The sequence below is a fragment of the Octopus sinensis genome, linkage group LG4 (assembly GCF_006345805.1).
Source record: "Octopus sinensis linkage group LG4, ASM634580v1, whole genome shotgun sequence".
In the NCBI taxonomy this organism is placed as follows: domain Eukaryota; kingdom Metazoa; phylum Mollusca; class Cephalopoda; order Octopoda; family Octopodidae; genus Octopus; species Octopus sinensis.
Window position 1 is genome coordinate 59,093,172 of NC_043000.1, and position 144,179 is coordinate 59,237,350.

The window sequence follows — 144,179 nt, forward strand, 5'->3', positions numbered from 1 at the left end:
GCATTGACATTTGCTTTAATCACTTCATCCTTTAGATCCCTTCAAAGTCATCTAAGTACGTCAACAGTACAAGTCCCAATATGGGGCATAAATGTCAAATTTGAGTGAAAGGAAAGGGAACTAAGCAATCAGCCTCGAAACTAATTCACTGCTGGATTTTAAACTTGTATGGTTCAGTTATTGGACTAAAAGAGAATGCTGAGAGAACACTGACAAACCAAATTTAGTCAGCATATGTCATTAACAACAAATGGAGGCAATAGGTGGACTACACCAAAACTAACGTTAGTTATCTGGAAGGAAAGCATTCTACAGTTACTTTACAAATAGTTCAGTCAGATTTATCCCCCATCCACCCAATATCACAAGGCCTGGCAATGTCATCAGGCTAAAATAATCACATTGTCTCCTAATCTTGGAAGATATCTAGCAAGTGGAATTTGCATGAAGAAAACTCAAAACAGGAACCAGACATCAAAGATCAGATATTTTTCTTTAAACAGATGGTAATATTAGACAAAACTGGCCAATTTAAATACAGCCTGCTACACTGAATAGAAACAAAAGCACCTAAGTCCAGAAATATAGTATTCTAGTATTTTATGCTCCTTACACACAGCTGCTATTATTCCAGCAATTAAGCTAGTGACCCTGCTGCTATACTGCCACATTCAACATGTAGCCCAGATCTCACAAGTATTTTATGGTGATTTGAATTTTTGTCGCCTTAAGTATTTATCAGGACATTTATTAAAATACCAAGCCGAACTGAAACAATACAGTGAAAGTCTGTTTTACAAACACTTTATTAACATAGCATATGCTCACAGAATGCTATAAGAAGTTATTTCTTGGACTTGAAATATTCATTCAAAACATCAAGTGCTTGTGATTCTTTTCCATAGTCCTGAAATAAAACAAATAGCAAAAATTTAACTCTGAAGAACAAAATGTTAGGTACTTAAAACACTAGTTGCATCAAAGACCAACATAGTCATACCTGCTGAGCAATAAGATGATATAGCACACAAAATTTACACCAAGCTGCAAATTATACTTTGTCCTAAATTTTTTTCAACACATACAAATAATTTCATTTATCCAAGTCAATTGTGATATAACTTTACTTCTTTCAGTCCTATATTTAAGAGATGGGAAATGTACATTATTTGCATTTGATGGATATTTGCTCTCATCTTTGTTGTTAACATGTTTCGGCTTATATACCCTCCAGCCTTCATCAGGTATCTTGGAGGAAATTTCGAATCTGGGTTCTCATTCCTAAGGTATTTTTCAATGTTATTATTCAGATCACTGCTGGGAATCAAACTTGGAATCTTGGGGTTAGTAGCCCGAGTTTACCACAATGCTCATAGGCAATTATGGAGTGAATTTTAAGGCTTATAAATCTAATATTTTCCTATCCTTCCTTAATACTGGTTCCCATATGCTACTCATATCTGCACTTAGGAGGTTGTTGTGTCCTAGCATATGGGCTGCTTCTGTTTAGTTTTCGTATTTTCCAGTGGTCTCCATTATTCCATACATGATCAGCTATATCTGATTTATCAATATCTCATGTCACAGCTTTGCCATGTTCATCCACCCTTATTTTGATGGGGTGGCATGTGTCACCTTTGCGTAACCTACCACAGCTGCATGGGATGGAGTACGCAGTTTTTGGTCATATTCTCTTCTATTGGTGGTTTTACTCGAAGGAGATATTTGCGAAGTGTTGTATTACTCTTGAATACTTGTATCGTTTGAGAGAGGCCTTTCACATAGGGTAGACAGTGGAGAGTTTATTGGTTCCATGCCCTTTTTTTTTCATAATTGGAGTGGATAGTATGTATATGGGGTAGTTGTTGCTTAATAGATTGTTATTAAGCTTGATAATTTCTTTGTGACAGTAAAGTCATATTTAACGTGAGAACAAGGCAGTTTAATATGTTGGGAGTTGTGAATAACTTCTTGTAACTTCAGTTTTTTTTTAATGTTGCAGTAAGATCTCTTTTGCAAAAGAGAATCTCTCCATTTTTTCCACTAAGCAAAACAATATTTTTCACCTTGTGACATATTTTAATGCCTCACTTCATGGTTGAAAACTTGGGGGTAACAAAATACGGTTGGGTCAGTTATTGCAATCCTCAATAGATATTTCAGAAGAGGGAGCATTTAGTTTCATCATATCCAACCATATTACATAGTATAAAACAATGCAACAGAAAATAAGCCATAGTATTTTCAAGAATAAAGTAGTTAACCAAGAGTCACTGGTCTGTTGTTCAAATCACAATACAAGAACCTATAAGTCAGAGGGAATTAAAATACTCAACAATTGGATGAGTAATGTTAAGACAGAATTGCAAACGTAACCTGCAAAGAAAAGTCGTATCCCTGTATATTTCAAGTACTTCACTTCTATTAACATTACATAACCAACAAAGTGGCGAGCTGGCAGAATTGTTAGCATGCTGGGCAAAATGATTTCATCCATCTCCACTGAGTTGAAATTTCACTAAGATCAACTTTGCTCCTCATCTCTTCAGAGTTGGTAAAATAAATACCAGTTGAGTACTGAGGGTCAATGTAATTCACTCACCACCTCCCCCGAAATTGATGGCTTTGTGCCAAATTTAGAAATCAACATTACATATTCCTATCAAGACTATATACAAAACAATAAAAGCAACTTAATATCTAATAACTGAGGAATTCCAGAAAATTCATTTACTTTCTAAAATCATCTTTCAATCATTTTTGGGCAAACTATTTCAATCATGACATCAAAGGCATTCTTCACTAAAATTCAATTCTCTAGAGAGAAACAAATTTTCCCTCTCTCTGAATTAAAATGAAAATCATGGCTTTGAAGTCAAGGAGTTCACTTCACAACCACAGGACTCTGGGGTTGCAAACAGATCAGTGTTTCAAATAAAAATACTTTGTTATTTATCCAACACATCCTTGAAACTTCATAACCTATGAAGCCACTGCTTATAAAACAGTATTTAAAAGAAATTTCTAAAAATAGACTATATCATAGAATAGATTGCATTACCTTTACAACAACACAGCCACATCCATTCACTTTTCTGGCTTTGCCTTCAACATCAATACGACGAAGACCAGCCCATTCGCCTAACTTCTTGCTGTCTTCAACCTGAAAAGAAAGACAAAACTTCACTGTGATAATATCTATAAAATTAGCAAAGTTAAAAAAAATGAATAAACAACTATTTTCACAGAAGTCAATTTAGATTCAATCCTTTAGCATTTAAACCTGTTATTTCCAGCCCAAATATTCTGCTTTATGTTCAAACTGACAAGATCGTGCTTCTCTCACCTACCCTACAATGTCATTTAAAAAAAACAATCACAATATCATATTCTCAAAATCATGAATAAGCATTACATTTCACTGAAGCTGAATAACGGGTTAAATAACAGTATTACTGTTTCTACAGGCAATGCCAATTTTGTACACTTCTTAGCCTCAATTGGACTAGTTACTATAACCCTCAAAAAGTATTTCAGGAAAGGGAGGAGCATCTATCCCAACCAAACAACTCCATTGTTTAAAATAACATTACAACCAGAACATTACCAAACAAGTGTATTTACTCCTTAGAAATAAGGAGTAAAATATAAGGACGGCATGCTTTAGCTAGGTTAGACCTAATGATCACTAATATCACAAAATTGGATCATTCAGGTACTTCAGACACAACACATGTATGAAAATAAAGCATAACTTACTAAAAACATCAGCTGAATCTCACCCATCTATCTATATATATATATATAAATAAATAAATAAAACAAGCAGTCCTACATGCACTTGAAATTTAGCCTGCCCCAATATTCAGATACCTAGTGTAACTACCATTGTCTTTATGAAAAATTCACTAAATGGAATAAACTATGTTCAAGAAGAAAGCAATATTTGAGACAAAAAACTATGTTGCAGTGAGATTATCTCTTTTGCAAAAGAGAATCTCCCCACTTTTTCCACTAAGGAAAATAATATTTTTCACCTTGTAATATATTTTAATGCTTCACTTCATGGTTGAAAACTTGGGGGTAACAAAATACGGTTGGGTCAGTTATTGCAATCCTCAATAGATATTTCAGAAGAGGGAGCATTTAGTTTCATCATATCCAACCATATTACATAGTATAAAACAATGTAACAGAAAATAAGCCATAGTATTTTCAAGAATAAAGTATTTAACCAAGAGTCACTGGTTCAGTACTTCAGACACAACACGTGTACGAAAATAAAGCATAACTTACTAAAAACATCAGCTGAATTTCACTCACCCATCTATCTATATATATATATATATATATATATATATATATATAAATAAATAAATAAAACAAGCAGTCCTACATGCACTTGAAATTTAGGCATCATGACTGAAGTGTCCCATCACAGGACTACTTAAATCAATGTATATTTGAGAGGTTGTTTAGATCGAGGTCATATTTTGTAAATTCTTAATAGGTGAATCATTGCAATCTTCATTATGTATTAGGAGAGAGAGCATTGTCCAATGCAACAGCAAAATTTTTCAGATGTATCACAAGATGTTTTAAGTTATGGATGTAATGGAAAGAGGGCATAAGAGAGAGAAAAAAAACCAACCTATGAAATCAGCTATAAACCTTGACTGATTGCCATTGCAATCTGTTCAAAGAGGTTTGACTTAGCATGTGAATTAAGTAAAAAGTTTCCAGTGATGAAAATGACAAAAGGTTAGTGGCTACTAGTCTGTCCCAATATTCAGATACTTAGTGTAACCACCATTGTCTTTATGAAAAATTCACTAAATGGAATAAACTATGTTGCAGTGAAATTATCTCTTTTGCAAAAGAGAATCTCCCCACCTTTTTCACTAAGCAAAATAATATTTTTCCCCTTGTGATATATTTTAATGCTTCACTTCATGGTTGAAAACTTGGGGGTAACAAAATACGGTTGGGTCAGTTATTGCAATCCTCAATAGACATTTCAGAAGAGGGAGCATTTAGCTTCATCATATCCAACCATATTACATAGTATAAAACAATATTGTTACATATCAGAAAAATAAAAGGTGAAAACAGCTATGCATGTTGGGACAAATATTTTTTGTAACAGATTCAAAGAAAATTTAGATAAACTTTACATAAATGCAATGAAATGGATACCTCAAGATAAGTGATTTTGTCATTCTACATTTAGCTCAACTGGGCCTTAAACTTCACCAAATTGGAAGATTCTAGTACCTCAGACAACTATCTATACAATACCATGAAACTCAACGGTTGAGGTTCAGTAGTTGCTTGACCTGCTAAGGATAGCAAAACTTTCTTTAAATCCCATCCTACCACTATAATAAAGAATACATTAGTCACATATATAATAAAGAGACATAAACGAAAGTAACAGGGGATTTCTGATCATGGATTTACTTAATGAAGAATGACCATAGGTTAAACGGCCCCAGCCACACGGTAAAAATACTTTCTATGCTGGATCAGATGTCGCAATCCATATTATACATCATTAAAGAGAGCACTCGGTCATATCCAACACATAACTTAGACAAGTGTATAAAAGGTTTTTTAAAATAAGCAAAACAACCAAGGTACAAAACCTCCAAAAATGGAAATGCTGAATGTATCAAAGTTGCTGCCAATTAGTTACTCAAAAACTGCTTGAGACAGTGTCATCTTTAACCCTTTTGCATTTAAACCGGCCATAACTGGCCAAAATATTCTACCTGCTTTTGGCCAGGCCTGGCACCTCATGCCAACCCTACAATATTATTCTAAAAATTAATAGTTAATTCATCAAAATCTCAAACTACAAAATATTGCACAAGTAATCCACAATAGCGTAAATAAATAAACATTACTTTTGACAGAATAGTGTGAATTGGTTATTTTTGCCAAAAATGCTAAGTTACAGGGATGCAAGCAAACACAGGATGGGAAGCTAGTGACAAACCCAACACACATGACATGTCACCTTTCAAAGTATCATCCCCAAAATCATCAAGTCTGGGGGCCATTGTAGAAAGTACTTGATAGTGAGAGAGAGACCATGCAAATACCTTTGACTATAAAATTCAATTCTTAATTCTAATAATGTTCCAGAGTTACAGTTTAAACATCTTGGGTACCACAGTCTACTTGGCCATTTATACTTTAGCATACAGACTAACCCTAACCCATTTCACTGATACTACTGCAGATCACACGCTATAGTAGTACCCATCTTTGATTATAAGTCAATCATGCCTGGCCTGAAGCTAAGCAAACTTCCAAGCATTTTGTATTTTGTACCATTCTCAACAACAATTGGGTCAGACACTGCAATCCTCATTCTATAATCAGTAGAGGGAGCATTCATCATCATCACACCCAACACTACAGTAATAGTTAAGGAAAGAAAAAAATCCAAGTTATCACTAATAATGGGAATATTCAAAGCAAAAGAAACCAGTATCAATCACTTGAATAAAGCCATAATTTGAGTAAACCAAACATTACATAAAATTCAATGACTAGTAAAAATAAAAACTGTTCATATATAAAAGACACCCCCACCCCCAATCAGTAGCCTATCGTTATTAAACGTCCATCTTACGATGCCTGCATGGGTTAGATTGAATATTTGAAGTATTTTCTAAAACTGAATGCTCTTCCTATTTGCAACTCCACACTGGCTTCCAGGTAAGGTTACATTCCCCATAGCCAGATGGAAAAACCTTGTCTTGTGTAATATTGCTCATTTATAACCATGACTTCTACTAGACAAGAGCACCTACAGACACAACGGGCTTCCAGGCGTATACATCTAGACAGATTATTGCAGAAATATGAACATGTGCAAGCTGAAAGCGAAACAATATCAGAAGCTATATCCAACTAGCTTGGTCTAATAATCAGTAACAACAGTACTTTTTCATCTTCACGAGGCTAATATAGTAGAAAATGTTTGCTCAGTGCAAAGCCATGACAATTTACTTGAGGTTGAGAAAGAGGGAGCATTTATTATCATACTCAATTCTTTCACCTTGGAAGGAACATTACCTATACAGAGGTATGACCTTTCACAAGATGTGCTGCATTGTAGAATACTATTCATATTTGCTGAATAAGCATCTATAAAAATTATAAAATCGCATACCAGTTATTAATTGAAGACAGTCGGTTTAAGTAAGGGAGTTAACTTGACTACTACATGAGACAAATAGTAAGAAACATATAAGTTATTTGGAATAAATTTACATCCATTTGTTGCAGCTAATGTAGTTACTCCTTGATTAACATGCATGACAATATCAATTTTTGATCAAGTATTTCTTCACCGTCGGATTAGAGTAAGATTTATCAATGACAGACGTGTGCTAATTACGAGGGTGATATACTATAACATGCCAACATGATAAGCGGAAGTATAATGATGACGATAGTAGACATCTCTTTAAAATACAAAAAACGTGAGTTTTTATACAGGCAATTTAACAATTAGAAGTTATGACTGGACAAGTAATTGCAGTACTAATATCAGCTAATGTAGGGGTATTAAATGCTACAAGCCAATTGTGTAACACATGGAATCACAAGTTAAAAGCAAATATCAGCTATATATAACTATACAAAGGGCCTATAATCCTTTAAGGGATGTTTGCATCGTAGCTTTCCGGTTTTTACAAGTGTTCCGTGAAAAGCTAAATGCGTTAATTTTGCAATGATGGATATGGGTGTTTAAATGATTTATGATTGAGAAAAGGAAAATGGAAAAATTGATATATAGACATCAGGTTATTCAAAGATAGTTAAATCAATATAATATGAAATTCTTATCCCTACAGCCGTTTCCATAGTCAATTAGAGAAATAGGTAAATTAAATTTTCATATTTAAACTGGTTAACTGGGAGAATTTTCCAAAAAGGAGTTAAATTGCAACGTGTTGGTTGACCATGAGACTCGGACATATATATATATATAATATATCCATGCATACACACCAAAGTAAAATATAACCTGATACAAATCCATATGGTTTTACTTTCAAAAGCTGACACGAGTAATTAGAAAAAAAATTCAGCAGAAGCATTTTAAAAATCAATTTTAAAACCCAAGTAAATAAATAATTGCTCTTACTTTGAGGAGGTTGATACCGTGTTCAGTGCAGAGAGCTTCAACTAGTTTAGTATAGCTGGGTTCATCTACACTGTTTGCCAAGATACACAAATGGGCTTTTCGTCTAGATGGGAGGAAACAAAAATAGTTTAGAGACATAGAAACTATAGCGTAACACTTAAATAGCATACGCGAAGCACTCACACACATCGACCTATCAATAGAAAGTGAAGAAAATAATCTTAGCATTCTTTCGATATAACTCGACAAAATCAAAACATTTCAATTCGGGCATTTCCGTGGAAGCAAATGACAGTTCGATTGTTTTCTGCTTGAAAATTGCGGAATTTACATACACATGAAACGGGTAAGAACAAATATGCAAGGCTTTTTTTTTCTTCAAATTTAAAATGAGACATTACTGGCATAATTTCGTTATATCTGTTCTACACAACCCACGGAAATAACCCAAGTGAAATGTTTTGATTTTGTCGAGTTATATTGAAGGAATGCCACATATATCATTATTTTCGCAATTAAATACCATGGAATCATAATTTAGTCGTCACAAATATTTAAACTAGGAAGAAAACCAACACATACTTGTCTAGTGCTTTACAACACTGGCTGAGTCCTCTTTCTAAGCCATCGTGAATGAGAGAGGTCTTTAAAATTTCCTGCAAAGCAGAGTATAAATCGAGCGAGCCAGCAGGAGCTGGGGCATCTTCCCTGTAAAGAGTAATAATTCATAATTATAGGTTATGACAAACATCAATATGTAATAATTATTTTTATTACATATTTTAATATGTAATAAAATTACATATTTTATTTTAATCTTTTAGCTATCAATAGTCTTTTAGTCAGCCTTTAAGTGAGTAAATGTAGTATTAAAAGTATTTTCAAACCAAATAAAAGCATACAAAATTCAAATAAACGAAATATTAACATTTATAGCATGAGGAAGATGGAGGTAAAACAGGAATAAACGTGTACCTACCTTTCAGTATCAGACATTTTCTCGGGTTACTAGCTGAAATTTATTAGAAAAGAAATTACAAAATAAGTATTAGATTATGTCCTTTAGATATAAATTATTAAATATTACGACGATGCTCAATAAACAATGAAATACATTAATAGATTGAAAGAATGTAACATACCGTTCAATCCCGATCACAGATTCAAGAGAAAGAACAACTTCCGTTTTTGTGAAATGAACTATGGGTAAAACGGAAGTTACACATAGAAGCACGTGGATTTACCATGTATTTTATGTTGCATCACTGACCATAAAAGCATAATTTTGTAAATACATAGGTTTTTTTTTTCGTTTTCCGTCTAATATATTATTTTCCTGCTACAAATAAAAGATGTATTAAATGTTACAAACAAACTAGCTCGTACCAGTGTGTTAACATCAGTATTTCTGCGGTAGCCTAGTTTTGCATTCAGCTCTCTAACGCTAACAGTACGAGAACACATGAAAGCTACAACTAAAAAAGTTATAAGATTTAGTTTCACATAACGTAAGAAAGGCTATAAGTTCAAACTACTTAGCTAACAACAGATCGCTCCATTTAAAACAAAGGTAAATAAATTTGACTTATCATAGTTTGTTCGGAGGCAAACTGCGGCTCGCGGGACTTTCTCAATGGCACACCTTACGAAAAATAACCTTGAATTGTTTTAGTAATGCGGCCTGCTTGGTCGTGAATCAAGCTTCGTTGCTTTTTGAAAACTATTGCTCATACCTTTCGAAGACTAGCAGTTACATTTTACTTTCTTCACTAATTATATCTAAATGCGGCGTAACTTCGGTATAGGTACCGAAAGTACCGGATACATTTCAAGAAAGTGTTTTTTTATATATATATATATATATATTAGAAGAAATGAGGTAATCAGAAGATCGGATGGTTCATATTTACAGATATTTATCTATATATTACATTTTTTACATATGTATCATATCATTCAGATCATATATATATATATATGGGGGGGGGGAGAAAAGGGTTTTTGGGATCTTTTCCTTTTGAACGGCACTTTGTAACATAATTTCTAGGTAACTAAAAAGTTTTAAACTTCGTATATTGGTAGAATTAGTTTATAAAACATCATTTTCTCTTGGCTTTATTGAGAAAATTCTCTAGGTTGTAAGATATTTCGGCAATTTTAACCAATCACTGGAGTCCATTTAGGTAAATAACATTCTGTGCATAATGAATATGTCCCTCCTTTAAGAAACAGATTGGGTTTATTTACATTTGTGAAGAAAAAAGATACCCTACCCCTAAATCTAAAATAAATTGAAATGCAATAGATCGATACTAGGGTTATAATTATGGGTGACAATTTCATACGACACCGCTACGGAAAATGAGATTTTTTTCTAGCGGTGTCAAATGAAAATGGCAGAATCATTGGTGATGGTGGATGGCCTTGCAACCTTGGTTTTGTTGTTGATGGCCATAACCTATACATGGTGCTGGGAGGTAGGAGGCCTCGATGTTACATGTGTGGAAGCGAAGAGCACGTCAAAACTAAGTACCCAACAGCAATGGAACAACAAAAACAGCAAGAAAAAGATCATCAACCACAACAAGGATAAAGGAACCCTTGCTACCCACACTATCACCAACACAGAAGACAAGCAAAGGGAGTACGACAAAAGAAATATACAAACCAAATATGCCAACGCCAACAAATGAACATACACCAGCACCTGGAAAAACACCAACAACAACTAAAGAAATAAAAAATAACAAAAGAAAACACAAAAACTTATACCCCTTCCCCTATATCACATACAGCACAAACAAACAGCCAACAACCAACATCAATGAAAACAGCAACACAACCACTTACACAAACAATCATAGAAGCCTACAAAATGCCCCTACCACCATCCGATTCCTCAGAAATTTCGTCGGAAGATGAAACCAGTGAGGAATGGCAAATAGCCAGAAAAGGAGCAAAAAAACAACCAAACCAAATGCAAATGCAAACAAAGCAGGGGGATATACATTTCCTCAAGACATTTTGAAATCTACCACAAACAACAGCAACACCAACACCACAACAATATATACAGCAAACATGTTCACAGCTATAGACACTAAAAACATAGATTTGATGGAATACATCAAATCAAAAACAAACCTAACAAAAGATAACAAAAACAAACAACCACCCATACACAACACCACCGGAGCACATCCAAATACTACACATCTCAAGAAGTCTACACCACACACTAAAAGGCATTTTCCCCAGTGCGGTTGGTAAATGCCAAAAATACCTCATGAAGAAACTGTATTGGGATCTCCTTGACGACAAACCATGGGAAGAGAAAGCAAAAACTTTTGAGCAGTAACCCTCTATTCTTTCGTATGTGTTTTAATTCACTAGGATTATGATCAAGATTTGTTGTGTGGCTTGGAAACAAGGGTACCTCTTAAATGACATACAGACACACTAGTTAAAAATCATAGCTATAAGTGAGACCAGACTCCATAATCCACGGGCCCTAAAGTCCATGGTACTTTTTCGCAAGAGTCTGGATCTTGAAGTAAAGACAATATTCGTAGACCCGGAGGGTAGACTGGTCGTTCTAGATGTCGATGGCAGCAATGGGTGCACTTTTCAAATTGTATCAGTCTATGCACTGCCTTTAACAGGTCAGCCGGATTTCTTTCGATGTCTAGAAGTATTCCTAGGAACATCTCATCCTTTACTTTTAGTGGGGGATTAGAATGCTACCTTGGCCACACATGTAGACTATGTGGGCAGAGATAGGAATAGATGGGGATGCAAATGCCTCGGAGACCTGCCCAGACACTTTCCACTGTCTGACAGGTACCAACTCGATCACCCGAATGCGCCAACGTGGACATGGAGCAACCACATCGGGTCGTCGAGATCATATCTAGATAGGATACTGCGCAGGACAGTAGATAGAGATAGCATAGGGTATCCACAATTCCACATAGTCAGCTACACAGATCACAAACTTGTAACGTGTACACTAGACTTAGGTAAGACACATAGGCAGGGTCCCGGGTACTGGAAACTAAACGCATCTTTCCCATCGAGGTTGGCTCTAGACCAACACTTCAATGCTAAACATGAAGGGTGTGTTGTCAGAGCTAGGATGTGTTCCCTAAGGAACGAAAGCGTTGGACGCACATGAGAGGCCTGGGTGGCGGAGGCGCAACAGGGCAACAAAGCCACCATTCGGTCTCTGGTAGATGAACAGGGGCGTGAATTACTCGAGCCAAGTAAAATGTGTGAGGCCTTTCAACAGCATTTTGCTCGAATGTTCGGGACAAGTGGCAGGTAAGAACGCAAGGTGGATTTCATTGCCTACCTACACAGCCTGCCACAACTCTCGACAAAAGAGGCAAGGTGCTGCGAAGGTGCCATCATGGCGGCAGAATGCTCAAGGGACAAATCACTGAGTTTGGATGGTCTACCCTACGAGCTTTACAGTTGTATGCCAGGCTTGTTTGGAGACGTCTTGGCAGCAAAACAGGAGCATCCCTGGTTTTGTGAGCCGAAGAGCTGTAACACTGCGGAAGAAAGATCTAGATGAGTGGGACGTGATAGATAACTTTAGGCTCATCACTCTGCTCAGTGCAAATTTGAAAATTTTGGCCAAGGTGTTAGCCAAGAGGATGGCGCTTGTCATTGAGAGAAACTGGTTGACAAGGCGCAAACGTGTGCCATGCCAGGCCGGAGCATCCATGACAACCTCTCATCTGATGCGCTACATCATAGACAGGGTAGTTAAGGAACCTGGCATGGGTGGGGCCCTGATCAATTTGGGTCAATCCAAAGCTTTCGATAGGGTAGACCATTGATACTTGGAGGCTGTCCTCATAGCGGCTGGTTTCGGTCCCATCTTCTGCAGCTAGATAGCTGCTTTGTACAGAGGCATCCATTCAGTATTTCACATAAATGGACATCTATCGAGACCTTTCGACATTGCATGTTCAGTCCATCAGGGATGCCCCCTCTCATCGCTTTTATACATGACTCTCAAGCCACTACTGTGAAAGCTGGCGACTGAGGAGCATCCCGTAAGAATTGGGATGCAGGATGAGCATGTCTACATACGCAGACAACATCACCGTCATAGTGTCTAGCCAGAAGCACATCGAGCTGGTTGGTGAAAGACTACGAAGTGGTAACGAGCAAAAATCAACCAGGAAAAGTCAGTGGGCTTGTAGCTTGGCACCTGGAGAAGCAAGCCCATGCCATCCACCAGCACTTCCATCATGGGACGCTGGACTGACGGTCCTGTCAAATTGTTCGGGGTCTGGTTTGGTCCAGACCTCCAAATGGAGAAGAACTGGGATGAGATAATGAGTAGGGTGGTCACTCTTGCCCGGCAATGGGCTGAGAGGAAGCTGTCCCTAAAAGGTCGGGCAGAGGTGGCGAGCACGTACATTGCATCCGTCATCTACTACCACCTGACCATCGTGCCATGTCCTGACCATACCATGACCAAACTAGAATGCATTCTCTTCTGCTTCTTGTGGAAGGGTTGCATTCTGATGGTCAGGTGATCTATTTGCTGCTAACACCCATTAAAAGGAGGGCTGGGCATGTCGTGGTTGATGATGCGCAGACACACGCTGATACTGCAACGTCTCTGGCTCTACGTAGGCGACAGTGAATGGGTGTGGTCACTGTTTGTGAGGTGCACTTTCCTGCAGCTCGTCTCCATGACTGAACTGCAGTTGTGGATCAAAAAAAGGCGGAGGAAGGGCAAATTGCACCGTGAGTGTTGTGTTGCTCTCAAGCAACTCTGCCATTCTGGGTTGACCTTGAGTGACTTCAACACAACCAAAGCATTCTATAGGGGATTAGTGGAGGGGAAATACGACAACGATCTCAGGTGAAGCTGGTCATTGACGAGGAATACCTGACCCGCTTGTTCAAGATGACTTTCGGGCCAGGACCTATGGTCAACTTCCAGAGGCCCTCTGGCCTGGTAGTACTATCGAGAAGTGCTACCTGTTCGGGATAAGCTCTACAGGCATGGCTTGAGAAGCATGGGGCCAACCTATCTGAGATGCAGTCAGAGTGACGAAACAATCCTGCACGCACTCGTACAGTGTCCAACCATTTCCGACCTGTGGGCCTATGTCAAACGATTGCTATCACGTGTGGGATGAGTCGGTTTATCAACCGAGTCTATTGTGAATATTGTCACGTGTCCTTCCTTGAAACGAGAAGGAAGAGCTGTTTTCATCGTATATACATATATATGTGTATATACATATATATATATATATATGTATATACACACATTAATAGTAGGCAAAAGTTACAGTGACAATGGCCAAATTCGTGCTCGATAAGTGCCAATACACAAAACTCTCAGCTTTTAACTTACTCTCTAACTTCTGCCGATGATATATATACATACACATATGTGTAAAAAAATCTCATCATGCAATCGAACCAATGAAAGAGCCTCCACTTGATCGCTCATCACGCTAAAAATAACAGCCAAAGTATCCCCCTACCTAGATCACACATCCATTGTACATAATATCCTAGATTATCCCTAAAAAGACGGTTTGCTGAAGACTGGAATGTCTTTGATGATAGGTTTGCAGTATCAAGGTTGATTTGAAGCTAAATAGTAACAAAATTATTACTGAGACAGACCAATGACGGAGACTGTATGTTGGGTTAGGGTTAGGACTAGAAAAAGTAGCCAAACTTTTTTTATATACAGAATAGAAAAACATCCAACAGTATCCGAAGTTTCAAACTGGTTAGTTAAAAACAATTAATTAAAAAATCTGTATGTCAAATTGAATAGATCCAGTCCCCTTCCAAGGTACAAGTCTGGACAAATTTGTTTATTTATGACCAGAAGTCTCCCATACATACCAGCTTCCTCTCTTTGTGCCACTGAGGTAATCCAAGAGAAAGGCAAAGGTTGATACAGCATGGCACCAGTAACATTGCAACTCTTTTCTACAACTGAGTAAACTGAAGCAATGGGAAATAAAGTGTATTGCTCAAGAACACAACACATAACCCAGTCCAGGAATCAAACTCACTATCTCATGATTGTGAGACTGACACTCTAACCACTGAGCCATGTGCCTTCACAAGAAGCATGTAAAAGTGTATGCTGTATTTCCCAAAACTAAAGCTGATTCTGCAAAACTGATGATCCATTTAGAATTAATACCTTAAATTGGTTCAAATATACTATTTGATTAAGAAGTTCATTTTGCAATCATCTGATTTCAGGTACATTCCCACTATGCAGCACCTTGGGCAAGTAAGTGTCTTCTACTAGAACCCTGGGGTAACCAATACTTTTGAGTGAATTTGGTAGATAGAAACTGAGTGAAAGGTTGTTGTGTAAAGAGAGAGAGAAATCTGTCTCCCCACTTGACAACAGATATCAATTTGTTTATGTTCCTATAATTTAGCAGTTCAGCAAAAGAAACCGATAGAATAAGTAGCAAAGTACTGGAGTCAATTTGTTCAGGTAAAAATTTTCAAGGCAGTGCCCTAACTGACTGAAATAAGCAAAAGAATAGATGAATTATACCCATGAATAAGTATTACTTTTAAGGTAACAGAATTTATTTTTCTTTTGCAAATATAATGATTGTTTTCTTCAAGGGTGTAATTTTAATTAATTCAAAATTCTTAGCTGACAACACAATTATGCAAGGATCCACTTCCATTTACATATTTTTTAGAGCCAACTAGAGGACTGGTGATGTTATTACCATTATTATATTTTATATTCTAATGAATTTTTGCTCTTTGCTCTTCATTTAACAGTGATTCTCAACCAAGGTCCTCATGGCTTCTCAGCGTCCATATAAGATTTTCAGGGGTCCACATAATAAATTGGGGATCCACAATAATACTTTAAGGGCCCCTGAAAAAATTTTGCTTTAGATGTATATATTGGTTTGTATTGGAAGAAACAGCTAGATTTCTCTCTCCAACATTTTATATAGTTCAATCTACATAAGTTAACGTGTGAAAAACTAAGCAGGAATTTTGAAAAAAGTTTCTGTAAATCTAGTTTTTAAACATCAAATGGCTATGGGGGCCCACCAGAATAAAATATTAATCAAAGGAATCCTTGGATAAAAAATGGTTGAGAATACCTGATTTAAATCATCAAGCTCTTTAAAAGCAACTAAGTGATTGTACATATAATAGACCTTAATATTCATATCTCAAAAATGGTTATTAAAATTGGAGAGAGTGTTCTCTGCTAATTCAAAGTAGCTGTTTGCTTTAATGGTTGCCAAAAGAGATTTTGACAACTATGCACAGGGTACAATGTTACCCATTGAAGACATGAAATCTATATATATAAAACTGTAGTTGTGTGTGTCTGTCCCCTTCAATTTAGATTCCTAACTACTCCCATATTTTGCAGTGCAGTTTAACCAAATTCGGGTATCTTATAGTCGTGATTCATATTGAGCCTGTCTGGGTATTAGCGCGCATCTACGATGAGTCTACGATTTAAAAAATAATTTAACATCATTTTTTATTCCATTTTAATGCATATTTTTTCGTGTGTCGATGGCAGCGGAGTTGGCGTCCACGCTCACATCTGCACCTGTGTTGCTTCCCCCCTTCTTCCCTCCCTCGTGAAGCTGTGGGGAAGGGAGTGTAAGGAAATCAACGTCGTAATGCGTTGTCAAGGAGACCAGCGTTCTTTTAGAACAACGACTTCATGGCTTGAAGTCGCCAAAACAGAAATCGCTAAAAAAGCTGAAACAGATCCACAAAAACGGTAATTACCGCCACACAGGGCAGGTTTCCTGTGCAAACAATTTGCACAACCGAATGTTTTAGTTGTTGCACAAATCTTTATATATAAAAGTAAGGTTGTGTGTCTGTCTCCTACGATTTAGATTCCTAACTACTCCCACATTTTGCGGTGCAGTGTAACCAAAACCGGGTATCTTATAGTCGTGATTCATATCGAGCCCTTCTGGATATTAGCGCACATCTACGATGAGTCCACGATTTAAAAAAAATTACCATCATTTTTTATTTCATTTTAATGCATTTTTCGCTATTATATAAGGGAAGTAACTTTCTAAAAATGTCTACGATGAGTCAACGATTAAAAGAAAAAATTACCATCATTTTTTATTCCATTTTAATGCATTTTTCGCTATTATATAAGGGAAGTAACTCTCTAAAAATGTCTACGGTGAGTCAACGATTCAAAAAAAAAATTACCATCATTTTTTATTCCATTTTTAATGCATTTTTTGCTATAACTCACTAAAAATGCTTATATAGTTATTTCCCTTACAAACCCGAGCAATGCCGGGCGATACTGCTAGTCTTATATAAACTCTCTTAATTAACTGCTTTAAGTTTTTCTATCCTCAGCCCAGGGAACATATTGCAAAAGTACACAAGATAGACCTTTGTTCAATGCCTTTACTCTAAGCTTTTGTAGTGAAATAAACTGATTTAATAATATGTGGTTGTCTTAATAGCATATGATATATTAATATTGTTATATTATATCAAAATAGATCATTAATTAGAGCTGGAAGTTCAAAACTAATGCCACCTTTTGAATCAGTTATCCCCATTTATCAGGGATGAAGTATAAGTTCCAAAGTCTACACTTCTGCATCTCCAACTGAAAAAAAAGGCTTTGTCACCAAACTTCTGAGTAGACATAAATTTCCTAATATTATTATTGGTCAGATTATGCCTTAACCTATTCATTACCTTAAACTTACTTGTAAGATGAAAAGGTAAAATTATGAGGTGAAAAAGAGAAAACAGCTAGACAAGGTGTGACGACATATTTTTTTTATGGGGCATAAACACTTTATTGTTATTTTGGAGAATAAAATAAAATAATATACTTGCATGATGTGTATTATTTTATAATTTCATTTGATTACACGATTTCCATTCTATGAATAAATTTTGTTTTCCACAAACTTCACTAGAATATATTACATGCCAGAAATTCATTTATAGATTTAATACAGTTTAAAATCTATATTAAATAATAGTTTCTGTTCCATTATATAAAAGTAACTTGCGAAGTAGTTAGAAAGGTTCAATATAAATTTTCACTGTTTGGCCATTATTTTTGTTTTATTTATTAACATTTTTGTTAAAATTATCATCATCATAATTATCATCATTGGAGAATAGTTTCTCAAATCTTAACAACTCTTTCTTACTTATATTATTGTTAAAATATTCGAGGTAGGAAGGATTTTCATTGCCAAAGGTAAAAGTCTCTAATCCGGTAGAATATCTACGTTGGCCAACGTCCAGTTCCTTTTCATCAATTATTTGTAGATTTATAGCCAATGAGGGTTTTATCTCAAAACTGTTCAACAAAAGGCTATATAATGAACTGACTGTTATATATGGTTCACCTTCACCAAGGGATTCCATCCACTTATAAAAGTTATTTGCTACTAATCGTATCTCACTATCATTATAAAACTGAGCAGTCAATTTGTTTGAAGGTTTATTGAAGATTGCTTTCTTAATGTCTTTCATTTCTAAGTCTCTTTTCAAATCTGGAAGAAGGTAAGTATTTTCTCTTTTTTGTGTCTTTACTTTATCTATAACGAATTTTGGCAAAACACTTTTACAGTGACAAATTCTGAAATCTGCTCTAAGTTTCTTTTTCAAATTAAGTTCATTTTTTTCAATTCTCTCCAGTATAGATGGTTTATTTAAGTATTTTGTTTTAGCATCTCTAGAAAAGTTTAAAGCTTGGGGCAGAGATTTAAATTCGAGTTTATTAAGATTCTTCTGTTCTACTTTCTCTTCTGTTAGCTTGGTATGTTTACAGTTGCAGTTATTACCCGGATATAGAACAGGAGTCACTCCACCAACATGATAATTTTTGGAAGTACAAGGTCTCAGTTCTCTAGGGTTAAAATCACCAGTCGTTAATGCCAAGTAATATTTTGAGTCTTTTAAGTTAGTACCATTTATATATGTCCGTTGCGACTTGAGTAACATTTCTAAATCTTTTTTTCTCTGTAAACAGAAAATAATGCTATTAATGTATATTATGTTTATATTTATGTGTATTAAACATGTACACATACATACATAAACTAACATCAAAGGGAAGAAAAGAAGGAGCGAATACCCTGGTACTCAAGGACCTAAAAAATGTTCAAATTTATGTTAGGTTACAAGACCAGTCTTGATCTCTACCACAGAACCTGAACAAGGTACCTCATAAAATGAGCTAGTTCTGACATATTATGCAAAAATCTGATGAGGAACTTTGAAAAAAACAAAAACAAAAAAACTTCTCAACACATCTTTAATCTCTCTATATATAAACGGCAGTTTGTCTGTCTGTGTGTCTGTCAGGTTGTACCCTCACCCTGACCACGGCTTTCAACCGATTCTGATGAAACTTGACACACACATAGCCCAATGTCATAATTCAAAACTAACGCAGCGAAAATTTTGAAAGGTTCCCCCAGTTCTGAAAAAAATTGATAAATTCGACATGGGGTCGAGAATCTAAGCTTTTTATATGCAACATCAAAATGTATAAAAATGTACAAAAACGGCAAAAAAGCGGGCAGCAATTTGAGTGACAACAACAAAAAAGTCAAAAGTGACCAAACTGAACAAACGAATGGAAAAGGTTTTTTGGTGCACACGACAAAAGTGGTTTATAATAAACCAAGAGTTTGCAAGTAGCGTCCGAGGACCCTTAGGACACGTCAAAAATTTAAGGTAAAACGTTTGGGGTGGTAGTTATAAAGAAAGTTTAAACAAAAAAAGGATTCGAATAACTTGCGGCTGCAGCAGCTATTAGCATAAGTGGCAGTGTTGGGGGTAAAGTCTCGAATGTAATTTCTTCCTGGTAGGAATTGGTTGGGTTGAATTATCGATAGCTGCTTGATAGTTATTTGGGAATGAAGAGAAGACATTGCAACCTACACATGCGCCTTCGTTCCCTAGAGGGAAAGGACTAGATTGGGATTAGTCGTTGCCTACTAGGGGCTCTTACATACCCGGGCAACGCCGGGCTATGCTGCTAGTTTTATATAAAAAGAAAATGATGCCTGTCAAAAGAAGCGGATATCACTACCAATAGTACTAACCATGTGATTTAATTCCACAAAACTGTTTGATAATACTTGTAAAGAAAAATGAACACCATAGGCAATATTACCAACCACAAAATTATCCAAAACAGCCACCTACTGATGCCTATGGAAAAGAGCTGAACTACATGACCATTTAAAAGGAATCCAACAACTGTTTTTGCACAACAAACCAGTTTCGTACAAGACAATCTTTCACAGAACAATCACATGCATAACAAAACACAATAAAGTACATTATATATATAAAACATGTAAAAGGGACCTGTGCTGGTGACATGGAAAAGGCACCCGTGATGATGACACATAAAAGGCAGCTACTACACTCATGGAGTAGTTAGCATTAGGAAGGGCATCTGGCTGTAGAAATTGAATCAAAATCAGATGAGCCTAGTACAGCTCTCCGGCTTATCAGTTTCAGTCAAACCATGACAGCATGGAAAATAGACACTAAATGATGATGATAATGATATATATTACACATATAATAAATATGTAATGCAAAATATCTTATAGATTGTGATAGTTAAAATAAAATTTGAAAACTTATTCTTTCTGTGCAGTCTGGTATCGGTCTGCAACTTATGGGTTGAGGGGATTCTTGCTTTAAACAGCTGTTCTATTTTATTTTGTCACACTCACAAATGAGTACTTTGGGCTAACATAAACTATCACATGCTTCTGTGTTAAGTGTTCAATACAAACAAATGACAGTAATAGTTTAATCACTGATTAGGTTATTGTTCTAGTAAGCAATGTAACTTTGTTTTAATGTTGCAAATGACCTGAAATACTTTTAACTTTTATGGCCTGCCCAGCGACTTATGGCTAGTCAATTATAAGATCTACATTTGTTAATTTTTTAACTGATTTTGCTAAATAAAATTCAAAATTATGTACCAAAATGTTAGTTTCAGTATCTTATTAATTGTATCAATATAAAAATTTTCAATTAAAATTGATCACAAAATAAGAAAACTTTATTCAATTTTATACAAAACTAGATTGTTGCCTATTGCTACGCTGCCGGTAAAAATATTTGTTAATCATATACATACCTTCATAAATTGTTCAAAGTGGAAGTCTGTTTTAAAGTTTGTGTTGCATTGTCTATATGTTTAAAAAACACAGAAATACACACACAAACAACCAAAACAAATATATATATTCTTTTACTTGTTTCAGTCATTTGACTGTGGCCATGCTGGAGCACCACCTTTAGTCAAACAAATTGACCCCAGGACTTATTCAATCAGTCTCTTTTGCCGAACTGCTAAGTTATGGGGACGTAAACACACCAACATCGATTGTCAAGCGATGGTGGGGGGGAGGCAAACACAGATACACAAGCATACACACACACACATATACATACATACATATATATATATATATATATATATATATATATATATTTATACGATGGGCTTCTTTCTGGTTCTGTCAACCAAATCCACTCACAAGGCTTTGGTCAGCCTGAGGCTATAGTAGAAGACACTTGCCCAAGGTACCATGTAGTGGGACTGATCTCTGAACCATGTGGTTGGTAAGCAACCTACTTACCACACACCCAATCAAAATGAGTTTGTGTGTGTGAAAGAGCAATACTAGCTCCAAAAAACAGCACTAAGTAAAATTAATGAACAGTTGCTGCAGTACCTTCTTGGAAGTCCTCACATCTATAAGTCAGTTGATACAATCCCAGATCCAGAAGAGGTGGGAAATTATCTAACAGAATTTCTCAATTCATTGGAGCCTCCAGGACTACCTCCCCACAGACTGGAACTTAAAGTGGGCACTCCAGTGATGTTATTGAGAAATATGAATCCACCAACACTCTGCAAAGGGCTACGCCTGGTGATAAAGAAGATGATGCTACATGTTATTGAGGCCACCATTCTCTCTGGATGTTGAAAAGGAGAGGATGTTTTCACACCTAGGATTCCTCTCATTCCATTGGGAGCTGAAATTATTTCTATTTAGAAGAGTGCAATTTCCTATTCGTATCAGCTTCACAATGTCTATCAATAAATCACAGGGTCAAGCACTGTCTGTGGTAGGACTTCACTTGGAAGAGTTATGCTTCTCACACAGGCATTTAAATGTTAGCTGCTCTAGAGTAGAAAGCAAAAAGAAAATTCTATTTGCATTTGTTTCACAAGGGAAAACAAAAAAAAATATTGTTTACCAAGAGGTTTTGTAGGAATTACTACATCCTATGATACACTCCAGTATCCATTGCTCTTTGTGAATGGTGAAGATGGATACCATTTCGGCATAATACCAACAAACCCAAAGACTGCATCAACAAAGCACTTTCCTGCATGGACTTCAGTAACAAAGTATATTCTCCAATTACTCTCACCAACCACACAGTAAGCTATTACACCTTATTTTTTTCAAGTAATTCATTACTACATATTCTCATGTGACTGCATAGGCTCATTTATGTTTCTTATTCTACAGTCACACCAGAAATCCAATGTCAACCTTTCACCTTCTGCAGCATTTCAACAGTTCACTTCTCCATTGCTGTCTCCCATTGCAGCCCCTTTCCAGAATGTACCCATTTACACACAATATCTCCATTATACCTACATTCATTTGACGGTCAACCATACTATGGATCATGTTAGATGCAGTGCTGACTGGCACAAAGGAGAGTATATCCACTGACAGCTTTTTGGTGTGTTCAAAAAATCACACACACCCCACCCCCAATTTTCATGGCAGGTTAGGGCCTGGAATCCTTCAAACACCTGCATGACATGTTACTTAGTCGAATTATATATACAAACTATGCCATTTTAATCCTGAGCAATGGTGTATGTATGTATGTATGTTTTTATGTACATACGCATGTACACAAAATGGGACAAGAACAAAAAACATTCAGATAGACAATACAAAGAAAACAAGGATGGGTCATTCGGGGTTTTCTTTCCTCAGTTGAGTTCCAGATTATCTTTGCAATTTCGGCTGGTTATACTTGAGATTGCTCCAATTTGGCCAGCCCTAAGGAAAAACTAAGCTAAGAGCATTAGATTCCTTGGAAGAAAGCAGCGAATGTATAAGACAACAAGGATGGCAAAAAATGAAGAAAGTTACACAAATACAAATAACAGGACATAACAACAGGTGTCTTTCAACTAGGGACAAATTAAATTAAGCTGGCATGTGTGGAAGTAAAGCCTTACAGCAGAGATACAAAATTTCACAAGCACAGGGAAGAATATAGATGTTGCACAAACAACAGCCAAACCAAGAAAGAAAGGTCAGGCTTGGCTGAACACTGGTCACGTGGGGAGAGAAGAGAGAGAGGTAGAGGCTGAGGGACAGAAGAAATAAGAAGGGTCGAGAAAAAATGACGGACACAGTAAAGTGAAAAGAGGAGGGAAAGTGAGCATGAAGAGAAGGCAATGAAATGTGAGAGAAGGGGAACGAAAGAACATATATATGTATATATATATGTACTGTGTTGAAAATTTGGTACCACACTATGTTTTAAATAAAATAAAAGTGTACACGTAAGTGACATTTTTTTAAATGTATGTAATAGATTGTGAATATTCTGCACATTGCCAATAGCATCTGCTGAAATATCAATTAAAGTTTGTCAAGCACATCTTGAGGATTGCAATGAAAGAGGGAAGACTGTATTATCTAGCTATCCTTGAGAGTGAAATTAAGGGAGAATTTATGTGTGCATACATGTATTATATAATTATGAGAATACTCAATTTTGTATTACTGAACTCACTCATTAAAATAATTCTTGACAGTGTGTTTAAATTATCCAACCAACTGGACCAGTGTATACACTTTTCTTTCTACAAATTGATATAGCTGATTGTTGAAGATGTTTGTCTATGGAAATTTTTATAAGGGATACACACACACATACACACTTCAGTGGGGGATGCATGTATGTTAGTGTGACTATTAAATCATATAGTGATATTTGGTTAGTTTTGACTGTTGGTTTACTGGTATATCAAGTAACAGATCAAGCAGTCATCAATATTTTTTAACTTGCTTTCATACCATGCAATTTTAGCTTGAACTCAGCCAATGTATTATGAATGTCGACCAATGTGAAAAATTTCATATATCCTGTACACATACATACATATTTATTCCTGTTATTGCATGCTTGATGCTGAGCCTAACAAAGGAGATGACAAAGGACCGAGATATTTGGTGCCTTGCTGTATTCAAGAAAACCCACCCATCACAGTAGAATTGATATCCTAAAACCACCTAGGTAATGCTTGTCTGTGAGGAGCTCTTCCCCACCTTCATCCTCTCTGCCCCATTAACATTTCCACCATATTTGATCCTCTAACACCCATCACTTCTCTATCACCTGATGGCAGAACAAGCACATACTACATCCCCTAGCTGTCTCATTTACCCCTCTTCCCGACCCAAAACCACTTCCATTATCCCATTATCTTCCCCTGCCTACTGTCTCCACCAATCATCTTTCTGCACCTTCTCCCCTTTGAGCTGTTCTCCATCATTAATACCTCAATGCCCACACATACTTACAGCAACTCTTGCCTCTGCACCTCTCCTATAGTTCTCTCCATCATTTGCTGCAATCACCTCTTCTGTCCATTCACTCAGTCCAAAGCTCTGTATCATTTCACCTATTCTTATCACACTCAAAGTCCCTCGCAGGCATGTTCCGACTCATTTTCACCCTCATCTCTTAATATTGCTCTCCTTATCTTACTAATTCACTCTCCTTTCTTTTCCAACTGGGATATCCATATATCTACAGCAAGACACCCATCTCTATTCCTCTAAACTGTTAATCTCTCAACTGGCGCAAAGCCACCACTCCTCAGTTCTACTATCTCCCACTTGAGGATTTTTTGTTCCTTTCTATCTTGCAAAGCACTTGGTGACCCTCTCCATGATGGTACCATGTAAAACGCACCTAGTACACTCTGTAAAGTAGTTGGCATTACAAAGGGAATCCAGCTGTAGAAATCATGACAAAACAGACACTGGAGCTTTGTACAGCTCCTGTCAAAGTGTCCAACCCACACCAGCATTGAAAATGGATGTTAAAGGATGATGATGATGATGATGATGACACATAGCAATATTATATTTTCATTTTTATGTTAAACCAGATTTTAAACTTTTTAACACTTCTTGAAAAGACAATTTCTTGTCTGAAGCATCAGTCAATAAAAAATTCCTTCCTTTTAAATATTATTAACAACTAGAATTCATTGAGACTTGTGAATAGAATTTTCTGTTCCATTCAGATGTCATCATTATTTGCAATTTCTTTTTCTATACTTGCATGAATTCAACAGTTCAAACATGTACTGACAAGCCAGAGGGCTGCACCAAACTCCAGTGTCTATTTTGGCATGAATTCTACTGCCTGATGCCCTTCTTGATGTCAACCATTCCATTTGAATGTACTGGATCCTTTTTTTTTTTCATTGCACCAGTACTGGTAAGTTCACCAAACAATCACAAGACAAGACCCTTCATATGAGTGGAGTATAGTATGTAATTATTTTTATTCATTTTTCTTCTCATACTTCAAACTACTATTTGTATCTGAAGCATTATTAGATTTAAATGATCTTGTTGTTAACAGAAGTTGTGCTTTTAATAACAGCTTTTGTGTCATTTGGCATATATATGATATGTTTTGTTTATAATGTGGCATTACACACTAAAAGTAAACAGTGTAGGGTTTATTTAATAGCTGACTTTCTTCTGTTCTGAGACACTGCATACTTCAACATTTTACTTTGCATATATGTTGAAAGTGTATATACTAGTATATAATTATTAACAGTATGTATATTTTTATTTGAGTAAAACATATTTCAGTTACCACAAGCCTGCAGTTCATAATTTGCAATTTTATACATAGCAATATTATATTTTCATTTTAAAGTTAATGCAGGTCTTAAAAAACTTTTAGCACTATTTGTAATTGTTCAATTTCTTGTCTGAAGCCATCTTTAATCAGAACTGCTTTCTATGACATATTATTAACTCCTGGAGTCCATTGAGACTCATTTGACTAGCTCATAAAATTTTCTGTTCCAACCAGATGTAAATATTACCATGAATAAATCACATAATCCAACTATATGTTTTAGAATTAATACTTGCATTTCTATAATGAAACCAGTAATGGTGGAGTCAGATTACAACAAGTAATAATTGCCTTTCATAACCATCACCATTTATCACCAAAATTCTTCAAGAAGACTGAGAAGCATTGATGATAGATTTAGAAAGCTTACAGTTCCAAATAAATAGCAAGATCACAAAGAAATGGGAAAATAACTTTATAAAAAATAAGTTAAAACTATAACAGTCATGTTTTCAATCCAAAAGTCTAAATGGATTGTTGTTTGCCATATTTACAAATATAAATACTGCACAATAAAACAGCATAAAAGGAAAATGGTATGATAGAATTCCAGAAAAAATTGATTAAGATGACAGAAACAGTAACCCAGAACATACAAAAATATAGAAGAAATTTTACAGTTAAAGATAGAAAGTGGAGTTAGTCTACTCAGAAAGCAATTTATAAAAACAAATGCTTATCTTCAGTTGTTAAAACTATTACAGCTTCCATTTGACATTATACATGTGTACAAAAACTGAGCAACTACACTCAGCAGAGACTTAGAGATATTCTTGAAAAAGTACGTTTTGTGACCCAAGTCTAAACATTCCAACTTGACTCATGATGTGATAAAGTAAATGTTATGGGTGATAGCATTAATCAACGTCCAGTTCCAGATAGGTATTTTGTCGGGTAACTTAAACTAATTATGATTGTCACTCTGGTTTACTGGTCTACATGTCCTTAAATTTACTATGGCTCTTAGGAAACAGGAATCATGTTCCTGCCAACAATAGTTTAGTTGTCCCACTGTTGTAGAGTTGGCAGAATAAACACAATGTCTTCATATTTTAGCATCATCTGGCATTGTGTGCAAAATCTTTGTTTAGAACATGTTTCAAGATTTTGCTTATTACTACCATCATCTTATTTCATCAACCAATGTAATAGTGTACCCTTGCTTCTTTGCAAAATGCACAAAAACTCAATACTGTACCTTGCAGTTCTCCATAATGTGTTTTCTAAGAAAATGACGAAACCAATCTTTGCCTGCACTTTTGTTCTCCACTTAAAACTGGATGTTCTTCAGGAAAAATTGACCCATATATTCAAATGTCAATCTTTTGGCCTCATTTTGTGCTATTATATTACACCATACATTTACATGAATTTTCATTGTCTTACATGTATAGAAAAATGAAAAGAAAAAAAAGGCAGATTATTAATATTGAAGGATAAGAAACTGGAACTAAAAGTATAGTTAAAAGAAGTGCTAATGATAGTTTTGAAAGAGCTAAACTGAGTAAAAGTGCCAATGTCACTCTGTCATTGATTACATTGAACTTGAAAAGAATAGCAGCCAATACATAAGTTTTTTGTTCTTATATATTGTCCATCCATCAGTTATAATGTCTGATGTTAACAAGCATAACCAATTCAGGAAAGACAAAAAAAAAAAAAAAAAAAAAAAAACATGTAACTGTAACATTGCAGTCAGAAATTACAATAATATTGTTTGAAAAAATGCGAATATAAACTAATTCATCCACAATTTATGACATTTAAGGCAAGTTAATGCAAGGGAAGGTGTTGATTTGTAGCAAACAATAAAGTGTAATTTAAATAATTTAGAGCAAAGCAATATGAAGATAAATTGATTTCAAAAATAATGTTGTGAAAAATGCCAAGCAGGTATACGATGACTCGCTGATGTACTTGGTAATTCCTGGGAAAGCGGGACTTATCCCTTGGTTCTATTCTCATAATTGTTTCGCTAATCCCAAAACAACAATACAAAGTATGTAGCCCTTGAAACAGTTATTATGCATTTACAGAGAATATGGAACTGTCTTACACACGATCTTGTTTTTAGGAATTCCCAAATTATGAAGTCAATTATGTAATAACATGAAATTAGTTACCTGATGGTAAGAATTCAAATAAAGTAGTCCCGAAAAGGGCTTTAATGTGTTCCCAGAGTATATAGAACTTAGAAGGAAATACTAATAAGGTATGTATACCAAAGTTGTAAAACATGTTACATAATAACAGGCTAATCAGATATGAGATAATAATAATTCAAAGTAAATAACTCTGAAAAGGGCTTTGTGCATTTCCAGAAAATATTACCTTTAGCAGCGCTAGTGTTGATATATTTGTGAATAAGTCACTAACTGAAGTAAGTAGATCTATTATTTACGAAAATACTGGATAAATTGTGAAAATAACTCAAATAGTTCAAATACTAAGAAATAAACATATTCAATTTGATTTATACCAAATGATTTAGGAAAATGAATGGGTTATTTCCCTTGGCTATTAAAATGAAATATATTAGATATATATATATATATAAGGATCCCTTCCAGGGGCCCTACTATCAACTTTTTCAACAATTTGAGTATGTCATGTGGTTTCTAGACATGAGTTGTATTCACATGTCAAGTTGCATCAAAATCAATTAAACGATGTAGGAGGAGTTAGCTAACAACTCCACAAACAGAATTCCCACATATGTAGAAGATACTGATATTGTGAAGATTGGTGTATTTATAGTTGAGGTTGAGGTTAGAACTTTTAAAATACAACACAACATTCGTAAACTTAATTTGTCCAGCAAAAAGAAGTTAGCAGATATTGTGGTACTTGATGAAAAGTATAGTTACATATTTGAGGACTTGGTTAGCAAAAAAAAACAAACCTTTTTATATATTATCAAATATGTAGTGGTATACCATTATATATTTGATAATCTGGTACTACTCAGGCCCCAAGGGTGACGTTTTATCACAGCTAGACAGTATCTAAATATTAATATGCTAAGACTGTCATGTGGTTAGCTGAAAGGAGAGGCCAAGAGCAAAAGAAAAAGACAGAGAAAGAGAAGGAGGTAGAGAAATTTTTATCGATGTGCATTAAGGCAGAAAGTAATAGTTATCATGCTAAGATGTGAAGTGGTTTGTTTAAAGGAGAGACTGAGAGAGAGAGAGAGTTGGTGCTGAGAGGCAAGAGAAAAGGTATTGCTATTATGCTGTGGTTAGTTAGTTGAAGAAAGAAGTAGAAAGTAGAGACATAAACATGTTAAGTGTAGGGACATGTGGTGTAGTTGAAGTGAGAGACAGAGAAAGAGAGTAAGTGAGTGTTGACGGGAAAGAACTACGGAATAGAGAGCAGCTATATGATTTTAAACGTAGTATAATAGAATACTGTGACAGACTATTAAAATAGAAGTTTAGTTACTGTTAAAGGTTTTCAGATCTTCAGTCTGTCGATAGAAAGATGGATGACGATATATATCAACATATAAGTTAAATCAAAGTAAAATAATCTTAGCAAATAGCCGTGGTTATTACTTTTACCTTTTTATGTGTAGCAGTCCAAAGACTGAGGCCATGCTGGAGCACCGTAATAATTTTTTTTCAGTTATTTGGTTTAAATGTATGTTCATATTGTTAGAGTAGACAGATACGTACATCAACAGAAATGTAAGTAGAATATAAGAGACATGCTGATAGATAGATAGGTAAGGTAGGTGGGTATGTATGTGTGTATATATGCATGCATGCATATATGTAAGTAGATAGGAAGGTATATAAGTAGATAGATAGATAGTCCCTTCAATACTACCAATGTGGATTTTTATATCTTCTCAAGAATCAAATGTTTCACAAAAATGGCAAAGGTAAAGAATACGTACACCCAATGTTTAGTGTTAGGGTCATGCCAAAAACGGGTTGTGTGCGTATTTTTTTTTTACCTCTGCCACAATTTTCAAAGTGACCGTAAAATTTCTACGAGTACTTGCTAGTTATCTTTATATATAAAAGTCAAGTTGTGTGGCTGTCTCCTACGATTTAGATTCCTAACTACTCCCACATTTTGCGGTGCAGTTTAACCAAAACCGGGTATCTTATAGTCGTGATTCATATCGAGCCCTTCTGGGTATTAACGCGCGTCTACGATGAGTCTACGATTTAAAAAAAAATTTACCATCAATTTTTCCCATTTTTAATGCATTTTTCACTATTATATAAGGGAAGTAACTCTCTAAAAATGTCAACGATTAAAAAATAAATTTACCATAATTTTTTTTATTTTTAATGCATTTTTTTGCTATATTTTGGCTATAACTCTCTAAAAATGCTTATATAGTTATTTCCCTTACAAACCCGAGGAACGCCGGGCGATACTGCTAGTATATTATAAGTTTAGCTGCACTTGGCTACATCTTGCGGTACGCCAAAGTACTTGACGTAGATTGTAGAGGTTCTATCACTATCACACTTAATAGGTCACCCAATTTAAGATTGTTACCATCCGACCCTCGGATGCTTAAGCGGTGAAAATTTTTTTTAAATCACCGTCCTTCTCTTTGATGTACAACTGGCAAGATGCTGGTGATTAAGATGTACTTCATATCTCACCAAAACTTTTAATCTCTGTAGCATTTTCGCTTTCAGTTTGTAAGGCGTTCATATAAAATGCTTAGAGAAATCAGCTCTCTCTCTACACACACACGCACATATATATTGGCATGCTAACGTTTCTGCCAGCTTGCCCACCTTGGGATTTGACGATACATCATTAAGCTAAACCCTTTAACCCTTTTGGTCCCAACCCACCTGGCTCTGTCGTACAAATGTCTTGTTTTCATAAGTTCTGAATTGAAATCTTCCACTAAGCCTTAGTCACAACTTATGTTCCTAACATTAGCTTAATGATAACTAAGTTATTTTACTAAATTCTTTGTTATATTTAAAATTAATTGAGAGAAACAGAGCATCTCAACAGAAACATAGTAACAAGAGGGTTAATGAAAGGAAACCCAAGGTAATCCCATAAACCGGCCTTCCCCATTTTTAATATCTATATATGTTTAGACCAAAATGACATTTAAATCTGAAACTGTAAGATCGTAGCTATTCATCTTTTTCTTTTACGAAAAGCACGTTTTATAGTAAGCTACCTTCTTCAGTATTTCAAATTTATCGCATAATAATTCCGAATGTAAGTTTGTATAGCCTGGTAAACTCAATCTTTGATCTATGGGGTAAACCGTCTTCTGTTGGAAACAGCCTCGATGCGCTGCACCTATTAAAAACAGAATTCAAACTAAAACAAAAAAACAACTCACAAACGTCCGTCTAAAACAGTGGTTCCCAACCTGTGGTCCGCAAAGGTAATACTGAGGGTCTGTGAACTAAATTTATAAAATTTCATTTATATGTATATACATACGGATAAGCATATTAAAATGGGTCCATGGGAAAACTCATTGGTTGTGAAAAAGTTGGGAATCACTGTTCTAAAAGAAAAAAAGGATAATGTTTAAATATATAAAAGAACAGAATGGTTACAGTCAGAATGTATTTGACCGTATGTTTGTCTAATCTGTGCTGACTTGGAGCTAACCAACAACGAAAATCTCGATCTCACCAAGTTTTGTCAAGAGTTGGGTCGCGTGAGGTTTATAATGAACTTCTAGGTTGTAGCTGTTTGATCTCCAGGTCAGCCCCGATTAAAGGCGCTCTAACCATGAATATCTTGTCCTTTGAATACCAAAGATTATATTGTTAAATGAATTTTTCTTTTTCTTGGTAGTGTGTGAGTTGACGGATATTTGACTGCCATTTCTAATGATCGTCTATAGGATCTTTTGTCAGTTCAGATGTAGCTTTGATCTGATAGTACTTTAAAATTGCAAATTAAAAATATTCTTATAAGATTTCTTGTTGCCAATAATGGTATTTGTAAATGTTCCTATCAATATTTCACGCTATTCAGAGCCATCATACTGCTCTTCATATTCCGTTCATAATTTTTTTGTATATTTTCATTAATGAAAATTAAAGCAGAAATTTTTTTTTTCTAAATCACTGAATCATTCCTGCCGCCCGGTTTTCAGTATGAAATGTATTATATATTTTGGAAACAAATTGTATATTTCGTCTAGTATGGAGCAGGAATTTTTAAGAAAATCGATCCGAGACGAGAAATTTAAGGACTTAAAAGTTTTTCGTATAGCTTTTATTCTAAATTAAATATTCACGTTGAAAATTTATCGATAAAGACATTGGGAAATAATAAAAAATAAACACAGGAGTTTAAATATCAATAAATTCCGCATTGCTAACTTAATGTTATTTGTGAGAGCAATTTATTTTTAAACTTGTATCCTCCCGCCAATTATTTGTAAGGGAAATGTGAAATTTTTTAAACATCCAGTTGCTTACCTGTAGAATAAATATTATTACCAATAATATTAGAAAAAATGACATTAATGTTTTATTTCGTCATAAGTAAGACGTTTTTCAAACGTAATTATGAATTACGTCACGCACAAACACGTGCAAGTAGAACCCCCACCACCACCACAAAACCCCCCCACATGACATAGATTTCCTTCCTCAGTCTTTTTGGTCAGCTCTGACCCAACGGAATTATAATCGAAGACATTCCGTCTGGGGGTTATCCCGTTTTTATTTCAGGCAGAGTATATCTAGGGCTACATTATCTATTGTGTCTCCTTTTCGTTTTTCAAGACGGATGGCTGTAATTTCAGGGAAGATTGGTTATTATTTCCAATAGGTTGCGTGACCACGCAGAACAGAAATTCCCACGCCCTTCATTCATTATTATATCAAAGCACACAAAGAACGTTATTATTCAGTAGATCTAGATTTAACCCTGAGGAGATAAAAACCACAAAACTGTCATTCCATTTGCAATGACACTTCTATAAATCTAGATTCAGTTCTCTTTTGTCACCCAAGACAAAATCCAAGAATCACTTGAATCTGCAGGCAGACCCGTGTCTCTCAATCAGGAAGGAAATTTCACCTTTTGATATAGTTTTGAATGAGAGGCAAGAACAAAAAAAAAAAAAAAACATTGAATTTTAAGCACCTCTACTTCTTTGTTAGTACATATAAATTCTTTCTAACTATAGGCACAAGGCCTGGAATTTTGTGGGCAGTGGTTAGTCAACTTCAAATTTATTGACCCTAGTACTCAACTGGTACTTATTTTATCAATCCCGAAAGGATGAAAAGCATTATCAACCCCAGTTGAATTTGAACTCAGACGTAAAACTGGAAGAAATGCCACTAAGCATTTTGCATGGCACAATAACAATTCTACTAGCTTGTTGGTTATGCTAGAACTACTACTAACAAGAGTAAAAAAAGAGTTGCCAGGAATAATACTTATATAAAGCTCACTGAATTGTTTAGAAGTAAATAGAAAGCAGGTGTATCTTATTTGTAAAGATTTGGTTAATAAAAAAGAACTGGTGTGGTAAAAAGCTTGCTTCATAACCACATGGTTCCAGGTTCAGCCCCACTGCATGGCACCTTGGGCATTTGTCTTCTACTATAGCCTTGTGAGTGGATTTGGTAGATGGAAACTGAAAGAAGGCTGTCGTATATGTGTATATATATGTGTCCCCCACTATTGCTTGACAACCGATGTTGGTGTGTTTACGTCCTTGTAACTTAGCAGTTCAGCAAAAGAAACTGATAGAATAAGTCCTGGGGTTGATTTGTTTGACTAAAAGCAGTGCTCTAGCATGGCCAGTCAAATGAGTGAAACAAGTGAAGATTAGTATTTTGAGATAAAAATCGGCAATAAATGATTTCGATTTGCCTCTCAAAAGCTTAGTAAAATGGCTGTGAATAGCGTAACAGCTACAATAAGCCTTCAAAAAAAGAGTTTGTTGCTTTGAAAGAGTGATTCATCGGCTAGATACAAATACAATGACGTCTGAGATCCAAGAAAACAGGTATTTCCAAAAATTTCATGGAATGAATTGATATTGATGATCTCTCTCTCAGATTCTAAGAACTCATTATTTCTTATTTACCAACAAAACATGGTATTAGTATACTTTACCTACACCCACTTTTTAAACTTTTGCTTCAGCTTTACATCTGAATACAATAGCTTGCCTCTACAGCATAAATCAGCCTGCTAGAAATCACAACTAAATCTCCAAAATAGTTAGAATTTTGATAATTTTTTGTTTCAAATTCGTAAGTGTTTAAAAGTTATTTCCATTCATTTAGTTTAACCTTTCATTTGTTTGTTTTATGTCCACTTTTCTATGCTGGCAGAGGTTGGATGGATATTATCCAAGGTAGTATTTTTATGGTCAAGATGCTGTTTCTGTCTCCAATTCTTACCTGTTTAAATGTAGGGGAGATTTTAATTCCACTTTTCTAGAGCACAGAACTACAGGAGGAAATGTAAATACAACACTTTTTGCTCAGTCTTGTGCAGAAGGTGAAAATAGCAACTTTTACACATGCACACAAATGTATTATATATGCATACATACATGAATGAATGATAGGCTTCCATGCAGTTTCTGCCTACCTATTTTGCTCACATGGTATTAGTTGGCTTAAAGGCAATAGTTGAGGACACCTGTTTTTAAGTGTGATGCTGAGGGACTGAATCAAAATTCCTATGGATGGTCTTTCTTGTAAAACAAAGTAGCGATTAAATGGTAGAGGTAATCTCTACTATTCATCTTAAAATATTTTAAGAAATTTTGTATCCTCTTTTCATGTAGATAAAAAGCTGAAATTAGCAAGACTGTAGGATGCAAATATGCACATTCTCTAAGAATGAAATATGTGATTAAAATTGTAACAAACTGTATTAACTTCCTAACATATAAAGGCACATTGAATAACAGATTTTATAGAAATGTTGAAGGACCTTAAAGTGGAATATCAGGATATCCTATCATTATGAAAATTCTGCTTACAGAAATACACACTCACATCTACAGTATGTCCACTAATTTCAGGAAGCAGCCTATAATCCCATCCTTACAGCAACTCAAATAAATTTTAACAATTTTAAAAACTAAATGCCCCTTCCCCTCTCAAAAGAGTATTTTTTTTTAGTCTTGAAAGTACAGGCATACAGAATAAAAGAAAAGAATACCTTGGCTTAAGTTGTTCTCAATAATACATCGGTTTCAAAAATAATATATTGAAAAATAAAAATCAAGTTAAGTTATTTTACTCGACTTTACATCTGTCCGCCACAAATATTGGAATTGTAAAATCACTAGTGCATAAAATCATGTTACTGTACAATAAATAAGAATAAAAGCATGTAAAATCATATTAAAATACGTATAGTAAATGTTAAGATACACACCATAAAGAAGTGTAGCTTAGTGAAGGAAATCATGAAATTGTATGTATATATTGGTAAATTTAAATTAATTTAGGTTTTTTTACTATTGCAAAATAATAATAATTACTGAATTTGTTTTTTAAGCTTAAAAAAGGTTTTTATTTTACAAACTACATTCATAAATAAAGCATCTGCAATATATGGTAAACACAGCCAAATTCTATTTGTAAATTTAGATTACTTTTTTTTTTACTGTATTAAAAAATAAAAATTATTTGTTTGTATGCTTAAAATAGTTTTTTATTAACCATGTATTATTGAAAATGCATTCATAAATGAACTACAGAACTGGGAATGGCTATTATCAGTTTAGCCTAGCAACAAGTTAATTCATGTCTCCTGGAACGAGTTGACATCGTAGGGTGAGGTATGCCTGTACTTGGTGATCCTGTCAGTGCAGGTGCCACTTAAAAAGCACCCAGTTTACACTGTAAAGTGGCTGGCATTTGGAAAGGTATGCAGCTGTAAAAACCTTGCCTAAACAGACCTCAACTGTGCTTGTGCCATGTAAAAAGCACTCAGTCCACTCTGCTGAGTGGTTGGTGTTAGGAAGGGCACCCAGCTGTAAAAATCATGCCAAAACAGTTACAGAAATCTGGTGCAGGTTTCTGCCTGGTTGGTTCTTGTTAAACCCATGACAGCATGGAAGACAGACGTTAAACAATGATCATGATAAAAATCCCAATATATGAAAAAAAAAATTACATTTTTTAAAGAAATTGCATGTGTTTAAGGCGGATGTATCTATTGCTGCCACCACTGTTGGATTTAACTTTTATAAATGTAGTGTTTGTTCATTACTTTTAATCACAGGTCTGTTCAAATATCAGCCTTGAAAGATGAAAGACAAAGTTGACTGTAAGGATTTGGACTTATAGTTTCATTGATCTACTGCTTCTGCAATTCCCCTGTCTATTTTTTTGATATTAATACCAGCAAATTATGACTGAAAACAGTAAAATTTAAATGCTTTCAAATTTTAAAATTCGTCAGAACACTTCTCCAACATGCAAAATTACTCAATAACTTGTTTCTTCAGTGAATACAGCATGTTCCAATTTTGCATTCCATTTGTTTTTCTCATAGCTGCCAAGTGAATTAAAATAGAGTCAATATCTCAACAACATAAACCTTACTAAAACTCTACAACCACCATCTTCAGGAGGACCTTTATACAAAATCAGTACTTTTGCTAATTGTTTAAGACGCCAGTGTAGTTGTGAGTAGACATAGACATCTTCTCAGCCTCAACCCAGTAGAATATCTATATTGTGACAGCTGGAGGAAAAGTAGGGTAAGGACTCAATGCACTAGCATACCTGAAAAATGAAGTTTCAGCACAGCACCCGAAAACACACTAATTCTCCAATTAACTACTAATCTACGATGTTCATTTCAACATTTTTATGTTCACAAAGACATTAATTATCCTAGTGACAACCAAGCTGCATTACAAAATCACTAACAAAAATTCTCTTCTGTTAAATTCTGATGAAGGCAAAGTTATCATTTTCCACCTGAGCAATGGCTTTCACAAGGTCTAACAGCAGATCAATCTACTGGCAAAGCAATCTGCATATTGACTGCATTCAAAACTGAAGCATTGTTTATAATCCTTTCTAGTGCATCATGCATTGACAAAGCTTTCTTTCAAACTCATCTAACCATATGACACAGTCACTTCCATTGCATTTTCCTTTTTTATTTCAATGTTTCTGAATTACTAGGTTAAAGAAAGCACACCATATTTTGCCCTAAACTCTCATTAGAGAGAGAGAGAAAGACAAAACATACACACAATCTCCCATTAAATTTGCAAATCAGACGTTCCTAACTGTTGCCTGTTATATGATCTCAAGAGACATCTCTAGTAATCACACCACAACTCTATTTTTCTTACTAATGAATATTAGACTAAAAATAGCACTTTTCTTCGTGAAAGAACAAATAATCTGTAATTATTCTACCTGGGAACCTTATATAGTCAAGAAAGGAAAGTTTTCCCCCCCAAATAATTCAGATCATTTAAACACTCTACAAGGTTCAGATATATGTAGTCTGAACAATAAATATCCAGACTGTTGCCATAGAAACGAAGCTAAAGCAAGCAAAGTGAAGCCGCTTGGCACAGATTGACCTTGTACTTGGCTGTGCATGTGCACTAAGTTTTAACTTTTTAGCTCACTTCCACTGTTTACAGCAGTGCTTGGAAGGAAAGTGTGTAGCATGTGATTGTTGCATTGACCATGACAGTGAAAGTTGAGCAGAAAATCTGCATCAAATTTTGCCAAAAGCATGGTGATACATGCTCAGAGGCCTATGCAAAATTTTCAAAATGTTTCCATTGTTCTCAGCACAATCAAGATCTTACGCAACTGAAATGCGAGTGTCTTTTTGGTCAGCTGAAAGCAGTTTTGGCACAAACTTAGCAGACATGTGTCTCATACCCAAATCTTCAGTGATAATAGACTGAACTGAACTGTAACTAATCTGCACATCCTCTGATAACTCATGGATGGTGATTTGATGATTTCTTCTCTCAGCTGCTTGCACATTTGCAATGATTTTCTCAGTTCTCCTGGTTGGGGGTCTCCTAGAACGTTTGTCACTATGGACATTTTTTTTGCTTCTTGGAAATGTCTGAACCACTTGTACACTTGTGTGCAGCTCATATACTCCTCTCCTTACACTTTCTGCAACTTTGTGTAGGCCTTTGAGCAGGTATTGCCATGAGAACTTTCTCTGTCATGGTCAATGCGACGATCACATGCTACACACCTTCCTTCCAAGCACTGCTGTAAACGGTGGAAGTGAGCTAGAATGTTAAAACTTGGTGCACATGCACAGGAGAATTCAAGGTCAATCTCTGTTGAGCAGCTTCACTCTCCATGCTTTAGCTTTGTTACTATAGCAACAGTCCGGATACTTATTTGTCAGACCACATATGCCTATGTGGTACACTGCTCATATATCCAAGAGAATGCATTCATTACACTTACACATGTACTAGACTCCTAATTCTCAGTCAAGCTAAAACCTACTTCTCCCATAATCTCTGCTCTTTTGAACTTTCTAATTCATTAATCTTCTTCTCAGCTCATCTGATGCATTTACCTCACATCATTTTATTATCTATATTGTATCTCATTGTAAACCCTGTATCCAACCTTTTCTCTCCAATTCGGTGCAACAACCATCTTGACATTGTAATTTAAGATTAGTTAAAAATGTAGTTGCCATTTAAGAAGTAAAAAAAAAATTTTTGAAGAGGAAATATTTAATGGATTTCTAAAGATAGAGAGAAAAATTGTCTTTCAAGAATGTGTTTTTTTATGCAGTTTAAGGTTACAACTTTGTGAAAATTTCTTCCCACATATTTCACAGAGAAAAGGCCTTTCTTTAGTATGTGTTCTTATATGCTGTATAAAACGGAAATTATTTGTAAATTTTCTCTCACAAAATTCACAATGAAAAGTCTTTGAACATGAATGTTTCTGGAGATGAAATTTCAAGCCAGATTTTAAAGTAAATCCTTTATCACAGATTTGACAAGAAAAAGGCTTTTCCCCAGTATGTGTTCTCCTGTGCTGTGTAAGATGAGAATTCTGTGAAAAATATTTCCCACAGACCTCACATTTAAAGGGTTTTTCCCCGGTATGAATCCTTATATGTGCACTTAAATGAGAACTACATGAAAATGAATCACCACAAATTTGACAATGGAAAGGCCTTTCTCCAGTATGCGATCTTTTATGAATTTTTAAGTGTGATCTAGAAGAAAGGTTTTTCCCACATATCTCACAGGGGAAAGGATTTTCCCCAGTGTGTATTCGTATGTGTTGTATAAGATGAGGGCTTTGGGAGAAATTTTTCCCACAAACCTCACAATGAAATGGTTTTTCTCCCGTATGCGTTCTCAAATGTATACTTAAATCAGATCCATTAAAAAATTTCCCCCCACATATTTCACAAGAAACTCTTTTCTCTTTAACATGGAATCTTTTATGAGTTTTAAGCTTTGAAACTGTTGGAAAATCTTTCCCACATACGTCACAACATAAAATGTTTGCTTCTTGACAAGCTTTCATATACTCTGTATTAATAAGAGGTGTTAGAGAACTTTTTGTGAGTATCTTCTGTTTGGTCCACTTTTCCCTTTCATGCATTTCTATATGTTCATCTAAAACCTCCTTTTCTGAAAACCCTTTACCACACATCTCACATGTAAAAGGAAATTCGAACAAATGGGACTTAATATGGTTTCTAAGGTGAGAACTTTGAACAAACGTTTTTTCACATGCACCACACTGATATGGCCTCTCCCCTGTATGAATCCTTATATGTTGTGTTAGATGACATTTTTGCGAAAAACTTTTACCACAAGTTTCGCAACTGAAAGGCTTTTCTCCTGTATGTGTCCTTTGATGAATGTTAAAATGTGTTCTGTTTAAAAACCTTTTGCCACATGTTGAACAAGGAAATAATCTTTTCTCAGCTTGTGTATCTGGTTCTGAAGATTCAGAGTCTTGTGAAAGAAACATTTCCTATAAATTACTATAAATAATTCCCATTTGGTCTAATTCTCTCGATGAACTTCAATGAAAATTATTATGAAATCATTGAGATTATTGCAATTAAATTGATCTCGAACAGTTCCTGGTAATTTCATTTTCCAAAAAATATAACCTGCAAAGCAAAATTAAAATGAATGATAGAAGCTGTATATGCACATCAAAGATATATAAAGTGTAATTACATTGTAGCTCAATGCTTTTCCTAATGTTCCACTTAGATTATGATAAAACAAGATTTTTGTGCTCTTCTATAGTAAACATTAAAATATATTTCAACTATCTACAATTTATCTCACAAAAAGTTTCCAAAAAATTTTACTGGAATAGAAATCATGTTTTGAGAGGAAAAACAAAAGAAACTAGGAATTGTTTTGTAGCTCTAGTCCCACAATGTCTATCTATTTATTGAAATCTGACAGAATAAATGACTGTCATTACCTTGGGTCATAAGAACAGCAATAATGATTGGAGCAAATCAAACTTGGAACCCATTCCTTTCCTCGCAGAACTCCGGATTTTAATCGATTGAAACGCTCGTAACTTTTCCCCAAAGTTACTTATACTCTACAATACTTATTTATAGCTAGAGATGTACTTTGGGGATTTGAGAGTTAGGTGCAGGGCCGTCTGACAAGCATTATAGGTCACAGGGCAAATCAATGCACTGGACCCTTTAATGATCGAAAGCCACAAAAATACATGGATCAAAATTGTGTCCCGGGCAACTTTTCTAGTGTGCCATGCTTTAAGACGGCGGTACTGGTTATGTGTTTTTTCTAGTGTCAAGATGCGATGAATTACTCAACTTCTTGTCTGGTTGCCCGGTACTTTAAAAATTCGACAATCCGCGCGTCCGCGTTATTTTCTTGGGTACATTCTAGAAGTGCAACCTTGTAACCCAGTGAAAACCGCACTAATCTTACTTAGATAATTGGTTCATAGAGATCTGAAATCACTCAGTTATATTTTTGTCCAGAAAATTTTACTTTACTTGGTTTAACTAGCTATGAAAAGTTACGAGTCCTACCAAGAGGGAGATTATCTCAATGTTTTATAAACCGAACTTAGGCACTTGTCTTCGGGGTTTGTAAAATTGTTACTTATATATAGAGGAAATAAACACGATGATATTCTAAAAATTTGATAATTGGAGACATTACGTGTTTATAAGATAAAGTTAACATCATGTTCTAAAGAATATAAAGAGGTGTATCGAAAAACAAAAATGATTGGTAAAGAATAAAATGACAATAAACACAAAAGCAAAATATCATTAGGTAACTGAATATACGGGTCAAAATACTGCTAACAATAAAATATAAGATAAAATACGCTAACATTCTATAGTTTTGTGGAAATGAAATGTTGGGAAATCGACTGACCAGCGATCGTATAATGGACGATGGTGTTTGATCATGAGTAAACAAATGTTTCGATTCAGTGAAGGTGCACACACGAAAGGCTTTTCTTAACTTTTAACAGTGTTGTTTCTACTTTTCCTATGAAGTGGAAAACGTGTTGGATAAACAAGTTTTGCAGAAGTCACAACATTAAGTTGATATTCTTACATCAGTTAGTTGCTTTTGCTTAATGAAGCGATAGGGTGCATAACAGCATAGATCGCTCTTTTTGACAAGAAGCTGATCATCGTAGTAAAAAAAAGATAAAATCTTCAGGAACATTACTTACCTGAAGAGACAGAAAACCTTACGAGGTGCTTATCAAGTGGTAAAATAACTGTCACGTGTTAACGATAAGTTTATGAGAACTATGGAAGATCGAAGTTGACACAAGAGCTATTTTATTTTTTACTAGTTCTACACTATCAGAAATCTAAAGATATGTCTATATTTACCATTGTTATAAAATAAATCTTCTACATGGGATTTTTTTAAAAAGAAATTATATGTTTATTCTAAATTATGTTTAACATAGTAAATTTAATACGAAAACAGGTTCATAAAATGTCCATTGGTTTACGTTTTATCAGAAAGTCCAAAAGAAAATTTCAGAGATGGTTAAGCTTATGATTTTAAATTTCATTAAGACTTATAAAACAAGTATCGTTAACATTCTGGATTATGCTTATTGATTATACCAACTTGAACATATAAGAAATATTTTTTCCCTTATCATTATTTTTACTAAGCTGATCTTACTTTATTTCCATATGATAAATATTCATGGTTGAAGGAATAGGTCTAAATATATCAAAGTAGTTATTCAAGGCATTATGCTAATTTTTAGTAGGAGATACCATAGTCAACAGCTTTAAGCTAAACTGTATTTTTTTCTCCTTACGTGTAACTTATGGATGCTCCTGAATGTTTGTAATTGAAAACATCATTAAGAACAGGAAGGAGAGTAATCAGAAAAAAGGAAGTTTGTTTAAGCTTTTTGAAGCTGTGCAAAACAAGGATATGTTACTTCTTATGTTATGGGTATACTGTTACTGTTAGAAACAAGTGACATCTGACTGAACAATCTTATGATCAAAGATCCTTGAGCTCTGATCATTTCTTTTCTTTTTTTGTTGTTGTTAATATAAGAATACTCTGGCCAATGTGTCCTTTGTTCAAGATAGTAGGGAGTCATTTGAGTGAATTTGACAGCTATTTCTACCCAGCTAGGCAATACCATAGAAACTTCCTTGTTGGCTTATTCGTGGGTATATGAAAATATGTGAACAGCATCTCTGGAAGTGGCCAGTGGAGGTGTCAGATGTATTAAATAGGTGGTCAACAGGCTTACAGATATCCTGAGTATTGTAGTGGATATTAATGAAATTGCTGTAGTTAGTTAACCTCAGTCAGCCTGACCGTTCTATATTTTCTATATCTATGACATTGAGCTCTTATTGTCGTTTCTAAGGGAGATTTGAGAGCTATTTCTTGGTATTTGAATAGTTCGTTTCTTGCCAAGGCAGCCACGTAGCCAGCTGATTGCCCCTACTTTTGTGTTTAACTAAAAAAGCATAACTATGAAGAAATTGAAAAAAAAAAAAAATTGCTTGAACTGAAATCTCTTACGAGTTTAGTTTAAAAATACATAAGTTTTAAGAAATTGTTACTCTTACTACGATATTCTACCTTAGAATTAATTATTGCTAATATCAGTGCCCAAAAATAATTTATCACTACCGAAAAAGAGAACTGAAGCAATCATTGCTGAATTTCCAATCTGAAGTGGACAAAAGCCTTATGCTTATATTTTTCGTTTATTGTTTTGGTTTCCCCCCCCCCCACACACACATTTCTTGACGCCTAGCCTGGTCAAAACTTCTGATATATTTCATTATTTTCATTTTACTTGTTGCAATCTTTAAACTGAGGCCATACTGGGGCATCACCTCGAAGAATTTTTAGTCGAATGTACCGACTCCAATATTTTTTTTAATGCTTTTCAACAAGCACATAGTTAAGCCTAAAAGGTATTTCTACATGCTAGAGATAATAGCCAAATCTTTAAACATTATTTTTATATAATTTCAAATAAACATCGACCACGAGGCTGACGGTTTCTTCTCAACAATTCAATGATTTCCTTTTGCATTGTTGCTGAGGTGTAGATCGCAGTTTTTGGAATCGTGCTATAACATTCCATTAGCTTTGAGTCTTTCTCTAATGTGTAAAAAAGACCACAAGGCTGCGTGTCATCTTCCGAATAAAGATTCTTCATTTTTGTTTCCTCGAAAAGGCAATTCGTTTGCACAAAGGAAATGAACAATATCAACAATGGAACTGATATAATAACGGTTTTTGCTCAACTGATCATTTTGCAAGATTGAAGACAGAGATGTTGTGGATAAATGCTGTTGGCGTTCCTTCCATGTTAGCATAGCTTGGATAGGGGATGCAGAGTTTGCGTGTTTATTTAAACCTTTGCTTTTTTCTTTTGCGTGATGCCAATTAGAATATCCATCTATATATATAAAACTGTAGTTGTGTGAGTGTCTGTCCCCTTCGATTTAGATTCCTAACTACTCCCACATTTTGCTGTGCAGTTTAACCAAATTCGGGTATCTTATAGTCGTGATTCATATCGAGCCCGTCTGAGTATTAGCGCGCGTCTACGATGAGTCTACGATTTAAAAAATAATTTAACATAATTTTTTATTCCATTTTAATGCATAATTTTTCGTGTGTCGATGGCTGCGGAGTTGGCGTCCATGGTCACACCTGCACCTGTTTGCTTCTCCACCTTCTTCCCTCCCTCGTGAAGCTGTGGGGAAGGGAGTGTAAGGAAATCAACGTCGTAAAGCGTTGTCAAGGAGACCAGCGTTCTTTTAGAACAACGACTTCATGGCTTGAAGACACCAAAACAGAAATGGCTAAGAAAGCACGAATTGGCATCTATAAGGGAAGTAACTCTCTAAAAATGCTTATATAGTTATTTCCCTTACAAACCCGAGCAACGCCGGGCGATACTGCTAGTTTTTAATAAAACAATTATCAGCTTGAGCGGAAGTATTAAAGTGCCGACAAGCAAAACAAACAAGGCTTTCTTTGAAAGAGAATACTCTAACCATAAACGACCAGTATATCAGCTTGACGAAAAGTCACGTCTTTGTTTTCCATAAATTTTTGGATCAAACTTTGCTAGAACTGGTTGCACTGGTTGGCAGTCGACCTGTCCTATGAGGGTGTCAAAGACGTGGCAAGACCGCCCTTGAGCTGCGAAACTTTTGTTTATATGAATCAGCAATAATTGCTTCAGTTCTCTTTTTCTGTAGGGATTCATTATTTTTGGGAACTGAAATTAGCAATAAGGTAGAATATCGTAAGTGTAACAATTTCTTAAAATTTATGTATTTTAAAACTAAACTCGTAAGAGATTTCAGTTCAAGCAATTTTTTCATAGTTATGCTTTTTTTAGTTAAACACAAAATAATTTCAGTATAAACTTTGTTTAAAGAGTAAGAAAAGTTATTCAGTGAAAGTTCTCACCTGAAAATCCTTTCTGAACGTATATTTTGGGAAATTTCAAAAATTTTATTTCCTTCTTCGCAAATAATAATCCTCTCTGACTAGTAGAAATAAAATGACCTTTTAATGTCTGCCTCTGTTCATATATATACTTGTGTAGTGATGCGTTTACTACCATAAATCTCTAACTACAGCAACAATTCTTCACATACTTTTCAACAGCAACAAGGACAATCACCACCACCACAACAACAATTGACCTAGCGTCAGCCACTCCTTAATTCAACACAACAGTTGATGACCGGGTCAGCAGCCAATTCTGCGACAAAAATTACAGCTACAACAAACACTTTGACCAGCTCTAATTTACCCACGTTTTCATATTATTAACTACTAAATCAAAAGAAATTCAATTTATAACAGCTTTAACGACTTCAGATATTGCTTATGAGAAAAAAGAAGGTGGCGACAATATATTATTTCAAAAGTGGATAAAACAGAAACTTATAATGGGGAGGGGGGGCCTGAGATTCTAACTGGGGGTGCTGAGCACCCCATAGACCCCCCCTCCCAGTGGCCACGTGCCTGTGCCAAGGTGATGTTTACAGACACAATCCTATTTTTTTCCTGTCTTCCCTTCCTTGGATCTTTCCTTTTCCTATGTTTCTGACGAAGAGCTCCGCTCAAAACGTTAAATCCTCCTTCTTTCTTTTCTTTCCTGAGCGTCCAATAACACTATACTTGTTCCACGTCCTCGCGTTGTTGTGTTTTCATGTTTGAATTAACTTATGTATATATATATATCAGGTCATCCCATAAGTTCTGTCTGATTTTACCTTTTTTAAAATTGAATGAAATTTAATAGTATTTTAGAATGTCTAACGGAATTAAAAATTATTTTTATGCATTTGTGTACATTTAAACTAATTAAATATTATTTTACAGAATAATAGAATTAAAATTTCTTTGATTTAAACCCTTTCTAACTTGGAAGTATCCAAAGAGCATTTAAGGCACATAACGCTTTATGAGTACAAAAAAGGAAACTGCAGCCAAAGTGGCTCGAAACATACACCCAGTTTATGGGAAAGAATGCTTGTATGAAAGGACTTGCAGAAGATGTTTTACAAAATTCAGAAGAGATTTCAGCCTTGAAGATGAAGATCAACCAGGATGTCCGGTTGAGTTTGATGATAAGCTTCTTGAGGCATTACTTGAAGAAAATCCTGCATTATCAGTTGAAGAATTGGCAATAAAGCTTAGTTCAAACCATACAACTATTCATTGTCATCTTCAACAACTTGGAAAATGGGTGCCTCATGAATTGTCCGAAAGCAACGGCAAAGCCCAAGTTGACATCTGCTCTTCTCTCCATTATCGCGAACTCATTTCACCTTTTTTGGATAGACTTGTGACTGGTGATGAAAAATGGATCTTCTATTGAAATGTTCAATGTCATAAACAGTGGTTTGGTAAAAGGGAAAAAGCTCAACCCCAACCCCAACCGAGAAGGGAACTTCATGGAAAAAAGGTTCTTCTCTCTATCTGGTGGGATTGCAAAAGAGTAATTCACTTTGAATTGTTACCACCTAATGCAACAATCAATGCTCAAGTCTACTGTCAACAATTAGAGCATTTGAACCAAGCTTTGAAGAAAAAAAGACCTGCTTTAGTGAATTGAAAAGGAGTGATGTTTCAAGACAATGTGTGACCCCACACTGCAAAGATCACATCACAGAAGATCGAAGAGCTTGGTTGGGAATAAATTCCTCATCCACTTAATTCTCCTGACCTTGCTCCTTCAGACTACAATTTGTTTTGTAGTTTACAGAATCATTTGGGGCACATAACTTTTGCAAGCTCAGAGGAGGTCGAAACTGACATTTCAAAGATCTTTGCTTCAAAACCAAAATAGTTTTACATTGATGGGATTAAAAAGCTTGTAAATAGATGGAAGGAAGTCATAGATAATCAGGGAAAGTACATTGATGATTAAATTTCAATTAAATATAACATTTGATCACTAGTTTTCTTTATTCAAAATTCAGACAGAACTTATGTGATGACCTATGTATGAATGTATGTATGTATATATGTACATACGTATGTAGTGCGTTTGTAATTATGTATGTATGTATTTTTTCTTCAGGAAGTTAAATGTTATGGCTGGTCATAAAGTGACCATTAGTTTCACATCTATAAAGTGCTTAACAGTATACATGACTTCTCTACTGCTAAGTGCTTTATAGTTGCAAAAGCAATAGTCACTTTATGACCGGCCATAACTTTAACTTCCTAAAAAATGTATTACAGCTCTAATGTGTGCTTCTTTTTTGGATATATGAACTACTGACAATATATATAATATTTATATATATAATATAATCTATATATACAGGGCTAGATGTAAGTCCGTTAATCGTTAATTAATGAAGTTAAAATTTTTGTTAACAATTTAACTTTTAAGTTAACTTCGAAAATCATTATCAGACTAATTAACTTCTATTACATTTAGCTTCTTTTAACTCAAGTCTGTTAATCCAAAAATTGTATAAAACCCAGTAAACGTTTAAAATTTTCTGTTGTTTTCAGATTGTCTTAGCATATTTAATATTGTATGCATCATTCTTTCAACCCCGATATAATGCCAATTATTATCATAAATAACTTGTAGGACCTCATTTGGCCCTGCCTGGATTTGAAACCAAAGCCACATGCTTGTTACTTGCAAAGACAGCGGGAAATTTCTTTGTCCTGTCAAGAGGGAACAGTGGTGATTGATGTGTTTCCACTTGATCCGTGACCTTGCTGAGCTGGATGTCAGAGAAAATATTGACTTCCATAAAGTGGAAAAAATAAATGGAAGGAAAAAAGTTGGTAAATATTTCAGTGTGAATGCAAATAGTTGATTCATGGGAGCAGGACATGCTAGAAATGTAGCCAAATTTTTCCTTTTCTGGAAAAAGGATTTGTTTACATGTGATTTCGATGTCACACTTGTTGAAACCATGCAGAATAAAAAAGACCCATGAAACAAAACCCCCTTGGTGGGAAACGTCAAAGTTCCCAGCACCCCTTCCACCTTTCTTTTCCAGAAAAAAGTGGCTTGCAGCAGGTTTGGAGTTCAGATAAGTTGAATGCACCTGAAAAAACTGTGGAAAAAAAAATTATTCCACACCGAGGTATGAAATATTTACTGAATGAATAAAATCTACCGAGATTATACCTGTATTTTAATTAATTCAAATTAATGTACCTCATCTTGAAAAGTGGCAAAATGTTTGTTAGTTGGGATAATTTTAGTAACAAATCAAACAGATAAGAGATAATTAAGAATTTCAGTTTTAGTATTTATCTATCATGTTATTGCTTTTACATATGTAAAAATTACCTGCCCATAAAAGTAAAATTTACTCAGCAAATTCAGCTAAAACTACATAACTATAAACCAGTGGTATATAAAGCACCCACTGACAAAATTTCAAATTTGTATGTAAAAAATTTACAAAGTTACATGCAAATATTGTGGACACCGTTCTTGAACCTGAACAATTCAAAATAACGTGAACAAATAAGCATTTGACAGATTAATATAAACACTAAAGATGTTTTTTAGGTGTTTTTTCTTACACACACATAACACGGCCTCACCTGGTTGGGACTACATGTGTTACTTTGACAGCATCATTCCATAAAATTTGTTTATGAGGAGAAAAATATTGAAAAATATCAATAGATGTGTGAGTGAGAAAGAAACAAGGAGGGAAGTTTTGGGATGTGCTAGAAACAACAGCCAGATCTCCCTTAAATCACACATTTTCCTCTGAAATTATTAGCAATTTTCTTTTAAACAGAAAATGTTTCTCTTACGGGTTTTAAGGGCATAGTGAAAAAAAAAAATGGCCCGAATAGTTTTGGACTGGGGTGCTGGGAGTAAAAAAAAAAAAAAAATTTCCAAATTCTTTTTTCATGTGAAAAGATACCTCCCATCATTCTGAAGACTTTGGTGAAAAACATTGGAAAAAATTCCTGTCAAGACAGAGAAATTCCAACTTATGTGGGCTGTCTGATCAGAAACTCTGTTTTCCAGAAATTTCCCCCCTCCCCTTCTAAAGATTTTGCCTACAAATTTCTATGTAATCGTAATTCACACCGTTTGAATTGTATTTGTATAAAATTTCATCAAAAAATACCTATTTTCCAGAAAGTTATGAGGGCGGAAAGGTCGGGTCCTGTGAATTTTCCAGAACTCCTCACCCCAACCCATCGGAAAATTTTTTCCAACAAATCTTTACATACACTCAATCTACAGGATATAAGCGATTATTTGGTGAAAGTTTCCTCTACACAATCAGGCAGTCCTCAAAGAATTTCTCTGAGTGCCAGAAAAACCATTGACTACTCTCAACCATTGCCCAAGAGGTGGAACACTGCTGTATACAGTTTATAGAGCTACATGCAAGAGCTGGGTGCCAGAAGAAAGCCGGTGGCAGATGAGCTGTCTTGAAAAGGATTTGACAGTATGAAGGCAGTGGATTGCAAGAATCACTAGAGCTTTGGTAAAAATATTTTTCAAGTCTTTTTCCTTCTCTTTTGCCTTTCAACTCTCTAGCGTTCATAAAACAAAGTAATAGTTAAGTACTGTGGTCGACATAATTGACTCGCCCCTACTTCGATCAAAATTGCTGGTCTTGTACCTAAATTAGAAACCATTGTTATTGACGTTATTATTACAGTATGAAGTGAGACATTATTATTACAGCATGAAACAATAGTAAACAAGACTAAAATATCTTACATGATGTGTTGTAATTGCTGTATATTTGAGTTCAACTCACATATCTTCAAGGTTAATAGAATATATGTCATCCATGTATTCATGTGCATTAAATTAAATGAAATTTTTCTTACATATTTGTGATATTGTTCATATGTAAGAAGCCATTATCACTTTGATATGATACTGATCAGGAAACAATATTAATGCTTCTATCATTATTCTGGTCCACAGTAGGATTGAATGTAGCATTGCAAAGCTAAGAAAAAATTAACTATACAGTTCTAATGCTGCTTATTATGGTAGGATATAGCCACCCATGGTACCATTTTATAGCTAGGTGACTTACATATTCAAATGTTTAGGCCATGTTTGCCAGCCAAGTTGATGCTGCAGTTTTTGCTTTTCTACTGTATGCAGTGAAAGCATATGGCATGATGGTTAGGGTGTTTGTCACATAATCATAAGGACATGGGTTCAGTTCCTGGATTGAGCGGTGCATTGTGTCCTTGAGCAAGACACTTCTTTTTCACATTGTTTCAGTCTGCTCAACTGAAATGAGTTCAAGCTGAGTGCTGGCGCATCCCTCTATTTCTCTGCTGTCACATCCTGGATGTTCTGTTGGGTCAAAGATGAAGAGCAGAGGAGGCATATAAAACAATTTGCAAAACTGTGGTACATGTTAACCAGTCATCATTTGTGAATGAGTTGGTAGCATGTACTATGCTTTCATTCATGAGTGATGGCTGCCTACACTGTTGTATGCATTAACACTGAATATTTTAGTTAACTTGAGAAAAAATAGTTGGTATCCATAGTTTTATGGACTCTTCTAAACTGGGGCATTTGTAAATGTAGATAATAGACTTCAGAGGATTGTGTGACACAGGTTCTTGACAGAGTTTAGTGATTTCACTTCACTTTCACCTTGTGATTTTAATATCCAACCTTGATAAACATGTTAGAGAAGTATGGGTTCTATTAGGCTGACTTTCCCAAACACATTAGCTGAATACAATCTTGAGTGATGTTTCAATAACTTTTAACAGCGCAGACTAACATCTCCTTCAGTTTTACTGTGAAATTTTGCATACCATAATATAATATGTGTTGTGTGTTCATTTGAGGAAATAATACAAGAAATGAACTTTTCCCTATGCTCATTGATGATTTGTTACACCAATTTATAGAAAAAGGGTAAGCTCCAGAGCACATTCAGATTAGTTGTTTGAGAATGTATTATGCACAACGTGATTGGATCTGTAATCCAAATTCCGTGCAATACTCAACCAATTTTCAACACTCACATGATAGTTAACATGACCAACCATTACAGATTACTATGCTGAGCCTATAAAAGTTGATCGTCTTCAATATGCCATAATAAAAATTGGCCTTGCTACAAACTCATTAAAACTTGAAAGACATAATCATTCCCTGTGGTATATCTAGATGAGATTAGAATAGATAATATTCACTTTGAATTGTTAAAGTTTTATATTTGGAAAAACATAAATAAAAGAGTTCTAGAAGGGTAAGGCTTTAGAGAAGGAAGTTTGTGAAAAGAGTTTTGAATCTGGAATTAATGTGGGGATGAAAGACAGGTGCATCAAGTGAAGGTGACACATAATTATGATGAGTTTAGAGGAACATAGACTTAATACAAAGATTGCAAAGGTTTTAGCTGTGTCGTATCAGTGAGTAGGTGTGATGTAATATTGTGACTTTTTTCCCCTCAGAGTTGATGAGGAAAAAACAACGAAAAATAAAAAGAAGTACTAGCTCAGAGTTTATTTTAAAAGAAAAATACAAACAGTTCTTTTCCATATACTGAAGATTTGGAAGATAATTTTAGCATATGAAGACGTAAATATTCTACTTTAAGGTTGAGATACATTTTTACTTATAAAAAACTTTCATAACTATCTTTATTTTTAAATGCTGAGCTTGCATGATAATTGTTACATGAAAATGGTAACACTTACTTAATACATACAAGTTTTAATAAGGCGTGAAAATAATTAATTTCTAAAGACATCTCCATTACTTGATACAATAGATATGCTAAAGATCTGAATCGACTCAACCTTTAATTGTATTCGCCTTGATTTTGGTGATGGCAAATCCTGGAAAAAACAAAAAAAACAAAAGTTTATGACGGACGATATTTTAGACAAGTTAAGGTAAAAATATACTCAAAAACACATAAAACCTTTAGCCTAAAGTCTGACCTCTGATCAATTCTACTATTATGATTCCTAACAGATTCATTTATTGTTTTACATCTCGATTTCGTTGTTGATTACAAATATAGCATCTTGTTTTTTAAATTTAAATGCCAATTTAAGAAACCATATCGGAACAATAATTAAGATAATCCCGGTTGATAAGTTAGATTTATCTCCCTTGGACCAAAAAATATATTTTGGTTTCCTTGATAACAGGTGGTGTTTATGGGTATCTATTTCTTAAAGACATGAGCCAATAACTCCATTACTGAATACAATAGATATAATGAAGATATGAATCGACTCATCCAGGTGGTGGTGATGGAAACACCAGTTTCCACCTGGCGTGACTTTTTAACTCTGCTATCTTTATCTTTTGCTTGTTTCAGTCATCAGAGTGCGGTCATGCTGGGGCACCACCTTGAAATTTTAGTCGAAGGAATGGACCCCAGTACTTATTCTTTAAAGCCTGGTATTTACTCTATCGTCCTCTTTGCCGAACCGCTAAGTTACTGGGACGTAAACACACCAATACCGGCTGTGAAGCGGTAGTGGGGGATAAAGATAGACACATATGACGGGCTTCTTTCAGTTTCCATTTACCAAGTTCACTCACGAGGCTTTGGTCGGCAAGAGGCTATAGTAGAAGACCACTTGCACAAGGCACCACGTAGTTAGACTGAACCCGGAACCATGTGGTTAGGAAGCAAGCTTTTTACAATACAACCACGTCTGCACTATATGCTGATAATGTATTTACTGACTTTATTATTTCTCTCTTCATTTTTTTTTACTGTAAATCATGTCTTTTTTCAATGAATTACTGCAAACATTCATATCAAGAAATTCAGGGTCGTGGACCTCCAGCTGTTCGACAGTAAGGATTCAGTTGTTCGATCTGAATTGATGCCTAAGTGGACGAGCATTCCACAGATACGTACACCCATGACGTAATCCTTCAGGCAGAATCAAGTTGTACAACTCAGAAAGTGTCTGTTAACCTGAAAAATGGCAATTGCCTAAAGTACCAAGCCAAGGGTTCAAACCAGAGACCTTATGGTTGCAAAGGGATTCTATACACATACACACAGTCACATAGCTATTCCCACTCCACAAGAAAATATTATCTTAATGAACATCTCAAAACATTCCTTTCTACTACAGGCACAAGGTCTGGAATTTTTGTGGGAGGAGGTAAGTCGATTACATCGACCCCAGTGCTCAACTGATGCTTATTTTATCGACCCACAGAGGGTTAAAGGCTAAGTCGGCTGAACTCAGAATGTAAAATCGCTAAGCATTTTGCCCGATGTGTGTGCTAACGATTCTGTCAGCTCGCCGATTTGTATGTTTTAGACAAAACGAATATCGGAGTCACAAGAAGAAAAAGGGGTAAAAAAAAAAAGGAAAAAAGAAAGAAAGAAACCCTCATAGATGGGGTTAATTTTTTGCCTTCCTCTTCCTGTAAATTTTCCGTTTTGATATTTTCAAAATTTTTTGTCGGAATTATGTTATGCACAATTTTGAAAAATCGTAATCTCAAATGTTTATACGTAAATCTGAAGAAGGAAGAGGAGACAAAGGAGGAGAGTAAGAAGAACAAAGTAATTTAAATTTGAAAAATTACAGGGTGGAGAGGCAGACAACCTTTCTCATTCTTTTTCTTTTCTTTTTTGATTCATAATATACGAAGCTAAAAACATACAGATTCCGAAAAACTTGGGAAACCCTTCCAAAGGTTTTGGCGCATTAGGTAGTTTCTTACTATACTATTGTATGGGAGTTCCTCTTATTTTAATAAATACCGTATTTGATGACATAAAAGACACACTTCAATCTGAGCAGAGCTTATTAAAAAAAGTTTTTAGCGCATTAAAGTTAGATCCAACTTAAGGCTGCGAGCAGGCAGAATCGTTAACGAGCCGGATAGAATGCCAAGTAGCATTTCGTCTGTCTTTACGTTCTGAGTACAAATTCCGTGAGGTTGACTTTGCCTTTCATCCTTTCGGGGTTGAATAAATAAGTAACTGTTGAGTACTGGGATCGATGTAATCAACTTACCCACTCACTCGAAATCGCTGCCCTTGTGCCAAAATTTGAAACCAGTGTAGGTCCAACTTCGCATTTATGGACCTGGGTGACTTTTATGAGACTTTTTTTTTTTTAAATGCATCTATGTGCCATCAAATACGGTAATTATCAAATTTGGATAGATTTTGACCGGTATTGATATTTTAAAACTCTCAATGTTATACAAATATCCAATTTAAAAATACTTTTCTGATTATTAAAAGTAGTAACGCTTGCAGAGAGCAAGTATTCCTGAAGTAATATTGTTGATTATTGTTAACAATAGCCTGTTGTCAACAAACATCAGTTATTCCTCCAGCTTCGACAAACGTGAAAGTTTTTGCAAAGGAGGAAGCCTTGTTACTAAGTTAGATAACGATGTTTTGTTTTTCCTTACCTAGTTTGAAAGACAATAAGATAAACCAACAAGTTTATTTAAACGAACATAATAATATTTATTTCTACACGCAGTTTTGTTTTATTTAATTGTTTTAAATATATTATTTACCTTTTGTGGTGAATATATATAATGCCCACGACGTCGGCATATGAAATATCTTAAGTGCCGTATATAAGGCAAGAACTGGGACACATCTGGTCATATAGACGCGGATAAATATTTAATATCTTTTAAGGGAAGATAGCGAAAAACGTGTTTCCCTATCTATCAATTGTTACATATTCAAAAGCAAAAACTACAATTGAATTAGATTTCTCTGCGATCATTCATCATAATTAGGAGAATTAACCACTGATGTTAGTCTGGGAGAGAATAGAATAGCTTTGCGACGGTATTAACAGCTTTCACTTTTGTCGTTCAAGTGTCTTATATTAGCGAAGAATATATAGATAAAAAACCCCAGCTCAAATCAGTACTAGAATACAATTATAATCATTATGTAAATAATTTAGAATTGTCTTACCAAAGAGTAAACCATTCCGGTATTATGAGTATAAATAGCATTGATCAATATTTCTTGTACGGAAAACCAGTAGTGAAATATTCGTTTCCGACTTTTAGTCTTTATTTCTAGATCAAACCATTTTAGTCAATACGATGAATTTTGTATTTAACTCATCTTGCTTTTCTTGGCAAGAATTATCATTAACAGTAGTGATTTTTGGGCGGACATAATGAAGTCAAAACCCCATCGACAAAAGTGAATGCTCTCCCACCATAATAATTACGAGTCCTGTTGTTTCTGAGTTTTAGACTTTTCTGACTATTTTATCGCTACACTATTTGTTACTCCAATTGCATCACCCATATTGTAAAGTTGTTAACCATACAATACGCACCATAACTTGAGTTTCAAGATGCATTTCTAATAATGCTGTTTAAGCTGGTAACATTTTCTAATCTTTTGCCAAAATTAAAGCTTAAATTAGAAAACATCGCGTGATTTTGTCAAATTTTACGTTATACTGGTCAAAATGGAAATTAATTTCGTTCGTTAATGAGAATTAAGCTCTGTACTCAAGAAGTTACTCCGTGGACTGTTTAGAGCAGTAGTTTTCAACTGGGGGTCCATGTAAGATTTTCTGGTTAAATCTTATGTGCAATACATTGCTCATACTTCTACAATACACGAAATATTTTAATTTTTTATACATTTCCTAATAATATTTCATTATAAAAATACAGTAGGACTTTTTTTTTATATGCAGAATGGCTAGAAATGTAGAGTAGGAATGAAAGGGATCCATAGACAAAAAATAGTTGAGAACCACTGGTTTCTAACAGTAGTTTCTAACCATAGATCTAACCAGCATGGTGCTAAAAATGGGACGACTCTTGGGTGTAAGGACAGAAAGATACTGATACGTTCGTAGATATTGTAGGGTTTAAAGAAACCTTAGAGGAAAATGTGACTGAGTATTCTTTTCTGCTCTAGGCACAAGGCCCGAAATTTTTGGGGAGGGGGCCAGTCGATTAGATCGACCCCAGTACGCAACTAGTACTTAATTTATCGACCCCGAAAGGATGAGAGGCAAAGTTGACCTCGGCAGAATTTGAACTCAGAATATAAAGACAGACGAAATACCAATTTCTTTATTGCCCACCGGGGGCCAAACATAGAAATGGACAGAACAACTGATGGGATCAGTAAAGCGATATGATTTTACATATAATGTGACTTTAAAAATTTGAATACAATATAAAAAATCGAATGGAATTAACAATGCAAGGACAATACAAATGAAGCGATGATCAGGCCACGCTCCGACCTCACAAGCCTCCATCTGTTATATAATCATCACAACAAACATGAACAATCAACGTCGCCCATTGTCTCCCTTGATAAAAGGACTTTCAGTTTGTTTCCCGCCAAAACAATTAACTTGTACAACAACGGCAGTCGAATAAAGTATCTTGTATCGTTAACACGTTGTTTCAGTCTCTCTCATATTCTTAATCTTTCATACTAAGTACTCACTACTTCCTTTAATACTCAATACATTATATATATATAACAACAACATGGTGTCAGAATACTAAAAGAACCCAAAATACAGAAACCAAAGGAAAAAAGAAGTTGAAATCATACTTCAAAGACGAAATGGAAAATTTACCGCATCCAAAAGACCTAGACTTTAATCAGGAAAATCTAGCCGCAGCATGGAAAAAGTGGAAAAAAGAATTCAATCTCTTTTTGATAGCAACAGAAAGTGACATGAAGCCAGACAAAGTAAAAACTTCAATGTTTTTAACTTGCATCGGTTCTAAAGGCCGAGATATCCATTCCACACTGGATTTCGATTCACCCGACGAAGAAATGAACCTTCAGACAGTAATCGAAAAATTCGATGCATATTGTGAACCCAGGAAAAACATAACTTTCCTAAGACACAAATTCTTCACATGTGGACAAGCGGAACATCAAAAATTCGATGAGTACGTAGTAGAGTTGCGCCAAAAGGCACAACAGTGCGAATTCGGCAACCTCACAGACAGTCTCACCAAAGATATTCTGATATGTGGAATCAGAGACATGAGATTAAGAGAAAGATTATTGAGAGAACCAAATTTAGACCTACAAAAAACAATTCAAGCAGGTCAGAGTGCAGAGCAAACACGACTCCAATCAAGGATGCTAAATGCCACATCCGAAACAAGAGATAACGAAATCTCGAGGGTATATAGTCAACACGACAGAAAAGCGCCAAAACTCAAATAACCCGCCATATGCAATCCAGACATCAAAACGAACAAGGCGGAAGTGACAGAAAGCCCGCGAAGTTTCAAGCGCCAAGTCAACACTACGTCACTAACTGTCACTATTGTGGTTATAATCACAAAAGAAATAAATGCCCAGCATTTCACAAGACATGTGAAAAATGCAAGAAACAAGGACACTATGCAAAAATGTGCAAATCAAGAAAATTTGTACATAAAGTAGAGATACATACCGACGATGAATCAGATGACGATACACATGTACTCGAAATGATCACTGCAAATAATTCCCGCGTGCACAAAATCGAAAAGTTCAAGACTCCAAAAGACATTTGGACGGTCGAACTAAAAGTGAACAACTCGAATGTAACATTCAAAATAGATACAGGAGCAGACGTAACCGTACTGCCATTCAGAGAATATAGAAATATAATTCCAAAACCACAACTGCAAAAAACTTCAACTCGATTATCAGCTTATAATAACACAGCTATAAAAGTGCTAGGAAAATGCACAGCAGTCATTAAATACAAAGAATTATCAAAGCAAATAAAATTCATTGTTGCAAAAACAAACTCGCACGCAGTTATAGATGCAAAGACAGCTAAAGATCTGAACCTAATTCAGAGAAATTCAAAAATAAATTCGTCGAACACAAACGACATATTAGAAAAATATGAAGACTGTTTCGGAGAAATCGGCACTTTGTCAATAACACATCATATCACAGTGGATCCACAAATAACTCCTGTAATTCATCCACCAAGATCGGTTCCTTTTTCTATAAAAGAAAAACTCAACAAAGAATTAAAAAGAATGACAGAATTAGATATCATAAAACCTGTTAGTGAACCTACAGACTGGGTAAATTCCCTAGTCATCGTTGAAAAAGCCAACGGAAAACTCCGACTCTGTTTAGACCCCAAGAATCTAAACAAAGCCATAAAAAGGCAACATTTCAAACTCCCTACAGCGGAGGACATTTTTGCACAAATGCATAACCCTAAATATTTTTCAAAACTCGATGCATCTAATGGATACTGGCAAATTCCAGTTGACGAAGAAAGCTCCCATCTTTTAACGTTCAACACACCTTTTGGAAGGTATCGCTTCACACGACGACCCCTTGGAATTCACAGCGCCAGTGAAGTTTTCCAAAAAGAAATTTCAAAAATAATAGAGGGCATAGAAGGAGCAAGAAATTCACAGGATGACATCATAATCTGGTCCAACACTTTAGAAGAACACACAAATAGACTACAACAAGTTTTCGATCGAATCCGAAAGCACGGATTAAAGTTAAATAAATCAAAGTGTATCTTCTATGAATCACAAATCAAGTACCTTGGGCATATATTAACCAGCGAAGGGATAAAACAAGATCCAACCAAAGTACAAGCAATCATTCACATGCCACTGCCAACAAGTAAAAAAGAATTACAAAGATTCCTAGGTATGACAAATTACCTATGTAAATTTTTATCTAATTACTCCGAAGTCACAGCACCATTGCGCCAGCTTCTACAGAGTGACACGTTATGGTCATTCGACAAACCACAAATCGAAGCAATAAAAAAGCTAAAAGAAATGATTACCAGAAAACCAGTGCTACAATTTTATGATCCAGATCTACCAATAAAAATAACTACAGATGCTAGTAAGCATGGGCTCGGAGCGATACTTGAGCAGAAACACAACGAAAGATGGCTACCTGTTTCGTTTGCATCTCGTGCAACAACTCAAGCGGAACAAAACTACTGTCCGATAGAGAGCGAAGCTCTCAGTATAGTTTTCGCATGCAAGAAATTTCATCAGTTTATATACGGAACTCATTTCAGAATCGAAAATGACCATAAACCGTTGAAGCAAATATTCAAAAAATCGATCACTAAATGCCCCCCCAGAATCCAAAGATTTCTACTAACATTACAAAGATATGATTTTGACCTAAACCACATACCTGGTAAAGAATCAATTGTTGCAGATACCCTATCACGTGCATACCTTGAGCAAAATACTCCAGAAGTATCAGACGAAGATATGAAATCGCACATTCATGCAGTAATAAAAATTACCCCATAACCGACACTAAATTAAAAGAGTATAAAGAAGCCACTGCAGACGACCCGTCTCTACAGACACTCGTCACATTTACAAGAACAGAATGGCCCCCAAAAGACAAAATACCAATAAACATCAAACCATTCGTATCTGTTCGTGATGAAATATCAATCGTCAATGGTCTCGTTCTAAAAGGTTCAAGAATAATTGTACCTAAGTCATTACGTAGAGAAGCTCTACAGGAAATACATACCGGACACATGGGTATCGAAAAATGCATAGAGAGAGCGAAGGAATGTATATACTGGCCCGGCATTAACGCTCAAATCAAAGACATGATTAACACATGCTCATACTGCATTGACTACAAAAATCAACAAGCAGCCGAACCACTAATAAATCATGAAATACCTACTACACCATGGACCAAAGTGGGTACAGACGTATTTCACCTGTCTGGAAATTCGTATGTCACAATTATTGACTATACAACAAGATTTTTTGATCTACACGAAATAAATGATTGCCAGTCAAAAACCGTAATCAAAAAATTAAAAGAAACTTTTGCTAAATTCGGAATTCCGCAAACAGTTGTAAGTGACAACGGTCCAGAATTCAATTCGGCTGAATTCAAAAAATTTGCATTTTCATCACACGAAGACAAGCCCGCATTATCATCAAGCGAATGGCATGGTTGAGAGAAATATACAGACAATAAAAAAGACGCAAAAAAAGGCATTCAAAAGTGACGAAGAACCTCAGTTAGCGCTCTTAGCATTACGCACGACTAAATTACAAAATGGTGCACCATCCCCTGCAAATCAAATAATGAATAGAACATTGCGAACAAATCTCCCAAACATACTACACGGCAAAATTGGTATCAGGCCTCACGAAAAGAAGAAATCAAACATTACAACAGAACTCCCAGAGTTAAAACCACACGACACGGTTAGAATTAAGTTTAACAACAATTGGTTTAGAAGGGGCAAAATAATTAAAAAACTAGAGCAACCTCGTTCATACTTAGTAATAACAGAGGAAGGTAATACAGTCAAACGAAATAGACAACATATTCTTAAAACAAACGAACACGTTCGCATAACAGAAGAATTAGATTATGAAAATATATTTCCTAAGTCAACAAACACGCATGAAAAAACAAAAACAGCACAACTACAGAATTCAACACTACAAAATAATAAAACCACAAAAAGTGGACGACGAATAATTATTCCCTGTAGATACAGATGATAATAAAAAAAAAAATAAATATAAAAAAAAAGGAAGATGTTATATAATCATCACAACAAACATGAACAATCAACGTCGCCCATTATCTCCCTTGATAAAAGGACTTTCAGTTTGTTTCCCGCCAAAACAATTAACTTGTACAACAACGGCAGTCAAATAAAGTATCTTGTATCGTTAACACGTTGTTTCAGTCTCTCTCATATTCTTAATCTTTCATACTAAGTACTCACTACTTCCTTTAATACTCAATACATTATATATATATAACAACAACACATCTACCGCTGGTACCTTTTTTCTTCTTTTTTTTCTGTCTATTCACACGGTTCCTTGCAAGCACAACACTTGTGCAACATGCTTCCATCTCCTTTGGAACGTACACTCCGACAGACATCTCTTCTCCAGCCACAGCTTCCTTTTCAAATGAAAAGAAAAAAATGATCGTAAATTGTGGCCAGAGATAAAGTTGCCTGTCTTAATTCCTTTTATCCTAGTCTTCCATACTGCCTCTTTTGATATTGCTACAACCGTGAGAAAACAATTCTTACCTTCATTCGTTAAAACTCCCGGTGTCAATTTTTATAATTGACTCAGTCTACAGCTGTACTCTTCCTTCGCCGGACAACAGGTGTTCAGCATAAGCCCACATTTCAGTTATCTTGGGACACTGAACAATAGCGTGAGGGACGGTTTCCCTGTCCCCACTCCGTATCTTGGACAGGTCGGCGACTGGCGCTTACCGTGTCTTGCGAGCTTATCCCAAATGGGCAAGGCACATCTGTAGCATTGCCAGGTTGAGGACTTTTGGAAATTGTCCAACGTTCTCAACCCGAATGTACGGTGAAACAGGCTATCCAGTTGAATAAACCCGAGTCCTAGAGTCGCCCCCAGGCCATCGTCGCATTCAGACTACCAACCCACTATCAAGTCACTGATACTGGATGTATGTTTTAATGGTTCATTCTTCATAGAGGAAAGCCTAAATATTTCCGACATTTTGTTTATCTCGTTTCCTGGTAAGTAAGAAGTCTATTTTGCTAGAATGTTAACCTGAATGGTAGGCGTTGAGGAGGCTGGCCGGTTTCATGAAGTTAGTGTTGCGTTCGGTAATTTGCATTACAGGACATTAAGAGCCTTGATCCTTCTTCATTACATGTACCATAACTATGACTTCCATATACATCAGAATAGGCAGGATGGTGTTGTTCAACATGTCTATTAAAGACACCAACCATGTTAACGAAGTTATTGTCATCTGTTTTTGAGGTAGTCTGCAAGAAGGTTCCATAGAAGCGATCCTTTTGCTAATCTCTTGATTTCAGTGCATATGCAGAGATCATCACTGCTGATGTTTGTCTACGACTAATCTAAGCTTAGTTATTCAGTCACATACGACTACCACAATTACTTTAGTAATTTCTCAGCCCAAAATATGCCTATTTCACCAACTCTAGTGCTGTTATCCACTCAGAAGAATTTGTACCAGTGTTCCTTGTCTATGGAGAATCTGATTGAGGTTCCCTCCATCTTGTTTCTTGTGCACAACATGCACCTAGTCACTTCTGCTCAAGAATCTCTACAACCTCTCTAGACTTATTTTTCATTGTGTTAATAAAGATAGTCGTCTTGAAGCTTTTCACTGAAGAATAAGAGGAAGTTTGTCTTGCGGTATTTGGGTTCGTAACAGAGTGACCAGCTATTGAAATTGACAGCTATATAGCTGTTAAGTATATGAAGGCAGAGAGAGAGCAACCGAACCGTCAGGGATAGTCGATGAGATGCTGAAAGTTATAGAGCAAAATAGGACATCACTCAATATAGCTACTACAATTAGGTACTACAAGGTTTTTTTTTCATCAAGGCGAGCTATGAAGATCCTGCTGTTTTCATAGGAAAATTAATATATAACCAATGACGACCCAAGCTCAATTATCAAATGATGGTGAACAACAACCAGCAGAATTTGTAATGTTTGTTGCTTTGATTCCGTATACCACTTTACGAAGGAATAAAGCTGGTTTCTTTTGTTACTTCTACGAATGAACATGCAAAATATATTATACAATGATATACATGTTTTTTTAGTAAAACCAAGGGTGACTTTAACCAATGTAAAACTCTGTTCTTCATAGTCGACGGTTTTTTAAAACTTGGGGTCGAGTAGCAGCCAAGAAACCAGTCTTCTTTCGGACTTGTTAGACTGTGTCACCTATGGGCACCTCTATATTTCTTTATTACCCACAAGGGGCGGAATACAGAGTGGGACAATACAGCCTGATTGGGGTCAGACACAATGATTATATAACTTTTAAAAATTTACATGATATAATGAAATCGAATGAAATACAACAAGGACAAAATACAAACATGAAATGAAGCAGAGAGATGGGTTACGCTCCGACCTCACGAGCCCCAATCTCCTACTGGAATCTTTGTATACAGGCTTATGACATGTTCACGAGGAATCTTTCATTCCTAGCACCCTCGTAACATGCAACCATCTTTCTTTGAATATTTTCTCTGGCAGGCATCTTCTCTCCAGCCTCACCTTCCTTTTAAGGTGGAAGATAAAAAATCTCACCAACCCGAGACCGGAAATGAAGTCGCCTGTCGCCAAACCTTTCATTCGCGTCTTCTATACCACCTCTTTCGCAATTGCTACTACTGTGACAAAACAATGCTTACCTTCTTTCGCGAGGAAATCCGGCGGTTCACTTTTTACAATTGACTCAGACGACAGCTGTACTCTTCTCGAACCTGACAGCAGATGTTCTGCATAAGCCCACACTGCAGACATTCCCGGAAACTGAACAATAGCGTGCAGGACAGTTTCCCTATCCTGCCCGCGTCTTGGACAGTCCGTAAGTCTAGATTGACCGTGTCGTGCGAGCTTATCCCGAACGTGTAAAGCTCCTCGGTAACATTTCCAGGCCAGGGATTTTTGGAAATTATCCAAACACCCCGGCCCGAACGTCCCTCAGAACAGACTGTCTAACTGGTTATCTCCGAGACCTAGTGTATTCCCAGCCTCTACCAACCTGCTATAGAAAGATGTGATGGTACCAAAACCGCTGGCATTACCCGAGCGACGGAACAGTAGGAGTGTTTTACGGCACTCCGTAAACCATGTACGGACACCAGGTACCGATGGTCAACCCTATCTAATGCTTTTGACTGGTCTAAATGGACCAAAGCCCCACCTTTGCCAGGATCACTACCAAACTCTTCTAAGGTATAGCATATATGATGGAGATTGTCCTGAATGCTTCTGCCGGGGACGGCACAGGTTTGTACCTTGCCGATCTGGACATTCGCAATCCGCGCCAATCTTTTTGCTCGTACCTTGGCCAAAATCTTCAACTCTGCGTTTAACAGAGTGAAGGCCTAAAGTTGTCTATCTTATCCCCCTCGTCTGGGCCCTTCCTGACCAGAGTTATCACTCCCCGGCGTACAGATTTGGGGATCAACCCATTCTGCTGCCAGTTCGCGTAAACACCGGCCACAATTTGCCCAAACAAGTCTGGCATACTTTTGTACAGTTCGTATGGAAAACCATCAAGTCCCGGAACCCTACCAACTTTGCAATCAGCTATAGCCTCTCTCACCTTCTCAGGTGTGATCGACCCTTCACAGCACTCAGCATCCTGCCCCGAGAGACGCAGCAGCCCGGTAAGGAAGTCCGAAAGGTCCAACCTACTATCCGGTCCATCGCCCTCCCGAAAAGCTGTGCAAAGTGCTCCTGAAAAGCATGACATCTCATCGGGCTCGTTCACAATCTCGCCTTGTAGGTTCTCCACAGATCGAATTGTGGAATCATTTCCACGTTGGGTTTCCACCATCTGGGCCCATCCATCGGCATTGATCCCCTCACTCCCCAATGCATGAAGTCTGGCCCTGATAATGCATCCCATGTGTTTGACCTCGAGGTGCTGGTTTAATTCCAGTCTCTTAGCCTTCACCCGAGCAGCACTACCAATCAACACGGCTTCCTCTAATTCCTTAACTAGTTTTAGTTCCCTCTTACGCTCTCTAGTCACTAAACCTATGCTATATCTAACAGACTCAAATTTAATGGCTCTTTTGAGGGCGTACCACCATTTATTATTAATGATGGTACCTGTTAAAGCTCTCTGTATCAATAACTTAATCCGGCTCCTGTACTTTTCAATCGCCAAAAGGGACTTATTGAGTCTCCAGTAACCGGATCCTCTATTCTGTAACTTATCTAGGTTCAGCTTACAAGTGACCAATTTATGATCATTGTAGCTGACCAAGTGGAACTGTAGACACTTAGCTATGGATTTATTTCTCTAATTAGAATCCTATCTATATAGGACTTAAAAGACTCGTCACCTCTTAACCATGTCCACACTGGGGTGTTCGGGAATTCAAGTCTGTATGGATCTACTAGCTGAAAGTGACATGGTAGATCCCGGAAGCCGGCATTCGGTACCCTATTTGAGTTCGAGCCAACATTATCTACGCGCTCATCGTGATTAGTGTTAAAGCCCCATAACAAAACTAATGAGTACGACGTAACAAGAAACTTCTCTAGGTTTCGGAAATACTCAGATTGACCATTATTGGAGGCGTAAATTGCCACCAGTCTGATTTTCTTACCGCAACTGAAAGTCAGGTCTAAGACGACCAGCCTACCTTCTGGGTCAGAAAAAATTGACTTCTCTGAAACCCGGTTTCTTTTTAGTAGGACCAATACCCACCCCACTCTCCGGCGGACCTGGAGAAATAAATTTCTCGTATTCGCTCAGGAGTGGGAGCAGACCGCTTGATCCCTTTAACTGGGTTTCAGTAGCAACAATGACATCCAAATTATGTGACCTGACGTCGTTTAAGAAGCGACCTTGCTTCCATCCCGCGGTCAGGCCACGCACATTTAAACATCCAACGTGAACTGCTATAAGCCTTACCTTAATTTACTGTGTCTTCGTTAAAAGGCGAAGGGTGGGGTGTTAAGTAAGCCATCGTACAGTTGGTCTGAAATATCCCACCTCATCGGGCCAACATCGTCCCGATAGTCATTTTTTAGAACGTTGTAAGACGTTCTGTCCACGTAATATATTTCGAACCCGTCTTTTACGTTTTTGTATTCAGTTCTTTTAATTTTTTTTGTTACATTTTATTCGGCTCATTAACCTCGAGTTTGAGGTTCGAATACAGTACTTCTTTTTCTCTTGTTTTTGATCTTTTTGCTTTTTCATGCTTTCTTTGATTTCATATTTCTTTTAATCTTCCTTTTGCTACCAGCTATCTCTCACTCCGTCTCTTCTTTATTTTCGCTCTGATTTTCTTCTTGTGTGTTTTCTTCCTCTATTTTTCCGTTTTCTGTAGTTTCGTCTTCCGAATCATCTTCGATGTTATTTTCTTTGTTCTCTTTTTCTTTTTCTTCTCCACTCTTGCATTCGGACCTAACATGGCTCTTCTTTCCACATTTAAAACATCTGGGTTTTCTACCCTCCACCATGACGACTAGCATTGTATCCATTATGACTATGACCTCTGGAATTTTTTCTAGGGTCATAGGTTCCGCTTGGATTAACATTTTTATTGTCTGGCCAAGCCAGACTTTGTCTTCTGTAACTTCCGCGGAAAGAAGTTTGATTTCTTCCTCCAAGTTGTACAGTACTGCCGCTACTAGCCACTCGGCGTTTATTTCTGGTGGTACACAGCTTATCTTTATTCTGGAGGTTCTCCTCCCCATATAAATAGCCAACAGTACCACCTCAACTGTTCGCAGCGGCTCCACAGAATATTTTTGTGCCTGTTCCACTGTCGACATTCTCACTTCAGCGGTTGCATATCTTTTTCCTTTGGCCAAATATTTGATGTCTTTCCATATAGGCCTTAAACATTTTTCTACGTTTTTGTCATTTACATAGTCAATTTTTTTTTTCAACGTTATACGTTTTGAAAACTATAGTCCTTTCGAGTGCATCTTTAATGATGCTATGAGGAGGGACCACCTTTATTTCGTTCCTTTCTTTCGTTAATAGCTCCAGGTGTGCCTTCAAATTGGTTGTATCAGTTTTCCTTGAGTTTCCTCCGGCGGCAGCCGCAAAGCTCCTTATTGGTTCCTCCCCAGTTGCAAGGCTGGGTTCATTAATATTCCTTCTGCTCACTACGAATCCTTACTCGTACTTGGCTCTGGAGATACACTCTTTACGCGTGTCAATACTTTCCATTGTGTAAAAAACACAAATAAACACAATAAAAAATTCCCTCGCACAGGGGAATTAAAACAGATTTTGCTTCACAACAAGCAATAAACAGTTCCCTTTTTTTTTCAAAATATAACAAATTTAACAATATCAATAGCAGCCACAAAATTTTACCTTCGCACGACCAAAAAAAACACACTTGTAACCACGAGGGAAAGTGTCACCTATGGGCAACTCTTTATTTTTTATTACCCATAAAGGGCTTACATAGAGGGGGACATCACAAACATTGGGGACACAAAACACACACACAAAAAAAAATACAGGAACGTATGATGAAAAATGAAAAATTGTAAAAATGAGAAATAAAAGCGATGTTAACGGCCCCATCCGATAACATCACTTACTTGTCCTTCTTCCCTATATCGGGATAAAAAAAAAACATGTAGTCCTCTAGTTTCGTCCCATGTTTTTCTTCCAGTTCATATCTCCTATTCGGTTCAATCGTTTTCCAAATTAAATCACAACTTTTTAAAAGTTTTTCTTTGAGTTCTTTTTCTTGGTCATCTGATATTACTATATCCATCAACCCCAACTCATTCCAGCTGTCTTGCAATTCCACCTTTCTCCAATCCCTCAATATTTCAAGTATTTCTTCCTTGTTTCTTACACCTAAAACATGGGGACGGGAATTTTTAAAGTTATCTTGTGTGGTTGTGTTTCTTTTTTGTTTTCTTGTTGGTGGGGAGCGGGTGGGCTCAGTGTCTGCAGGGAAAGGGTGGGCCACACAAGGTGCGGGTGGTGATGGGGTGGGTTGGGGTTCAGTACAGTTTATCTTTTTCTCCTTCTCGTCCTCCTTCTTCCCATGGATTCCCATTCTGTTGGTACCTCCTCCTCGACCACTTGCTTCTCTTCCGCTGTATTCTCTGTCTGCTCCTCTAACTCTCTTGCTGGTTCCTTTCTTGGTTCTTTTGTTGGGGGAGGACAGTTAGTTCTTATGTGGCCCTTCAAGCCGCATTTGTAACAACGATGAGCTCTGCCCTCCATCCATACTCTCATCATGATATTTCCCATTGTTATCGTCTCGGTCAGTTGTTCTAGTACTTCTAATTCTGCCCGGACACCCATCTCCAGCACTCCTCCTCTCCATCCTCCTTCGTCCGTCACCGTGGCATGAAGAATGTCTACTTTATCTTCATTGCCGCTGATAATGGTTGCCACAATCTACTCTCCGTCTATGTCTGGCGGTATTCCCTCCACCCTGATCCGGGTCGTCATTATTCCCAGATACGAGGGCAGAAGGAATACTTTCTCCGTCTTTATAGCCATTATTCTTGCAACTTTTTCGTACTTGAACTGCACAACCACGGTGCCGAACCCAATGCCTCTTGCGAGAAACGTTACCTCCTCTTCCATCGTTCTCAGTGCTTCCTCTTTCATTTCCATACCGACCAACTCTATTCTTATTTTTTCGTTAGCGAAGACTTTGTATGTAATAGTCTTTTCTCATACCAGTCTCTTCTTTTCCTTGGCGGCGACAATTCAACGTCACCGCCTACCTTTGTTAAAAATTCTCGATAGCCTGGCAACTTAGCCAGATCTACCTCCTTTTCCGTTGACTTCATCGCTCGCGCGTATGTTGCTTTTTCTCCCAGTTCTCTATCCAATTTCCTCACTGCCTTTGCCAGTTCCTCATCAGAGGTCGACAGTTCCGACTCACTGAGGCTCGAAAATACGTTATTCCTCGCCATTCCCCCCCTTAGGGAGGGGTAAACCGTTTTTTTTCTTGTCTGTCACCGACAGGCAAAATTCAACAATAACGATTAACAAAAATTAACAAACAAGAGGCAAAGCAATTACTCACAGGTTCGAAAAAACGACTACACAGTTCACCTATGGGCACCTCTCTTGTGTTTGACCACTCTTTCGCATTTATAACCTCTATTTTGGTAGAAACATCTGATACTTTCGATAATATGGGATGATATTGCTGCAAGATGATTGGCTCATATTCACGGAAGCTGCCTAATCTTTAGCTGCTAAACCTACACGGTTTCAAATCTAGGTCTCGCTAAAAATCCTTATTTTTCATCAACAACTTCAACAGATCAGTCAATAATTTATTCTAATATATTCTCTTTCATTGTTCATGACTTCTTGCCAATGTTACACAAGCTTGCAATGCCTTGACAGTAAAAATCATCAGGTTTTCACACGAAGAATTAATTGAACCACGTAGTCATTGAACAAACGTGTCGCAGATTGTTGGAGAGCAACTAAAATAGGTAATAATCTGAAGGCTTTACATCAAGAGAATAACGTCAAGAATACATCAAGAGAATACGGCAGAGCTCTTGAATAGCATTTTTGGTCAAATTATCGACATGAAGAAGTAGGCGCATTCCCCCCCCCTCCCACCTTGACAGCGGGTAAACAAGCTGGCTATACAAAGATAGAAGGAGTTACAAAACATTAAGGTGCACACACGTGACATTATCTCTTCCTCTTTCTGTACTGGAACCTCGAACTGTAAAGATGTGATCTAGCCTCTCTCAACACCCACCAGCTACCAGATAGGAGCATAGCATAGAAGACCATACCCTTTACACACCAACGACCTGCACCATCTAAAATGATGACACCCGACGTGAACACAAACTTCTAACATGGCAACTTAATGTGGGAGATGAACATATTCATCTGAAATGGTGACTACCGGGCGAATACAGAACAGTGAATACGTATTCCCTTTTCTCTTTCGCGACCTCCACTCCTCGCATAGGAACATGCTACCACTGATGCCTCTCGTCGTCATATTGTCTTCTTCACCAGGAAAAATTTTGGCGCCATTTTCAAGCGGGAAACTGCAAATCGTTTTTCTCGGGTGGTAACCGAAAATACAACTCGGTCATTTGAAGACACAGCGTCCCAGACAATTTTCTTCTTGCTTATAAAAAAAAAAAAGGGAAAAAATAATCCAGAATTTTCTCCAGAATTCACATGGACACAAAAAATTTTCCTACTTGTCAGGTATGAGTTTCTTTCTCTCAACCATTCGGATTATCTACGCGTTGGCCATAATTCGTTCCTTATCAACTAGCTAGGATTTCTTCTATTTTCATCCTCTGCTATTAAAAAAAAAATTTTTTTTCCTAGTTCGCTTCTCGTCGTGTCTTTTTTCAACTATGGTATTTTGACTGCCATTTCTAATGGCGTTTCTTCAACCAGTTGTTCTTCGTGCCGTTCCGTTTTCCTACTGTCGTCCAAGATGAGTCATTTTCCTCTGCCTCAATATCAAGGAGATGCTAAGATGTGGTTTTCACAATTGGAATCGTTTTTCATTTCTTTTAACATTCAGTCAGCCTAGAGAAAACTTCACATCGCTCTTACTGGCATTCTTTCTCCGCTCGCACTTTCAGTGTGAGATATGATAACAGGAACCCCACCAGATATGACTTACGAAACCTTCAAAGTCGAGGTTCTGCGGCGTAACTCACCCTCGGCTGAGAGTAAATTTCGCACACTCTTGCAGGATGAGCATCTCGGGGACCGAATCCCCACCCAGTTTTTACGACGAATCGAAGAGTTGTCCAATAGCTCATATGAAGGACAGGCATTTGTCAAGCAACTATTTTTCTTGAGGATGCCTTCTAATGTACCAGTCGATTAGCTCCTATGATGGAACACACGGCCCTTGAACAACTCGCCGCCTCCGCAGACAGGATTATGGAATTTTCTGGCTCACTATCCTCTGCTTCTTCATCTTCCTCTCAAGATTCTACTTCTTCTGCTCTGGTTCATATACAATCCTCTGAAATCTTGCGGGCTGTCGCAGAACTGACCCGTCAGGTTTCACGCATGTGTAGGAATCGTTCGTCTTCAAGCACTGTCACACCCCAGCATTGCGTCCACAGTAAAGCTTATGTAGGCCCGCTTTTTCTGGCCAAATATGCGACACTCATGTGCCTGTCTACCATGTCAGCGTTCCAAAGGTCATCGTCACTTGAGAGCACCTCTTGGAAATTCCAGCCACCGGACGCCAGGTTCCGTCACATACACATGAACCTGGTTGGTCCTTGGCTGATCAGTTGTGGATTTACTTATATATTGACCTGCATTGACCGTTTCTCCAGATGGCCTGAAGCCATCCCCCTCATGGACATTTCTGTGGAAACAATTGCCCGAGCACTTGTCTCTGGGTGGATATGTCGCTTTAGAGTACCCTCTAGAATTACTACTGATAGTTGACACCAATTTGAAGCTTGTCTGTTCTGTGAGAGTTTGAGATTGTGGGGCACAGTCATGCCTTTGGTTGTCAGAAGTGAAAGTAGAAAAATCTGACGTCAGACGTCAACTTCGTGTATTTACGTCGTCATGTTTAAACTTTCGTTTATTTACGTACCACCACGCTTTAATTTACGCCGTTTATTTACGTACCACCACGCTAGGTTTATAAACAATTGAAGCTTGAAGTTAAGTTTATAAATAAATACATTTCATTTGACCGTGAATCATTCAATAAATTTTGTTGATCCGGTAACATTTGCCACAACCAACCACATAGAATATATATATATGCAAGGTTTATGCAGAATAGGTTACAAGATTAATATATTTCGGTACTTGTCTATTGTAGTGGTCCCGGTTGCGCGGGCGCGAATTCGCGCGCGCCAGACGTAGGTGCTCGATACTCGAGATCCAACGAGGTGACTTGCGCATGCGCAGTGCGCGATTCGCGCATGCGCAGTGCACGATTCGCGCATGCGCTTTAACCCCCACCCCGGATTTTTTCAGATACCTTTCTGCTTTTTAAGACAAAAAGGTGTTGGATTTCACAAAAAATATGTGTGTTTGTGTGTGTATATAACATTTTCAATTTTACACAAAAAAATTACATAGTCGCTTTCCTCGCGGATTTACAGATAAATGAATTAATTACTATTTTACAGAATAAAATTAATGAATTAATTATATAAATTAAATAATTCTTGAAAATTAATTAATATTAATAATATTTTTTGAACAAAGTAAATAATTTTTAAAAGTGTATATATATATGTATACAATAATATATGTTGTACATACCTTAAATTTTTCATGATATTGTAGCGATTTTATGACAGTGTAGCAAAATAGTAGTCAATTAGATAAATACATTTTTTTTCTGGGGTATTTTTTTTCAACCTCGTCACATATTTGCACCTTTCAATTTAAACCTTTCAATTTAAGTCTTAATTAAGCAATTGCGGCAGCTTAGCAGAAATGTCACGTTCTAATTTCTGTTATTCAATGGTTTCAATACACGCGTGACATCATACCCCTTCAAATTTTATACCATTCTGAAAGATGTTTCAGAATATTCATCACACAATCGTTTTCATTTTGTCCATACTGTTCCTTCCACAGAAACTCATCAAGGTACGAGTCCACCATGGTGGAATGTACCCCCATCATCGTTTTAAATTTTCTTTTTGCATTTTTCCAGTAACATTCCACAGAATTTGTGTGTACACCTGTTAGCGGATCCACAAAATTCTGGGAATGGTTTACTGTGAAATGGATGTATTTTGGTGTCACATCCATTTCTGCAATCCCATTATAGGCGGCCCAGCAATCCGAATGAATTGTGCCTGGTCTAATATATTTTTTGATGATGGGTAGCAGAGTTTCCGAGGAACGGTCAGCTACGAAGAGTAGGAAGCCTTTTTTCTCTTCTCTATCATAACCTCCAAAGACCCATCTCTCTTGTGGCGTTCTCCCTCTATTGTACTTCCTCTTGCACATCAGACTTTCATCTATTTCAACAACTTTTCCGACACCACCAATTTGGTATGGATTGTTGACCAGATTGTTACTACAAATATCTCGCATGTATTGAAACCATTGAATAATGGTACATTTTGACAATCCAGTCATTGCTATTGTTGCTGTTATTGTTAGGTTATTGCCCCAACAATATATTATATGTATGAAATCATGTAAGTTTCAATCTGCTATTTTCGAGATAGGAGTTCCTTCTAATTGATTCTTTTTCCCCTTTGTGAGTTGGGCAGCGAAATATTCTGATGATAAAATGTTTTTGAAAGAATATATTTTTATAAAAATCTAGAATATATATACTTTTCTCACACTACAATTAAGATATATTTATTTTAAATCGTTCATCTTTCTCCCCCCCCCCCCCCACAACAAAAATTAGTTTGAAAGAGGGGACAGAGAAAGTTCTAAAATCTAACCAATCAGAGCTAACTGACTTCTTACCATGATAGTGAAAATAACTTTATTAGTTATTTTCACTTTATCTTCACCAGTTGAACTGTGAGATAAAATTAAAAAATAATGTTGTATGAGATAGAAAGTATCGTGAAAGACTTTGATAGTATTTATTCCTTCCTCAAGGACAAAAAGGTCTTAAGTTCCTCTTCGCCAATTTGTTCGAGATGCCAGAGAGAGATGACTCTGATAAAACACAATCAAGAAAAAGTATTTCGCTGCCCAACTCACAAAGGGGAAAAAGAATCAATTAGAAGGAACTCCTATCTCGAAAATAGCAGATTGAAACTACATGATTTCATACATATAATATATTGTTGGGGCAATAACCTAACAATAACAGCAACAATAGCAATGACTGGATTGTCAAAATGTACCATTATTCAATGGTTTCAATACATGCGAGATATCTGTAGTAACAATCTGGTCAACAATCCATACCAAATTGGTGGTGTCGGAAAAGTTGTTGAAATAGATGAAAGTCTGATGTGCAAGAGGAAGTACAATAGAGGGAGAACGCCACAAGAGAGATGGGTCTTTGGAGGTTATGATAGAGAAGAGAAAAAAGGCTTCCTACTCTTCGTAGCTGACCGTTCCTCGGAAACTCTGCTACCCATCATCAAAAAATATATTAGACCAGGCACAATTCATTCGGATTGCTGGGCCGCCTATAATGGGATTGCAGAAATGGATGTGACACCAAAATACATCCATTTCACAGTAAACCATTCCCAGAATTTTGTGGATCCGCTAACAGGTGTACACACAAATTCTGTGGAATGTTACTGGAAAAATGCAAAAAGAAAATTTAAAACGATGATGGGGGTACATTCCACCATGGTGGACTCGTACCTTGATGAGTTTCTGTGGAAGGAACAGTATGGACAAAATGAAAACGATTGTGTGATGAATATTCTGAAACATCTTTCAGAATGGTATAAAATTTGAAGGGGTATGATGTCACGCGTGTATTGAAACCATTGAATAACAGAAATTAGAACGTGACATTTCTGCTAAGCTGCCGCAATTGCTTAATTAAGACTTAAATTGAAAGGTTTAAATTGAAAGGTGCAAATATGTGACGAGGTTGAAAAAAAATACCCCAGAAAAAAAATGTATTTATCTAATTGACTACTATTTTGCTACACTGTCATAAAATCGCTACAATATCATGAAAAATTTAAGGTATGTACAACATATATTATTGTATACATATATATATACACTTTTAAAAATTATTTACTTTGTTCAAAAAATATTATTAATATTAATTAATTTTCAAGAATTATTTAATTTATATAATTAATTCATTAATTTTATTCTGTAAAATAGTAATTAATTCATTTATCTGTAAATCCGCGAGGAAAGCGACTATGTAATTTTTTTGTGTAAAATTGAAAATGTTATATACACACACAAACACACATATTTTTTGTGAAATCCAACACCTTTTTGTCTTAAAAAGCAGAAAGGTATCTGAAAAAATCCGGGGGGGGGGTTAAAGCGCATGCGCGAATCGTGCACTGCGCATGCGCGAATCGCGCACTGCGCATGCGCAAGTCACCTCGTTGGATCTCGAGTATCGAGCACCTACGTCTGGCGCGCGCGAATTCGCGCCCGCGCAACCGAGACCACTACAATAGACAAGTACCATATATTTCTTTACTGCCAACAAGGTGCTAAACATAGAGGGGACAAACAAGGATAGACAAACGGATTAAGTCGACTACAGCGAAACTGGTACTTTATCGACCCCGAAAGGATGAAAGGCAAAGTCGACCTAGGCGGAATTTGAACTCAGAATGTAACGACAGACGAAATACCGCTAAGCATTTCGCCCGGCGAGCCTTAGGTTACTGGATTAATAATAATAAACAAGTTACAAGCAGGAAGAAAAACCAAGCTTTCGTAATTCACCTTTGTACAAAATAAAACAAGGATGCAATGACAGAACAACATGCGATATCTTCTGGACATATATAACTTTTAGCTTCTAAACTATTAACGCATAAATACATAAATACCATGTGTTTGAGAAATTATACGGAAAGAAACGAAGATGGACGAGAAAAAGTGTGACGTCACACTTTTTCTGCTTTCATCCTGACAACCAAAGGTATGACTGCCCATCCACACCACCAGTTGCCATCCTGCCATGAATGGAATGGTAGAAAGATTCCACTACCAGCTTAAAGCTGCTATTCGCATGGCTCCTGACCCTCATCATTGGTCCGAGTTTCTCCCCATTGTTCTGCTAAGGTGCCGCTCAGCTATCAAGGAGAACTTAGGCTACTCCTCTGCTGAGTTACTGTATGGCACCACCTAAGCACTTCCTGGACAAATGTCATTCTTTGCTGACCTGCTATTGTTGCTTCCTCGTGACCAGTCTATTTCCTCTGCAGTAACCCCAACCCTAACCTTTGACTGATGTGTTTGTAAGAAATGATGCCATCAAGGGACCTCCCTACACTGGACCCTAGTGCATTCTTAAAAGCACACCTAAACTGATCACTGTGGACATTCATGGAAAAAAAGAGATTGTCTCTATCGGCAGAGTAAAAGAAACCTTTTCCAAAACATTTATGCCCACTTGCTGACACACCCATCATTCCACAAACACTGCTACTCCACCTCCACTCACCGAAACACCAACTACACAAACACATTCTTCACCTTACAGGACAGATTGGTTCATCGACCAAAGAAACTGTCTCTGACTATTTACATTTCTTAACTTTGCCTTGCCAGTAACTGTTCCGGAAAATAGATTTATGCTGCTAGAGACACTGCATACACATTTTCTCTCTTCTGTATCATTGTACATATATGCCTTGATTGCACACCTTTCTTTGCTGAATGTTTTTCCTTGTATTGTATTTTTTCAATTGTTCATACTACTGTTTTGCCATGGTTCATTCTTCTGTGCCCTCCTAATACACTTCGCCTACACTACTATTAATCGACCATTTCCAGTCTAAGAGGGGGGCCTCTGTAGGCACATTACCCCTCTTGACAGCAGGTAAACAAGCTGGCTATACAGGGGCAGAGGGTGTTACACAACATTAAAGTTCAGACACGTGACCTTATCTCTTCCTCTTTCTGTACTGGGACCTCGAACTGTAAAGATGTGATCTAGCCTCTAGCAACACCCACCAGCTACCAGATAGGAGCATAGCACAGAAGACCATAGCCTTTACACACCAACCTTTCTATTTATCATTCCATTGTGTATATATGTGTGGCCACAATAAACGTATTTAAGTTGCAACCTCGCTTGTACGTTTTCCCTCCAGGTTTACCACCAGTGAGATTACAAGGATAGGCCAGGAGTACCTTTTCGGCCGAAAATTAATTTCTTTGCCAGGAATTGAACTCTTTTCACAACTATCATTTATTTAAAAAAAAAGAACTTTTATTGAACTGTTATTTTTATTTTTTCTTCCCTTCTGTTGTGTCTTTCCCTCTTCCTTTTTGTGTCTTTATTTTTCTATTTGCACTGTATTTGAACTTTTTGTAAATGGCAAAGGAATTACTTGTGTGGGAATTAACACCTCCCAAAACATGGCTAAAAGAGCTCGAAAGGAAGACGGTGGTATTGAGGACTTATTCAAAGTCACTCGATATAATAACTGTCTTCCCGAAAACCACAATTTTGAAAGAGCTGACAGAATACATGCCAACCATTAAATTTATTTCACGGGGAGTCAAATTTGCAATGGTCTGGTTACTATTTGATTCCCCCCTAAGAAGCTTGCGAATTTGCAAGCCAGCCCCTCGAGGGCAATGAAATTATGTTCCTCCCCAGTTATTATGGGAAAAAGTTAACGAGGGCTTGCGTCTGCGGTCTACCACCCGGAATTGAGGACTCTATCCGCCGAGGTCTGGGTGGTAGCAGTACCAAGCTGCTCAACGTAAAAATTTTGCCTGCGGCTGATTGGGAGGGGTCAAAAGCTGTGTTGACCCTATGGACCCAATCAGCCGAAAGTCTGGTTTTCCCAGATTTTTTGAGGGTCTAGGTATCCGGTGATGCTCGAGGGACGCCCCCCCCAAGTGTCACCTGTGCCTGGAGACCGGCCACATCAAGAAAAACTGCCCCAAGGACCAAAATAGGATCCTGGAGCAGTTAACAGAGGAATCACTCCCTGCTCCCTCAATGGAGAGAGAGAAGGAGGAGTGAAAGGTGGGCAACAACGGTTGCCCACCGAAGAACCCGAGAGCTGCGGGAGAAAAGGGGGACCTGCTGGACACAGCAAGGGAACACCACCCTCTCGCGGCCCAAGGGAAAAAGAAAAGAAAAAAGGGACATTGCCGGTGGGTTGTGACACGCTGCCGGTGTGTCCCGATTCTCCTTTGGCGGGTGTGCCGCTGGAGGAGGAATTTTTGGTCCTCTTCCACAAGGGAGGAACTTTGCAAAATGAAATCAAAAAAATTGAAAGGAAGTGTCGGTAGGAGGGGCTTCTGTCCTACACGGAGGACCCTGAGTGGCCTTTGCAGGTGGCTGCGGAGGTCATATGGGAGAACGATCTGTGCAGGATAACGAACTCCTTCCCAAAGGACTCCTTCAGATTTATGTTGAAACCTTTAAGTTCGGAACGGACCAGGTGCTTCGATGAAGCGAGGAGCCTAGCCGGGCGGAAAAATTGAAGAGGTGTATTACCTCAAAAAGAGACTAAAAATGTAAAAAGTGAGAGGAATATTGCCTCGTGTTTGTGTTTTATTTTTAATTTTGAACTGTGTAAGAGGTTTATTGCCTCATTGTGTTTTTTTTTTAAAAAAAGGGAAAAAGAACAATGTTTTAGAGAAGCGAAAGTTGGCGGGCGCTTTTCGTCTTCTCCCATCCTTATATCATCATCATTCATCCCATTAATGTCTCTGTCTAGCCCTCAAGCTTCTCTCTGTGTGCTGCCCTTGTGGCAAATTTAATGAAATAAAGAAGCTGGCTTCCCAACCACATGGTTCTGGGTTCAGTCCCACTGTGTGGCACCTTGGGCAAGTATCTTCTAGTATAGCCTCAGGCTGACCAAAGCCCTGTGAGTGGATTTGTAGACGGAAACTGAAAGAAGCCCATCATATATATGTATGTATGTATTTGTGTGTCTGTGTTTGTCCCCTCATCATCACATAACAACCAATGCTGGTCTGTTTATATCACTGTAACCTAGTGGTTTGGAAAAAGAGACCAATAGAGTTAGTACTAGGCTTACAAAGAATAAGTCCTGGAGCTGATTTGTTTAACTAAAGGCAGTGCTCCAGCATGGCCACAGTCAAATGACTGAAACAAATAAAAAGAAAAGAAATGTAAAAATAAAGAATGTATATATGTGTATGTGCATTTGCATTGCACACATAATTTAACTGTCTAAACTGAAGTATCAACCAACCAATTATAAATTACTTTTCTTGAATACAATAAAATTTTGTATCCTGCTATATGAAGTTGTTTTCTAACATTTTTTTTTGCATCATGCATATATTAATTCTGTTGTTTGCAGCAAGTCAATTCTTGTTATATAAGTGCATTAATTGGGAAATAAATTGAAATAGAAATGAAAAACCACTCAAAGATCTGAATATTTAATTAACTGATGCCAAGTTTCATTGAATTTCCTTCTATGAAACATTATCTATAAGCAAGAACTGTAAGAGCTATTGGATAGAGGTAAAATAGAAGTATATTTCATATTAGCTAAGTTTCATAAAATGCAAATAAGTCTAAATCTAAAGATTATTTGCCAACATAACACGGCAGTCCTAGCTTATGATGAATGTTGCTGTAATTTAGCCCCAGGTGACATTGTTTCCAGCTGGCTATACAACATGTTCTGTGTCCTTATGTTTTTGATTTAGGGTGCTAGATTCCCTTGCTAGAAAATATAAGGACACAGAGTCATATAGCCAGCTGGAGATGATGTCTCCTGGGGCTAAATTACAGCAACATTCGTCCTAAACCAGGGCTGCCATGTTATGTTGGCAAATAATCTTCAGTCCAAAGTACTGTTGCTGAATATCTCTCATTGTGAGATTTACAAATAGTAATTTTCTAAGTCTAAATCTAGTTCTTGGAATAATGAAATTTTAAATCTATTATTATTGCTATAGACAACTGAATCCTGGGCCACGAAGAAGGAGCTTCAAAATCATCTTGATGTTATACACATCAGGCATCTGAAGTCAGTGAGCTGGTAAAATTGTTACCTAGCAGCATTTCTTCCATTTTATATTTTGAGTTCAAATTCTGCTGAGGTCAACTTTGCCTTTCATCCTTTCAGAGTTGATAAAATAAATACCAGTTCAACACGAGTTGATGTAATCAACTTCTATTCCCACTCTAAATTGATGGCTTTGTGCCAAAATTAGAACGAGCATCTGGCATCTCATGAGAGCTCAAAACACCTTTTGGCATAAGCACAGGATTTGCAAGGAGATTTATGGACTCATTCCGCCCCATCTCAGCTATTGTTGTTCACTGTAAGGTAGCTTTACTGGTCATTGCAATAATCCAGAATGTCGTATTAGATGTTATATTTTAGAGACTTCTACACTTAATAGATAATGAAAAACCACTCAACTATATTGATATTATTAACAGATACAAAAGAGCATGAAATACTGAGGAACTATCAAAAGTGATGATAAAGATTCCTTGTGAGATGTCGTGAAACATATTTTGGTTGTGTCCACTTGAAGAAGAAGAAGGCAATGTTCTCTTAATGAAAGTACTTTTCTAAAAATTATGAAAAATACTCAATTTCACTAAAATTAGAAATCATTTCTACTTTATGAGTGGTTGGTGTTATTAGAATCAGCATCTATCAGGAAAAGCACTGACTCTATAAACCCATACATGGCCAAATTTACAGAACTATTCAACTCATGCTAGCAAAGGCAAACAAATGTAAAAATGTTAGAAAAAAAAGTACAACAATTAGAAAGAAAAATATGTGAATACTTAACATGTATTTATTTTTTAAGGCTTTATTTGAGAAAAAGAGAAGTGCCTATCACTTTTTTTGCAGGGTCTCACAGTCTGATGGAGAAAAGAGAAGAAGAACCCAAGACTTAGACAAGAGTCTTGGTATGATGCTTGCAGTAGATGGATTTGGCCCAAAGTACCAAAGAACCAGGTGATGGATTACACTAGGCTTAGGCAATTGTTTCTGAGAAGCTGGTCATATGAGGCTGCATTTGTCTCATCATCTGGTGGCTACACTACTAATGGAATTCAAGGTAATTTTTCATTAGGCATGCAATTCAGAAAGTTCTGCAATCTGCAGATTATGGACTAGATTTCAGTCTGGATTAGGCTATCAATCCAGAGCAGGTAGATTTATTGGACTTCTATATAGTACCCATCTACCCAGTTCTACTCACAAGGCTTAGATCAATCTAAGGCTATGGTAGAAAATATTGGCTTATCTCACATTCAAACTGAACCTGGAAAATCACATGACCATGCTTACATACATAGAACTTATTGGAACAAATATGCAAGAACAATATCTAACTGTAATATGACACAAGAATCTGTCACTCAGACTTTTATGTTACGTTTTTAAATGAATAGTCAAAACATGCAGATATTAAATAACTTAAGCTTTACTGTCTGAACCCATTGTTTACATTCAATAATTAGTGTTAAATGGGTGCATTGTTTACATTCAATAATTACTGTTAAATGAGTGCATGATGGTAAATAATAAAAAGAACAAACAAAAATACATGACACAGTAACAAGTGTCGTTTTTTTGTTTGTTTTTCTTATCATTTGCCATCATAGTAAATGTGCTCATTTAACACTAATTATTAAATGTAAACTATGAACTCAAATAGTAAAGCTAAAGTTATTCAATATCTGTGTGCTTTGATTATTCATTTAAGAATGATCACATATGTAATCCAATTTGGTCTGTTAAAGTCAGTGTTTCCTAAAGTTTAGCCTGTTTACCACAGGAAATATATAACTGAATTTGGTACCCAGGTGTTTTCTCATCTCATTTTCCAGCTGTACCTCAAGTTCAGGGCAGAAACCTGAGATCAGTTAAATACAAATGAAAGTAGGAAGTACTTGATATTTCTAATTGTTGCATGTCTTCCAGTTTAATTTTCTACATTTCACACTTTTGAGACATTCATATGCTAGCATAGAAAGCAGTTATTTAAACTTTTAACCATCTTAAATTCTAGACAAAATACTATCAACCTTGCTTTAGGTAAAATAACTTACATGTTTCTTGTGAATCAACTGGGATATCAAATGCTTGATATCCTGTTCATACTTGATGCTCTACTGCATTTATCTCACAAAAACTGAGTTTCCAATACCTGGTTTCTGTACAGTCTGCAGCAATGAATTTCTGATATTCCTTTTTAGCATAATTAATAATGCAAAATTGGCTAAAGCCACCTAAGGACTTGATGTGGTGTAAAATGATGGACAATCTTTTCTGAGAAGTGGGCCATACGAGACATGGCTCATCATCTGGTGGGACACACTACTAAAAGTATTCAAGATAAATTTTCTTTAGGCATACTATTCTGAAGACCCTGTGGTGCTTTCTTTCTGACAGTGTTATTGCCTATACAAAGGTACTATTATTAACTGTTTAAATATGTGTAACAGAGAGATTAACATCATTGGTAAAGTACTGTATGTGGCAGAGAAATTTATGACCAACTTAGTACAAGATAGGTAGAAGATCAGCAGAATGCATCTTAAATTGGTTTATTGGGTGTCATATTCTTTGAAAGGAAATTGCAAGAGAGCATGTGAAGGACAAACAAATCTATTTTGCACTGAGAGAATGTTTATAACAAGATTTAACAATGGTTCAACTAAGTTAAGATGAACGGTTTAAAGAAGCTGTCAAGTCTATATATGGAAGGGACTAAAAGCAAAATTAGGATAAAGAATAAACTCAATGAAGAGTTTCAGTTAAATGTGAGAGTTTACCAAGGCTCAACATAAATCTCGTTTGTAGACATTGAAGCTATTAAGAAACTCAGGAAATTGGAGTTTTAACAGCCAGCTTTATTAAAATTCCAATTTAAACAGTTGTAACTTTAAAACAAGGATGGTTTAAAGGCAAATATGTCTAAGATGAATATTCATGTAGAAGGAAACCAGAAACATTTTGAGAAATGCTCAAAGAAATATCGATTCATAGGTGAATTCAGAAAATAAAGAGCTGGAACAAGCATTAGAAGGCATTTTGCCCAATGTATTTATTCCATCAATCTGGTGCCTTGAACTGTTACTTTATGTTATTGACCCTGGAAGTATCAAAGGCAAAATTGACCCTGTAGGATTTGGACTCAGAACCTAAAGAGCTGTAATTAATACTGCAAAACATTGTGTTCAAAACTCTAATTATTAGGATATAATCCTCTGCCTTAGAGAAGGAGTTAATCATAGCATAATATTGGGGGTTGAGGGTGATTTGAAAAAATTTTGAAAACTGTTACCCTTATTTGGAAATAAACAGTTTTTTTTTATCTATGTTCATAATTATGAAGCTTCATGGAAGTGAAACTTATGATGTCAGAGGATGTAAAAAATGAGTATAAGTTAACGCATCAAGTATCATCTCTTGAACATCATTTGAGAGTTTCACCTATTCTAATGTAAATAGAACTGGTGGTCGAGTCTGATAGGACACTGGTCAACTAGTTGAGAGGTCAGTAGTTTGGTGTCTATAATCAACGCTATGCTGTGCCTATGGTTCAGATGAGGGAGCTTCTACATCCTGCACAGACAACTTTTTTCAAAAAGTGGGACTGATGAGACATGGCTTGTCATCAAGCAGGCTGCACTACTAAAATAATGCACGATAATTTTTTGTTAGGTATGCTAGAAACATCAGCAAATTGCCAACAAACTACACTGTACAGTCTCAAGTGATAGTAGACTTAATCTGTTGCTCATTTTAACATCGCCACATGGTTTTTGAATGTCTTTAGCAGAGTCCACTCTTTTGTAAGTATTCAGGCCAGGTCCCTGGTTTAAAGATAACTTCCTCTCTTTCTGCCACTAGTCTCACAGGCTCTGAAAAAGGTCATTGGTACTATCCTTTCCCTTTTGACTAAGTGATTATAAATGGAAGTATGTACTTGACAGTCTCATCCCTGATAAGCAAAATGGTAGAATGGTTATGGTGGAATGTCTTTTATCAGAGGTCTGCTCACATGATATTAAATAACTGTTTAATTGCACTTAAATACTGTTGGATAAAAGTTCTGTAAAATTGGCGATGGCTCAGAATACTGAGTTCAGTTTTATCTGTACAAAAAAAGTTTCCTGTGGTTGACTGGCATCCTGTCCAGGGAGACATTTGGTTTCATTTTCCACTTCACTTGATCATTATGCTAAAAGTGCTCTCAATAGACACAGCAGAAATGCAACTAATTGTATAATAGAGCAGAATTAGTTCCTCACTATCACTATTCTGTTTGCAATTGTGCAGTTTACTTTAATCCATTAACATTCAGATTACTCTGTCAGATGTAATGGTTATTTATTCATATTGCTCAGAATTATGCATTATCTCATAGCTGAGTGTTCAATGATGTGATTGTTTACTTTTAGAATGACATTGTTGCGTATGTGTGAGATCTGGATTTGGCCAGTTTGGACATAAAGCAGTTAGGCTGGATATGGCCAGTTTAAATGCTAAAAGGTTAAAATATATCTTATGAAAATGTTGCATAGGATCACTATTATGTTCTAGTGGAAACCACCAAGAAACTTTATCACTATTTGTTCCAATTCAAAAGTTATCAACCTGAGAAAGATGACACTTTGAAACTGGTCTTTTAAAGGTTACCAAATTGTACATTTCATTCTCAAGGATCTACCAACAAAAATAAGATCTTCCAATTCATGGAAGATACAAAAAAGTTCAACAACAGCAGCATCTAACTGTCCATTCTTTCTTTCTTTTTTTTTATCATTTTCTTATATAGCTCTTCTAGCTTCACACAGATGCTTAAATTGATAAAATAAATACTGTGTGGTCAAAGACTGCAGGCCATGGTGTGTTCTCTGGTCGTTTGCTTGAGATTGTATAAAAGTTTTATGATGCAAGTGATGTAATTTGTGCTGTGAATGAGTATGAAATACAAAATTAACAGGCGCAACTGATTATTATTTTGTTACCAACAAAAAAAAAAGAAAAAACGATTAAAATGTTCCAACAGGTAGATTGCATAATGAACATGTAGCTTTTGAAGTGTATGTAAATTAAATATAAACCACAAAGCTGGAGAATTAGAATATGATAGTTGGCTATGCAATATGGATATGAAAGTCTAAGAACAAGCTTGTTTAGAAAGTGACTGTGGAGCATCAGCATTGACTGACATAAAAGAAATAGCTCTGCTAGAATGAATTTATAATGTATATGGATAGTATGCATTTTGTGATGGGAATTAGTGAAAGAAGACATCAAAGGGAAAACAGATACAATTAATTAAATAAAAATGTTTTGGCTGACAAGATTTGGAATGCAATTAGGGATTCTGTTGTAGAGACTGAGCAACATTTACTAATTTGGAATAAACTAATTGTCAGTTAATACTTGGGCCATTGATGAAGACTTGAAAAATATCTCATGTCTTGCTTTTGTTGTTAAGGCATACAGGTACCCAAAATTATAATTTTCTCTATTTTTCCCAGGTTAATTCACATTGTGATGAGCAGCAAAAATAAAATTTTGTTTATTCCAGAGAATTTTATTTTTCCCTAATCTCAAAATATCTTAGTAACATTCAAGTTGTCTGAAAGTCCTGTTTGCAATAAATACTGTCACCCCCACCTCAAAGTGTTTTCTTTTCTATAATTCCCAAATTGGTTTTTACTGCATTTGTAATAATGATTCTCGCCATTTTGAAATTTAAATTAATGTATTAAAAAATGTAATTGCCACATTTAAATATTAATAATACACTTTTAAAAACGATTTGCCAACTTGTAATTTATCATTCAGTCGAATCTATTGATGTGGCAGAAAATAGAGTAAAATATTTTCATGATAATGTTCACAAACATAATTTCTTGAAGTGCGTTTATCATAATTTACGACGTAAATAAAATACATTGGAGAATAATAGATTTGTCATTTTCATTTATCACAATCTCCAAGACGAGTCAGCAAAATAATTTTATGATGTTCTTGGTCTTCCGTAGATAAAGTAAACAACTACAACAACTACTATAACAGCTTAGCCTCGGACTCTCCTCGGAAACTTTCATACCGGTATTTTTACTGTCGTTATTTTCTTGTCAAATAGTAAGTCATCGTTTTGTTCTATTTACTTTTTAAACTAGTGGCAATAATATGATTTGCGTTAAATCCTCACGTTATTTGGTTGCTAATTATGATTTCACTCGACAAAATCATTCAAGTATCCAACAGAATTTGGCTGTAATCGTGTTTATTAAAATGTCAGCTCCTAAGCGTAGTTCTGTAAATTTGATAAAGTTTTCTGTTTACTGTAGGCTTTGGAATTTGAATTGTTTTTTTCGTGTTATCTGTTTTATATATCAGTAGAAATGTTTATAGAGTAAGAAACCGAGAGATTTTCCTATTCATTGGTGCCTTCTCCGAAGTGAAATATTTGTTTACAACTTGACCCACGGCAAAGCTTGGTCGTCCATTATATGACCCCACCCACCACCTTTACTTAAATGGTCAGCATAGCTTAATAATCATACATTCTCTTTTCCATTCGTAAATTTTTCCGAATAATTAAATTTATGCAACTTAAATACGTTTCTCATAAAAATCGCCACTGAATGTATTTATGTCTGAAAACCCGTGTTTATTATTTTTCTTAAAAATCATAACATAGACGATGGGCACTCACTTTGTGACATCCTCGAATGTATTCCAGCCATTATTGTTTTTAAGATCCTAACAGTATTTTCTTTCGAATTTATTTTTAAAGAATTAAAGCTTGAGTGAATATATTGAAGTTATACATAAAAAAATAATTTAATATATTTACTTGTTTTTAAAGATCGAAGACTTTGGGTGTCAGTGTAGTTGGGCGAAGTATATTTTTCATTGAAAAATATTTTAATATTGATTTTAAAATTGTTTCAGTCTTCTATTACTTGTGGGTCAGTAAAAATTTCAAGCCAAATCAATAGTGAAATTCTCTTCGTGGTATCCTTTATGACGTTAAGCTGATTGGAATTGAATGATATACCTTGTCAACGAAATTGGGATTAGAAAACTACGTAACAAGTTCTAAAGCTTAACTTTAACCTGTGTTTAAAGATTATTCATTTCACGATTTGTTTTCTGGAGAGTTTGTCATTGTCGAACCACCAGTAAATGTCTTAATCGGGCCGTTGTAAGAATAGTACAAGTCACCAGAAGCTTTCTTCTGAAATTAGGTGTTGAGTTTATAAGAAATATTTTGATTTTAAGTTAGTTCAGTTTCCATCAGCGTTTTAATATCTCATTTTTTTTCCCATTTAAGAGAAGGAAAATCTAATATAGACAGTTCTTTTTTTTTATTTGCAATAGTTATTTACCAGTTTTCTAGATCCAATCTAAAATATTTTGCAGTTTGTGGTGTTAGCAGGCTGTGTCCCTCTCAGCTTGTTGCTCTTTCCCCACTAGTCCCATTTGTTATATTACTTCACATTTGCAGAGATATATCCTCCCGTTCCTCCGTGCAAAGAAAGTTTCTAGCTAGCTTTTCTAAGTCCACGATGCAAAATGAATGGCATATTCTGCATAAAAATGTAAACAATGTATAAAACCCTCTTTCTTTCTGCAAAATTTGCTGCGTGTATAAACTCTGAGAAAATTGTTTTGGATCAGAATGTACATGTCTTATTTTGTAAGAATGCAGGCTAACAATTTATTATTGAAAGACACATCTTGTGGTTACCACCAAGACTAGTTCTTAGTGTTGTGGAAATTAACATGTACACAAACGAGGCAAATTCTACTTTCGGAATTCTAAGCAGTCCTTTACCCATCTCACAAGCCTTGAAGTGTCAATATAAATTAGTACTTAGCAATGACTATACAGTGTTCACAAGTGTGAGATAAATCTCATTTCTGGTTGGCACCAGTGTATAATTGGTATATTCCAGCTGCTAGGTGAACTTGGGTTTGTAGAATTAAATTCATTGATCAAAGAACAGTTGACTCCTAATTCAGATCAGCAGGTATGAAATCCAGCTTCCTCACTTGTAAGATTAATGTTTATCCACTACACATGAGATAAACCTGGAAATTACCCAGAGTGCTAAATTCTGGGGGTGCCTTACAAATTCCAAATAACTTGGACATAATTTCTTAATCCAATGAAAAACACAAAAACTTAGTAATAAAGAAAGTAAGTGAGGACATTTCCAGAATAGTGCTTTAGTAGTAGCAGAAAACTATCATCATCAACTGATGTGTTGATATAATACTGAATTAGAATATATCATACATTGTAAGCTACCACTTCTGGTTGTCTTTGGCAAACAATTGTAAGTGGGGAGTGCACATTGCAAAGCTTATTCTAGCATTGTCCTTGGATGTACATTTGGCTGTTCCACGTATGACACTATTAAATTTTGCTCATTAACTCAGGAGCCATTCACTAAACTCTGTATACCTTATTCCATGCCTTTTAGATATGCATAAATGAGCCAATGACCAATGGTTGCCTACAGAAATATCCTAAATGTGAAACTAATGTTCACTTCAAAGTGATGTGTGAAGTTCCACCTTGAAGTGCAGTCTGATTTTGATATCAGAAATATTATACAACAAATATGGAGCTGCATATGTTAAAATGAACTTGGAGGGAAAGTCTAACATAGGAAACAAAACTGTTAAAAGCTTTGTAATGAAATGTAGTAGTTATACAGTTGTGAAATACCACTGTTATCACTGGCCCTAATATAGGTTAAGTCTAGAAATTTGAAGGAAGAGGGCAGTCAGTTATGTCAACCCCAGTACTTGACTAGTTTTGTTATTTTATCAACCTTAGAAGGATGAGAAGCAAATTTAAATTTGGCAGTATTTGAACTGCATGGCATTTTCATCAGTATTATAACAATAATCCAAAATAATAATAATTCTTTCTTTTTTGCCATCAGGGCCCATTATTTAAAAACAAAATACCTCGAAAGGAGCGACAATATGTGGGAATCTGCATGCATGTAATGTTATCCATCCATCTTCTCTACTTACTATTCCTGGTAGAGTTGTGGGGATAGTATCCCATCAAAAGCAACTGTCATTACACTTTCCAGTTGGATTTCCAAGCATGGCCAATTGGGACTGTGGATATTATCCAACCATTTTGTTCTTGGTCTACCCCTAGGTCTCCTGTTGGTTGGCTCACTTAGAAGAATTCATCTTGTGAATCTGCGGCATTCTAATCACGTCTATAATGCGATGAAAACAAAAGTAAACCACATATACAAAGGGCGAGAAGCTGTCAGCTCAGTAGGCTCAAGGCAGTCCATGACTGACCACTTTTTGTTCCATTCATCTCTACAAACTGGTCACTCTAAAGCTGCCTGTAAGCTTCTTTAGCCCCAGCTGAGCTATGAAGAGCTAAGGTTCAGTTGAACTGAAGGCATAATTCCTAAGCTGTTAGTAGACCACCACTTTGGTTTTTATTAAATGTCCTTCATTTATAGGCTCTTAGTTCTTATCACTCAACTCCTTTTTTAATCAGCAAAGTATCTGGGTCCCCTATAAGGGCCAGTGTTTGGTCAACTAGGTAGAGTTGTTCTTTTGAATTACTGTAAAGTTCCAAAGACCCATGGGGATGGGGGCCTTTAATGAGAGTTCCCCAGTCTTTCTTTATTTTCTGGTCAAGTTCAATTTTTATTTTTCTTACCCCTTTTTAGTATTTTAGTAGTTTTCCACTTATTTCCAGTTTCCATCTCTCCATAATCTTGTGATAATGGAGTTACACTCTTAGCTATGGTCTCTATTTGGCTCTTTGCTGGGAGGAAAGCCCCCTCAGCCTCTTGATGGCGAGGTTGAAGTGATTTTTTTCACTCTTACTATCCTTGGAGTTGATTGAGGATATACTAGAAACAGCTTCTGGAACCTGCTGCTGTTGTTTTCTATCATCCTCTTTCTTCAGTCAATTTTCTTTCTCTTCTGGGCAGAGAGTCCTCAAGTTGCTCTTATTTCCACACAAATAGTAACTGGGCTTCCTGCTTTGTGATATCAGTTTGATTGCCTTCTGCTCTGTTTCCATATCAGTGTACAACTCAAAGTCGAATGACATCAAGAGCTGCACGTCTGTGCAGACTATGTGGTGTTGGGTATCACTTCTATGCTCATCATCTGTCAGTGTTGTTGCAAAGGTGGCAAGCCACATGTCTATGTCTGTACTGATGTCCCTGGCTATGTCCTCTACTTCTTCGTCATTGGTTAGATGTCCAATATTTTTGAATTCTCTTGATGGTAAAATGAATTTCCCCAAAATTTTTTGCATAATATAGTCTTGAAAAAATATCTTCTGCACAGAACTCTGAAAATATAATTGTGTATAGTGAACAACAATAGTGGCTACAACAACAGCAATAACAATAAAATAATGATCCTTTCTACTAAAGGATCAAAAAGCAACATGCTCAAAGGCACAATGCAACCCAGTACTTATTTCATTGACACCAAAAGGATGGAAAGCAAGGTAAACCTTGGCAGAAGTTGAAGTCAGAACATAAAAATGGATGAAATGTTGCTAAGGATGAAAGGCAAAATCGATCTTGGTGTAATTTGAACTCAGAATGTAAAGATGGACAAAATGCCACCAAGCATTTTGCTTGGTATGCTAACAATTCTGCCAGCTTGCTGCTTTAATAATAATAATAATAATAATAATAATCCTTTCTGTTATAAGCACAGGGTCTGAAATTTTTTTTTTAGGGGGCGCATTCGATTATATCAACTCTAGTATGCAACTGGTACTTAATTTATCGACCCCGAAAGGATGAAAGGCAAAGTTGACCTTGACAGCATTTGAACTCAGATTGCAATGATGGATGAAATGCTGCTCCACTAAGCATTTTGCCTGACATGCTGATAATTCTGCCAGCTTGCTGCCTTTAAAATGATTGTTTTCTAATATAGGTACAAGACCTGAAATTTTTAGGAGAGGGGCTGCACAGAAGTTAAGCTGATATTTTTAAACACAGTACTTGATATGTTATCTCATCAACCCTAGAGGGATGAAAGGCAAGTTGATCTCAATGGAATTTGAACTCAGAATTTAAAGAGATGCAAGAAATACTGCAAGGCATTTTATTCAATAATCTAATAATTCTGCCCATCCATTGCTTTGGGATTTGAACTCAGAACATAGAGAGTTGACAGGTATACTACAAGGCACTATATCCACTGCTCTAACAATGTTGTTAGTGCAGTATCTTTCTTCTGTTTTGAGCCTGCAGGTTTCCTCAGGCTGGAATTCATTCAGATTTTCAAGGTGTTTGGGCAGAATATACAAAACTTTCTTTTGAATGGGATACCAGTCTTTTGCAGGGTTAACCCATATGTGCTACTGGTACAGATTTCCAGCTGAGTGTACTGGAACAACATGCTCAAGGACTCAAAGCAACCCAGTCTGTGATGAGAACCCACAACTTCACTGCTGTGTGCCCAGCATCCAAACTACTAGGCCATGAGCCTTCACTGCCAAAAACATTGTTGAATAATAATATCCTTTCTACTATAGGCACAGGGCCTGAAATTTGGTGAGGTGCTAATTGATTACATTGACCCCCAGTACTTGACTGGTACTCATTTATTGGCCCTGAACAGGATTAAAAGCAAATTCAACCTTGGTGGAATTTGGACTTAGAACGTAAAGACGGATGAAATGCAGCCCAACTGGTACTTATTTAATTTACCATGAAAGGATGAAAAGCAAAGTTGGCCTCAATAGAATTTGAGCTTAGAATGTAAAGATAGACAAAATGCCACTATCACTTTGTACTTTACCACTTATATAACCTTTTTGATATAAATCATTTGAATTATTTATTTTAGCTCATTTTTAATTATAAGTTTTTGAATGTATCACATCTTGAAATATATCAAAGCAAGTGAAAATATCAACTGTCTTTTTCTTAAACATGGTGACATTATGCAGAAACTTGACAGATTATAATCTTTAGAGCAGTTTGAGAAGAATTAGTATTAGCAATTATTAACTCAAGTTTTTTCTTACATTTCTGAATGTTTAATGAAAATATGATTTTTTTTTTGTATTCCATTGTATGATAAAGGATTATAAGAGCTACTGAAATAAGCTTCTGAAATATAGAATTTGATTTAGTTTTTTTAAAATTTCTCTTTGGATATGCTATTGGAATGACTTTTATTTCTTACAGATTGTGGAAAGATGAAAGGCTGATAATTTTGGCAGGATTTATACTCAGAACTGAAGATATTTGAACTGATCACCTGTTGTTCAGTTTAGGTCAGTATTGTGACTTCAAATCACTATCTTGCCTAACCAGAATTTTACCATCCCATTTCCTTTCAACAGATTGTGTATTGTTTATGGTATTTAAAAACAAAAAAATTGGTTCACCAGATTCTGTGTTACTTCACAGCATTTCCAAGTTCCAAATATAACAATTTAACAATACAACAAGGTTTTGGATGCACATCTAACATCGATAACTTTTTTTGTTAGTTAAAATGGTTTATGGTTAATTCTTCCACCACATATGAAACAGCATCATTAGACTTGTCAACATTACTATTTGCTAAGTGCAGGTTATTGGATAAAGGTTTATTTCAACATGTTTCAATGGTAACTTTTCTCACTCTGTCATTATATAACTTTTTTTTTTTACCAACCTATTTGGTTACATTTACAGTTACCCAGTCATGCTCACTGATAGTCATTTACAAAGTTCTCTGTCTTTAATGGGGATAGATTGTTGGCCGATCTTTTAAAATACATTTTAGCCTTTACTCACTCTATGAATAGACAAGGTTGTGAGATATATCAGATTTCAACTGAAGTTAAATGATAGACAATAAGGTTCTAGGTTTTAGACCAAATGCTGAACTAATGTGTAGTCTAAAAGTGTAAGATATGGATCATCTACTTACAGTAGCAGTGATTTCAAAATTCCAATAGCTCTTTCTGATATGTGTCTAGGAGAGTGTGGGACCACTCTTTGCTTGAAGTGTTGTGCTCAAACTTCTCAATATTGGAAAATACATTGAACAATTATCTGCTAAATTGCAAGTAGTTGTCTACCAGGTTTCACTGGAAGACCATGTCTTATAAACTGAAATTAACAGTGGTTTGTGATGTTTTGTTTTTTTGTGTCTGATGGTTCACTATATTCAGTGAACCCACTGTAGTAATTCACAAGAATGAAAAACTGAAAGTTCTTGTAAATGAAACAAATCTGCTCTAACTGTTGGTCCTAGTAATTCCAGTACTGGTATTGATTCAAGCATCTCTTCTTTACTGGCTTCTCTGATGCTGTATACCCATACCACATTTGTCAACCAGTTCAGTGATATCTGTTGATATCCTAGGCCAATACATTAATTCTCTTTCTCTAGGTACTGCAAGTCATCTAAATAAATTAAGCATTTGTTGTTTTGTTACCAGAAGAACAATAATTTTGTATTTGTTGACTAATATTTCCCTGGACATGTGTTAATTTATCTTTGCAGTCCCTGAAACTTGTAATAACCTCTGGTAATAGACAGTGTTTTTCGGGTCAGTCCTGTTCTAGAATTTGTACTTATTCAGCCAGTTAATTATCATTAGCAGTCTCGGCTTTCATTTCTGCAATTTTTGTGTCATTCATCATTGATTTAAAATTGATTTGTTGGTGATAAATCAATTTTAAATCAAGTTTGTCTTATGAGTGAAAGACCAGTGTATTTGCAGTTATCACTTTGTACATATTTTGATGTGCAGTCATACTTGCACAGTCTATACCTAATTTTCTGCAACCCTGGAAGGAACTTGTAAGGAGTTTGTGCAGAATATTTAGAAGGGTTTATTGTCTGTCTCTCCTACGAATGAAAAACTATACACATGCTTGTGAAAAGTCTCGGCCCCCAAAACTACTGGGCTTAGCTCTTTTTAAAAAAATTTTTTGATGCTTATACAGTTGGATAGTTTGCTTGTTGTGAAACTGTGCCAACTGTGAATTTACTTTCATAGTACAGACTTTATTATGTCAAAGTGAAATAGTAATAGTTATTCTGGTTCAAACATTTTTTGCTCAACTTTAGCCTGTTGTCATGCTTTTGATCTTCTGTAAACTTTCTCAGAGGTTCTCATTTTCACAGATGTAGAATAATCTTGACCAGGTATGTCACCATGTTTAATAATCTGACTCCACTGGAATCAGTAAACAGTTGTATGAATAGCATCGAGAGTTACACAGGTACTAGAACTGGGCACCACTGTATAGTGTCAAAGACTCCAAATTTGCCATCAAGATGTAGGACAAGATACTGCAATAGCCTAGGCTTCAGAGGTCCACAGCTCTTCAATATCCTCCCGAAGGACCTGAGAGACCTGCATGGGGTGGATGTAAGTGTCTTCACAATAAAGCTGGACCTCTTCCTGTAAGGTGTCCCAGATGAACCAACTTCGCGGCAGGAGGTGCAAATGAGGGCAGCTGCATCAAACTCTCTCATGCACCAAATGTCAATTGCTAAAAAGCATTCGTGAAGTAAAATTATGTAGCAACACCAAATGGCGGTGCCCCAACATGGCCACAGCTAGTGAGTTGAAACTAGATGAAAAAAAAAAAAAATAGTTGCAGTTTTACTACTTTGGTTAGCAGATATTCAACATATTTTACTCATGTAACTCATAGCTAAGTTTCTTTGAATTCAAGTTTTAACCGCTGTCTCTATATTGTAAAATACCTTGTAAACATTTGCAGTGTTCAACCTTTGATTCATAAAACATCATTATATTGTCTATAACCACAAATACACATTGCATACTTTCAAACAAATGTTCCAAAGTTGCTTGGAACAACCCAGAAGTTGATTTCACTTTGAAAGGAAAACTGTTGTTAGCAAATCTTGCCTATGGAATTGAATGATATTAATTTGCTACTCTTCTTCATTTATTAGATAAGATATCTGTGCTTTCAATACTGTGAAATCTTAGGAGATGGCATTTTAACTGAAGCTTGCAAAATTGTATATTTGAAGTAATATTTATTTTAAGTATCTCAGTTAAAATCTATTGAATCAAGGCTTATGCACACTGTATTATAGTATTTCTTTGGATTTTAGTTATTGTGTCACAGCTTTTCTTAATGCTTCTGGAATGCTGCAAAGACACCGGCAAATTTTTTCTAATACATTTTTGAGACTTTGTGTTTTCTGTTTTAAGTTCTTTCAACCTTTTGAAGTAATTCAAGACTTGTACAATTTTAACTCCAGTCACTGGTTTCTTAAATTAGACACATTTGCTATGAAGTGCATAAAAACAGTGCAGTCTCTGTACTTATACCACTGGTCATTCTACAAGTGTCACTATATGATCTGAAAAGAGGTTTTTATTCTATATTCGTTATGACTTTCAATAGCTGTTCAGAAATTGTCAATGGTAACATTGCATTATGCATATGTGCCTAACACAACCTCATGTTTAATACTTTTAACTGGCACTATGCACACCCATCAAGTGTTGTCTCTGTCTAGTATGTCAATAAACATTGTATCTGTTTTCTTAGGATAATTAAATTATTTGATTTTATGTTTATTTTTTGGCGGAGCAGCATACACAAAATAGCCTGAGTTATCACATTTATAATACTCTTTGTGATGTAAAGGACAAAACTGAACTCCATATCTATGACCTGCACTAATTTTTCTTCTTTTTTTTCTTTTATATACGTATTTGGGGCTTTCTGACAGCTTTGTATTTACAACATCTGTGAATACTGGCATATTCAAAAGCAACTACCTTGGGCTTCTGTTGCTTCCTTTTGGCTCTTCATTACAATAGCTACAGCTTTAACCAGTTCAAAATGATGAGTTTCCTTAAATTTGCATCTTAATGAGATATCATCCAGACTAAGGGTCAATGTATGCAAAAGCAATTGGCCAGTCAAATTGCTAAACTAACATATATATGGAGTTCAGTCTGTTTCCTCAGATCTATTGGATATTCATCAATATCTCTATCATGCTCTTCAGAGTAAAGGAACCTGTCCCTAGCATCAAAGAGATGAATTTTAGGAGCACAGAAATTGTCAACATTATCTCTGGCATTCTCATGCATATTTTCACTAAGGCCTTTTAATATTTGAAATTGCCCCAAGTATCCTTATCTTGTTTACTAACAATGTGTAATAATAATGCAATTTTAATTTTTATCAGCTGACTCATTCTTCTCACTAACCATCAGAAACTCTAAAATCCTCCTGCAATAAGTGCTATTTGTCAGGCAAGTTAATATCAGAGAAAGGGTTAGATGCCAAGAGTTGATATTTACCTATTTGATAATATTCATTAACAGTCATTAAAGTACATCAGCAAGATTGGAATTCATTTGTGACTCTCTATTAACCACATTACTAACAATGAAAATAGGATCATCAAAAAACTATTAGCACATGTAATATATGTATTGATGAAGTCACCAATTCAATTCAACCAATATTCCTGGCACCATATTCTAACTGGGTTAGTATATGGCAATAATTTAAGTAACACATCAGATTGTTCACCTTTTTTCTTAAATTGTATGTAGCAAACTCATTTTATTTTGCCCAGGTTTTCTGTGTGCGTATATATTATACAGCATGTGTAAGGGAAGACAACTTTATTACAAGGAAGACCACTTGCTAATGGTTATTCAGTCAGTTGTGGGTTTAAGAGAACATGGCAAGATTAGTTGCTTACATGGTCCTTCATTGGCTGAGCGTTTGAATTTCATTGATACAGTTTTACTAAATCTACCCATCAGTCTCTTCTGTAAGATGCTACTGATGTGAAGTATCATGGCTATTGTCATTATTAAATATAGTACTCGCCTAAGATATATAGGCAAGATGTTCTAGTCTATCAAAAAAATGGGTGAGTGTAGTAACTTTCAATGTAGCAGTGAACAGTTTTCTTCTTCACCAAAAATGATGAGGGAGCTTCTAAATGATCATTTGTCAACTAGAAATAACAGCCAAATCTATCCTAAACTACATCCATTGGCTTACAAAAAGACAGGATACATTAGATAATTTTTCTTAGCAACCACCAAACTACATATTATGATACCTGTTTTCTGCAAACCAGCTAAACTGCATACTCTTTCCATCCAGGCTTTTTCTGACACATCCATTTCTCCTCTCCTCATTCCCATCATGCCTCATTTTCTAGTTCTTTTGTTAAACACATTACTCATTACAATCTTTCAGAACTAGCCTTATGGAAGTCACTTTCAGCCCACATTTTACCCTTTAGACACTTATGTACAGATATTCAGACTGAAATAAAGTGCATTTTTCTGACTAGTTCAAGAGAGGGCCTTCAACAGTTGTAAGTCATGGGCATTGACCCTCATTTAACTTATTCATAAAGAAAATATTGAAATTGTTGTTTTAGATGGTTGAGTTTTATTGAGGACAAGTTACAATTTTGATATTTTCAGATTTTTGCATAACATGGTATAGAGTTGAACATTAAATGATCGTGAGTTCATTGTAAAACAAATTTATTCATCATTGGGTAACTGTAGTTAATATCATAAAATAGTTATTTCTGAGGATATTGATTACAGTTATAATTTGCTAACGTAAAATAATTAAATTAACTGGAGTATTAAAAATTTTTCATTATCATTTAAAATTGCTAATGAATTTAAGATTTATTCTTGTATGAAAAATATGATTTTGGCAGAATGAGCACTATTTAACCTATCTGTTTACAAAACTAATGGGCTAAATAGTGACCAATATAACAATGTTGCAGGATTTCTAACAAAAGGCTGTCTATGATTCAAGGCTATGGAAAGGAGTTTTCACATTTATGGAAATATATGCAGATAAAAAGATATCATTTGTATACAGTACAGGTTCAGAATAGCATAGGTATCTCTCAAATTTCTGTTAGCTGTCTCAGGAATTTAACTGAATTAGTTTGTCTCTTGATTAATTTTATCTGATGTTTTTAATTATGTCTGCATATAATATGTAAAAATTAATATTTAAATTGTGATATATTAGGTGCCATGTTAATGGTCATTATATTGACCAGATTATCAGATGTTATACACCACTGGTTCAATGCACTTCCTCACATTGTTGTAGCTTCTGAATGATGCCACCCTTCTGGCTAGGCAGACAGGCAGGCAAATGTTCACCCTTAACAAGATGCCAGTCTGTTACAGAGTTACCCATTTACAACAGAGTGAACTGGCGCTACAGGAGCTGAAGTGTTTTGCTATAAAAAAAAATGCAAGGCACTGTTAGTCTGGGAATTGAAACCATAATCTTGTGAATGTGTGTGCAACACTCTCACCAATTAATCATGCACTTTCACTTTTATTAATATTTTTATGTATTAATGATATCTATCAACAATTAATTACACAATGTAACACATGTTTTGTTTATTTGTATTTTTTAATGTTCATATATGCATTTTTTGCCACTAAATTTAAAAAATCACATTCGTTTTGACGTAACATCGATAGTTATTTATTTATTCCTAATTTCATATTTGCTCATTATATGTGTAAGTTTTCTCTACAGCACATTGTTAGTTCAATCTATTCTAGTATTGTAAAGGATAATCACACAACATTTAATACTTTTTCATATATTGAAAGGTATTTAGGAAGTATAATATTAGTTAGAACAAAAAGAAACAATAAAACCCTGCACTGTAAATGCCTTGATAATTCTTTTCTTAAGATGAGAAGTGCTTTGATGATCGAGATTCTCTGGAGTGTATATCTTCATTTCTTCTGACTAGAGACCATATATAATCTGCCATCATAGCAGTATCCCATCGTCCTTGGTATCTTCTTTCCATAATTCGATGTCCTGACGAAATCTCTCACCATGCTCCTCACTGACATCACCCAAGTTTTCGGGGAAAAAATCTAGGTGAGAGTGCAAAAAAGGAACCTTTAAGGACATTCAATAACCCATTTTCTTGAAGTTTTCAATAAACTTAGCTACCAGCTGTTTGTAATTAGGATCTTTGTGATTTCCTAGGAATCCACGAACTACATCACAAAATGCACACCAAGCTTCTTTTTCAGCTTTTGTCATCACTCTTTCCAGTTTCTTCTAATTTAACATTGCATTTACTTGGGGCTCAACAAATATGCCACCCTTAATCTTAGCCTCAGATAGCTTTGGAAACATAAGACAAATTTCTTGAAAAGCTTCTCTATAATCTCAGGCCTTCACAAACTGTTTCACCAATCCGAGTTTGATATGAAGTGGGGGTAATAAGATTTTATTGGAATCTACTAGAGGCTGTTTGAGAACTTTTAATATTCCTGGCTGCAGTTCCACTTGTGGGGGCCAATGTACTCTCTTGTAATGATGATCATCAGCTCTGCTGTCCCATAAGCAAAGGAAACATGAATACTTTGTGTATCCCCCTTGCAAGCCAAGCAAGAAGGCAAGCATCTTGAAATCACCACAAACATCCCACTTGAACTCAGCGTAATTTATTTTGTCGAGAAGTTCTTTGATATTATCGTAATTTTCTTTCTTCTGTATGGAGTGTGCAAGGGGCTAAGAAGGATATTTATTTCTATTGTGGAGCAACACTGCTTTGAGAATTTGTGTTGAGCTATCTATGAACAGTCGCCATTCTGCAGTAAACAAACCAATCACACCTTTACAATAATATATTAATATTTTCATAGTAAATTTGAAATTCTTCATCACGTTTCCAGTACACATATGTCTTGCAGTCTTCCCCCAGTAGATTCCATTCCTTCAGCCTTGATGAAAGAAGTTCAGCTCCTGACTTAGACCCAGATCCCTGATAAAATCATCTAGCTCACTCTGATTTGGAAAATGAGGTTTCGAAGTTCTTGATACTAAAACTTCCTCCATTTCTTGGCTGCTGCTACTTGTTGACTCTTCAGATGAAATATTTTCTGGTGGTAGTGGTACTCGTAAACTGTCATGTGGGACAGGTGCTCTAGATGATGGTATGTCTGGATACTGAAGAGCTTGTCTTCCTTTCACTTTTCTGTACTTTGTCACATTGATCATACAAAAGTAACAGTCATCGTGATGGTTCTTTGGCTTTCTCCATACCCTTGGAATGACAAAAGGCATTGACCTTCCTGTACCGCTTAACCATCCTTCTAGAGTAGATTGACAGCTTCTACATATCACATGTGGGGCCCATAGTTTGTCCTGGTCACCCATGGGCATTCTGAAATGGGGTTTGTACGCTATCCACAATTTGGCACTTTTCATGATCTTATGTAATACCTCCTTTTTTCCAATATAATAACCACACATATCAAAATGTATCTGGAGAATTTTTACATACTCTAGTAGCCATCCTGAAAGTAGCAGAACTTAGTAATTGGTCTGAAAGAGAAAATTAGACATACATTTAGTAGCGGAGCATTATAATAATACTGAATATAATATAAAATGGAAAGTTGACTGTTGATGAAACATAAAAATAATTTCATTTTTGGAATCAGCAGAAAAAATGGATTGATAAACAATACCCTTGAAAAATTATTACTAATTTATCCGGAATAGATTAAAAATGTGTTCAACTTGAAATATTGTGTGACAGTATGATTAATATTTTATTGAAATTATTGTAGGTCAATATTTAGTTAGAAGACCTTGGCAGAGTTTGCTTTTCTTAGTGTTACGAACATGAAAGAAAATTTTGATTCAACATTCATGTGACACGAACATCATTCCATGCATTCGAAATAAAAAAAGAAAAAGGGAATAAAAAAACTAAGTCCTTTTTAAAACAAAAAGAAAGAGAAAGATAAAAAAAAAATTTGGATTGTCCATGCTGTGAGAAAAAGAAAGAAGGAAAAAAATAGCCTTTAAAAAGGGCAGTGGACAGAGAAAACTCATGAGAACATGCGAAATGAGGAGAGTGCTGATCTGATATCAGGAGAGGTTGGATTCATCATTAGTGAATGTATATTGAGCATCAACTGGACTGTTACTGGTGATTATTTGTGTATATTCTATTCACTTTTCTGGATATATTATAGTGTGAACATTCAAAACAGGCCAGCAATATTAATGATTATCATTTCCTTGTGGAATAACATTTGTATTGTATAATATTGTATATTTTGTACCTTATTAAGTGTTATTGTAGTAAATTTCCAAGTAGCATTTTAACTTTAATCTGTGTTTGTTTTCTTTAAATCTTGAATGTAACATTAGACATATGTAAGGGTAGTGTTTAATAAAAATGAGTATTCATCACTAAGTAACCTACAGAAAGAAAAATTGCTGTAGCATGTATGGAATTGTTATTATTTAATCTCAGGTCAACCCTTATTGAACAGATCTATTGCCAAAATCATTCTAGCATTATCCAATGTGTCCTTAAAAAAAATGACTGTGATTTTGGGGGAAATTTAGATGCTGTTTGCTAATTGAACAATCATATAAGCTTTTGATTGGTATGTTTCTATTTTCTGTTTTTGGAAGTTTAAAACAGTGTATTTCCTCTTGTTTTATGTGTATTTATAATTACTGTACTATGCATTTTTTGTTGAAGAAAACCTATTATTTTGTGTGTGAATATCTGAAATTGAATAGTATCTATTGAATGACTTATTGGTATTTATTTATTGTTTTTTTCAGAACTCACAAGTGAAGACAGCTTATATCAATAGATTTCCAGTTTTATGGAATATGTTTGAATTTCACAATATTGTATGAAAAAAAAAAATCCTAGTTACAAACTAAGAATTAATGTTATGGGATTACACAGTTCAGTCAAGATCATTTTCTTCTTAATAAAAAAGAAAAGACTGAGAGTTTGTCAATTGTAATTACATTTGTGAAAAATTGATTAAATTGAAGACCCTAGTTCTAAAAGTGCTTTAGTCACACGCAAATTAATGTGACTTAAGCACTTTTAGCAATAGGGTCTTCAATTTTTATTTAATGTAAAAAGATTGACCAAAAACCATCTACTGCATATTCGAGTGCACATGGAAATTTGCAATGGAAAAGATTCTTTTCACAGCGAATTTGAAGGAAAAGATTTACCCTTGAGATCACATGAGAAAAGTAATGAGAGATCATCAACAGAAGAATTACATTTTCATTGTGAGACATGTGGCAAAGACTTTTTAAGAAACATCAATCTTACAAGACATATGAAAATACACTCTGGGGAAAGGCCATTTTTCTGTGGGGTTTGTGGGAAAGACTTTCTAGAGAGCTCCAATTTAACTAAACATATGAGAGTACATACAGGAGAGAAACCTTTCCACTGTGAAATTTGTGGGAGGAATTTTTCTCACAGTTCTAATCTCACCCAACATATGAGGACACATACTGGTGAAAGACCTTTCTCTTGTGGGGTTTGTGGGAGGGATTTTTCAGATGGTTCTACCCTCAACAAACATCTTAGGATACATACTGGGGTGAAACCTTTCCTCTGTGAAGTATGTGGCAAAGACTTTTCTCAAAATTCTTACCTCACACAACATCTCAGAACCCATACTGGGGAGCGACCCTTTCATTGTGAGATATGTGAAAAGGATTTTTCTCAAAATTCACATCTAACAAAACACATGCGAATACACACTGGCGAAAGACCGTTTAGTTGTCAAATGTGTGGAAAGGGTTTTTCACAGAATTCCCATCTAACAAAGCATATGAGGACACATAACGAAGAAAAACCATTTCACTGCGAACTATGTGGGAAAAATTTTTCCCATAATTCTAGCCTTAATGTACATATGAGATCACACACAGGAGATAAATCTTTTGAGTTTCAGATATGTGAAAAACTTTTCCAGATGGTTCCAATTTGAATGATAAATGAACATGTGATTTTGTCAGGTTTTTGGAGATGAAAGTTGTACTTACAAATGTTTTGTTTGGGAGAGGTCTTTTTTTTTTTTTTAAATATTTGGATTTTTTTTTCACTTATCCATTAAATTACACATGACAATACTTAGCACACATATATATGTTATTGTAAATCATGTTCAAAATAAAACATGCACATATGCACATACATAATCTGTGTAAAGAGAGACTAACCAAACAAAACAAAAAAAAAAATTTAATGAAAAACATATACGCACACACTCAGCTGCTCACACACATTCTCAAAAGTGTAAATATACAATAATAAACCTTAGTATACTCAGGTTTAACAGACCAGGAGCAATGAGGTGATGCGCTCAAGGATATTGACAAAGGGACTCTTGACAAATCAAATGATTGATTAATTGTTCAAATGTTTAGTTAAACAATCAATTAGTTAATTGGTTAATTAGTTAATTAATTTACTAGAAAAAATTAAAAGAAGTAAAATATAATGTGAGCATGCATTTTTATTGGCAAAATGAACCTCCCAAGATACAACATATTTTCATTTTATTATCAAATTATGGATGCTTAAGTTTTCTATTGCTCAACACAAAAGATATATGAGCAATGTATTCTTTTGCTTTTTTCATTGTTAAAATGCATACAGAGTGCATCAGCTATTTGAGACCAAAATTTTAATTTAAAGAAAACAAAAATTGTTTATTAGAAAAACAAATATATTTTCATAGAATTTGGTGAACATTCTTACATATATATAGCGAAAGGCTATTCAATAAAACTGCCATCAGCCTCAATTACTGCCTTGATATGGCTTCTGAAATTTCTAAATGCATTGATCAGGTGATTATTATTCATTTTGGCCATAACATCCTTAGGTCAACAGACATCAACAAATCCTTGGTATCATGGGCAGGTTTGTTGGCTTCCCTCTCATGGTGCCCCAAAGGTTTAGCCCAGAGAGTTTAAACCAGGAGAGCTAGGAGGCTAAATAGAAGTATGAAAATTTTTGGTCATCCACTCCTGTGTTATGCAAGCTGTATGAAAGGGAGCTGAGTCTTGCTGGAACACGTACACCTCCCCGTAGCAACTCTCTTAATCCAAAGCTTGACAACTGTCTCTGTTGTCTCGATGTCAGCTGCCACATTAATCTTAATATCTTGCAGGAAAAAGTGAGAAGGCATGACATGGCCCTCATTTCTCATGACTCCCAAAGACCATCACAGATGATAGGAACTTGGTGTGCATAACAGTGAGGACTTCAGTAGGGCTGATACAGAGCCAGCTATCATTCTCCCTCTTCACTTTTGGATTTTGGACAAAACTCTTCTCATCTGAGAATCAGAGCATGTTTGGCTCCTCGGGTTACTTGAGTTTGTTCAGCAAGTTCTTCAATTGACTCAGATAGTTCTTGTTTTTATCAGACATGAACTGCCCTGTTATCATAATATAGGATTTGTATCTGTCTTTGTGCATCTAATCGTTGACTATGACACACGAAAATGATTAGTAATGGCCCTCATTGACTTGCCAAGATTGTCATTGATGATGTCCTGGACTTACTGGACAAACCTGATTTTTCTGACAATGTCTGACAGTCAAGAATGTTTTTCTTTTGGCTACAGAAAATATTCCTGCTAAAATCCAGGAGTTCTTTTCTTATTTTAAACATGAAGGACCTGGTGACATTTAAGGTTTCAATCTCAGATCCCTGTGGTTAAAGACAACAAAAACATGGTATGCTTTTTCATTATTTGCAGTAAATTCAAAGCTTCCATGTTGGGGCTGGAAAAGAAGAGAGATATTTAGTTAAAGTCTGGGCCACTTATTTGTTCTTAAAAGTTTTCTTCTCAAATAGCAGTACATCTGCAAAAAATTTGAAGATATTTTCAATTTATGAATTGTAACTTCATATATTTCTTACTTTTTATTTAAAATCTGTTTATTCACAAAATATGCAATGACCTATATAATAATGCTTATTATTGATAATTTTTTTCTCCATTTTATGTCCTGGAACTGATTCACATTCCAGGTTTTTAACATTTTTCTTGAATATCTATTATTTGGTAGTTTACCAAGTTGATTCATGGCCCAAAATATGAGCATGCATTTATATTTACAGTTTATTGGTACCTATAGATTTCAGAGAGTTTTGTGGATTGTTCTTTCAGTGTGCATGTAGTTAATAATAATGTTAAAAGTTGTGCATTGAACTATCAGAAGATTAATCTGTCAAAACTGATCACTCAGTCAATGGAATAATGATAAAATGAAAAAATATCAATAAAAGTTGATAGGGCTTGAGAGTTTCAGGTGAATATAGATTTTTTTTTAAACTAGAGAAATACTATTATGTATTTCAGATACTAAAAATAATTACTTGAAAGAGAAAAAGAAAATCTATATTTATAATTGTGATAATGCATTGTCTAGCATAACTGTTAAGTCTCTATAAATTGCTGTATCCATAATGTTAGCTTTTAAATTTCTTTCATTATGCACACTGGTTGGTATAAGGAAGGGCATCCAGCCATAGGACTCATGCCAAAGATAATATTGGTGTGTGATGTAGTCCTGTGGCTTGCTAGATCCTGTCAAACCACCCAGCCCATGCTGGCATGAAAAATGGATGTTAAATGATGATGATCATACACAGACTGCTTTTATTATTTCCTTGTTTCTTCTGCTATTAGAATAATACTATAAAAACTTGTGCAGTGAAAGAATAAAGTTATGTTATGACAGAAAGGTACTTGCCTTAAAATATTAAGTTTTCAATTTCCACATATGATGACATGCAAGAGTAAAATGTTTTAAATTTCTTTATACTTTTTCAAGTTAACATGTACAAAGAATTAATATTTTATTGGACTAAGGACTCAGGATTATAGGTTCAAAACAAGTAACTGAAAAACAAGGCAAAATATAAACAAATAAAATTTGCAATTTCATCTGTGGCATAAATTTTACACCTAAAATAAACGTGTCTATTTTGGAATTTCATATATGGTAATATTGATGAAAATTTCCAAAACAGTTTTTGTGTAATTTCCATCATAATAATTAACTTCTGAAAAACAGTAACCACTATATGAATTCTAATATTATTGCACAAGGTTAATTGTTTTACTAATCTCAGGAATATACCTGTTATATTATGTTATGTTATTACATATAGGATTTTATTTGCATTTGTACCATTAACATTTTCATAGCTATTGTCTTTTTCAAACCCTTGCCATTATGAAAAAAGTAATTTGTTATAATTTTGCTTTTATGTTAACACTGAAATTTGTAAATCATTTTACCATATTTTTTTTTTCAAGAACAAAAAAAAAAAAACAACAACAAAAATAAAACTAGTTATTGTACATAACTGTTCAGATGATACATAAATATTTATTATAAATTTTATTTGGCAATGGAGGAGTAAATATTCAAATATTTTCCTGTGATTTGGACCAGTGAAATGCAATGGAGCAATTTATGGGACCATAATAAAAAGTTTTTGTTATGAGTTGTTTTTCATGTAGCTGTTCTTGGATAATGAGAAGTTTCATAGGAACAGATACAGCTGTTAACTTTTATATCTTTTATCTCTTAACTATTTTTTGTTAAGTAACTGCTACATCTTTGCTATTGGATGGTTGTGAAGCTTTATTGTACAAAGGTATCAGCAGATATCATCAAAAGCCTTAAGGTGATATTTGAAATTTTAATAATGTATTGATGATAGTAGTATATTAATAAAATAAAATAAAATATATTCTCTTTAATTGTTTTTTTCCCCCCTTTATTTCTTGTTTGTATGTGGATGTTTTGCATCTGTAAGAAATCGCATTAAAACTGTTTCCAAAACTTCTGAAAAAAAATTGGTGTTCCATAAATAGTTTGTTTATAATCAATTAGAATTAGAAGTTTTTCAGTATTTAACATTAAAAACAACTTCTAAAGCAGTAATTGTGAATAAAATGTCATCTATTAATATATGAATGAAAAAGTAGTGTATTGAATGCTGTACATAAAGTAATTCCTAATTAGTTGAAATTTCCCCCTCAGTTGGTTAAAGACAACAAAAACCTAGTGGCAATTCTTAGTAACTCTCCAGAAAATAAGAAACTACAGTTAATTTATATGCTTAGAGGGAAATCTGATTTTCATAGGTAAGAGACCAATATGGACATGTTTCTGTCTATTAGGCCTCATCATAATATCTACTTGTCTAGTTGAAAAAGGTATAATATATGTAGGAAAAGAATTCTGAATAATTATTTGCCAGAGAAATTATATATATGATTTACACTTGAACACATACAAGCTTCTTGGAGACATTGCTTGGCATTTCAAAATATTTTCAGATAAAAGTTTTATATTGCCAAATCATAATGATTTCTAACAAGGCCTTAATTTTTGAGGATTGGTGTAGTCAATTAAATCAACTCCCATTCAAGACAGTTATATATTTTATCTACCCCAGAAGAAAGAAAGGTCAGCCAACCTTAGCAGGATATGAAATCACAATGTAAAGGAGTATAGCTAAATACTACAAAGTATTTTGTTTGGTAGTCTGGCAACAAAAACAGCGCCAATAACAACAGTAACAATAATTATAATAATTCTTTCTACTATAGGCACAAGGCCTGAAATTTGGAGGAAGGGGCTAGTTGATTACATCAACCCCAGTACACAACCGTTACTTATTTCATTGACCCCAAAAGAATGAAAGGCAAAATCGACCTTGTCAGAAATTGAACTCAGAACATAAGAGCAGGATGAAATGCCGCTAAGCATTTGCCCAGCATGCTAATGATTTTGCCAACTGACCACCTTAATAATAATAATCATTATAATTTCTACTCTAGGTACAAGGCCTTGAAAAGTTTTTGGGGACGGGGGAGGGGTAGTCGATTATATCAACCCCAGCATGTAACTAGTACTTATTTCATCAACCCTGAAAGGATGGAAGGCAAAGTGAACTTCGGTGAAATTTGAACTCAGAATAATAATAATAATCCTTTCTACTATAGGCACAAAGCCTGAAATTTGGTGGGAGGGGACTAGTCGATTACATCAACCCTAATATTTCTTCACTGCTATTTAATTTATTGACTCCAAAAGGATGTAAGGCAAAGTCATCAAATACTGTTAAGTATTTCGCCCAGCATGCTAACGACTCTGCTTGCTCACTGTCTTAATAATAATAATAATGGGTTCAAATTTTGCCACAAGGGTAGCCACTTTGTGGGAGGGGACAAGTCGATTACATCCACCCCAGTCTTTCATTGGTACTTAACTTATCAACCCAGAAAAGATGAAAGGCAAAGTCAATCTCGGCAGAATTTGAACTCAGAATGTAAAGACAGATGACATACTGCTAAGCATTCTGTCCAGTGTGCTAACGATTCAGTTAGCTCGCCACCTTAATAATAATAATAATAATAATAATAATAATAATAATCTTAAAATAATTCTGGTTGTCATTACGTTACTTAACCCGTCGGTAACGCTTCCACGTGATTAGAGGTAGAAAGAGAGAGAGATAAAGAGTGAGAGAAGCGTCCGTGACGTGAGGAAGAGGGAATGTAATTGTAACGCTTTCACGTGATTTGTTCAAAAGAAAGAACAAGAGAAAGAAAAGAGAATAAGGCGATGAGTGAGACAGAAAGAGAGAGAAGCGTCTATGATATGTGGTGGGGGAACGTAATTATTACGTGGTTTAAAAAGTTAGTTGAAGGTAGTGATACAGAGGAGAATTAGGAATATAATTTTAGTAGAGGGGTGATGTTCTGATGGTGAGATTAAAGAAAGGGAGAGAGATGATGGTGGAGGTGGCGATGGTGAGTGCATAGCGAACAGTGAATTAAAAAAAAATTGAACAAAGTTTTTTTATATCACCTATCACTTAACGCATGCGTATCCCTAACTTGCCATTCACTTTAGAAAGAAACCAGTTTCCCGTTCGCCTGTTATATGCAATGGCTATCAATAAATCGTAAGAGCAGACATTTGATAAAGTAGGTTTCTTCTTTCCTGAACCTGTATTCGGTCATGGTCAGCTGTATGCAGCATTCCCAAGGGCTTGCAAATTAACCGACAACACTGACAAACAAGGGAAAAGAAGAGAGAGAACTTACACGAAGAACATAGTCTGCAAAGAAGTATTGGATTGAAAAGTGTACGCAAATTGAAATGTGTATTGGCTCTGACCCATCGCCTTGGCTTATAAGTTACCAACGATGTGGTTTTCAGAGTATACCATGTTGCATTAAATTTTGACCCTCGTGAAATTGCGACCCCTATATTTTACATATAAAATAATTTTTTTTACTATAAAATTTTTGTTTTCTATATTTGGAATTGTAACCATGTAAAATTTAAAATGTAATTTTTTCTGTTTACAGGGAAAATGGAAAAATAAGAGTGAATATTTATTGTATGAATGCTGTGTATTAAGTCTATAAAATTGTGCATAAAGTATATGAAGTATGTATATAAAGTGCCTCAAGTAATCATTGCATTTTAGTTTCCTTCACTTTTAACCCAATGAATAGCAGATGAGCGACTATCTTTTGATACAGATACAGCACAGGCTGCGCTTTCAGGCTTTTTGGATAAAGTATTCAGGAATAACCCAATAGGTTTAATATTAATTCCGTGAAATATTCACGGGTCCCGCTAGTAATAATAATATTCCTTTATACTATAGGTACAAGGCCTAAAATTTTGGGGAAGGGGGCTAGTCGATTGCATCGACTCCAGTGCATAACTGGTACTTATTTCATCGACCCCCGAAAGGATAAAAGGCAAAGTCGACCTTGGCGGAATTTGAACTCAAAACGCAAAGACAGACGAAATACCGCTAAACATTTTGCCCGTTGTGTTAACGATTCTGCCAGCTCGCCACCTTAATAATAATAATAATAATAATAATAATAATAATAATAATAATAATAATAATAATAATAATAATAATAATAATAATAATAATAATAATATAATAATAATAAAAAAGTCGAAACTAAACAACATTTAATAATACCACATAGTAGTAGGAGCAAAGATGGCATCTCAAGACTGTTACAATACCAGTGATTGTAGGAGCACGTGGAATGATCAAAAATGGAGCTGAAAATTATTTAAGAATGATCCCTGGGTTACCGTACATGCAGGAGGTGCAAAAGATTGTATTAACTGGTACATCACACGTATTGAGGAAAGCATTGTTGCGGTGAATTTTGTTTCTTTTTTTACCCTTTGCTTACTTTTATATTTTATATATTTTTCTTTTTCTCTCTGTCTTTCTCCCTCCTTTTTCTATCACATGACTTTGCAAATGGACAATCTAGTGTGATTATTTTAATGGCCTACAAATGTATACAGTGCATTTCTCTGCCCTAGGTGTCAGGAAGACACTCGGCGAGAAAAGGAAACATAATTGAAAGAAGGTGATAATAAAAGTAATAATAATAATAATAATAATTAACGGAACCTATAACAAATCCAAGCAAAAGAACAACGGACGGATAATCACAAATACTATAAACTAGTTGATTTAGGAGTTACGCACACACACACACACACACACACATACACACACGCACGCACACTACTATGCAACACCTCCAAAACCATTCAGACTGTAAATACCCAACAAAATGAAAACCCACTACATGTGCCATAGAAGGCCAATACCCGACAGAAGAACACAAACTGTGCTACACTAACAAGACAAAATATACAAGCTAATACAACAGAAGAATCAAACAAAATTCCAAGATAAAATGTACTGGTACAATACCCCCCCCCCCAAAAAAAAAAAATTGCAGCACACACCACTCCATGAGTACAAAGGTGCAACAAATGATGCAATAGAAGTTGCTTGAAACTTTCAGATGTCGAAAAATAAAAGTGGTGATGACGATGGTGACGAACGTTACCTTACTTCAGTTTATGAGAGACAGGAGTTTCCGAAGAACTTTGGTTGTAACAGCGAAAATGAAGCTGAACCTTTAAGGCAGTGCTTTTCAAACTTTTTGCAGGAGCGGAACCCCAAGGAAACATTCCACTGGCTCGAGGAACCCCTGTGCAATAATTTAATAGTCTTATGCACACATATCTGCACAGGAGAATTAAAAATTTACTGCCGATTTAAGCAGTTTTGTAATTTCTTGCGGAACCCCTGGACTGTACTGGCGGAACTCTGGTTGAAAACCACTGCTTTAAGGGAAGGCCTCTCGCTCAGCAGTGGACCAGTAAAGATGCAGACTGACCACAGCTGTCATCCTAATATAGCATCAGCAGATAATAGAGCAAGGAGGAGGAAGCGGGGCTAGCGAATAAAAGAGAATAGTGATACAGTGCTACTTAGAAAGTGAACCTAAAAGAAGAGGCTATAGAAAACGGTTAACACTTTGGGTAGAGAAGGGTATGTTAAAGTGACTGAGAAGAGATTAGTTGATGAAGCTAATGCTATTAGGATAAGAAAGTGGATGACAGAAGTGGAGGTAGAAGAGATCACAAGAGAACTGGAAAAGAAAGACCAGGCAGAATGAAAAACAAACAACATAAGAGATACAGCACAAACCAAAGAAGAACCTAAAGGAAACAATAATAATAACGCTACCAATAAGGAAGGGACAACTGGTACCAACGACTTAAGTGATTTAAGTGAGGAAGGTCAGAAGATTTTAGATGAGTTGCAGGAAGTACTGAGTAAAGAGCTAGCAACTATAGACCAACTATAGACCAATCCCATTAGTGTGGAAGCTGTTAACAGGAATGCTTTCAGAAAGTATTTACGAGCACCCTGACAACCAGAGTTTACTACCAGAACAGAAAAGTTACAAGAAGAAGGCTCGAGGGACATATGATTTATTATATATAGACTAGACAAAGCTGTTCTAAATGAAGTAAAAGCTAGGAAGAAAAATCTGACAATAGCATGGATAGATTATAGGAAAGCCTATGACATGATCCCACACTCATGCATAAGTGAATGTTTGAGTATATTCAGTATAGCAGACAACATAAGAGAATTAATTAGCTGTTGCATGAAGAAATGGAAAGTAGATCTCTACTCAGGTGACATACTCTTAGGGAAAATTAATAGCAACAGAGGAATTTTTCATGGGTGACTCGTTGTCCCCTTTGATATATGTATTATGTTTGATCCCTCTCAGTTTAGGAAGGCAAAGGCAGGGTATCAGTTTAGAAATAGTAAGGGAAAAATTAACCATTTTTTCTACATGGATGATCTGAAGCTTTTTAGTAAGAATGAAAAAGAGATAGATTCCTTAATACAAACTGTAAGACTCTTCAGCAATGATATAGGTATGAAATTTGGCATAGATAAGTGTGAAATATTCGTCATGAGAAAGGGACTGGTAGTCAACAGGAAAAGCATTCAATTACCAGATGGCTAGACATTAAAATCATTGAACGGAGGAGAGTGATAAGTATCCAGGAGTATCAGAATCTGACAGAGTACTAACTACAGAAATGAAAATGAAATTTGAGAAGGAGTACACCAGAAGGGTGAGGAAGCTAATGAAGTCAAAGCCAAATGGTCCGAACTAGTGAAGGCTGTAAATTCCTCGGCAGTATCATTACTTAGATAATCAACAGCTTTTGTAGCTTGGACAAAAACTAAATTAGCAAAGCTAAACAGAAGAACCAGGAAGGAATTCAATATGAATGGAGGATTCCACCTAAAGGCGGGAGTAGCAAGATTATACCTTCCTAAAAAGGAAGGTGGAAGAGGGTTAATATCAGTAGCAGACTGTGTGGAGTTAGCTAGAGTAGATATAAACTCCTATGTAGGTAATAGTGAAAAAAGTTTATTAAAAGCTGCTAGAGTCACAGCAAGACATAGGAAAACCAAAACACCAAACTAACTTAAAAACCAGAAAAAAGTGCAGAAATTATCTGACTGGCAGGAGAAAGCGTTGCATAGTAGATTCCCTTAGATAGTTTCAGCAAACAGTAGCAGTGAGACATAGTTATAGCTGCAGAAAGGAAAGCTGAAGAAGGAAACAGAAAGTTTGTTAGTAACTGCATAAGATCAAGCATTAAGGACTAATTGGATAAAAGCCAAGATGACAAAAACCAACTAGATTCCCAATGTAGATTATGCAAATCAAAAGGGGAAAACGTTACTCATACAGAAAGTGAATGTAACATGCTGGCTCAGAAAGAATACAAGAAAAGAACGACAATTTAGAGAGAGCAATCCACTGGGAGCTATGTAGAAAGCTAGGATTTGAACATACTGATAGACAGTATGAACATGAACCTAGTAAAGTTTTAGAAATAAGAAATACAAGATGTTGTGGGACTTTGACATCCAGGCTGTCAGAGTAACAGAAGTTAGAAGGTAGTAATAGATAAAGAGAATAGAAAGTGCCAGATAATTGACTTTACAGTCCTAAATGATGAAAACATCAATATGAGAGGTATAGAGAAAATAGCTAAGTACCAGGACCTAGCTATTGAATTTACAGAGACTATGGAAAGTGCAGGTAAAATGTATCCCCGTAGTTATAGGTGCACTGGGAATTATTCTTAAAATCTGAACAGATGGATAGAGGAAACAGGCATAAAAGCCAGTTTAGTACAGCTCCAGAAAACAGTGTTATTAGGCAGAGTTAGGATACATAGGATGGTTCTTGGTATCTAAAGTTACTTGCTGTAACCCTATAAGAGGGTTCTTAACATCTAAGGCTACTTGTAGCCTGATGTTAGGATTCTTTTCTTTTCCAGCAGTCTAATCTGTTGAGTGTAAATGATGATGATGATAATGATGATGATGATGATGATGATGATGATGATAATAATAATAATAATAATAATAATAATAATAATAATAATAATAATAATAATAGCAGTGTTATTAGGGACAGCTTGGATACTTAGGCAGGTTCTTGGCATCTAAGGTTACTTGTAGCCCAATGTTAGGAGTTTTTTCTTTTCCAACAGTCTAATTTGTTGTGTGTATATGAAAATAATAATAATAATCCTTTGTACAAAAGGCACAAGTCCTGAAATTTGGTGGAGGGGATAGTCGATTACACCGACTCCAGTGTTTCATTGGTACTTAATTTATCAACCCCGAAAGGATGAAAGGCAAAGTCGACCTCAGCGGAATTTGAACTCAGAACGCAACAGCAGACGAATACCTATTTCTTTACTACCCACAAGGGGCTAAACACAGAGGAGACAAACAAGAACAGACAAACGAATTAAGTCGATTACATCGACCCCAGTGCGTAACTGGTCCTTAATTTATCGACCCCGAAAGGATGAAAGGCAAAGTCGACCTCGGCGGAATTTGAACTCAGAAGGTAACGGCAGACAAAATAGCGCTAAGCATTTTGCCCGGCGTGCTAACAATTCTGCCAGCTCGCTGCCATAACAACAACAACAACAACAGTTATGATTTCTTTATTTGCCATAAATGCAACTCATAGATGCATATACAGAAGGCTAAAGTATTTTAGGCATACATATGATTGAATTACAAATGATGCTATATAAACAATAAAGATATACATAAAGTCGTTGGCAAATTGATTGAAGTTGAAAAGACTTTTTAGTCTTGCTGAGGGTAAGACAACCTCTAATAATGTTGGCATCTTGAAACAAAATGCGCACAATATATTTTGTAAAGTGTTCGATGTCAGGAAGGGCATTCAGCTATAGGAAGTATGCCGAACTGTGACATTGGGGCAAGATATGGTTTTCCTATTTTGATCCTGTCAAACCCATGTTCGTATGGAAAGCAAACATAGAAGATGTTGATTAACTACACGTAGACTGTTGGCGATTTTTACCTCCTTCTTCCTTTTTGTTTGGACTTTCCTATGTTTCCTGTTTCCGAAGAAGAGCTATGCTCGAAACGTAAAACAACCACTCTTTTTCTTCTATGAGCGTTTTATTAATACCTTGCATGTGCTACGTCCTCACGTTGTTGTATTTTTCTCCGTTTTTTAAATTAATTATACAAATACACACACACACATGCATAATATATATATATGTATATTATGTATGTATGTATGTATGTATGTATGTATGTATGTATGTATGTATGTATGTATATATATATATATATATATGTATCTATGTTAGTATGTACATATATATATATGCATGTATATATATATATGTATATTATGTATGTATGTATATATACATGTATATATATATATACGTATATATATATATATATATATATATATATATGATATATATATATATACGTGTGTATGTATACATGTGTGTGTCTCTATCTCTATATATACATATATATGTATGTATGTATGTATGCATGTATGTACGTATTCACATATACTTCGTTTGTGTATTTGGTTTGCAAGATCTTTTATGTGAGTTCGTGTGTTGAAACAAATTTTGTTGTGTCTTGAGAAAGTCATTATACCAATATTACAGTAAGATCCATGATAGTAGAATCCAAGAAGTATGACGTTCCAATGGTAATCTGGGTGAAGTACTGATAGAGTAGTTCAAGAGAGGTGGCAAAGTTCCGAGAAGGTAGGAAAGGAAATGAGGGTTCTAGAGAGGAGGAAGTTCAATCGGGTAGAATCAAATTGCAGTGATCACATGAGCGTATATTATATATGGTTCAAAATTTACAAAAAAAAAAAAAAAAAGAAAAAGAAAAAAAGAAAAGTAAAGCAAAGCAAACGTAAAAACGAAAAGCAAAAGGCAGCAGAACAACAAAGTGCGATTGTTTGACGCTCAGGAAAAATGGAAGAGTCTTTGACGTTTCAAGCCTACACTTTTCTACAGAAAGGAATGAGGAGAGAAAATAGATGAAAAAAAAAGCGGAGAAAAAAAGTGTCTGGATTAACAGTTGCACATGTTGAAATGACCGGAAGGAAGTTGTTGGAGCCAAGGATGTCAAGGGAGACAACAGTAATCTGGCTAAAGTGTGTGTGCATGTGTTTTTATGTATATGGGCCGGCGACAAACATGTGTATGAAGATATTCATACAAGTTTAAATATCTAGTAAACCAGCCTAACAATTGATTCATTAATTAGTTCCTTTATTAATTTTATATCGCAATGTGAGGCTACATCATCGTTGATTTCTGTGTTCAACAAGCCAATCACTGATTTTCTAAATGGAAAACGTCACCAGTTTTTCGATTTCTCGCCATATATATGCATTGATCCTTTTTCTGACAGCAGTGCTATTGTTAACTCAGGTTTTAAACCTTTCTCGTGATTCTAGTGATACTAAGTAAATCATCTACCCATGCTGTTAAACTCATGCGAACTATTTAACTTGGCGTAAATATTTATTTTGTGTGGTTGGTTGTTACGACGAAACATATTTTGCGCATTAATTCGACACGAACTTCATGTTCTTGCATCCATCTCTCAACTTAATTAAATTGTTACTCTGGTGATTACCAAAAAGTAGAAATTTTCTTGTTATAATCAACCTCGACTATCAAAAAATGTCTCCCCATTAACTGTCCACATTGTGTCAATATCTCATGGAAATAATCGTGTTAAAGATAAACCAACTAATCGTAGCTCTGAAATAAATTCACATATGTTCACTCAGCATATTGACTTAATTTTGTATCAAACAAAACATCATGCAGTTGGTCTCTTATATTCATAAATGTAAAAAGAAAGAAAATAGAACTACATGCGAAATTTATCAAATATGTACATTTACTGACGTTAAATCAAAAACTATGCATAACTCGTGGAGGAAGAAAATTAACTACTCAAAAGAATCAAAAGAAGCTTTTAGGGATAATGCAACTTATGGCTAGATTCTAGGTCTGGATCGCATTAATAGCAAATGGAAGAGAAATTGCTGAGGCATGGTTGTGTGGGTAAGAAATTCGCTTCACTTCAGAATTAAACGGTTTCAAGTTCGATTCTATTGCAAATGCACTCACACACATGTATGTATGTATGTATGTATGTATGTATGTATGTATGTATGTATGTATGTATGTATGTATGTATGTATGTATGTGCGCGCGCGTGTTGGTGTCATAAGAATTTTGTAAACTTTCGAGAGAACGTGAAATATTTCTCTTTTGCAACATTGGATCTCGAAGCACATAAAGTTATAAATACCAACAAATAAATATTATACTGAAAACCTCTTTTGAATAGAGCCTTTGACTTTTACAACACAATATATATATATATATATATATATATATATATATATATATATATATATAATATATATATATATATATATATATATATATATATTCGCCATATAGTTTAAAACAAGAAAAGTTAATCGTACTGTCATAGAGAAAGAGCTTAGTATAGTTTGCAGGAGGTATGTAAATAAAAAAAAAGATAAATAAATAAAATAAAATGTTCTCAGGCAGAACATCATAGATGATGTGAGTGTATTTACTTTCATGGTTATACCTAAGTTATGTGAGATGTGTTTGTTATGTTAGTTGATTGAATGTGATTGGTTATGGAAATTAAATTGTAAACGAACAGAAAAAGAGATATAATATATTCACTCCTGTGAAATATCACTATATAGTATATCCTTTTACTCCGATGGTCGTGTACATTTCCAGTTATCTAGAAGGTGATTTCTGGAAGGTCTGTCATTTATTAAATACAAATAATAAACGGAGTTATTAACTTTTCTATTAACGAGATTTTCTTCCGAACTGCACAATTCACAAAATCATTTGAATATGTTCACATTTTTCAAGGATTTTCTATTCGGTGCGGAATGCAGTACGACGTTATTTCAATGTTCAAACAGAACTGGATAATTTAGTTACATTTCTGTTTCCGACATTTCTAAACGAGTAGGTATGGTTGTAGAATTGGTGTTTAAATTTACCTTCCATCATACCGACATAAAATTTATACTCAGAAACTGAGTTTTTGCTTGATATGGCCTGTGCAATCTTAGATAATTGCTTCAGCATTGCTTGACTAATTAAGAGGACATAAATTAGTGTTTCTGCACGAACAATCTACCTCTGTTCGATTTATTGGGTTGTTCGCAATTTTTTCATATTAATGGTGCAGCCGAAGCTTAATTTTAAGTTGTTTCTTTTAAATAATCTCCTGTAATGACAGTTGGCAAGGAATACTTGGTAATTAATGCTAAGATTTTTTGTATGTTATTTTACTATATGTATTTGTATCTTAATGACTGTTAGCTTCTAGTGAGTTAAATAGGGTGAAGCTACATCAGAAGTTTATTTATTAGATGATAAACCGGAAATTTTCTCAAGATTTTTGAAGACTATGAATGGATTGCTGGAAATCATGTTAATGTATGTGAGATTTATGTCTGATTTAATTATATATTTTATACTTATCAATGATTAGACTGAAAATGACATTAAGAAATTAACCGTTTTCAAATTAATGAATATTGTTACCTTAAGACCGGAATTATTGAAAGTGTTGGTGAATTCTTTCAAAATTTACCTAAAGAATAGTTTTTAGCATATATGAAATAAGACCAATCCATATAGAAAAGCCTATATCAGTGACAGTGCATGAATTTTTAGAGAATGTAGGATATCTACATTCCTATAAGATCACATATTTCTGCGCTATCACACAAACCTCTTGTCTGTTGTTATTTTTCTTTTACCCATACGAAATTGTCGTCGAAAAGCAGGACTTTCCTAGCTGGTATTACTGCAAACTATGGCATGCATGATAACTTCAATATCAATAATTGTTTATATTGTTACATCTTACTGAATTCTTGGGATGTAACGATATTGAAACAGAGGGATAACTTTCAGCAATAATGATTTAGATAAATTTGCTCTGATTTGTATTGATGTTTTAAAATCACCTAATGATAGAGTAGGTATTGTTCTATCGACAGACGTTAGTCGTTTTGGTAAGTGTTATTATTAATTTGACTACAGATTCATATATACGCATCAAGTATTTTTAGTTTTTTCGTGATTACACCCCACAATCAACAATATATAGCTTATTTGTAAAGCGCATCAGAAATTCATTCTTTTCATTTAATTTCTTTTTCATTTGATCATGGTCACGCCTCGTTTGATTTTTAAGCAAAGTAAACTTTATTTAAACATATCTAAAATGTATTTATGGAGCCTATACGTACATAGTTGTTATATGTATGTGTATGCATGTGTGTCTGTGTGTGTGTGTATGAGTGCGAGAGAGAGCGCATATAAGTGAATGTATGTGTACATGTCGTAGGCATGCGTTTCGTCAATAAACATCGATGAAAAAAAGCCCAAAATTAGAGCTTTCCGAACGAAGTCCATCGAGATAATTGTTCAATACCGAGTCAAAGATATTCTCTTGTGACTCTCGGTGTCTAAAATGCAGTGAACCACTGAGTACCTTTAGAAATGTCCACTCAACGAGACTATTTTTCACTTAATGTGATATAGCATAATTATACAAATAATTTAAATCCCGTATGCAAAGTAATACTTTTGAAAATGTGGTGCTTGTTGAATTATATTGTTAAGGTATTTGCTTGAAAAGAAATGCAATTATCTATTTCCATAATTTAACCAAAATCTGAAAGTAAAAGTGAGATAGTCTCACTTTCCATCAACGACAGTTTTTGCCTTCAGTATAGTTCACAGGTTTCATAAAAATTTAATATCAAAACCCTGCATCACCTGCTGGAAGCCTTAAAATATTCTTTTTAATTCTAAGACCAAATATCTTCAGCGATCTTAGAACTACATTACTTTGAAACTTCCTTCTCTCCGCACGAATAATTCAACTTCAACATTTCTATGGCATCGCTAAATAAACTATATATCAATATCACATATTTTCATATTTCTTCATTATACTTTCCTTTTGAATTATAAAACTACGAAAATGCTTTGTTTTCTCAATTTCCTTCCAATTTTAGTAAATTAAGTTCCTTTTTACTGTGTACTATGTATGATGTTTATTATAATTTATTTGTTTTTAAATCTATTCAGACATGTCTTTTTTTCTGTTTAATCCAACTCTTGTTTCCAGGCTACAATCATATATAGTATGTCACGGATAATATTATTATGATGTTTCGTCGGTGTTGTTATGGTAGCTGGCTGAATTAATGAATGAAAGTATGTTTCTTGGCTGCGTGAAGTAACTGAACAACGCTCGCGAATATTTAACGGAAAAATTTATTGTCGCACGTAAAGATAAACTGCATTGGCCATTACAGTTACAACAGCAATAACTACAGATTGGGTGAGGGATATGCTCTGAGATTTCCAGAACGCTGTTGGTATGGCGATATGTAGGTTGTCCAACGTATCTGAAATCAACTGCACTATGTTCGTGGCGACGGATGTTCTTTGTCATTTGTGCGAGCTGTCTGTCTTGGTCGTCTTCCTGAGCCGTCTGGCTGTAAAAATGTGGGCCGAACGGTTTTTAATGGGGTGACCGGAAACCAAATTCTAAAATGTTCGAGAAAAACTTGTTTACGACATCCCTTCACGCTGATTGGTCGGTTAATAGACCGATCACGTGAAACTATGGTGGTTTGTTCGTGATGCCTGTCTGCGTATCTATTTTGACTTCTTCGCAGTAGAATATTAAACTTCTCTATAACATTACATTTAATTCAGGCATGTATTGAGTTCAATGAATAGTAATGAGCCCAATGAATAGTAATAGTAGCTATACTAACTATTGTTTTTGTTTAGTTCAACATTTGCCTTGCTCAAGCAGACATGTGAATGTTACTTTAGCGTGCGGTCTACCGCAGTATCCAAAGCCTACACTATGAAATGACTTGATCTTGGTTAGGATTAGGGTTAGAGCCAAAATTAGGGTTTGGGTCTAGGGCTTAGGGCGTATGTTTAAAAGCATTTAAAACATCTTGTCTACCTGTCTATCGGAGACTGCATTGTCCATTGTTTTCTTTCTTTTTTCTGGACGATAAGAAGTAATTTGATGGAAATGTGAATGCCATTTCCGACAGATCGATCTACCGTCTTCAATATTGATTTCTAACATCGACTCAAGGTCGATGTTAGAAAGATGAAAGCAAAGTTACCCTCGTTGAGATTTGAACTCAGAATGTTAAAAGACATGACTAAATGTCACAAAGTATTGCATCGGACACTCTGCCGATTTTGCCTATTCACCTTCCTCTAAATTAACTCACGATGACGCCGAATGCATTGTTTGCAACCTTTGCTGTAACTTTGGCGAGATCTAGTCCTTAGAGGACTTGTGAAACTCTTTGCGTTGTGTTTTTGAGCAAAACACTTCATCTCATGTTGCCTCAGTCCACTCAGATGTAAAAAATGAGTAATCCTGCGACGGCCCAACATTTCACTCGGGGATGAATATATACTTCACAGAATCCAAAAAACCAGCCTTATGAGCTTATGGCTCAGAAGAAACTTTTGATTCCGTTTTTTGATACCGTTTTTAGCATCTACATTTAGCATCCCGTTTTTAGCTTTTCTAAGGACTTGAAGATTTGTATTAAATCTAACTGCATGCTCATTATAACTAATTTAACAATAAACTTATAGTAAGCTTAATTCAAGTTTTCTAATACTCTTTCAAACCTTATCCTTTCTAATCTTTCTGTAACTGAAGTTGTTTGTTTTCACTTAACCTTACCATTAATTTCTCTTTCTGTATCTCTTGTAGTATTGTCATCACTTTTTAGAATCTTGTTTGATTTTTGTCTTTTTGTCAAATAACTTTAAACGACAATTTAAATTTTGCAGAAGTCAAAACTTCCATTGTTAGCGGTTCAGCACCCCACTCAACATCTCAAAAGTCCCAGGTTGAAAAACGTAATTTACCAACAGATTACATTTTTTCAATACCTTCATATGTTTAGTTATGGATGAAATGACGCCTTCCCTCATTTCTGCCGTAACATCAAAGATATGTGTTGGAGCAAACAAGGTGCTAATGGCGGCATCCTACACAAAGCATCTGTCTCTAGTTCAAGGACAAAGAGTAAGTGCATCAGACCGTTTCCCATAACCCATCACTACATTCATTTAATGTGGCAGTCAAAGCGACATGCACAAAGACCTCCGAAATCAAAATGTTTATCTCAACCACACCTGAACCCCACACATACATTAGCGCCGATTCCGTGAGCTACGTAAGGCGTCGATGTCATCCCAATCTCCAGAAAATTTGGCAATCAAAGAAAGTAGGCAACACTTTGATCATTGATCAGATTAATCAAAAAGAGAATCGAAAATGTGTTTTTCTTGGAAAAGGTGTCCTCCTGGGCATCCCTTGATACTTCAGTAAGGCACTCCACCTCACTGAAAGATCAGTTGATTCTTGATTTTTTTGTTTTGTTTTCTCAATTTCCTTCCATTTTAGTAAATTACGTTCCTTTATACTGTGTACTATGTATGATGTTTATTATAATTAATTTGTTTTTAAATCTATTCAGATATGTCTTTTTTTCTGTTTAATCCAACTCTTGTATTCAGGCTACAACCATATATAGTATGTCCATTAAAGAAGGGGAAATATACAGTTCTATATTTAAGAGATGAGGAATTACGTACATTATTTACATTTGACGGATTTGTTGTTAACAACAACAAAAACACTGGAAAATACGAAAACTAAAAGAAGCAGCACATATGCTAGGACACAACAACGTTCTAAGCAGACCGAGTGCAGATATGAATAGCATATGGGAAACGGTATTAAGGAAGGATAGGAAAATATTAGATTTATAAGCCCTAAAATTCACTCATCTCTTAAATATAGAACTGTATCATTTAATCTTAAATATCGAACTGTATTATCTAATCGGTACGGAGCCGACATTAGACTTCAGTGGAGATATATAGAGAAACTCCATCAAAAACTAGCTCGTCTTTCAAACCATCTAACTTTCCTGTGTAGATGTAGAGACTCAAAGCTAATACCCACTGGCTTGAAAATAATGACACCAGTCGATTCATATCAAGCTAGAAGAGTAGCGGAAAGAGCAGGACATGCCCTCGTCCGTGAGAGGATCCATTACAACCGTTGGAAAAAAAGCATCAACTAAATAACAAAATCAAGAGAGGTTATCATCATAACTTAGGAAAGTTGTACATGAAAGAATTTGAAATGGCGAAGACACGCCATATTAAGAAGTTTATGAAACTCAAAGGTCAAAGAATGAAGACTGAAGTCCGTCACCCACCTGTGAAAGCAGTAATTAATGTAAGTAGCCGACATCTAGAGAGTTTTGATGAAGCAGTACTAAAGAAAGGTCTCAACTTCGCCACAACCATCAAACGCATTCCATACTTGGACATAATAGCCCCTATTGAAGAGACAGTCGTAAAGATACCAAAAGCTCCGGGAGATGAACTAAGGTGGAAAGTGAGACAGGTACTAGAAAAAGTGAAACCTCTCAAACCAAACATCACTAAGGAAGAAAGGTTCGCTATCAAAGGACTACAGAGTGACAATTCCATCATAATACTTCCAGCAGACAAGGGAAATGCTACAGTGGTGATTAACAAGTCTGATTACTCTGAAAAATTGGCAAGTCTCATAAGTGATGGTAGCTACTGCAAAGAAAAGAAAGACCCAATTCTGAAAACAAAGAGGAAGTTGTCACAGATCTTAATCAAGAACAAGGATCACTTAACTCCAATAAAGTACAGACAACTGACTCAACATTACAGTAAACTACCACACATGTATGGTCTCCCTAAGATTCACAAGAATTGTATTCCATTAAGACCTATAGTGAGCTGTAGAGGTTCAGCATGTCATCCACTGAGCCGCTTCCATGTGGATATAATCAGTCCATTAGCAGGAAAGTCAACATCGTTCGTGAAGAATTCCATCCATTTCCCTGAATTGATCAACGATAACAACAATAATAATAATACCTTAGGAATGAGAACCCAGGCTCAAAATTCCTCCCAAGACACCTGATGAAGGCTGGAGAGTATATCAGCCAAAACGTTGTGTTAACAACAAACAAGATGAGGACAAATATCCGTCAAATGTAAATAATGTAAATAATATAGGGGAAATATAGTTTTGATTTATTGTAGCTTTCTGGTTAATTCTCCTCAAGCGTCTAGTTAATTCCCCTCAGTCGTTATCACTAAGTATTAAACATGCTACTATTTTTACAGTTGTCATTGCATGTCTGATCTTTCTGTTTATGTATAGGGATGTAGGTAATTTCCTTGGTGCATCTTTCTAATTTCTTGTTGTTTAATAACTCAATTGTATTGCCATTTCGTAACGATGGGGGCCGATTATTTATCAGTGTGAGCTGTGTTGACGTAAAGTAATTGCGTTCGACTTGACACACCGGTGATTTCAGTCGTTTGCACGCGCTTCGTATTTGATTGTGTACCTGAAACAAGAGGGAAAATATAATTAACTATTTCATTATACAATCAGAGAAGCATGTAAATATATTAATTGGAAGATAACGGGATTTTATGAAATTTTAATTTCTTAAGTCTATTTCTCTTTTTTTTTGAAAGTCGTCAACAAATGCTGCTAGGTTTTGCTTTTCTTCCCTACAATCTAAAAAGAGACCTTTTATGTATGTTATTCATCCCATTATTCTTCATCTAAGAAAGATTGAAAAGGTTTGAAAAGGTTTTGTGCACGTCATTCAGTATTTCACCGATCAACCTACTCTTATGCAAGACCCCCCCCACCACCACAAACAACAAACAAAGAACAGCAAAAAAACAAAAACAAAAACAAAGAAAAAACAAGACAAAACAAACTTTTCCTTCTTGCTTGTGTTAATATTTTTACGTATGTTGGTAGCCACATAAACATTCTTATATCTGACTGTTCAACTAATGGAACGATAACTGTATTTCCGACTGTTCTAATAATTAGATTAGTTCAAAGCTCATCAAAAATAATAGAAAAAAACATAAATTTGATCTTCAAAGGGAGACGAGTGTAATAGAAAATCTGTATTGTTCAATTCTTTTTTCTATAGCTTTTATATTGATTTGTAATACAGGTCTCGATGCTAGTCTGACGTGGGGCTACTTTTCGGTAATTTTTCCATCACATTCATCTCACTTCGAGTGATTTCCGACGGTTTTGATGGTTTGATTCGTGCAAAACATAAAAACTACAGGAAAAACAAATTTCACCGTCAAAGTAAAAATTAAAGTTTGTTCAAGAAAACCAAGAAGTAAAGGTTTTAGATTTAAAATAAAATCAAAATCGGATTTTACAATTTTATTTCTATGATTCTCATAAGTGTGTTGGCGCATTTACCTCTCCTGACGGCTGCTGCCTAATTTAAAAGTATTTAAAGTTACCGCCTTGTTCCATGTATTTCTATATACTGCGTTCCTGTCAAATGATATTACAGCCTTCTAAAAAGAATCATATTTAGATGGCTCCACAACCATGATACAAACAGACCACTACTCCATCTAAAAGTGTGTTCTTATTTTGTATTGACCAGTTTAGAGTTACATGTTAAACAATATCGGCGTAGGAGTGGCTGTGTGGTAAGAAGCTTGCTTTTCAGCCACATGATTCCGGGTTCATTCCCACTGCGTGGCACCGTGTGCAAGTGTCTTTTACTATAGCCTCAGGCCGACCAAAGCCTTGTGAGTGGATTTGGTAGACGGAAACTGAAAGAAGTCCGTCGTATATATATATATATATATATATATATATATATATATAGTTACAAATTGAGATAGGGGTTGTAAATGCAACCCTCCATGGGATAACATATATCCAATAAAATGAGACATACTTATCTACATAGCCGAAACAGCTGTAAGATGTAATCTATACTTATATTTATATTTACTTATATTTATATTCTCTTTTTTATATATATTCTACTTATTATACAACATTACTCTTTTATGTACATTCCTTTATGTACACTGATTTGTTCTGCTTTTTTATGTTTAACCCTACAGTCTCTTATGTGGTGGTTTAATAAAGTATGTGATTGAGTATTATCTGGTAATTGATATTTGATTTAGATGTATTTCTCCATTTTCTTATCTTGTATGTATGTATATATATATATATATATTATATATATATATATATACGACAGGCGCAGGAGTGGCTGTGTGGTAAGTAGCTTGCTAAACAACCACATGGTTCCGGGTCCAGTCCCACTGCGTGGCATCTTGGGCAAGTGTCTTCTGCTATAGCCCCGGGCCGACCAATGCCTTGTGAGTGGATTTGGTAGACGGAAACTGAAAGAAGCCTGTCGTATATATGTGTATATATATATATATGTATGTGTGTGTATATGTGTGTCTGTGTTTGTCCCCCTAGCATTGCTTGACAACCGATGCTGGTGTGTTTACGTCCCCGTAACTTAGCGGTTCGGCAAAAGAGACTGATAGAATAAGTACTGGGCTTACAAAGAATAAGTCCTGGGGTCGACTAAAGGTGGTGCTCCAGAATGGCCGCAGTCAAATGACTGAAACAAGTAAAAGAGTAAAAGAGAGAGAATATTTGTATATATATATATATATATATATATATATATATATATATATATATATATATATATATATAATATATATATATATATATATATATATATATAATTCATAAATGAGGGCAAAGGAAAAAATTTCTAATGCCAAATATGCCGAAAAATTGGACATATTGTCCATTAACCATATAATTTTTTCACAATACGCACGCTACTCGAAAATCGGTCCAATATGGTAATAATGGAATTTTTTAGAAATTTCTGTCGACCTTTTTTCGAGTAGCGTGCGTATTGTGAAAAAATTATATGGTTAATGGACAATATGTCCAATTTTTCGGCATATTTGGCATTAGAAATTTTTTCCTTTGCCCTCATTTATGAATTGTTTATAAATTTAACCGTTAAAGGTATTTTTTAATATGCTGGCCATTGATAAAATTTTTTTCGAGAAAATATTTTTTTTCGAAAAGAATTTTATCCTCACATTTGTTATATATATATATATATATATATATATATAAGCAATTAAGGGTTTAGCAACGAATTGCCTTACCGCACACCGAATTTAGAAATAGCAGTCAAAGAGATTATAGCTATTTCTTCTACTAAAAGGGGGATCTCAGTAAAAACACAGCATTTGAAAGGCAAACACAAACAGGTAAGAGAGAATGAATTAACGGCAATCTATCATACAGTTTTAAGTCACCTACGGACGTACGTTTCGAGATCAAGTCTTAGGAAAGCATAAGAATTAGATAATTCTACCTTACCCATACTTCTTCTCTCATCAGCGCAGGATACAAACAATCATGAATGATTGTATATTGAATTTTGAGATACTAGAAGGCACCAACTCAACTCAGTATCAGAGCGAGCTAGAAGCCACAGCTAGTATCACCAAATTCAAAGTGTGAATGAAAGTTTGTGTCACCAGTCCCTTCCCACCCGCGTGTAGCCAAGACAAATGCTGTGTTTTCACTGAGATCCCCCTTTTAGTAGAAGAAATAGCTATAATCTCTTTGACTGCTATTTCTAAATTCGGTGTGCGGTAAGGCAATTCGTTGCTAAACCCTTAATTGCTTAGTATTACTTAAATTTTCCTCGAATGAGGCTTTTACATGCCGAAGACTACTTGGTGTAATTGATAATTATTCTAAATTAATTAATTTCACCCTTCATTGTTACTGATAACCATATTCATCCCAGTAAATGACCACAGCACTTTGTCTTGGCTACACGCGGGTGGGAAGGGACTGGTGACACAAACTTTCATTCACACTTTGAATTTGGTGATACTAGCTGTGGCTTCTAGCTCGCTCTGATACTGAGTTGAGTTGGTGCCTTCTAGTATCTCAAAATTCAATATACAATCATTCATGATTGTTTGTATCCTGCGTTGATGAGAGAAGAAGTATGGGTAAGGTAGAATTATCTAATTCTTATGCTTTCCTAAGACTTGATCTCGAAACGTACGTCCGTAGGTGACTTAAAACTGTATGATAGATTGCCGTTAATTCATTCTCTCTTACCTGTTTGTGTTTGCCTTTCAAATGCTGTGTTTTTACTGAGATCCCCCTTTTAGTAGAAGAAATAGCTATAATCTCTTTGACTGCTATTTCTAAATCCGGTGTGCGGTAAGGCAATTCGTTGCTAAACCCTTAATTGCTTAGTATTACTTAAATTTTCCTCGCATGAGGCTTTTACATGCCGAAGACTACTTGGTGTAATTGATAATTATTCCAAATTAATTAATTTCACCCTTCATTGTTACTTATATATATATATATATATATATATATATATATATATATATATATATATATATATATATATATATATATATATATATATGTTTGTGTGCCTGTGTTTATCCTCCCAACTTCGATGCTGGTGTGTATATGTCCCTGTAACTTAGCGGTTCGGCAGAAGAACCGATAGAATAAGTACTAGGCTTACAAAGAATAGATCCTGGGGTCGATTTGTCCGACTAAAAGGCAGTGCTCCAGCATGGCCGCAGTCAAATGATTGAAACGAATAAAAGAATAGACAAACTGACCTTGTCCACAACATTCACTGAGAAAGCTTACGTTACGTACATGAACGCTTTGTCATACCAGACCGAATAAAAACTATAGAATGGAAGGAGACATGATCACGCAATGTGGTAAATGTAGACGTGACTGGGTTATGTGAGTATGAATATTTGAAAAGATGTATTTGCGTGAGATAAAATTTTGCTGTGATAAGCGTGTTTAGACATGAATTTAGCAAGTGCTTGTCGATAATTAAGAGTCTTAGTAGACAGCTCTGCACTTCAAACACTTAGTACCACGTACAGCATCAAGCTTTGGCACCATTGTAACAAATCAGCGACTGTCATGTTAATGTACACAAATGGGATCGTTACCTTTTGACCGACAGATTTAAAAAATAATTTTTTGTAACTAAACACTTTCAAACTTCGGACACTGGTAGAATGTGTCATATAAAACATCTTTTACTCTTAGCATTTTTGAGAAAAACTTATATTTACGAAGTTATTTCACCTTAAAGTTGTCCTATTTCGGTAATTTCAATCAATCAATGACGTGTATTCAGCTGAATAAAATTACTGTCGTTGTTTGTCAACAACTATCGGCGGTGTATTTTGCGTTTGTCACTGTTATTTATGACATCGTTCATGCGTTTGTACTGGTTTTAGCTTTAAGGTTTTAGGGTTAGAGTGAGTGTGATAGGGTTAGGGTTAGGGTTGTCATAAATAATAGTGACAAACGAAATATACACCGCCGGAAGTTCTCGTTGACAAACAACAGCAGTAATTTTATTCAGCAGAATACACGTCATTGATTGGTTGATATTACCGAAATAGGACAACTTTAACGTGAAATGACTTCGTAAATACGTTTTTCTCAAAAATGCTAAGAGTAAAAAATGTTTTATATGACATATTCTACCAGTGTCCGAAGTTTGAAAGTGTTCAGTTACAAAAAATTATTTTTTAAATCTGTCGGTCAAAAAGTAAAGATCCCACAAATGATGCAAAAAAAAAAAGGGGAAAAAACTGCGTGAATTTGGCTCATTTATCATATTATTTCCACTAATCACAAGGATTATATTGAGTCATATATGGATATAGTTGAGACTGCCATTTTCACTTTCAATAGAACAGATACTTTTCGCACATCCAAGTGTGTTTTTTTCAGTCCTTTCAAGTTCAATAAATAGCCTGATTGGCTTTAAAAAAACCGCCAAAGCTAGCGGTTTTCTGCTAGCTACTTGATAATATTTTCACATTGATATTTTCAGTCACGTATTTTACTGAACGCCCCATGTTGAAATTGCAAAATTGCAATGTTATATTTGTGTAAAAATGAAATCAAATCTGGTGTGTGTGTGTGTGTGTGTGTGTGTGTGTGTGTGTGTGTGAGAATATTGCAAACAATGATATGAAATGGACGTGTGTGTGTGTGAAAGAGAGAGAGAGTGAGTGAGTGGAGGGGTGTGATGTCATGTATACATACATAAATAGGGTAATGTTTTAGAGAGAGATAGATAGATAGATACAGAGAGAGAGTGCCACTTATACATCACTCGCCCTGTCACACACGCACACATACAGAAAAGATGTATACATATGTATTTATGTATGTATGTATACATGACAACACATCTCTTCACTCACTAACTCTCTCTCTCTCTCTCTCTCTCTCTCTCTCTTTCTCTCTTTCTCTCTCACGCACACACATACATAAATGTATACAAACGTACCTACAAAAACACGTGTGCGTATGAGACTAACTAGAAATACATAGAGCTGAACACGCTGCGCAAAAAGTAAATAGATAAAAAAAATGTACGGAAATTAACGAAGTGTGCGGGTTCAAACGAAACAATGCGGCGAATGAAACTTTAAATGAAAACATTGAAATGAATATATATTAAATTACTATAAATGAAAATAAAGGCAATAGAGAGTGAGAGAGATTTGCAAATGAAAACTGAAATTTCGCCTTCAACTAATGAATGCAACGAATGCAGTGAATGCAAAGAATATGTAAATTAGTGAAAAACTTGTAGTTCAAATATTCAATAAAGTTCAGAAATCGAAATTGCATTTCTTGAAACATGAATTTATAAAATAATTTCCAGACAGTCAAGCCTTTAATAATTGCTTTCTTTTAGTAACTGTTACATACCTAATTAATAAGGAGCTTTTTCTATTATAATATATTGATAGATATAGATAGACATGAATTAAAAAAAAAAATTCCAGACGGTCAAGCCTTTAGTAATTGCTTTTTTTTAGTAACTGTTACATATCTAATTAATAAGCAGCTTTCTCCATTATAATATAGAGAGACGCAGTGAATTGGTCTTTATGTCTAACTGCAACGCCATGAAAAGAATTCTTTCATACACACTTCCCATTCTTTCTCTCTCGCAAAGATATGTTTAGAGACAACAAAGAGCATTCTTTTCAGACCATACATTTTAATATCTTCCCTTTCTTTGAGTTTAAATATACTAGGATATAAATGTGTAGCGAATTGTTTCCTAGATTCTTAGCCAAGATTCGAAACTTAGCATAGATTTTTTACCGAGTTCCTTTCTATTGTTCTCGGCATTTGCTTTAAGAAACTTATTAGAGTCACCGGTTAACTTGCAATCATTTCAAGTCATATATGGAACGGAAAATCTTTTGTTTAGCCTGATCCAATTTAGTTATAAAAAAAAAAAATAGAGAACCCAATTTCGGTTCTACCCCTTTCACTTGGCCCCTGGTCAAAAGGACCACTCAACAAGGCCTCAAGGTACCAACAACTCGGGCAGTCTCCTGGGACACCATGTGTTAGGGGCCCTGATAAAGACATGGAAATTTCCACGACTGTCAGCTTGTACACGCCGAAATTCAGCTTGCCCGCAACTCTAGGGCCAGCCCTGTTTGTCACCGCGGGACTATACAACTTTCACCTTCTTGTCTAAATTCTTTTATTCTTTCTCTCTCTTTCTTCCATCCATCTTCTAGTAGTCATTCATTGATGAGCTTGATGAACTTAACTACCTACAAAATGGGTAACAGAATTGCAAATAGTCATTGTTCAACAACTCGAAGAATTTGTATCGATAACAATAAAGGTCAAAACTCCTAAATATTCTTCTTACTCTCATATATTTTACGCTTGGTGACTTCCGACTTTAGAATTACATCCTTCTCAACATACCAACTATTGCATTACCGTGAAGATCAACTCAGTCTTCTACAATGATTGGAGATGAGAATTAAGGGTTCTGCGACAAAGGTGCATTTTAATAAACTCTATTAAAAATTCATTTGATAAAAAAGAAAAACTATATTTCCAGTTTTTAATTATATATTCTTTTAATATGAATAAATTCTTCCTCTAGAACAACTTTTGTTTAATTTAATTTCTTATTTGAATTAGGTATGGGCTCCGCGACTTTAGGAAAATCGTATGAATGTTCCCCGACAGATTTAGCTTGAGCGGCATTGCCGTAGAGCGTAATTCGGGAGATTTGGTTGCTATTTCTTGCAGGCTCAATGACGACGTAGAAGCACCTTGTTAACTCCATGGTGTTCATTTTTTTCCTTACTAGAAACAAATCACGATATTTTTGGAAGACGAGTGGAAATATGATGAGATATTTATATATTTCTCTGGATTATTGAAGTCATTTACGAAAGGATATACTATGAAGCAGGAATCTAGACCGGTCATCAATACTTGAGTAGTCTACCTTATTGCGTTACCAGGACCGGCTCAAGGTACCGGCAACTCAAGCAGTCATCCGGGGAGCGAAATTTTTTCCCCACGAGAGTTCCGGACCCCAGTAATGAACTCATTTGCATACAGCCAATCAGAGCTCGCCTTCACCTTGTTGTCAAGTTAACAAACACAATCTATATTCAAGACGAAGAACGGTGTTGAAAGTCGATCGACCGCCAGGTTATGCCTGATTTTAGAAGGAGACAAGTAATTAGATAGATTTGCATTTATACCTATTATCGGATTTTGTTAGGACCCCATATGGTAAAGATGTGGATAGGAAAAATGTGGGTAGCTGGTGATGTGCTAGCAACCTTCTCCCCTTACTGTTTTACAAAGTAAACAACAATGCAAATAGCTATGCAGAGGCAGCCATGATTGAAAGAAGAACAAGAACAACAAGCATCATTAAAAGAGAAAAGAAGTATTGTCATTCCTTAACCAAGTGACCTTATCTCATCGCCTGACTGGGTGAAAATGATCAAACTTTAAACCTCTATAATTTTTTAAAAACATTTTTCTGGTAAAAATGAAATAATTCCAGCAATTGAGTTTGGGCAAGTGTATTATTGTGACAACGTCGGAGTAACCAGTGAACATCAAAAGATCAACAATAAGAAGGAAGAAATATTATTTACATAAATTTATTCGTTTGCTTGACAGGTAGTTAGAGACAGTAGTACTTGTAGCGATTGCGAAATTTTTTTTCGATAGTGACAAAAAGTTTGCTGTTTGCCATTAGAGCGGAAAAGAATAAGGAATGCACGGTGCTGACTAGAAAGGAAGAAAGGATAAAGGTAGCTCTGCCATGATTGGCTGTATGCAAATGAGTTCATTCCTGGGGCTCGGAACTCTCGTGGGGAAAAAAATTTTGCATCCGGGACGCCATATGCTAGGGGGCGCCAAGGAGGGCGTAACAAAGACAAGGAAATTTCCACAACCATCAGCTTGCCCGGGGCGCCAGCAACCCGATGGCCGGCCCTGAACGTTCCTCACTGCTATTCGTAATATTAGGAAGGCGTACTTGCAGAAGCAGTAATCTATTGGACTAACGCAATAATTATTGTGTTTCTTAGAGTTCAAATCATTACAAGACCTTTTTAATTTTCCTTTTTAATCACCCAGGGTCGATAAAATAGGTGCTAAACATTCAGTCGGAGTATTCTAGAGATGACGGTGTCGGGCTGGCTGTAAGGATACTTGTCAGTCGGTATTAAGTTTAGCCGCGTGTTGTCCCATAATAAATCAATTACGAACATTGCTGAAATAACATTTCAGACTATCAAAGTAAATTACAATACATCTCTTATTATAAACGGCAGATTTTATCTGCCTCCCTTTGTAACTTATAGAAATCTACAATATAGGATTTCTTCAATTACAATTTACCTAGCATTTTTAAGAGTAGAATGCATCGGGTCATGCCAGGTCCAGTTTTTAAAATTTAAACTCCAATTAAGCAAAATTTACAGAAAACTCACATTCTGGTGTGTATGTCAAATGCTTTTCTTAATGTGGTTTACACCACACGCACACGCACACACACAGTGTGCAACGAATAAAATGAAAGTAAATAGCGACAGAGTGATTTGAGGAAGACTAAACTGAAAGTATTTAAACCACTACTCAAAAAATAAAAAAAACACAGCAAACAGAAACAAATAAATACATAACGATTTACTCCTCACACAATTTCTTCAATTAGAGTTTACCTAAGATTTTTCAAAGTACTCCATTCGGTCATGCCATAATATATTTCTTTCAATTTCACCCCCAATTAAGACAAAATTCGAGAAAACTCAATATTTTAACATTTCACTCCGAAAGCATTGATGTACATGTGTGCGTGCGTGAGTGTGTGTGTGTGTGTGTGTGTGTGTGTGTGTGTTTGATGGGTTGTGCGACACAGAAAGTGTGGTGTGTAAGTGAAGTGCTTTTGTTAGTGTGTGTAAAGAGACAGACAGAGTGAAAGACAGAAATAACTGAACTTTTTTTATTCACTTTTTGTAGTGAGTGACTGAGAGAGAAAAGAGAGAGAGACGTTATGTATGTATATATGTATGCATGGCTTCAGTGACACACACACACAAAAACACATACCTACGTACACCTAAAGCACGCACACACACACACACAAGCGGAGCGCGAACTTCAAAATTTTGGTAGTATTAATTTGCGAGCGTACTTCTAAGCGCGCGTAATTGAAAGTTTTCACTATGATATCATCACGTGCGAAAAAATTCGAAGGGTTTTGAACAATTGAGATACACATGTCACGCCTGTATTGAAACCATTGCTAAGCTGCCGTAATTGCTTAATTAAGACTTTGTTTAAATTGAAAGGGGCAAATATGTGACGAGGTTGAAAAAAAATACCCCAGAAAAAAAATGTACTGCTGGTATTTATATAATTCACTACTATTTTGCTACAATGTCATGAAAAAGAAAAAAAATTAGGTATGTAAATCGAATTCGCCACCCCCTTTTCCCCGTTCGCGTTTGTGTAAAAAAAATTATTATTTAAGTTTTAAAAATTATTTACTTTGTTCAAAAAATATTAATATTAATTAATTTTCAAGAATTATTTAATTTTATTCTGTAAAATAGTAATTAATTCATTTATCTGTAAATCCGCGAGGTTGTTACTCAGGCACCTAGAATGGTAACCTTCAACTAACACTATCTCCTCCGAGACCCTGCGGCGCAAGTTGACCAAAATTGAGAGTATGGTAGAAGAAGGGTTGCTCTTCCTTCCGTAGAACATAAAATTCAAATCGGACCATGTTAACACCAAAAATTTTTTACATCAAAAAGATGCTTTTTTCTATGAAAATCCCTATTTTTTACGATTTTTTCACTGCTGTGTCGCCACTTTTCGGTGTATTTCGACCAGAAAAATGTTCACAAAATTTTTACTTTTCAAAATTACAATTCCAGCGGGTCGAAACAAACCCGAGCATCGCCGGGCGATACTGCTAGTATATTAATATTTATACACCACTGTTTACCAGTTGCATCGCGTAGTGTACAAGAACCGAACTAGTTGCAATTAAATTACTAACAATAGAGATCAGCTTCGTGTAAGAGGCGAGCATAATGCTTATCTGTCCTAGTTCGAGAATTCCTTTTAAATCGGGGATTAACTTCAGCTAAAGAAAACTTATCGAAGTAAGAAGTTGTTGCTTGTGCTTTTGAAATGTGCCGCTCTCTGATCTGTTTATGCATGTTAAGCTTATATAACAATAAAAACGCGGGAACGTCCTCGAATATTCTATAACTAGCACTATGACCTGGCAACGCCGGGTCATAGTGCTAGTGCATGCATATACAGCTGCATGCGTGCGCACATACACGCGAGTACTGTCCAAATCTCCGACCAATCACATACAGCTAGCTGGCATTCAATTGGCGTATCAAGTTTCGGGCATTTTGATTGGGTTTTGGATAGAAAATTCACAAAAAAGTCACTTCTATTGATTTTTTTAATGGCCTTGCGGGGTGACTGGGGGAATGTAAAGATGTGCACGACCACCTTTGGACAGTTTTGAATGACCATAGAAAGTGCGAGCCCTCTAATGGAAAAAACTGTGGATTTGTATAAAGGACACGCACACAGACATTTTGCCGTTTATATATATAGAGATATAGGGTGATATTTCTATAATCTGATTAACCAGTTATCAGGGTACTTCGTCCGACTAAAGTGTGACTGGGCCCAGCCATCAAAGCTGAGAGATTCAATTATAGGCCTCACTACATGAGTCTCCCACCAGTGAGCTTGGGATAACGTGAACGAAAATAACTCAACTGTAGCAAAAAACTAGTTACAATATAACTACATGGCAAAGAATACAAGAGAAATAAATGAAATTGAAAATGCAAACAACCGAAGTGAAAGAAATACAATATTGTTCATATCCAAAGTCTATGTGTACCAAAATATGTTGAAAACAAAACACATGTAATAAGAGAGAATAAATGGGGGAAAGTATTAAAAGCAATTTTCATTGATACACAAATTTTTTTTTTATAGTAAAAATTAATTGTAATAGATTAATGTAATTTCAGTTGAACAATGTAGCTTTCTACCACTTCTGGTCACTCTGTATTAGGTATGAAAGTATTATGAGAGGTATTGTTTTCATATTCTGGTTGTGTAAATGTTGAGGGTGTTAAAGAAGACTGATTTTGAGAAGCTACTGATTCAACAAAAACTTTCTTAAACCTGTTTATATTGTTTCTTGTTTTTCTTGCATGTCGAGGATCATAAATTTATGTTCTGCTTTTAAAATCTGATATGGACCAGAATAAGTTGTGCACAAAAGATGTGAACGGTATCGTTACGTACGAAAGCGAGAGATTAAGTATATATATTTGACAGAACAAAGTTTTAATCAACTGCGGTCTTGTAACCATCGGAGGTAACTCCGCCATGTAGTTTCGCAATCGTTGAACATAACTAGTAGAATCATGCAGCCGGATAGTTATTGCAACTACCATATGACCAGGTAGTGTGATTTCAGGGCCCTACAATAACTCTATTGGAGAATAACCCAGGTCTTCTTTAGCTGTACGCAACAGGCAGGAATTCTAACCGTCTATCCGAATAGATATATGCACGTAAAGTTGCCTCAAGCTGGCAATGAAAACGTTCAATATTTCCATAAGAAGCAGGATGATAGACTGTCGCATAAATTATTTCCGTTACTTACAGATTAGTTAATTCAGTGATGGGCCTAGATTCAAATTGTCTACCTCTGTCGGTTGTAATCGTAGAAGCAGAGCCAAAACGTGAAATCCATTCAGCCGTTAAGGGTTTTTGCAACAGTCAGAGATGAAATACCTTTAATAAGTATAGCTTCAGACCATCTTGAAAAACGGCCGTTGCAAGTTAACAAATACATCTTGTCCTGTACCGGAGTGTAAAGTACCAACAATATATATATGTGAATAGGCTTAAAACGTGTGTCAGGAGTAGGAAATGTCCCTTGAGGTGTCTTAATATGGTGGTGAACTGTAGCTTTTTTGACAAGATATAGTGTCGTATAGTTACGAATACTCTTCTGCATGTTTGGCCATACAAAACGGATCGAAATTAATTTCCCTGCCTCTGAAATACCAAGGTCAGATAAATTTCGAAGTACTGAAAACGCTGTTCGCCTATACTTTTCTGATACAGCCTAGAAGATCCAATTGAAACATCGCACCAAATTTGTGTATCATTAGAATGTAGTGGTAATACACAAAAGTTTAAAGAAGATGATCCTGAATTTCTGAGTTGCAATAATTCTTCCTTGATTGTTTGTTGATCTGTTGCAATTTCTTCTAAATTAATGGTATCACCAGAGTGCAAAATGCCGATATGAACACGAGATAATGTATCTGCTGCAAAATTTTTAGAACCATTGGTATAACGTGTATCCATAATGAATTATGAAATATAATCAATGTATCTAAGTCCTGTGGGGAATATTTATCCGTTTTGGATTGTAACGCATAAGGTAATGGTTTACGATCAGTATAAATAATGAAGGTTCTTCGTTCCAGGAAATGATGAAAACATTGCGTGAAGAAAGAAAGAGGTTGCCAAGAATTCTAGACAAACTGCTGCAGCACCCCAGCGATTTCTACGTTCGATGCATTTATCACAAGGGATAAAGATGTGTCTGGTATCGAGTGGGTAATTAAGGTAACTTTAGTTAATTTCTCTTTTATGTAATTAAAAGGCAGTAATTCTGTCAGAGTTAAGGAGATAGTCTCATTTTCCGTTTACGATTACGTAGTAATTTCGTTAATGGAAATATGGTCTCCGTACAGAGCGAAATGAACAGCCTATAGAAGTTTAGAAGGCTGAGAAACTATCGCAGCTTCCTGAACGATGTAGGCACATGAGTTTTCACAATCGCACTTAGTTTTTCGTTCAGCGGTCGGAATTCATCATTATTGATGATATATCCTAAAAATGTTATGGATGAGACAACAAAATAGCATTGCTGGGGTTAATCACCTCACCAAAATGTGATAACCTACTAAAAAGATGTTCCAAATGTTGTTCATGCTACTCTTCCGTAGCAAAGTCTAAACCACGAGTAACTTGTCGCAAAATCTTTGAAATGAATTCGCAACGTCCCTAAGACCAAAAAGCACATTAAGAAATTGGAAGAGCCCCAAAGGGGTAGTTATAGCAGTTTCAGAAACATCACCAGGTTCTATGGGAATCTGATTTTAGCATGAACTAAGTCAATTTTTATTAAAAAACGGTACAGCCATGTAAAAAAGAAGAGAAATCATAGACGTGTAGATCGGATACTTATTCGGAATAGTTAAGACATTTAATTTTCTATAGTCTCCACAAGGCAGGGCCGGCCTTAGGGTTGCTGACGCCCCGGCAAGCTGAACTTCGGCGTGTACAAGCTGACTATCGTGGAAATTTCCTTGTCTTTGTCACGCCGTCCTTAGCGCTTCCTAGCGCATGGCACCCCTGGCGACTTCCCGAGTTGCCGGTACCTTGAGCCGGCCCTGCCACAAGGAGGCCAACTCCGTAAGTTTTTTGAACTTGAACAATGAAGAAACCCAGCCACTACAAGAAGGTCGAATTATTCCAAATACAAACATGTGGCTGAAATTCATCCTTTGTAATTTTCAGTTTGTCTGCAGCTAGTAGTCTCAGTTGTACAGAAACAGGAGGACCTTTTGTGACAATGTGATGCATGACTGAGTTAGATAAAAGAGACTAAAAACAAAAGAGAATTGGCATTGGTTGATTTCACGCTCATACCTTGTATCGACAAGTCAATCTCAGAGTCATTTAGTTTCTTGTTTTTCAAGTTAACAAGATGAGCATGATGATACAAAAACTCCAATGATGGAGTAAGGAAGATGTGCTATCTAAAAGTCCACAGATGTGCTATCTAAAAGTCCACATGAATTCCCTTCACAAATTAAAATCTAATGCCATGGATTTTTCATCATATGTGGGCATCGGAGAATGAATAACTGTCTGTAGTATAACCACTGTCGGTTTCCGTGATTCACATAAAACGTGACTGACCAAGTACTACACACTACACCAGTATGGAAACGATATTTTGAATAAAATACATATAAAATACGCAACTTACTGAAGACTGGGAATTATAGTGGCATTTAATCCCTGGCTTCGCTGTTTCTCGTAGTTGGTTGGTTGAATAAAGCTAACATGACTGAATACACTTATACGCTTGTGTATCAAACTCATGTTGTGGTACCTACATAATGCGGTAGCTCTTTTGCAGGGATAAAGCGAACGACTTCGAGAGATCCTGTGAATTAAGAATTTGATAGAGCAGAATAACGAGGCAACTGTAGCCGTTCCAGTTTATCGGTAAGAACCCGAAAATTTTTTCCTTCACCTTGCTAATTCAGAAGAAATGGAAGATATAAAACCAGTCGAATAAGTTTCTGCATTGGTAGAATTCGAAAAAGAAATATCCAAAATCCGTCAGCTAATTTGGCTGAGCTATAGAACTTTGTTATCTTACTGGCCCTAAAACAGCTTGCACATTAGGGAGCAAACGAGACCGAAAGAGTTGTTTTAACATTGACTCTTCTAATAGATTATTTTCCAGTAACTCAACGTCTGTCTTAAGAGTCGTGAAAGTTTCTTACCCTCAAAAACTTCGCTTTGGAGAAGCTGATGGAAACATCTGTGTTTACACGTAGAAGTATATCGTAAAATGTCCATATAACAAGAAAAACGCGGGAACTTCGTGGAATATTCTATGTTATGGGGCGTTATTTCTATAATCTGATTGGTCAGTAATCAGGGCACGTGACCTAATTCAAATGTGGATTGGGCCCAACTATCAGATATGTAAGGTTTCGACTGTAGGCCTCGCTACAATGGCTTGTAACGGAAAATTTTCGGAACAACTACTTCACAGCTCGATTAATTTTCGCTTTTTTGTCTGTGACAAAAATATTCAAATTTCAACAAAAATATTGCTAAATAACATACACTTTGGAATCTTCCGGAACGTATTTATAATAAATACGCAAATTATCAATTTGAATCACTGTTCATCATGCATATGAGGATTCTTATCGGTTGACAGATATCAGCACAGGTCACCGAACAGTTTGTTCGTTGACATTATGAAGATCATCAGCTCTTGTTAGATTCATTTGTCCGATTGCTCTTGACTGATGAGACACAACATGTCGAAACATCGGTGCCCTAGAATTGTTTGCACTAATGAATCAAGTATGTTATGAACACATATTCGTCGTAATGGAGAAGCTGTTCTGTGACGAACACAAAAGCTATTAGCATATTCATGTTCGAATCTGTCAGAATGTATCAAGAATAAATATGGAAGTCATTGTGTAATTAAATGCATTTAGCCCTAAATGAAAAAAAGTATGTGGACTTCTAACTTTTTAAGGAATCACGATTTTTTCAAAGTATGAATAAAAGCCTCCTAACTGTGATCATCATGACGTGTTTTTAAAGGAATTTATCCGCCGGATAGTTCTGATTGAAAAAATATGATCACCTCCAATATTTTTAGTCTCAGATTAGCCTTGATTGACAACATTCGCAGAATAGATGCCAATAGAAAGCCTACAACTGTGGAAATAATTGAAAATTCTTTTTAGATTTTGCTTTTCGTCGAAAACATGAGGTTGATTGGAGGACTCCACGGTTGATTGGAGGGTTCCACGGTTGATTGGCGTGCAGTCCCAAAGAAATGTTTCCCTGTTCCTGTTCTTGATAGAAAAAAAGCCACGTCAGCATTATTAATAGAGAAAAGCATTCTACTAGGTATTATTAGAGTGATGTTAAACGGAAGGATTGCTCCGTCTAGATGGGATAGTCACGATTAGAATGCTTTTGATCTGATTTTATCTCAAATTGGGCTGAAAACCAATCAATAACATTTGTGTTAAAATTTCATCCAATAAACTAAAAATATGTTTACATTTCAACAATTAAAACAGGAATGCTATATTATAGCTGGGTTGGGTGTTCGCTAGAAATTTCTTTTAAAGTATAAAAAGAAAATAGAGACTCAGTTCGTTTCTCAGTAATAGTGAATTACCGTCACTTCTAATTTTTCTTTGGAAACAAAAAGGTACGAAAGTCATAAACCCTCTTCTTGCAGAGATCATTATATTTCGTCAAATGAAAATAGTATTGCGCTTGAATGGCAAAGAAGGACAAAACTGTAGAGTGTCGGACTAAATTCATTACAGTATATAATTCTATTGCTTTCTATCTACCTTTCATTCTTACGAACTCAGTAAAATACTTGTGATTTACTGGTTATTCTGGGGGTAAATTTATTGTTCTAATTCTCTCTCATATGAAACTTGGCAATGTACCAATATACGAAATTACCACTGCTTCTAGGGCAAGATAAACTGCTTCAGCCATTTCTATATTCCTGCTTGCAGTTTCATCCTATCGAAGATGATAATATAAATATTTGTAACATACTGGTTTCAAATTTTGGCACTAAGCCAGCATTTTCGGGGGAGGGACTAAGTCGATTACATCGATACAAGTGCTTATTTTATCGACCTGAAAGGATCAAAGGCAAAGTCGACCTCGGCGGAACTTGAACTCAAAACATAAAGACGGGCGAAATGCCGCTAAGCATTTTGCCCGGCGTATTAATGCCAACACTCCACCATAAGTATTTGTAATATATAATAATAAATTAAGGTGGCTAGCAGGCAGAATCCTTACTGCCCGGACAAAATGATTAGCAGCATTTTTTCCGAATTAACGTTCTGAGTCCAAATTCTGCTGAGTTCGACTTTGCCTTTCATTCTTTTGAGATCAATAGAATAAATACTAGCTGAACACTGGGATCGATGTAATCGACCTCCACCTCCTCTAAAATGCTGGCCTTCAGCCAAAATATAAACCAATACATTCAATCGATTTAATTGTGTATCCAATTAAATATAAACAAATACAGCATTTGTTGATTTCTCTATACACACAATTATTATTTTTCATATAAATAGTCTATAAATGTTGCCCCTTTCTTGTTGCTTAGCATTATAAGCGTCTGCATATCGTACAGTGGGCTCTTGATTATCATATATTTATCTAAAAATATACAAAATATATAATAGAAATCAATAATAATAATTCAGTTTTTGGGATTAATAGATATACCGGTATTATATTTCAGATAATACAAAAAAAAAACAAAAAAACCTAATGAGTATATCTGAAGGTAAACTCGTGGTATCTATTTGCACATCACGAAATTATACTCCTCTCGTGTCTATAGTCCTTTAGGACATTTTTCATTTCTCCTTTGTGCTACACACTCTTATCTGTCTTGCTGGCCCACAACTTTTTTTGTTGTTGTATATGTATTATCAGGCTCCCGTGGCTTTTATGGGTCTTTCCACGAGAAACCTTTCGAAGCGCCCCCGCCCCTATTAGGAGTTTAAATTGTTACTTATTTTTCGTTGTCATCCTGCTTTTGTACACGAACTTTTTCAAACGGACAAAACCCTTTGTAACTTTCGTCCTGTTTTGTCCCTTTATGTTTTAATTGATTTTTGTTAGCCCTTGTGGCCAATAAACGAACGAATTATCATTATTATTATTATTATTATTATTATTATTATTATTATTATTGTTTTCGTCTGGCCCTAAGTCTTTCTTCTGTTTATTGTTTTGCCCCTCGCCCGTCCACTAACGGTCACGTCTCGAGCCTGTCTAGTTTTGTTATGTTTTGGTCCCATTCCTGTTAAGTTTCTTGCCGGTGCCTCCAGAGTAGAAGCAATATTTTCGATAATGATCGAAATAGCGTTTGACCTTCTGGCCGATAACCGAGGAGGAGTTGGTGACCTTTTGTGTTTTCTGTTCGCCTGTGTATTTAGTATATGTTCGTTTGTTTATTTACCACACGTCTTTTTTTTTAAAAAATTATATATTTATCGGTATGTCAAATTTTCCGCCCGTTGTCTTTTATTTAATCCTGAAAATATATAATATACATATATACGTACACAAACACACACATATATATATTTGAATGTATCCTTACCTCGCTGTTGAAGAAACACAGCATAATAGCCACAAGTCCTCCCTGAAATAAAATTAAAAAAAAGTGTTTCCAATATTCTTTTATGGATGTAATTTTTTTAATAATACGTATATCTTTAATCATTAAAATAATACCTTTCCGAGGATGAATGAACAACTTCTCGTAAAAGTCAAGTGATAAAATTTCTATGTGACTTTCAATCACCTCATCCGAGTAATTCTTAGGAGAAATCCTTATTTCCCTCTTTTAGTGTGGTGAAACTGCTTAACAGAATTGAATAAAAAACATTCGAGGTCTCCAGTTCACTACTTCAGCCTCTTTTAATTCTGTCTTAAATTCCTTCCCAATTACTCAATCAAGTATTCTGCACGTTCTCAAAGGATGTCATAATTAAGGCACCTAAATATATATATTTGATATTTTATATATATATATCTGATATTTTATCGCTTCCTCGGAGTCATATACATCAAAATCAATGTAGGATAGTTCTATTAGAGTAATCAGTGCTCTTCCTACACAGTTGTAACAACAGACAGCTACTGCTGCAACATGATCTACAGATCTACAAGGATGCGACACAAACTATCACTTGGTTGAAAACGGTAATCGACTTAATTACTATCTTACCAACACAATAATTACCAACACAATAATTATTCACTCCAATGTAACCTGACTGATCGCATTTTGCGCGAAACTAGCTGATAGATTCTGACATTCCATCGGTTACAACAACAAGGGCTTCAGATCCGGTCAACGGAATAGTCTGCTCATGAAATTAACGTGCAAGTGGCTGAACAATTCACAGATATGTGTACCCTTAACGTAGTTCTCAGGGACATTCAGCGTGAAACTGAATGAGACAAAGCTGGTTCTTTGAAATACAGGTACAACACATTTTACCAGCTGGAGCAACTTGAAATAAAGTGTCTTGCTCAAAGACACAACATGTCACCAGGAATCGAACTCACGACCTCACGATTGTTATCCGGGTACTCTAATCACTAAGTCATTGCGAAACTAGTAATAGAATAAATAACTAAATGTTTGCTATAGATATAAATTCTGCTTTGAGTACTGAATACTATTTCTTTTGTTTGTTAAAGTAACAATATCCATACACTCGCACACGTACGCACACATATAGGGAATGATATAGTCAATTGAGCTGATTCAAGCGGCGAGCAGGCACTATAGTTAGCAGGTTTGGTAAAAGGTTTAGCAGCATTTCTTCTGGTTTCACGTTCTGAGTTCATATTCCGCCGTGGTCGACTTTGCCGGTAGCCTTTCGGGGGCGATGAAATAAATACCGCAAATCTTCGAGTATAATCCGCATTTTCCTCCCCACAAATTTAAAGGTCAAAATCCCTAGTGCGTACTATATACGAGGTTAAAAATGAAAAAATATTTTCTAAGCAATGTCCGAGTCTCTATTTGCTGTCCGGCAATGTTTATTCAGACGCATTTTGTGATGTCAGGCGCGAAAACACCTTAAGCTAAGCCGAAAGCAATGAAGAATCATCTATAACTTGTAGTAAGCAACATTTATTAAAATAAAAGTATTCAGAACACAGAATGATATGTAGCAGAAACAATTTGCAAACATATTTACATTCCCATATAACAATTAAGAACATCACCATTATTGTATTACGTATGCGCGGAAGTATTTGTTCGACTAGGTGCTGCTAGCTTAATTACGCACGACTCAAGTTAGAGAGGGGATGCGTATTA

General features: G+C 35.6%; 5 protein-coding genes and 1 long non-coding RNA gene across 11 annotated transcripts in view; 2 read left to right on the forward strand and 4 right to left on the reverse strand.

Moving 5' to 3' along the window:
* Positions 1-777: 777 nt before the first annotated feature.
* LOC115210704 (40S ribosomal protein S12) lies at positions 778-9,434 on the reverse strand. The gene is made up of 6 exons (XM_029779389.2): positions 9,307-9,434; positions 9,144-9,176; positions 8,747-8,872; positions 8,165-8,267; positions 3,062-3,163; positions 778-907 (listed from the first exon to the last, which is right to left on the reverse strand). Exons 2-6 carry the CDS (start codon positions 9,158-9,160, stop codon positions 845-847), a joined length of 411 nt encoding a protein of 136 aa, XP_029635249.1. The 5' UTR covers positions 9,161-9,176; positions 9,307-9,434; the 3' UTR covers positions 778-844.
* Positions 9,435-18,284: 8,850 nt separating this feature from the next.
* LOC118762974 lies at positions 18,285-33,766 on the reverse strand. Of its 2 annotated transcripts, none has more exons than XM_036502018.1 (2): positions 33,757-33,766; positions 18,285-19,192 (listed from the first exon to the last, which is right to left on the reverse strand). In XM_036502018.1, the coding sequence occupies exons 1-2, from the start codon at positions 33,763-33,765 to the stop codon at positions 18,287-18,289; spliced, it is 915 nt and encodes a 304-aa protein (XP_036357911.1). In that variant the 5' UTR covers position 33,766; the 3' UTR covers positions 18,285-18,286. The 2 variants fall into 2 exon arrangements, with proteins under 2 accessions (XP_036357911.1, XP_036357909.1); XM_036502016.1 differs by lacking the exon at positions 33,757-33,766 and adding an exon at positions 27,402-27,919.
* A 5,107-nt stretch (positions 33,767-38,873) lies between these two features.
* On the reverse strand, positions 38,874-86,552 carry LOC115210853 (zinc finger protein 420-like). Of its 4 annotated transcripts, none has more exons than XM_036502014.1 (3): positions 86,133-86,552; positions 51,887-52,016; positions 38,874-40,300 (listed from the first exon to the last, which is right to left on the reverse strand). In XM_036502014.1, exon 3 carries the CDS (start codon positions 40,153-40,155, stop codon positions 38,929-38,931), a length of 1,227 nt encoding a protein of 408 aa, XP_036357907.1. In that variant the 5' UTR covers positions 40,156-40,300; positions 51,887-52,016; positions 86,133-86,552; the 3' UTR covers positions 38,874-38,928. The 4 variants fall into 4 exon arrangements, with proteins under 4 accessions (XP_036357907.1, XP_036357906.1, XP_036357908.1 ...); XM_036502013.1 differs by lacking the exon at positions 86,133-86,552 and adding an exon at positions 55,112-55,399; XM_036502015.1 differs by lacking the exon at positions 86,133-86,552 and adding an exon at positions 54,697-54,715.
* Positions 85,068-105,921, forward strand: LOC115210709. The gene is made up of 3 exons (XR_004998728.1): positions 85,068-85,414; positions 91,498-91,586; positions 100,942-105,921. It is a non-coding gene; the product is annotated as an uncharacterized LOC115210709 (long non-coding RNA).
* A 16,330-nt stretch (positions 105,922-122,251) lies between these two features.
* Positions 122,252-123,229, forward strand: LOC115210451. Its single transcript, XM_036502628.1, has 2 exons — positions 122,252-122,790; positions 123,196-123,229. The coding sequence occupies exons 1-2, from the start codon at positions 122,252-122,254 to the stop codon at positions 123,227-123,229; spliced, it is 573 nt and encodes a 190-aa protein (XP_036358521.1).
* Positions 122,868-144,179, reverse strand: part of LOC115210453 (calcitonin gene-related peptide type 1 receptor-like) — a 104,105-nt gene continuing 82,793 nt past the window's right edge. For both annotated transcript variants that reach the window (XM_036502020.1, XM_036502019.1), the window contains exons 11-12: positions 142,443-142,484; positions 122,868-123,506 (exon numbers count right to left, since the gene is read on the reverse strand). In XM_036502020.1, coding sequence (XP_036357913.1) covers positions 123,249-123,506; positions 142,443-142,484 — 300 coding nt within the window. In that variant the 3' untranslated portion in view covers positions 122,868-123,248. The remainder of the gene's footprint in view (positions 123,507-142,442; positions 142,485-144,179) is intronic.

What these genes read in the sequence shown, in the direction of transcription:
- LOC115210451 (XM_036502628.1), top strand. Translation starts at nt 122,252, where the DNA reads ATGGCGAAGACACGCCATATTAAGAAGTTTATGAAACTCAAAGGTCAA. An exon ending in GATCACTTAACTCCAATAAA is followed by an intron (nt 122,791 to 123,195) that starts GTACAGACAACT and finishes GATTTATTGTAG; the next exon opens with CTTTCTGGTTAATTCTCCTC.
- LOC115210704 (XM_029779389.2), bottom strand. An exon ending in TGTTGTAAAGCACTAGACAA is followed by an intron (nt 8,268 to 8,746) that starts GTATGTGTTGGT and finishes CCTCCCATCTAG; the next exon opens with ACGAAAAGCCCATTTGTGTA. An exon ending in GTGGCTGTGTTGTTGTAAAG is followed by an intron (nt 908 to 3,061) that starts GTAATGCAATCT and finishes GTTTTATTTCAG; the next exon opens with GACTATGGAAAAGAATCACA.
- LOC115210853 (XM_036502014.1), bottom strand. Translation starts at nt 40,155, where the DNA reads ATGTTTCTTTCACAAGACTCTGAATCTTCAGAACCAGATACACAAGCT.